Here is a 144179-nt window from a genome sequence, read left to right on the forward strand (position 1 = left end):
AGAACAGACCTATGAATATCCAGGATTTCCTCTTTGGTAAGTGTCGTGAGGGTATATGTTGAGTTTCCAAGTGAATTGTCTATACCTAATTCGTTTATCAAGCAGTTAATGTAGTGACTTTTACAGACAAAAACGATGTTATTTGGGGCTTTGTCTACGAGGACAACACCATATTTATCATGGAGGTCGGATAAGTGTTTAGCAACATTTTGGTCTTTAAAGATTGACGTAGCATGGGTATTGATGAACCAATTCAGTTTCTTGATTCTGATTTGTATTAACGACCTCACTGCCTTAATCCATTCGGATAGAGTGTCTACATCTTCCTTTTCACGTTTAGCCCATTGCCTGGCATAATCCTCGACTGAGTCCATCAAAATTTTAAAGTTGTTTTTCCAATTGATGGATTTAGGCTCACGATATTTCGGACCTTTCGATAACACATTTCGTAGAGAAGTGTTATTAACAATGTTAAGGTCACCGGTAATAACGTGGCCAGCAGGATTATATATGAATTGGGAACTAGCACAAGTGCAATCAGGAGGTTTAGACTTGAAGTCGTCAATATCGAGATTCTGCAAAACGCGTTTGTAATTGAAAATTTTAGTTGCAATAGGTTTGGTATAGGTATAAGAAATTATTGGTACAGACTGGTCTTTGAAATAAGGAGGTATTTTCGATTGAACTAATTTATGATGAAGGATATTGCCTAGGTTGACGCCATCGAGACCTTTGTTGGCAAAGGAAAGATTTAGAAAAGATCTTTTCTCTTTTTCATCTTTTCCAATGCGAACTGGCTTGAAAAGTCTGTGACTTGCAATATCCGAAATTATAGCTTGAAGTTTGTATTGGTTTCAATGAGGGTTTGTAACAGTGGATTACAAACATAAATTGAACAGAGAATGAAGTTTTGAAAGGGGTAATGAATAAAGTTTCGTGCGAATGTGATGAATACCTAACGGCTTTTGTATATATGATAGCAAGTCATTAATAGAGACATCATGCAGAGAAGGTGATGTATAATGACGATGACCATGACTGCGTCTACGTCGAGGAGTCGAGTTGAAAATATTCATCACATTCACCGAGTTACACGAAGGACTAGATAGAATACCTATACCATCAATTTTGTCATTGCAGCCATACGGTGTTGCAGTTCCCAATTGTCTAATCCAGTAGTCTTCTTTTTGTCTACGGAGAGTCGTTGAAAGATTAGGATTGTTAGAGCTATGGTATATCTTTTCGATAATGCGAACTGTCATAGAAACGATGGAATGATCGGGCTGATTGAAATGCTGGTATAAAATGTCGTTAGCATTGAGGTTAATGTCTGATCTATAACGTTATATGTGGTAACGAAATCCATATCTTAATGATTTACCTATTATAATTATCAATTAAGGACTTTTGACAAGGTGAGTACGTTATGTATGGACCTGTTCAGATTAAATTGATAAAGGATGAAGTCTTTCTTATTTTGAATGTTATTGGGGATATATTTGTTATAAAAACGGGGCTATGCGTTTGAGCTTTTGATTACGAATTTTCATCAGAGTTGTGTATTTTTGTTATTTTACTTTTTCCTGTTACTTTTTGGATTATTTTTAGTAATTTCACCTATTTGAACCGAAATAAATAGAAATCTTATTGTCCATTTTTTGTTTCATAGATACATTATGATTTCTTCTGCATGTTTTACTACAGTTATTCACACATGTTTATTCACAAATCCCTATGCGAGTAATCGCTACGCTTAGAAGAGTCTATTTTCAAATTAACGAAATTTGACTCTTAGTTTTATAATTTTCGACATGTTACCTACTCTGTGGTAAGAAATCCCGGTACCCGGCCAATTACATACAATCAAAAAAAGTATTATACTATATTTAAACGTTGCAATTTTTGGGGAACGTTTACTGGGATTCCGCTAACTATGTGACATTTTTTATGCATGTGCCAAAGTCAGGAGTCTGTAAATTCTGTGGTTGTCGTTTGTTGATGTGTTGCATATTTGTTTTACGCTCATTTTTGGGACATAAATTAAGCAGTTAGTTTTCTCGTTTGAATTGTTTTACATTTCTAATTGTTTTCATTTCGGGGCCTTTAACAGCTGACTATGCAGTATAGTGCCCATTGTTGAAAGCAGTACGGTTACCTATAGTTGTTAATTTCCGTGTCATTTGTCTCATTTGCAATCATACCACATCTTCTTTTTTATGTCATTGAAAAAAATCCCAGACAAATATATGTCTCTGGTTATGGAAAAGAATTGTGAACAATTTTGAACTTGAACTGTATGGTTAATGTAGCTGAACTAAAAAAATTGTAAGTTTGCAGTTTAAACCAAGCAAAGCACAAATACATGCATGTATATTGTTATCGATATCCATTACCTGCAAGACTAGAGTTCCCTTTCCTCACAAGGAGGAAACATCTTAAGTTCAACTTTATTTTCAATATCAATCAGTCTGTTCCTATTGTATCCTACAGGTACACCAACACCATTGCTATCAAAGTATTTAACTTCATACAAGCATTGAAGAACCTTGATTTAGAACAATACATTAAAAAAAACTTATGACATGTGGCTGTTCCCAGTCGTCTTATACTTACATGTTATCACATGCGATCTAAACACAATTCAACATGGAAATCTCCAAAATGATGATATCTCATGCACCTAAGTTTAGAGAACTGCAAAACATCAATTGGAACCATAAGAAATTGAACTAGACACTTTGTCAATATGGGTCATGAGTCAAAACAATCGGGTCTCTGATAAAACGTCGCATTCATCAGTTGGAAAACTGTGTGAATGATCGACCGTTTTCAGAGACAAAGAGGCTGAAAAATGTTTATCATCTATTTACGATTAATATGTTGTTGTTCCTGCGGACAAAGTTTCAAGTAATGCTGTCTTCATACGTAAATTGTAATAATACGAGCGTCTTTGTGATCAAATCAGGAACAAATGAGCACTAGGTAGTCCCACATACATAAACATGTCCCCATTGGTGGCTTTCGGCTGTTGTCTGCTCTATGGTCGGATTGTTGTCGCTTTGACACATTCCCCATTTCCATTCTTAGTTTTATCATTTGACAAGAATAATGTTTTGGCGAATCATAAGTCCTTTGTTGCTTCAATAAACATTACATTGAAACACAAATTGGAGAACTTACCCTGTTTGTATTGGATACCTAAGCATCACAATATTCTGTTCAAATAACGATACATTGCCGGGTATCTGCATTTTCGAATGAAGAATTGTCCATTGGAGTTTCTTATTGGCAACATATTTGTTGAATATGGAGGTAGACTTTTTCAACAAATTGTCAGTATTCCTATGGGAACGAACTATGCACCTATCCTTGTCGAACTCTTCTAATTTTCATATGAATTGGAGGTCTTAAAGAATCCAGGTCATTTACATTAACTCTCACTTTCCGAGTAAGGTTCTGTGTGTTTTAAGCCCAAAATTCTGTATTTAGCTCTACCTTATCTCTGATTCAAACAACAAATTCGCTGAAACTGACATTATCAAGATACTTGCTTTCTTGATTGACAACATATTTGTTACTTTAGGAGGACGTGTTTTTCAACAGACGGTCGGCATTCCAATGGGAACCAATTGTGTCCCTCTTCATTCCGACTTGTTTCTTTATCTTTAATATTATGAGGGTGAGTTCATACAGGAACTTCGTAGGAAGAAAGATAAGAAGCGAGCAATATCATTTAACTCTACTTCCCGCTATATAGATGATGTTTTTTTTTCACTAAATAATGCAAAATTTCGTGACTATGTTGAACTCATTTATCCCATCGAGCTAGATATAAAGGATACAACAGATACAGTTAAGTCGGCCTCATGTCTTGACTTACATCTAGAAACTGACAATGGGGGTCGGTTGAAAACAAACTTTACGACAAAAGAGATGATTTCAGCTTTTCAATTGTGAACTTTCCATTTCTAAGTAGCAACATTCAAGCAGCATCTGCATACGGTGTATATATCTCCCAATTGATACGATATGCCCGTGCTTGCATTTCCTATTATGATATGCTTGATAGAGAGTTGCTGCTCACAAGGAAGCTATTAAACCAAGAGTTCCAAATGGTAAAGTTGAAATCGTCCCTGTGTAAATTTTACGGACGCCATCACGAGTTGAATGACCGTTATGGAATAATCGTTTCACAAATGATATCGGATATGTTCCTTATGTCGTTACTACAATCCCCTTCCCTTTCATGATTTGACCTACCTAATTAGATTATTTACCGGATTTGTTACAACATGAGCAACACAACGGGTGCCACATTTGGAGCGGGATCTGCTTACCCTGCCGGAGTACCTGAGATCACCACTAGTTTTTGGTGGTGTTTGTGATGCTTAGTCTTTAGTTTTCTATGTTGTTTCTTGTGTACTATTGTTTGTCTGTCGGTCTTGTTCAGTTTTAGCCATGGTATTGTCAGTTTATTTTCGATTTATGAGTTTAACTGTCCCTTTGGTATCTTTCGTCCCTCTTTTATCTAGATTTGACATAAATGGTCTCATCATATACACCCTGACAAATTGATATTTCTGCAAATATCCAATTTAGGAAGTTTGTAGACAATATACGACTGACAATATTTTGTAGAATGTAGAAATGATGTCGAATGATAGTTGTATTAGGATAAAGATAATTGCACCTTGATCTTAAATATGTCTATATCTTTATCAAAAGTGGACAAACAATTATGTTATAACAACCACTTAAGTGTGCAGTTTTTATGATTGCGTTATCTTTGTTGTGTATACATTTTAACCTTTCTCACAGATCGAAATTAATTTATTTTCTCCAAATTAATCAGAAAATCAATCTTAATCAGTTATTTTCCATCAAAGATAAAACGGGTGATGATGGAACTGATGCAGTTGCGTCATTATATGATGTATGTTGTAAAGGTTACTTGGATTTAGCTGAATTTATATTAGACAAGACATATAATGTTTTTGATCAACATTTTCATCCTATGAATGCTGCAGCATCTTCTGGTCATTGTGATTTTTAAGATTTCATGATATCTAGAGGAGCTAAAATTAATCATCGTGATCCAAGTGGCAATACTCGCATGACTATGGCATGCATACATAAACATGAAGCAGCAGTAAAACTCCTTATTGACAAAGGAGCAGACATGAACAAAAGAACAAACAAAGGTCCAACTCCATTGATATGGGCATGTACAAGTAGTAACAAACAAATGGCTAAACTGCTACTCTACCATGGTGCTGATATAGACAAATGTGATTACGAAAGAAAGACACCAGTAATGCAGTCCCGTAAACGCTCTTCACATGAAATGTTCGACTTTTTAATTTATAAAGGTGCAAACATGAAAACAGGAGATAAAAATGCATGGACGTCATTAATGTGGGCGTGTTTTTTACGGACAAACCGTTATTGTAGACATTTTAATACAAAATGGAGCTGATGTTAACCAAGTCAACGACGAAGGATTAACATCGTTTAAGATGTAAAGGTGGTAAACTAGACATCGTAAAACTTTTACTTACAAAAGGGGTTGATACAAACATTCAAGATACATTTGATCGAACAGCATTTATGCTTGCACGTACAGGAGGACATTATGGTGTAGTTAATTGTTTGATTAAAAGCAACGTTAATATTGACCGTCAAGATGCCTATGGAGTAACTCCCTTGATTGGATTATGCTCTCAAGGTCAGCTTATTTTGGCAACTTCTCTTATCAAAAACCATGCTTGTTTCAATAAAACTAACAATGAAGGTGGGAATCCATTGAAATAATTACAACCTGACAACGTATTTAATGGATCACGGACCTGATTTAAATGTAAGTAATAAGAACGGCGAAACGGCACTTTTGATTGTACGTAAAGGTGTTATTAACAGTAAAATTGCATTATGCATCGACACAGAAATACACCAATCCTTACGACAACTTTAATAAACTTGACCCTAATATACTAAAGTCATTCTTAAAATAGTAAAATATATTCTTACCAAAGGAGCTAACATCGATCAACTAGATAATGATGGGTTGTCTCCCTTAATGTGGGCGTGCAAAAACAATTACATTGAAATAGCTTCGTTGCTCATTGAAAAAGGATCAAATATGAACCAAGTTTCTTTAGATTGAAAATCGATTCTACAGAGGGCATTAATTGAAGAAAGCCATGATATTCTCCAATTGCTCGGCTTCAAAAAGATCAATGAATCACAAGCAATAAAAAAACAACGATATGGGAACTATCGAGTTTTTAATTGATGATGAAAAACGAAGTAGTCTACAAATGAACAAAGGTACACCCTCTTTGTGTCATAGAAACATAATAGAAAATGGTATGGATTTAATAAACAAGTTTGATGATGAAGGACATACTCCTCTATTGACATCATGTTATAGCAACACTATTGAAATTACAGAGCATTTGATTGCCACTAAATTGGGTTTTTTTTAAGGAAATTATGCAGTTTTTATAGGACCATAAAAAAAAGTTGCGGTCGTATATTGGTATCGCGTCGTTATTGTCTGGAAACACTTGTTGGTCCCTTATTCCCAAACTGTTAGATCCATAACCCCCTAAATTAAACCTAACCTTCCTTTTGTGGTTATAAATCTTATGTTAAAATTTCAAAGGTTTCTATTTATTTACACTAAAGTTATTGTCCGGAAACTTCCGACGACGACGACGTGATACCGATATACGACCCCAAATTTTTTTGCGATCGTATAAAAAGAAGATATAGTGAGATTGCCATTGAGACTACTCTTTGCAAGTTTGTTGCACATCAAATACTTTGTCAAACCTTCATAGTATTTTGGGATTTTTTTTTTCATTTAGAGATAATGTCTGAAGCAAACTTTTGAAAATATATTTACGTTTTCTGGTGTTTTTTTTTACTATTTACAGACAATCTGCATTTTACTCATATGTTCCATTTTAGTCATAGTGGCTATGTTTCTTGGCATACAAAGAAATAAAGAACAAAATTTATACTTTACTCGAAAACTCATTGAGTCCCAGTTTGGCTGGAACTGATTTGAGCAACAGCAGTTTTAAAGGACAATATTTTTTAAAGAAAGCAAACTGGATGGACAATTGTAAAATTGTCTTTAAAGGGAAATAACTCCTTAAGGGGTCACTTGACAATTTTGAGATATATGACAAAAACTGCATTTTACCCTATGTTCTTTTGTTAGCCATGGTGACCATGTTTTCTGTGGACAATAAAACACAAACTTTATTCTAGATAACTTAAAGAATCATTCTTCATCTTCTTCAAATTGATTCAGGTAGTTTCATATCCGAAGATAGAACCAGATGCTCCACAGGGCGAAGCTTTATACGACCAAAGAGGTTGAACCCTGAACGGTTTGGGCAAGTATGGACACAACATTCAAGCTCTAAATTTGGATTGTGATTAAATAGTTGACACAGCATAGGTTTCTGGCACAGAATGAATGTAGTCTAATAAACTTAAAATTTGTTTTTTGTCTTTGAGCAATTCACAATGCTGTTGAAAACTTATCTCAATTCAAATTACTAATGGAGTTTGCAACAATAACTACTTATTTAAAAAAAAATCATAAAATATTAAAATGTAAAAAAAAGTGCTTGTTATCACTGAATGGTAAAGATTGTTTTAATTTATCAGTTGGTAGTAAAAGTGAATATACATTGTATAATGTATAAAACAATTTAAGTTGATTCAACTACTATTCTGGACAAAGAAAGATAACTGCAATTGAAAATTTCTTGATATTGCACAATATTGTGCAATTAGATATTTCTTGCTATTGCACAATACTGTGCAATTGAAAATTTCTTGCTATTGCACAATACTGTTCAATTGAAGATTTCTTGCTATTGCTGAATACTGTGCAATTGAAAATTTCTTGATATTGCACAATACTTAATATAATAATTTTGGATCTTGATTTGGACCAACTTGAAAACTGGGTCCATAATCAAAAATCTAAGTACATGTTTAGATTCAGCATATCAAAGAAGCCCAAGAATTGAATTTTTGTTAAAATCAACTTAGTTTAATGTTGGACCCTTGGGACTTTAATGTAGACCAATTTGAAAACAGGACCAAAAATTAAGAATCTACATACATAGTTAGATTTGGCATATCAAAGAACCCAAATTATTCAATTTTTGATGAAATCAAACAAAGTTTAATTTTGGACCCCGATTTGAACCAACTTGAAAACTGGGCCTACAATAAAAATCTTAGTACATTTTAAGATTCAGTCATCAAAGAAATCCAAGGATTCAATGTTTGTTAAAATCAAACTAAGTTCAATTTTGGACCCTTTGGACCTTAATGTAGACCAATTTGAAAATAGGACCAAAAATTAAGAATCTACATACACAGTTAGATTCGGCATATGAAAGAACCCCAATTTTTCAATTTTTGATGAATCAAAGAGTTTAATTTTGGACCCTTTGAGCCCCTTATGCCTAAACTGTTGCCCCTTTTTGGCCCCAAATTCCTAATTTGTTGGGATCTCAACTCCCAAAATCAATCCCAACCTTCCTTTTGTGTTCATAAACCTTGTGTTTAAATTTCATTGATTTCTATTTACTTATACTAAAGTTATAGTGCGAAAACCAAGAATAATGCTTATTTGGGCCCTTTTTTTGGCTCCTAATTCCTAAACAGTTGGAACCAAAACTCCCAAAATCAATCCCAACCTTCCTTTTGTGGTCATAAACCTTGTGTCAAAATTTCATAGATTTCTATTTACTTAAACTAAAGTTATAGTGCGAAAACCAAGAAAATGCTTATTTGGGCCCTTATTCCAAAACTGTTGGGACCAAAACTTCCAAAATCAATCCCAACCTTCCTTTTGTGATCATAAACCTTGTGTTTAAATTTCACAGATTTATAGTACAAAAACCAAAAGTATTCGGACGACGACGACGATGCTGACGCCAACGTGATACCAGTATACGACCAAAAACTTTTCAATTTTTGCGGTCGTATAAAAAATTGATAAACAAACTGGATGAACAAATTGTGTGAAATTTTCATTAAGGAGCAATAACTCCTTCATAGGTCAATTGACAATTTTGGTTATTAAACATATTTGTAGATTTTACTTTGCTGTTTAGAGTTTATCTTTGTCTATAATAGTATTACAGATAATAACCAAAAATTGCAAATGTTCTTGAAATTACCAATTTAGGGGCAGCAACCCAGGAACGAGTTGTCTGATTCCTCTTAAAATTTCAGGGCTGATAGAGCTTGACCTAGCAAAGACTGTCATCTCAAGTCAGATTTGCTCTAAATACTTTAGTTTTTGGGATATATTTGCCAAATACTGCATTTTACCCCTACTTTCTATATTTAGCCATGGCGGCCATGTTTATTTCACAAAACAGATAATAATACATAAACGTCATCCTAAATACCCTAAGGATCATTCAGATCAAGTTTTGTTGGAATCGGTTCTAGTAGTTACGTAGAAGATGTTTCAAATAGTTTACACCTGACGGAAGACGACAGCCGTCAAGTGATGACAGAAAGCTCACATTTCCTTTGGAAAGGTTAGCTAAAAATGCTAATGTACCTTTTGTTTTCCACATAAATAATATTTCCAATTATTAGCAAGTTCTGGGTCGAATCTGATACCCTTACTTATTCAGTATAATTATGTCACATATAGTTGTCTGTTGCACCTGTAACCTTCTGTCAATCCTTCCTTTATCAGGACAAGATGGAATTCTTCAAGTGGTAAAATATGTATGTAACACTATAGTACACTTTTAACAAGTCTGTTTTCTGACATCTCAATACCATTTTTAATTTTGGAAAATGAGTTTATTGTAGTAATAATACCAGGAGGGGTCAAACAGAAAGATTTAGAAAGCAGAGAAACTTCCATCTTTCAATCAGCATGACTTTTACAGATGACAATACTAATACTAATACTAAGAATAAGGCATAGCTACTTTAATTCAGACACAGACTTGCCATGTTCTAGGAGTATCTGAAATTAAACTTATTGACCAATGAACCTTGAAAATAGGTCATGGTCAGATGTAACCTGCAAGTTGGACATGTATACATTACAATCATTTCCTACACCAAATATTGTGGATCTGATGCCTATTGTGTCACAGCCTTGATCTGATGAGTTGAGCCTTCTTCAACTGATTTTTATAGCTAACATGTTTAACTGCACCACATTCTGAATGTAAGAGTCTATCCCAGTCAGGAACATGTAATTCAGTGGTTGTCTTTTGTCGCTGTGTTAAATATTTATTTTTCATTCATTTTTTGTACATTGATAGTATTTCACCTTTGAATTGTTTTACATTGTCATTTTGGGGCCTTTTTAATCTGACTATATATGTAGGACTCTAAAGTGCGATGGGGACGCTAAAATGCGATGGTCACGATAAAGTGCGACGGCCTACGCTAAAATACGATGGTTTGATACGCTAAAGTGCGTTTTCCCGCAAATACATCGACATTAGCAACGTTCGAAAGCATTATGACGAGAATGTTTGTCCAGATTAAGGATTTTTATTACACGAGAAAAGAAAGAAGAGAAGAGAAAATCAAATGAGCATGCACAATCTGGAATTTTTGGTCGTTGCTGGAAGAGGTTAACTTAATTTGTGAAATTGTAGAAATTAAAGAACCTTAGTGAGCACGCTCACATACCCCACGTCCCCACATTGTCATTGGAGAAATTAATTAAGTATAAGAAAAAAAATTGTATAAGAAAAAATATTGAATAATAATTTCCTGTCAATATACATAGTATGTCCTTATTATCTACAAAGTTTCATGAAATTCTGTTGTGTGGTTTGAGAGGAGTTGCGATGACAAACTGTTGCAGTAGTACATTAAAGTAAATAAGTTCAAAGGGGCGTAACTCCTAGAAAAAAAATTGAATCGCAATTTCCTGTCGATATGCACAACTACATAGTATGTCCTTATTATCTGAAAAGGTTTCGTGAAATTCTGTTGTGTGGTTTGAGAGGAGTTGCGATGACAAACTGTTGCAGTAGTACATTAAAGTAAATAAGTTCAAAGGGGCGTAACTCCTAGAAAAAAAATTGAATCGCAATTTCCCGTCGATATGCACAACTACATAGTATGTCCTTATTATCTGAAAAGGTTTCGTGAAATTCTGTTGTGTGGTTTGAGAGGAGTTGCGATGACAAACTGTTGCAGTAGTACATTAAAGTAAATAAGTTCAAAGGGGCTTAACTCCTAGAAAAAAAATTGAATCGCAATTTCCCGTCGATATGCACAACTACATAGTATGTCCTTATTATCTGAAAAGGTTTCGTGAAATTCTGTTGTGTGGTTTGAGAGGAGTTGCGATGACAAACTGTTGCAGTAGTACATTAAAGTAAATAAGTTCAAAGGGGCGTAACTCCTAGAAAAAAAATTGAATCACAATTTCCCGTCGATATGCACAACTACATAGTATGTCCTTATTATCTGAAAAGGTTTCGTGAAATTCTGTTGTGTGGTTTGAGAGGAGTTGCGATGACAAGAAACAGGACTGACGGACTGACGGACGGACGGACTGACAGACGGACGGACGGACGGGTCAAAAACATTATACCCTGCGCAACTTCGTTGCGTGGGGTATAATAACTTTAAATCAAAACAATCACTTTCTAATTGAATTATTCAATACAAAAAAAAATACTATATGGTTTGTTATTTCTGTTAAATAATGAATATACGTCAATTAGACAGCAAACTAACAAACAGATGTGTATATGATTGCCAATACGACAACTATCTATCTCCGACCTAATGTCATTGAAATATGCAACTTTAAGTATGACCTTTAACAGGGGGCATTGTCTTATAACATATTATTTAATTAAAAAACGACTTCAACTACATTCCAGATGTACTAACAATACTTCAGTGTAACCATTACACCTTTTGAACAACTATCGTACTTTAAATAAACATAAGATGATGTAGAATAAACTTTCCATTTAATCCCAATGCTGTTCATGTATGCAGCTAATAATCATACGGCCGTCAACGTATTTATATATATAGCATTGGTCCATGCCGCTACAAGCTATATAGGGTTATACAATGACCAGTGTATAACAATTCAAAAGAGAAAGACTACGACTTGACACAAAATTAAAACAATAAACGAAAATGTAATAGGAACTCAGTAAAAAACGAAAACCATTGCCTGAACCACATTCCCGTTACACCATCGGACTTTAGCGTGTCATACCATCGCAATTTACCGTGATTTCTGATCGCACTCAAAAAACAAACAACAATCGCACTTTAGCGTCTGACACCATCGCACTTTAGCGTAGACCATCGTACTTTAGCGTGACCATCACACTTTAGAGTACCATCGCACTTTAGAGTCCTACATATATATGCGGTATGAACTTTGCTCGTTGTTAAAGACCATACAGTAACTAATTGTTTTTAATTTCTGTGTCTCATTTGCAATCATACCACATCTTCTTTTTTATATTAACCAATTAAACTTAAACCTTGATTACAGATCCATGAAATGTGGTCAAGGTCAGGTGAATCCTGTTTGACAGACAAAGTTGTCCATTTAAGGAAACAATATTCCAAATATAGGTTTTGTTTTACTCAATATAAGAGAGACATCTGCATATCAAAAAACTTTTTTTTTAAGCATTCCCAAAATCATAAAAAATTATGTCAAGAAAGGAGTAGGGACAATAAGGCCCTTATTTGGCCCAAAAAATACTGTAAAAGAGCCTATTAGGCTTAAAAAAAAGATATACATATAAGAAATATTTTATTTAAAAAAACTTTGTAAAATATCATTCAGAATTAACAATAAAAACGTATATCATATAAACTTAAATAATAACACATAAAACTTTCCTAATTGCTGTGTTTGTTATTTTGAACAAATCCCACTGGAAATAGCTACATTTATAAAGACCAATAGAAAAATACAAACACATACATAAACATATTCAAATCAAGTTTTTGTTTATAAATATAGTTAAGATATGACATAAATTATCTAATTCCATCTATCAGGATATTAAACTACAATGACAAGGATAGTGAGTATACGTATAAAAGTACCAGCACTAACATAAATAACAGTTAAACCGGTTAAAGGATTTCGGTAAGACTAGTTTCAAAACTGATAAACTATTTTAATTTCTAAGGGTATGGTTTTGATACATAGTGGGTTTTTTCTTGTTAAAAAACAGTTTTTGATAGTTCATAATATGGCTAAGATCTTAAGCCTAAGGGTATATTCATATTTTCTGATCATTTTACTCACACAAAATCTCATTATGTCCTAACTTTCAGAAAGTTTTTCGAAATTGAAAGCAAGGTGATTTTGCATATTCACTATCAAACTAGTAAGCCAAAACAAAGCAAATTTCCTGGTAACAAATTATGATATGCTTAATTAAAAATTAAACAGGTAGTGGCAAAAAAATAAATTAAAGCTTTCAGAATATGAATCTGAGAAATCATACAATACAAGCCTGTACGGAAAGAGAGTTAGGACAAATAACTCAATATACTGACAAACATATAAATAAATGAACAGTTACTCGTAACAAATGGCTATTTATGGACTTCTGATAAATGCCATAAGATACAGTTCTTTTAGCTTATTTCAGATCTAATTATCTTTAAAGGAAGAAGAATCAAACTCAGGCAGCCATATATAATTATAACATGTCAAACTGAAAGAAGTTACAACTATTTGTAACATTATCACATTGTCTGCTATATTGAGATTTCTTACATATATGATATCATGTTTTAAATGGATTCTTAATATATCTGTTTGTACTAAATATCCTGTCATAGAAATCTATGTAAAATATACCATACACATTCAAAATCTCTATTTATTCCCCCTCAATGGGACATTTTGTAGAAATCTATGTAATAATAGTTCTATAATTTGGGTTCTCTCTGCTCCTTCTCTAGTTTCCATTCAAACTACTAGTTACTCATCAATCATCAGTAAGATTTCATCTCGTTCTTGATACAAGTTTTATAGGTGCTCCATGTGTCCTGTGTATGCATCAGGTGGGACTGAAAATAGAGAACACAATGTATATTCAAGAGGAAAGAAAGTTAGTGAGTTTAAATATAGAAAACCACTGGAATGTTAAGTCATGTTTGTATGTACTCCTATAGTAGTAATATCCCTGTTATGGCTTTTATTATTTGTTGAAAACTCTACAGTGACCTTTATTTGTAAAAGTCTGCTTCATCTTACATGACTGTCTCATTGGCCATAACACCACATCTGTTTATTTGAAACTGGTAATTGTTTCCATTCCAAAAGTTATAAATATCATGTATTAAAATAAATACACTTTGCTCCACAGATTTAAATTCATTTGTATTGGATTTGAACAAGCTGACAATATACTATATAATCTGAAAAAAACTTGTATATTATGAGAAAAAAAATCCTGTATATTGTGAGAAAAAAAATGAACTAAAAGCTACCACAGGTTTCAACTAAAAAAAAATTACCGGATATAGAATAATATATAAATGATTGAATATTGTTAATCTATGCTCATTTGCCCAGTTTATTTTTGTCACCTACTGATAAAAGCAATGTTTTACTAATTTACAAAATGATGATTAAACATGCTGTATATATATAGAAACTGAATAACATTGTACAGGGTAACCATTCTGATATACATAAACAAAAAATATATACCATGTGTAAACATGTATTAACAAATCATGCAGCACATTTGTACAAACAACTATTTCCATTTTATTTCTACGGTTATTTATTGTATGAACATTCAAATAAAATAAAACAAAAGCTAAGGCAAAACAAAACTATGTGAAACAATGAAAACTTGTACAACTTTTTAAATGTACTCTGTTTGTACTAAGTGGTTTTAATAGTACTTTACACCTACATGACCTAATTAGCAGTACAAGTGAAGTGTGCTTGTAAATGTGACACAAGTTAATTATGTATTGATGGTTGCATATTTAGATATTTTTACTACAGTTACTAATATCTTTATCAACTTTGAATCACAACTTTTCATTTTATTGTAATGCTCAGTTTATTATCTTTATTGAATAATATTTTTGAAAGTTAACACAGCATCTACGGCAGTTCATCACCTGGCCCATATGCTTGTAAAAATAAACATAGCTATTCTACATGTTCTGCTAAAGATTGTACAGCCGATCAAATGCAAATCTTGAATAGTATTACAAAGATGATGACAAGATTCAAATTATCAATACAATGTATACATCCATCAATATTTACTTTAGAAAATGTGTAACAAGTTTTCATCAACTATAACATAACATGGAATGAGACAATTATATTACCTTGTATTTCTGAGGGGAGAAAAACAATGTGTCAATGTTATCAAGATCAAACAAGTCTGTCTTCAAATAATGTTTCAGAAAGACAATGTTAACGAATTGTTTATATTTATTCAAAATCACTTTCTTCTGCTTTACTTTGGTTTTAATTTCTATATTATAATTTATAAATAAACAGCATCTCTTAAAAACTGTAACACAGAAATATTGCAATCAGAAATTATTGATCAAATTCTAAAAATCAAACTATGATAATACTACTTCGGACAAGATTTGAAGACAGAACTTTTTGTATAATGGTGCAACCATGCTCAGTGTCACAACACACATTTAGTATAAACCTGTTATAAAAAGGAATAAACTGAATGGAGTTTATTAAGAATAAGTCATGCCACAGTAAAAGCTGTGAAATGATGTATAACAGGGATCACGGTATTTGTGTTTATGTTCAATTTTATTGAATTACAGATCTTGCATCCACGCTTTGTTTACGAGGATCTGAAATCGTTTGTTCTATTTTCTGTTCAGGTAATTATTACATCAGCCATTGGAATTTCAGATTTCTTATTTTTGAAGATCACTATTCATAACTTGGCCAAGGCCCACTAATCAAGCCTTTAAGGTTCGTAAAATTCATAGGGAGCGATACAAATTTCTATAACAGTCTAATATTATAATTAGTTTTCCAACGAGAAATTGTCTAGCCTATAGTTGGAAAGTTTAAAGTCAATAATGAAAAGAGTATCAATATGACAAAATGACCTGATCCTCAACAGAGGTAGAACAAAGTTTTGTCAGATCATTGTAAGCAAAGCTTAGATACAAAATCTGAGTTTTAATCAGATAGTACAATGTTGAAATATAAAACACTATCAAAAGTTAAATTAAAAAGACTCAATTTGGCTAATTAAATTTGAACAGGAAGTCTATTACAAGATCAGTTAAGTATGAGTTGCCAAAAAAAAAAAATGCACACAATTCAAATGTAAACAGAGATAATCCTTACCCTTGATCCTCTATGTAATCTGTCTTTCATAATAGAAATAAATTCCTTATGACTAAGATGTCCATCTCCATCAGAATCAAAAATCTGGAACACAGTCTTGACCAAATGTGTACTTAATGTTTGACCAGTACACACCATAACAGCCCTCTGGAAGTCCTCTGTAAATGTGATAAAAAAAAAAAATCTATAACCATGATAACTAACAAAATAATAGTAAGTTGTCTCTTTAACACGTTCCCCAAAAAACTGCAATTACATCTATTTCACAATATCATCGACATTAATAATACAAACTTGCATTTAAAATTTCAGTAGTGATTTTCAAAATTATTGCACCTTTAAATATTAGATTTCAATTTTTGCCAAAAGTGAAGGATTTGAAATTATAAATGCCCACATTATTTTCTGAAATTATAGCATTCACATATATATGAGTACCTAAACAAAATTGGTCAATCACAAAAATAAATCACTGCTTGAAATGCCTAACTTAGTAAAATACACCATCAAGAATAAGTTGGATACTGTTTATATGAATTTTTATACATTGGAAGTAAAACTGACATATTGAATTAATATTTATCTTGTAAAAACCCGCAAAACCACACACTGTACATGATAAGTCGTTTGAACCACAGACTTTATCAGTGGTGGGTGAAATAGTTCTTGGTATTAATGTTTGACAATCTAAAACAACAACCTTCACTTCTTAGAAGGTGTAGGGAACATTGTCAATGGAATAAAATTAAGAATGAAAATTGGGAATTGGTGAATGTGTATAAGAGACAATAACATTAGTCCATCAAAAATCTTTAAAAAGGTTACAAACAGGTAAATATTGTGTTGGCTGCTAAAATAATAAAAATAATTGACTTTACTAGAGCTTCTTATTTCAAATCCTTGTGGTTTTAAACCTGGTCATGGGGTTCATATCAACTTGAAGTTGTTAAAAACACTGGTTGAAACTCGAATTATTTATTAGATAGAATATTCTGTGAAGTCACAAAGCTGATCCGTTTATCAAGTTTGGTCAATTGTCTAATGAGAAATGGTTAACCTTATCAAACCTATAAATTCTTAGCAATATAATCATAAAACTTTGTAAAACACAGCCTGTTAAAGACTTATTTTTCTTTATTTTTTTTGCAGCCCAGAATGTTACAGATATCAGGCATTTAACAAGACTGTGTCTAAAGTACATGGATGCCCCACTCGCATAATCATTTTCCATGCTCAATGGACTGTGAAATTTGGTAAAAATCTTATCTGGCTGTAAAATTAGAAAGATCATATCATAAGGAACATATGTACTAAGGTTCAAGTCGATTACACTTCAGCTTCATTAAAAACTACCTTGACCAAAAACTTTAACCTGAACATGCACTATCAATTTCTTTGTTCATTGGACCGTGAAATTGGGGTCAAAAGTCTAATTTGGCTTTAAAATTAGAAAGATTATTTCATAAGAAACATGTGTACGAAGTTTCAAGTTGATTGGAATTCAGCTTCATCAAAATCTACCTTGACCAAAAACTTTAACCTGAAGCGGGACAAACAGATGAAAAGGACGGACGAACAGACAGACGAACGGACAGATGGAGGGATGCACAGACCAGAAAACATAATGCCCCTCTACTATCGTTCGTGGGGCATAAAAACATCACTCACTGCACTATGACCAAAACATCAACATGAATCCATAATAATTACGAATTATAATTTACCATCAGAATCTGCTGCTTTCTACACATTTCAGTATTACCTACAATCCAAATTAATTGTAAGTTTTATAGCGTATGTGTACATCTTCATGGCTATTGTAAAGTCATCTAAGTTATTGTTACCTTCTGACACAGATTTGTCAGCGTATGTGTACATCTTCATGGCTATTGTAAAGTCATCCAAGTTATTGTTACCTTCGGACACAGATATATCAGCGTATGTGTACATCTTCATGGCTATTGTAAAGTCATCTTCATGGCTATTGTAAAGTCATCTAAGTTATTGTTACCTTCGGACACAGATTTATCAGCGTATGTGTACATCTTCATGGCTATTGTAAAGTCATCCAAGTTATTGTTACCTTCTGACACAGACTTATCAGCGTATGTGTACATCTTCATGGCTATTGTAAAGTCATCTAAGTTATTGTTACCTTCTGACACAGACTTATCAGCGTATGTGTACATCTTCATGGCTATTGTAAAGTCATCCAAGTTATTGTTACCTTCTGACACAGATTTATCAGCATATGTGTACATCTTCATGGCTATTGTAAAGTCATCCAAGTTATTGTTACCTTCTGACACAGACTTATCAGCGTATGTGTACATCTTCATGGCTATTGTAAAGTCATCTAAGTTATTGTTACCTTCTGACACAGACTTATCAGCGTATGTGTACATCTTCATGGCTATTGTAAAGTCATCTAAGTTATTGTTACCTTCTGACACAGACTTATCAGCGTATGTGTACATCTTCATGGCTATTGTAAAGTCATCTAAGTTATTGTTACCTTCTGACACAGACTTATCAGCGTATGTGTACATCTTCATGGCTATTGTAAAGTCATCTAAGTTATTGTTACCTTCTGACACAGATTTATCAGCGTATGTGTACATCTTCATGGCTATTGTAAAGTCATCCAAGTTATTGTTACCTTCTGACACAGACTTATCAGCGTATGTGTACATCTTCATGGCTATTGTAAAGTCATCTAAGTTATTGTTACCTTCTGACACAGACTTATCAGCGTATGTGTACATCTTCATGGCTATTGTAAAGTCATCCAAGTTAGTGTTACCTTCTGACACAGACTTATCAGCGTATGTGTACATCTTCATGGCTATTGTAAAGTCATCTAAGTTATTGTTACCTTCTGACACAGACTTATCAGCGTATGTGTACATCTTCATGGCTATTGTAAAGTCATCTAAGTTAGTGTTACCTTCTGACACAGATTTATCAGCGTATGTGTACATCTTCATGGCTATTGTAAAGTCATCTAAGTTATTGTTACCTTCTGACACAGATTTATCAGCGTATGTGTACATCTTCATGGCTATTGTAAAGTCATCTAAGTTATTGTTACCTTCTGACACAGACTTATCAGCGTATGTGTACATCTTCATGGCTATTGTAAAGTCATCCAAGTTATTGTTACCTTCTGACACAGACTTATCAGCGTATGTGTACATCTTCATGGCTATTGTAAAGTCATCTAAGTTATTGTTACCTTCTGACACAGACTTATCAGCGTATGTGTACATCTTCATGGCTATTGTAAAGTCATCCAAGTTATTGTTACCTTCTGACACAGACTTATCAGCGTATGTGTACATCTTCATGGCTATTGTAAAGTCATCTAAGTTATTGTTACCTTCTGACACAGACTTATCAGCCTATGTGTACATCTTCATGGCTATTGTAAAGTCATCTAAGTTAGTGTTACCTTCTGACACAGACTTATCAGCGTATGTGTACATCTTCATGGCTATTGTAAAGTCATCCAAGTTATTGTTACCTTCTGACACAGATTTATCAGCGTATGTGTACATCTTCATGGCTATTGTAAAGTCATCTAAGTTATTGTTACCTTCTGATACAGACTTATCAGCGTATGTGTACATCTTCATGGCTATTGTAAAGTCATCCAAGTTATTGTTACCTTCTGACACAGACTTATCAGCATATGTGTACATCTTCATGGCTATTGTAAAGTCATCTAAGTTATTGTTACCTTCTGACACAGACTTATCAGCGTATGTGTACATCTTCATGGCTATTGTAAAGTCATCCAAGTTATTGTTACCTTCTGACACAGACTTATCAGCGTATGTGTACATCTTCATGGCTATTGTAAAGTCATCTAAGTTATTGTTACCTTCTGACACAGACTTATCAACGTATGTGTACATCTTCATGGCTATTGTAAAGTCATCCAAGTTATTGTTACCTTCTGACACAGACTTATCAGCGTATGTGTACATCTTCATGGCTATTGTAAAGTCATCTAAGTTATTGTTACCTTCTGACACAGACTTATCAACGTATGTGTACATCTTCATGGCTATTGTAAAGTCATCCAAGTTATTGTTACCTTCTGACACAGACTTATCAGCGTATGTGTACATCTTCATGGCTATTGTAAAGTCATCCAAGTTATTGTTACCTTCTGACACAGACTTATCAGCGTATGTGTACATCTTCATGGCTATTGTAAAGTCATCCAAGTTATTGTTACCTTCTGACACAGACTTATCAGCGTATGTGTACATCTTCATGGCTATTGTAAAGTCATCTAAGTTAGTGTTACCTTCTGACACAGATTTATCAGCGTATGTGTACATCTTCATGGCTATTGTAAAGTCATCTGAGTTATTGTTACCTTCTGACACAGATTTATCAGCGTATGTGTACATCTTCATGGCTATTGTAAAGTCATCCAAGTTATTGTTACCTTCTGACACAGATTTATCAGCGTATGTGTACATCTTCATGGCTATTGTAAAGTCATCTAAGTTATTGTTACCTTCTGACACAGACTTATCAGCGTATGTGTACATCTTCATGGCTATTGTAAAGTCATCTAAGTTATTGTTACCTTCTGACACAGACTTATCAGCGTATGTGTACATCTTCATGGCTATTATAAAGTCATCTAAGTTATTGTTACCTTCTGACACAGACTTATCAGCGTATGTGTACATCTTCATGGCTATTGTAAAGTCATCTAAGTTATTGTTACCTTCTGACACAGACTTATCAGCGTATGTGTACATCTTCATGGCTATTGTAAAGTCATCTAAGTTATTGTTACCTTCTGACACAGATTTATCAGCGTATGTGTACATCTTCATGGCTATTGTAAAGTCATCCAAGTTATTGTTACCTTCTGACACAGATTTATCAGCGTATGTGTACATCTTCATGGCTATTGTAAAGTCATCTAAGTTATTGTTACCTTCTGACACAGATTTATCAGCGTATGTGTACATCTTCATGGCTATTGTAAAGTCATCTAAGTTATTGTTACCTTCTGACACAGACTTATCAGCGTATGTGTACATCTTCATGGCTATTGTAAAGTCATCCAAGTTATTGTTACCTTCTGACACAGACTTATCAGCGTATGTGTACATCTTCATGGCTATTGTAAAGTCATCTAAGTTATTGTTACCTTCTGACACAGATTTATCAGCGTATGTGTACATCTTCATGGCTATTGTAAAGTCATCCAAGTTATTGTTACCTTCTGACACAGACTTATCAGCGTATGTGTACATCTTCATGGCTATTGTAAAGTCATCTAAGTTATTGTTACCTTCTGACACAGACTTATCAGCGTATGTGTACATCTTCATGGCTATTGTAAAGTCATCTAAGTTATTGTTACCTTCTGACACAGATTTATCAGCGTATGTGTACATCTTCATGGCTATTGTAAAGTCATCTAAGTTATTGTTACCTTCTGACACAGATTTATCAGCGTATGTGTACATCTTCATGGCTATTGTAAAGTCATCCAAGTTATTGTTACCTTCTGACACAGATTTATCAGCGTATGTGTACATCTTCATGGCTATTGTAAAGTCATCTAAGTTATTGTTACCTTCTGACACAGACTTATCAGCGTATGTGTACATCTTCATGGCTATTGTAAAGTCATCTAAGTTAGTGTTACCTTCTGACACAGATTTATCAGCGTATGTGTACATCTTCATGGCTATTGTAAAGTCATCTAAGTTATTGTTACCTTCTGACACAGACTTATCAGCGTATGTGTACATCTTCATGGCTATTGTAAAGTCATCTAAGTTATTGTTACCTTCTGACACAGACTTATCAGCATATGTGTACATCTTCATGGCTATTGTAAAGTCATCTAAGTTATTGTTACCTTCTGACACAGACTTATCAGCGTATGTGTACATCTTCATGGCTATTGTAAAGTCATCCAAGTTATTGTTACCTTCTGACACAGACTTATCAGCGTATGTGTACATCTTCATGGCTATTGTAAAGTCATCTAAGTTATTGCTACCTTCTGACACAGACTTATCAGCGTATGTGTACATCTTCATGGCTATTGTAAAGTCATCCAAGTTATTGTTACCTTCTGACACAGACTTATCAGCGTATGTGTACATCTTCATGGCTATTGTAAAGTCATCTAAGTTATTGTTACCTTCTGACACAGACTTATCAGCGTATGTGTACATCTTCATGGCTATTGTAAAGTCATCCAAGTTATTGTTACCTTCTGACACAGACTTATCAGCGTATGTGTACATCTTCATGGCTATTGTAAAGTCATCTAAGTTATTGTTACCTTCTGACACAGACTTATCAGCGTATGTGTACATCTTCATGGCTATTGTAAAGTCATCTAAGTTATTGTTACCTTCTGACACAGACTTATCAGCGTATGTGTACATCTTCATGGCTATTGTAAAGTCATCTAAGTTATTGTTACCTTCTGACACAGATTTATCAGCGTATGTGTACATCTTCATGGCTATTGTAAAGTCATCTAAGTTATTGTTACCTTCTGACACAGATTTATCAGCATATGTGTACATCTTCATGGCTATTGTAAAGTCATCTAAGTTATTCAGGAAGTGACAAAACTGTTGGAAATCTTCAAAGGTAATCCCCTGAAACAAACAAAAAATATGTCTGAATCTAAAATAATATGTGTCCAATGTTTATTAGTTTACTCGTTTCATTATACTTTTTGTCTCCAACTGGTTAAAACAATCTGTAGAATAGTGCCTAATGAATAAAGCATTGGTTAAGTTTTTAATTAATGTTTGTATTTGTATTTTACAGTATTTGTATTAACCATTATTTTTAAGACCCTTTTTGTCAGATTTTATGTCAGAACTGTGTACTTTAAAGACAAGAAAAAGTCAAGATTAAATGCATCTGTAAGTAAAATTGTAAAAACAAGAATGTGTGCTCAGTACAAGGATGTTCCATCCGCACTATCATTTTCTATGTTCAGTGGACCGTGAAAATGGGGGAAAATCTCTAATTTGTTATTAAAATTAGAAAAATCATATCATAAGGAATAGGTATTCTAAGTTTCAAGTTGATTTGACTTCAACTTCATCAAAAACTACCACAACAAAAAACTCTAACCTGAAGTGGGACAAATAAACGGACAAACAGACAGACGGACGGACGGACAGACAAACAGACAGACAAGAAAACATAATGCCCATAAATGGGGCATAAAAAAATTAAGAAAGTAAAAGGTTTAAAATGGAAAAACAACCAGTATTTAATCTAAATTATGTGTCATTCAATTTCTGCCCCAAAGTCACTTACAAGTAAATAAAAATATTTCCTTTAGTTTTATAAATAACTAAAATGTAAAATACTGAAAGGTAAAGATTGCATTGGAATTTAAATCAAGCAATGGCAATTCTTTGAACAGACTGACTGGACTGGCCGACTACAATTATGTACAAAGAAAGATAACTCAAATTTTATATCTCAATTCAACAATGAAAACATTGATGTATTTTAATAGAAGGGATAACTAAATTAATGCACCATGCTTAATTTATGAAATTATCTGGACATGTGAGGCAAAAGAAATACACATCATTTTGTAAAAGGAATAACTGAGTATATATTATTGACAAATTTCTCTAAATGTTCCTTGATAGGATTTATAGAATGCAATGCACTATGATTTGTTTATCTTACAGATAGTGGTGAAAGTCTAGAAATTTGATAAATATTGAGCCAGTTACTTTAGGATATTGATTGCATTAACACCCACAAACACCCAGTTAATACAGAAATGGGAAATCATTATAAGAATGTTTGTAAGGTTGATAAGTTGTATAAAAGTTTAATAACCAAACCTTTTCTGTTGGTATTCTACTTCTAACTCTCTCCACAGATGCTTCCACGTCAGACTTATCTAACATTGTATACAAACCTTTTCTGTTGGTATTCTACTTCTAACCCTCTCCACAGATGCTTCCACGTCAGACTTATCTAACATTGTATACAAACCTTTTCTGTTGGTATTCTACTTCTAACTCTCTCCACAGATGCTTCCACATCAGACTTATCTAACATTGTATACAAACCTTTTCTGTTGGTATTCTACTTCTAACTCTCTCCACAGATGCTTCCACATCAGACTTATCTAACATTGTATACAAACCTTTTCTGTTGGTATTCTACTTCTAACTCTCTCCACAGATGCTTCCACGTCAGACTTATCTAACATTGTATACAAACCTTTTCTGTTGGTATTCTACTTCTAACTCTCTCCACAGATGCTTCCACATCAGACTTATCTAACATTGTATACAAACCTTTTCTGTTGGTATTCTACTTCTAACTCTCTCCACAGATGCTTCCACGTCAGACTTATCTAACATTGTATACAAACCTTTTCTGTTGGTATTCTACTGCTAACTCTCTCCACAGATGCTTCCACGTCAGACTTATCTAACATTGTATACAAACCTTTTCTGTTGGTATTCTACTTCTAACTCTCTCCACAGATGCTTCCACGTCAGACTTATCTAACATTGTATACAAACCTTTTCTGTTGGTATTCTACTTCTAACTCTCTCCACGGATGCTTCCACATCAGACTTATCTAACATTGTATACAAACCTTTTCTGTTGGTATTCTACTTCTAACTCTCTCCACAGATGCTTCCACGTCAGACTTATCTAACATTGTATACAAACCTTTTCTGTTGGTATTCTACTTCTAACTCTCTCCACAGATGCTTCCACATCAGACTTATCTAACATTGTATACAAACCTTTTCTGTTGGTATTCTACTTCTAACTCTCTCCACGGATGCTTCCACATCAGACTTGTCTAACATTGTATACAAACCTTTTCTGTTGGTATTCTACTTCTAACTCTCTCCACAGATGCTTCCACATCAGACTTATCTAACATTGTATACAAACCTTTCCTGTTGGTATTCTACTTCTAACTCTCTCCACAGATGCTTCCACATCAGACTTATCTAACATTGTATACAAACCTTTTCTGTTGGTATTCTACTTCTAACTCTCTCCACAGATGCTTCCACGTCAGACTTATCTAACATTGTATACAAACCTTATCTGTTGGTATTCTACTTCTAACTCTCTCCACGGATGCTTCCACATCAGACTTATCTAACATTGTATACAAACCTTTTCTGTTGGTATTCTACTTCTAACCCTCTCCACAGATGCTTCCACGTCAGACTTATCTAACATTGTATACAAACCTTTTCTGTTGGTATTCTACTTCTAACTCTCTCCACAGATGCTTCCACGTCAGACTTATCTAACATTGTATACAAACCTTTTCTGTTGGTATTCTACTTCTAACCCTCTCCACAGATGCTTCCACGTCAGACTTATCTAACATTGTATACAAACCTTTTCTGTTGGTATTCTACTTCTAACCCTCTCCACAGATGCTTCCACGTCAGACTTATCTAACATTGTATACAAACCTTTTCTGTTGGTATTCTACTTCTAACTCTCTCCACAGATGCTTCCACGTCAGACTTATCTAACATTGTATACAAACCTTTTCTGTTGGTATTCTACTTCTAACTCTCTCCACAGATGCTTCCACATCAGACTTATCTAACATTGTATACAAACCTTTTCTGTTGGTATTCTACTTCTAACTCTCTCCACGGATGCTTCCACATCAGACTTGTCTAACATTGTGTACAAACCTTTTCTGTTGGTATTCTACTTCTAACTCTCTCCACAGATGCTTCCACATCAGACTTATCTAACATTGTATACAAACCTTTCCTGTTGGTATTCTACTTCTAACTCTCTCCACAGATGCTTCCACATCAGACTTATCTAACATTGTATACAAACCTTTTCTGTTGGTATTCTACTTCTAACTCTCTCCACAGATGCTTCCACGTCAGACTTATCTAACATTGTATACAAACCTTATCTGTTGGTATTCTACTTCTAACTCTCTCCACGGATGCTTCCACATCAGACTTATCTAACATTGTATACAAACCTTTTCTGTTGGTATTCTACTTCTAACCCTCTCCACAGATGCTTCCACGTCAGACTTATCTAACATTGTATACAAACCTTTTCTGTTGGTATTCTACTTCTAACTCTCTCCACAGATGCTTCCACGTCAGACTTATCTAACATTGTATACAAACCTTTTCTGTTGGTATTCTACTTCTAACCCTCTCCACAGATGCTTCCACGTCAGACTTATCTAACATTGTATACAAACCTTTTCTGTTGGTATTCTACTTCTAACCCTCTCCACAGATGCTTCCACGTCAGACTTATCTAACATTGTATACAAACCTTTTCTGTTGGTATTCTACTTCTAACTCTCTCCACAGATGCTTCCACGTCAGACTTATCTAACATTGTATACAAACCTTTTCTGTTGGTATTCTACTTCTAACTCTCTCCACAGATGCTTCCACATCAGACTTATCTAACATTGTATACAAACCTTTTCTGTTGGTATTCTACTTCTAACCCTCTCCACAGATGCTTCCACGTCAGACTTATCTAACATTGTATACAAACCTTTTCTGTTGGTATTCTACTTCTAACTCTCTCCACAGATGCTTCCACATCAGACTTATCTAACATTGTATACAAACCTTTTCTGTTGGTATTCTACTTCTAACCCTCTCCACAGATGCTTCCACGTCAGACTTATCTAACATTGTATAACGTAGTAAAATCCTGGCAAAGTCTTCCTCAGATATAGTCTTCAACCCTTTAGAGAACTCCATGAACTCTAACTCTATAACTTCAGCCTGTAAATTCTCCATGAACCTGATGAAAATAATACATATATATTTCTTTTCCCTTTCAGAAGGTAACATTATGGGTGTATTTGTGTCAGAGCTGCATTTTAGTCAAATGTGTCCATAACATTCTACCATTCATTTATTATTCTTTTAAGGGTGTGAGAACTCGTCAAACACAACAAAACGTTTTCCTCAACCTTTCAAATATTTTAAATGATTAAAGTGAACATTTCTATTTGTATATTAAAGTGGGTGGGTTTTTTTGGCTGAATTTTGATTTTACTGCAATTTTTTTTCAAAATCTGTTACATTTATTCACTGCTTTTGTAGACCTATCAACTTAGAGCTAGACATATTGTAAGGATAACTATATATTGTGGAAGACAATGTGTTGATCTCATGTGTATGTTTTTTTTGTTTGTTCCTGCATCTCTTGACCATACCTGTTCAGAGCATATCCTTTTATTTGTACATTGTAACCTGTGTAATCCGACACAGTGGGGGACTAGAAAAAAATGTTGAAATTAAGCAGGTTGTCAGAATACTCAGGTTTTTATCAGCAAGGATAGGCATATTTTGGGACCATGAGAATGTGTCGGTTAAAGCAGGGTGTTTGAATACTCAGGATAAGGCAGGTTACACTGTATTTGGGGCACAATATATAATTACCTGCTGAAATCATCATACTGCATTGTATCATTTCCTTTAGGTCCGAAGAAATGAATCAACAATGTTGTATCTGGTATGGGCTCTAAATTCTGTTCAAAATAAAATCATAGCAAAGTTTATATATACTTCCACAAACATACATAAACATATTCATTTCACATAACAATGTTACAGTCACAATAATAGTAGAATAAAATTGGGTGAAAGAACTCCAAAAAAAAAATGTAATATACTGGAAAAAAAATCAGGAACAAGTTGCTTTTTATCTATTTTTTGACAAATGACTGAGATTTTTGTAATATGAGATAATTTTTTTTATCTTTAAATGAAAGGGTGTTGACAATGCAATCAAATCACAACAAAAGCAAAGAAAAAAGACGTGCAAAAATGTCTATTGCCGTACATGCACAGCTTATAAATTAGTATTTTAGTTCTTTGTTGTTCTGCTTTGATTCAGAACACAAACACTTCTATCTGTTAAAAAGCACATCTACATGTATCTTAAAACAGTAAGTTACTGCCAGTTAAACTTGTTGAAATTAAAATTCTGTTTTAATGAACTTGAAAAAATCTTGCAAGACTAAATTGATAAAATTTCAGTCCTTGTTGAAAACTAAAAATTCTGTTGTAATGAACTTGAAAAATCTTTCAAGATTAAATTGATAAATATTCAGCCCTTCTCTCAGTAGCAAGGGATAACTGAGACTAATAGACATTCTAAGTGACCAACACCGCCTCCAATCCAAACTGACATTTTTTCTGTATTGACCTCAAGAACTTAATGAGTGTATTATATTCTAGAAATATTCAACAAATTTAACTGTATTCAACAATTATGCATGATAGACATGCAAAAATCAAACTAAAATAAATGTTTGTTTTATGTACACAAGTAGTAAATCGATAGATGAATGTAAGAGACTCTGACCTTGGTGATCAGACGGCATCAAATACAAAATAAAATATTTAACATTGCTGCAAGCGATAACATTTCATTTTGTTCTTTTCCCCAACTGGTTTATCTAAACTACAAGAAGTGTTTTTAATTGATCCTGACAATATATTTCAGACTAGAACCATTAAAGAGTTTGATGTTCATGAAGGCTGTCGGTCAGATGCAGAAAAGTATGTTATCTATTTATTTTCACTACCAATTCTGATCATTTTAGTACCTAAGCTACCCATGTTATAAATCACATTAACCTGAATTCTTTTTAAAATTTAGGTGTATGTCAAGTATATTATCAATGAAGACTTAAGTAAATCATTGATCAGACTAACATTACCATACTAAAGGTTGCAATTCTGTAAATATATAATTTTATTCAAAGGTCAAAATATAGGGCTGTTTGTCATGTTTACAACATTTATATGCTCTGAACTTGTTAAGAGTTTAAACTTATACTAAACTTCTATACTACCCGTAACTCCACTTTTGAACCTCTTAAGAATTAAATTTAAGGCGCTACCATGTTTTTCTATACTAGTAACATTGCCAAGTGATGTCTCTATGAGATGAAACACAGAGATCATATCTGGGAACAAGTACATTAACAAATTAACATATTTATGAATATGAATCAATATGATACATGTATACCCCAAAAGAGGTGTGGTTTCAGAAACAGCTGTATTTACAAAGTGCAACCTATATCAAACAAAAAGTGTGGACACACTTAATTGTCTCACTGACTGAACAATTAACAATAAATCAATAATTTTACAGATCATGAAAACTGAGGTGAAATGACACCATGCATTTCTTTATAATACCCATAAATAATGTTATTGACCAATGAAGGGCTGTTTCATGTACAGGGAATGAATACAATGTAACTGACAAATGCATGACCAACAACTCATATTACAACAAAATCATATATAACAGTTAAATATCATCATATATCTCCATCATTAAACTTACATGTAAGTGAAAGTGACATAAAAGTAATCACAAATGTTTAGAACAGCAGGAAGACTAAGATCTTGCTTCCTGCAACTAATATATCACATGCAAGACAAAAAAATATAAAAACAAACAACAAATATATATCATGGCATTGACCCTCATTTCTAACAGAACCAAACAAAATATGATAAAAATCTGTGAAATGTCATTATAATTGTAGATTTTTGTCATGGATATATATTGTTAGTAATGATCAGTGACAAAACATAAGATGCTACAGATATGTGTTTCCGACTGACACAAAGTTTACCCGTAAGAAAGCTTCTACTAAAACATGACCCCTTGTTCCTTTAGTGGGAGTATCCTGTTACAACAATGACAAAACATAGAAATAATACAAGTATAAAATCTATAAATATCTGAAGAATGAAAAACAACAATTTCTATAAACTTTCCTAAACACAAACTTACCGTCCTAAACAACTATAATGAACAGATAATTGGCAAACATTCATTTTATTGAAGCTTAATTCCTGACAAACAACAACTAAACTATTCATAAAATCAAATATCAAGCTGATTTGATTGATTGATTGTTGGTTGCTTAATGTTCAGTGGCAAATATTTCATGTATGTTCAGGATGGGTGGCTGGTTTGATGAGATTCAATTTGATGATGATGATAAATGGCTGTTAAATGTCCAGCGGCAAATTGAATGTATATTCAGGACAAGAACATGTTAGAAGTGATAAGGATATTAACCCTGCCTTGTACAAGACTGACACGCTAAGTTGGAGTGTTAGCATGCTAGTTCATCGTTCCTAAAAATCAGCAGGAAAAAAAATTTGTTCCCCTACCTAGACTCATTTTTGCGACTCAGTTGGCAAGTCCTCATTCCAATCCTTAAATGTAGCACGCTTACATAGAAGTCGCAAATACCCATTTCAAAGTCTTTGGTCTGAACTGGCTTGGGTTCAAACACATGGCCTCCCCTACTAAATGTGAAGATTGTATTGTAGGTGACCATCAAACTTGTTAGTTTGAATTTGATTCAAGTATATCTGTTCACAAAATGTGTTAATAATGAATCTTTTCTTATGAGACAATACTAATAACAAGAATGTGCAGAGTTTCAAATATCTAGATGTGATACATCCAAATTGGTCACATACTGTTATTTTGACCAGACTTGTTAAAGGCTGTGCCATTAACTATAACTGCTTACATTCACTTCATTTGAACTTTGGTGGATAGTTGTCTCATATTTCTTATGTTAAGGAGAGAAACCTTTTACCAATGTATCATGTGTATATAGATGATAAGTAAATATGAATGCATATGAAAATATTAAGATAAAATAAACATACTTTACGTGTAATAGCTTGGGCTGTATCTTGTTGCTGATTACTAAACACACCTTCCAACTGTAAAATTGTTAATGGGATGAAAACACAGGTAAGCAATTAATAAAACAAAAATATAGGTAAAAATGAGGCAAAGATAAACAAATAATAAACAAAAAAGGGAGATAACCCAATTACTAATGCAAACTTGTCAGTTTAAACATTTAAAATGAAACTAGCTGCACCAGTCTGAAAATCATATGTATTGTAAAATAAGATGGTGTCTTACATAAGACATTGGAGCCCTCATCATTATGGCAAGAATAAATCATCTATAATATTTAAGTTGGCTATTTGTGATTGACAATTGTTTTTTATACTATATAGTTTTATGTGTTCAGATTAAACTGTTTGGAAAAGTTCCTAGAATCGTTTACAGGAAACTTTTCAGTCTACACTATAAAAAACATAAAAGTGACCATGTCATCCTAGCATTCATGTAATATTTATTTGGAGTTTCATATCAAGTCTTAATCAAATCTTTTATACATTGCATGAATTTTTGCCACATCATTTTGCATGTCGAAATTTCCTACGACCTTTTTAATTTTTTCCCTTTGTCTTTTTTTATCTTAGTTAAATTTTGAACTTTTGGTGCTTCATGGTTTTTTTTAACCAACAACATATCTGTTCAATCTATTTTCACCTTAGACAATGCAAACCTGCTGAATGTTTTTCTATGAGTTGTTCTCCAGAATTACTTTTTATGATCATTTTGTATGCTTGAGACGCCAGTTGAGTTGAAAATTACACCAATTCAGTTTTATGTTTTAAACTATTCATAACAGCTAATCGATACTGTTATACCACTTCATTTGATAAGTCACAAAATGCATTTTTAACCCATTTATACTTCAAAAATGTTTCTCTAACTTAAATTAACTAAGTTAAAGGTGCAAACATTACTCTGGAAGTATGCTGTAGTGCTAATGGAATTGTACTTCGTAAAGAATAAATTCCTCTTAACCTTTTCCATAATGTGTATATTGTATTCAGAAATCTTATTAACAAAAGTGTAAATTATGCACAGAACAGACAGTGAGTTAATGCCCTTTGCTTTAAGCCTGCTTCCTAATGGCAAATCATCACATTCTGGGATCAATAATGATGTCAACAATGTAACAGAATTAAATTAAGGTACGAAAAACTGCCATGTTCAAATTTCATTCTCCCATGCAGAGTTATCTGTCTTTGCTCTCTCTCAGAGATGGGAGATTGGATCAAATTAATGTAACAGTCCTAATTCTTAATCATTTCCTGGTAATATAGATATTGTTATTTACAACAGCGACCATGATATTTTGGGTAATTATATATTATATATATATATATATTAAGGAGTGAGGTCCAGATTGCAGACAGAGGCTCAGTGCAGACACATATATAAACAACATAAACATACTGGGAAATTGTTATGTGTTTGTGTGTTTGTGTGTGTGTGGTGTTACAATGGTCACCAGACAAATTCCTAACTACCAGAACTCAATTGACCAAACGTTACAATACTCTGTCCTTCATATCACCAAAGTTAAAATTCCTTTTTTTTTCTTTTTTCCAAAATATTTACATTTATCGATCTACAAATGAAAGATATAAAATCCTGTAGATTCATTTATTTTCGTGGGTATCAATAGTCCATTTGCCAATTACCGATTTGATTCTATTATAACACACGTTTTAAACAAATTACTTCCCTTTGTCAATTGAGACTGGTTCCATACCGGACAAGATTCCCTTTTGCCAATGCAAAGCATGATGAATTGAAAGTGATGTATCCGCGGTTTAACTAATTTTTCATGAAAAATAATTTCTGATGTTAAAAGTATTTAGCTAAACAACAAATTAATGTAATTAAAAGATTTGAAAACCTTATAGATTACTCAAATTACGCACAGGTAAATTTGATCTGTCTGCTAGCTCTCCATTGTAAATAAAAAAATAATGATTGTCAAAAGGGAGACAACCAAATTAGGGATCTCTAATTACAGGGTCATTTACGGGAATTGGCAAATACCGGTAGCCTATTTTTGTGGATTGACGAAACTTGCATTTTTGTGGATATTTGATTCTGTGGTTTTGCTCGGTATTCAAAAGCCATGTAAAATTTGAAATCTGGTGAATTTGTGGTTTACATGTATCTACGAAAACCACGAAAATTGGTATCCAACGAATAATAATGAATCCAAAGTAACAGTGTGTCAATGGATGACATACAAGCAGCATTCATCAAAAAAAGTTTAAGATTATTTTTTTTAAATATATTTTTCATGATCATGAACGCTTAATTTTGTTTTACTTTTACTTTGGTTATCCAAAATTAAGTAGATAGGAGTTAAAAAGAATTTTGTTATAGATTTGTCATTTGTCTCTAGCTGTGTTTGGTGACAAGAAAACGTTGATGGTAAAGTTTGGTCAATAAAGTACTACTACTTCTACTACTACTACTATATGACCAAGTATCAACATACACAGGATATTGCTGCTTTGCAGTACACTAAATATTGCTGATTAAACAATAAATTGTATACCAAGATCAGGTGTATGTAGATTCACATAAAGAAAGCTTTTAAAACATTGCAATTTGTCAAACTAAAAAGTAAATCCTTATATACATTTGTAAGTATTCATTAAAAAACATGTCACAAAACAAGGCAAATGCTACTAAAGACAAAGTACTCTATGCTATCATTACAAAAGATATTAAATCAGTGTAAAATATCTGATTTAGTTCTAATTAAAAAAATTAAAAAATGCATTAACCTCTAACATGCTTTAGTCTATAACATGCCTGTTACATTTCTCAATAATTTCAATGTTTTATACCCTGTTTACCTGTATGGATCCATTGATATCTAGCATGCTAAGGTCAAACCCAATTGAGCCTAATATCTAAGCATAATAACAAGCAATAATCTGACAGAAACATAACTAAGCACTTAAACTCAGATCAGAAATCAATGGAAAGTAAACACAATCAAAACTTGCAGCACAGCAATAGATTCATCCCAGATTTAAAAAAAATAAAATAAAAGAAACCATCCATATGACCTCGATGATACAGATCTAGAATACTGAATGTATCAAAGATGGAAATAACATGTAAATCAACTGATATACATATTACTTAATCAGATACAGTATCCAAAACTCTCATTTTCTGCTATTTTACTAAAGATATATGGCAAAGTGAAAAAAAAAAGCTCAAAGCTTTTTTTTTTTACTCTTATCTTTTCCCCATTTTTTATTTTATTTTAAGAAATGATTTTTGGTGTAGATAATGCTCATATAAGAAACTAGAACTAGAACTAATATTTAATTCTGTATTTTAATTTTTCTGCATGGTAGGAAATAATATACCAACTTAAGCCTTTGTTTTTTATTATATTTTAAGACATATAAGAAAAGCCTATGATTGATGTATGAATCTTTTCTATTTTATACTTTAGCAAATTGAACAGTTACCAGTATAATCCTTATTAACATGACAGTTTTTATCTTGTCTAGCTGACGTTTAAACAAATATTTCTTGTTTATATAATATTAAAGACCATCTACCAGTATGGACTCATGCGCATGGTTAGCAGTATAGGATAGCATGCAGGCAATGCGGACACAAAAATGATGCAAATGAGAATGGCGGCAGAAAGGCTTCAGAAGTAGATAAATCATTCATGAAAGCTATCAACGCTAAAAATGTTTCATGTATTTATTAAGCGTTATTTTATCATTATTCTATTTTCATTGTTAGAACGTTATTTCTCATTTAAATGCAATTTCAATTGAATATTTTTTAATGGGTATAAAAATATATAGATATCTTATTTATCATGTTTATTTATTTAAGTTTCTTAAATGATTTAGTACTTCTTAAGCCTTTCGGGATATAATTTGCCTTTGCATAGGATTTGAACATACATCTAAAATTGCCTGCAATTTGGCACGTGGTCGAGGAACAAATTTACGTTCCTGTGGGGGCAGAGCGAAGAATGATTCCAACTGAAAGAAACAAGATCAAAATATGTATAAAATAAACAAAAAATCTCAGTACAAGCAAATAAATAAAATTATTACGATGAAGAAAAACAATGGCATAGTGTGAACGTGTCTTAATTAAAGTCATGCATGGTATCGGTGGAAGGTTAAAGGTCACTAAATAACCCTGCTGTCGTAACCTATACCTTCAGACTATCAGTAGCATGGACTCTTCTGTTTTCTATGTCTATTTTCAAGATCTGTGGTTGAAGAAAATAAGTGAAATCATCCCTAATTAAATTAATGACCAACATCTTTGTCATACATATTCATGACATTTTAAACTTTGATTTTGATTCAATACAATATGTTCTTCTGCTGGTATCGTAAAGTAGAATCAAATGCAACAACTACATATGTCAATTATTTCCCTTTAAATAAAGTTACCTCCCTTAGAAAAGTTGATGCTATGCTTTTTCTATCTAAGTTAATGTGTGTACACAATTGATTTCTAAATTATTCTAAGGTACCAAACTAATTTGAATGTATTCATTTGAATAGAGTAGTTTTGTACAGACATACACAAAATGACAGTGCGTCAACTATATGAGCATTTTATGGTATGGTACTGATTATCATTGTTGTATTTGTGTTTAGTCCTTTATGTTATAATAGAGTCAACTGCTTATACTGGTCTGGTATTCTGTGTACATGCATTGTGTTTTTTTCACCCATTTCAAGTGATAAACAATACCAATTCTTTTTTTATCATCTCATGTTTTTTCCACTTTCAGAATTCGGTATGGACAGAGGATCTTTGATTATTTCTGTGTAATTAATTCATATCATGTTTGGGACCTACCTATTCATTATTTGTTTTGCTCATTGTTGAAGGCAGTATAGTTCCATATGGTTGCGAACATTCTTGACCTTTTGACCTTTTTAGAATTCAACTTGCAGGCTTGACATCTAATTAGGCCTGAGATTTTGTTCAATCTGGTGAAATTCACAATTCATTGGGCACAGACTTCTGGAATGATGGATTTCCTAGGGAATTACAAAACCTGGTCAAGTCGTTAATTTGTTAGATTTTAATATAAACTGCAGTTGTTTACAGATTGTATGTACTGCTCAAGGCGGAGTATTTACAAAAATATTTTAAGGACAACAGCTGGCTCCAATTAAGACTTGAATTTATAAACAATAAAATAAAGTTTAAATATGACAAGTCAGTTAAAAATGTAACCAACAACTTAGAGCTAGTTTATACACAAAGACTTTATACCACTTATATAAAATGTCATATCTTACCAACACAGATACATTTTAATTACATATATATTTAGATACTTTAATTTACAGAGTGATCAATTTAATAGTATTGCAACCTATAAACATCTTTTTCTATTAAGTCAACTTTAAAGAAGATCACTTGGAATAACAAAGAACTTATTTACTTAAAAGGCATTGATTTGGTACACACAAACAACCTACAATTTAAGAGCTTATCTTTCTTATGGGCATTTGTGTATGTGTTAGTTATTTGTTTTTGTGTAGAGTTGCCTCCCTTAGTACAGAAAAACACTATGCCATTGAAAAAGTACTCAAAATATTATACACATAGAAAAAATTTCTACTCGTGTGCATGTGCAATCTAATTTATCCCATCTATATAATGATACAACTACACACCAACTAGAAGAAACAAATATAAATTGTCTTCAACAAAAATCTACCAGAAAGTTGTTTATATTTTTGTATAATGTCAAATACTACTAGATTTACTCGGTGTGAAAGAAGCGATATATAATGTCATGATATTGAAGACTGACGTGTACCCTGGTTAAAACAGGGTGAAAGCCTGAAGCATATTATTTACTTATTACATTAATAATGTGATTTTTTTGTTTCATTATCAGGCCACACAAGTTTGATTTATCTAATTATACATGTAGATGAACAATATACATAAATAATCAATGTTATCTCACTTAAAATAAATTGCAAAGAAGAGTGTATTAAATTTGACAAACATTCTCTAATCTGACAATTTATCAAAATATGGATAAAATTTTTGATTTGAAAAGATACCTCAAATTTATAATAGGAGAGGGAAAAATATCTCACATATTTTTGAAAACTGGATTTTTTTTCACCAACTGAATGCCTATGGAGATAAATCAACAGTGTGTGGTCTATTGAAGCATATAAGACTAGAGATACATATATGCATGTATTATATATTGAACATATTCTGAAACTCAAGGATTATATCGGGAACTATTTACAAAACATTATACATATCATATATTTAATGGTCCAGGATTTACAAGAGTTACACATAACAGATACTTAATGGTCCAGAACTTAATTGTAATACAGTGAAATATGATAATAAACTTGAATAGCAATGCATTTAACCTGATTAAACATGATTCATAAAACAAGTCTCTTTATTCTCCCTGTGAAAACATTGATTATAAACATATCTTTTCTGTGACAAGATTTCCAAATGACGTAACCAACAAAACATGTAAGGGAAACAAACAGTTTGATACCAGAACTTAATCCCGCTATATAAGTCACCCGGCTACATCTCAGCTGATGTCTTTCATTATACTATCTTAATGCTAATCTTATTCACTATAGTGTTGTTGGCTCTACCAAGCTCTGTTGAATGATGATTTATTTGATATTAAAAACTATTATTTCACTCCTATATACAGAATATATGTGAATACAATTGAATTTTAATGTCTTCTGTCTAGTATAGAATGACCTATCACTGTATTGTTGATCAACATGAATAGAAGTAATATATGAGTTCCCTTTATCACATAAAAGTAGGAACTTAAAAACTCTGACTTACAAGTAAAATATGTAACCTTGCAGTCACCGATATATTGGGTTTGCAATCGTTTCAAATGTAGAAATTTATTACTGCAGAAAAAGACAATTTAAAAAAAAAGTTTGATAATTTAAAAAAAAAACAACAAAAAACTAATTTACCCTCTAGGTGGTACAGTGTATAGTAGAATCAAGATATACTGTTAACCAGAGACTTTCTATACTAATATAGAAAGTCCTTCTATACTAATATAGAAAGTCCCTGTGTTAACACACAAAAGTAATTGTCAAAATTCAAAATACATCTCGGTCATTAGATAATAAAACTTGATTAATGAATAAATCCATACTAAAAATTTCATGTTTTCATTTTTCCATGAATACATTTACAAAATGTAGATAATGACAATTAAAATTAGTAGACTAAAGTTTAGAATATTTGAGCAATTTTAATCATCTATATATAAAAGTTTATGGAATGTAAATTCAATAATTAACTCTAAGAGAAACTACTTATCAGATAAATGTTAACATATTTATTTAATTGAACAGGACACCTGCATTAGAGTTATAATTAAGTTTTAATAGTAAAGCAAGGACTGTAAAACATATTTAAATATCAACTTTTTATATTATTTCATTCATAAGCTATCAAAGTAGGTTTGTAAGAATTGCCTCCCTTTGAGCACTCTTTGTTCATAATTTGATGGAAAAATTAGAAAAAGTGACATCTGCAAAGCAAAACAAGGTATGGTATGAGTCGCAAGATCAGAAAAAATCTTATAGTAGAGACCTTGTAAACTTTATAGATTGTAATATGTAAAATACTTGTGCCAGTAAATACGTACAACTAAAAATTCTTTTTTATCCACGATCTGGTTACCATCTGTATCAAACATGTTGAATGCTATTCTGAAACCAGACTTTGGTTCTGTAAAGAGAAAAACAATGTAAAAATAAAATAAACATAAAAACCATTGATTATAAATTTCTTAAAATGTTTAGTTTAAACATATTTATTTATAGTGGATTGGAAAACAAGTTTTAGCAACTTATATTAATCCTTTTTCCACTTTGCGGGTGCGAGTGCTCAGCCTTGTAGCGGCATTAGCCTGCTCTTTTTCGAAATCTACAAGGGTGTCTTTTACATGTAAGAGATATGGCTCTTTCTTAACACAGGTCAGCCATTTATCGTCCCCTTCCGACAGACTATCATCGTTTCCTCAAGACCATACTCGCAAATGGTGTCAAGGGAAAGCCTAAAATTCAGTCCCCGAAATTTTCATCCTGGAACTGGAATCAAAATATTTGATTTACAACAAATAATCTATGTGGGTGCACTGGAAGAGGAAAGACTAAATAGTTGCTGCCTATGTAGTAGATACACTTGTGACTGTGTAACACCCATTTGATGTATAGAGATTAAAACATGGCCTTTTCCATATCGGCCCGGGTATCATCCAGAGACCCCCATATCAGCCCGAGACGTAGTTGAGGGATGATACCTGTGCCGATATGGAAAAGGTCATGTATTTATCACTTTTTCATATACTTCCGACATGCATGGCAAATTAACAAATAAAATAACTAAAACAGTCATAAACTTTATAAAAAACTTAAATTATGAATTAAACAAATAAATGCCCAACAATAACACCGCTACCTCCATATTTATTTATGTTACTATTTCCAATAAAAGCATCTTGAACAGTTTTATGATAATTATTACTCCATGTTTGTTGTACTAAAAAATTAATGGCATTTGTTAGCAAGTACTAAACTGTCCAAACAAATGTTCCCGTAAATTTTGACGTCGTCATAAAAAAGATCTGACGTCACAATGGAAAAGTAAACAACCAATACTGGAAATACCGGAAGTAACTTGCACAAGAGGCACTTTTATGGGTTTTGTGCACGAGATGCCCCTGATATGGGTTATCAGCCCGGGTGGGAAATAATGGCTTGTGTACTTCCGCTCATTACACATATGCAAAAGCTATCATGTCAATGCTAAGTATATGATAAATCTATTTAACAACAAATTATTGTGGTCAAAAGACTCACTACTTTAAGCAATTTGATCTTTTTTCTTCAGTGCATGCAAAGCATGAAAAATGCTGGATATCGAAATCACATTAATAGCATATTGCAATATGTGTAAATGATGTATTCATCTTATAAACTCCATAATAGCTAGGAGATAACCTGAAAATATCAAAGAATAAATTCACCGATTCGAGTACTTCATCTAGTTTCTTGGTTGAAGGTCTTCCTATTTGCCTTGTTGAAGGTGTTCTGATTTGCCTTGTTGAGGGTCCTCCTATTTGCCTTGCTGAAGGTCTTCTGATTTGCCTTGTTGAAGGTCTTCCTATTTGCCTTGTTGAAGGTCTTCTGATTTGCCTTGTTGAAGGTCTTCTGATTTGCCTTGTTGAGGGTCCTCCTATTTGCCTTGTTGAAGGTCTTCCTATTTGCCTTGTTGAAGGTCTTCTGATTTGCCTAATTGAAGGTCTTCTGATTTGCCTTGTGGAAGGTCTTCTGATTTGCCTTGTTGAAGGTCTTCTGATTTGCCTTGTTGAAGGTCTTCTGATTTGCCTTATGGAAGGTCTTCTGATTTGCCTTGTTGAAGGTTTTCTGATTTGCCTTGTTGAAGGTCTTCTGATTTGCCTCGTTGAAGGTCTTCTGATGTGCCTTGTTGAAGAGGTCTTCTGATTTGCCTCATTGAAGAGGTCTTCTGATTTGCCTCGTTGAAGAGGTCTTCTGATTTGCCTCGTTGAAGGTCTTCTGATTTGCCTTATTGAAGAGGTCTTCTTATTTGCCTCATTGAAGAGGTCTTCTGATTTGCCTCGTTGAAGGTCTTCTGATTTGCCTTGTTGAAGAGGTCTTCTGATTTGCCTCGTTGAAGAGGTCTTCTGATTTGCCTCGTTGAAGGTCTTCTGATTTGCCTTGTTGAAGAGGTTTTCTGATTTGCCTCGTTGAAGAGGTCTTCTGATTTGCCTCGTTAAAGGTCTTCTGATTTGCCTCGTTGAAGAGGTCTTCTGGTTTGCCTCATTGAAGAGGTCTTCTGATTTGCCTCGTTGAAGAGGTCTTCTGATTTGCCTCGTTGAAGGTCTTCTGATTTGCCTTGTTGAAGAGGTCTTCTGATTTGCCTTGTGGAAGGTCTTCTGATTTGCCTCATTGAAGAGGTCTTCTGATTTGCCTCATTGAAGAGGTCTTCTGATTTGCCTCGTTGAAGAGGTCTTCTGATTTGCCCCGTTGAAGGTCTTCCGATTTGAATTGTTGAACAAACCCTTGTTCTTATTTTAACAGAACATGGGATGAACATATGTGACTTCACAATTAAAATCTGAACATCACCAGAAATTTAAATGGTCATTTTGTACAGATAAAAAATCAGGCCGTTCTTTTTATTGTGTTTTACATGTAATTTTAGGGCCTTTTATAGCTTGTTATGTGGTATGGGATTTGACCATTGTTGAGGGTGATGTACTGTGTCATCATGTCTGGTCTCATTGGCAATCATATCACATCATCTTATTTCTATATTGGTGTTGCTCCCTGTTGGAAATTAAATAAAATCTCTCTAAAAGTAGGTTTATATGTATCTGTTTATTTTCTGTCATGAAACAGTTGCTTTTTTTCTAGAGTTTTTTCTTTGTCCAATCAAAATGGCAGCCTTTAAAACAAATCTTATAGGTCTGCAAGTACAAAAGTTCATAATTTTTCCATCTGAATCAAAATATTTCACAATCATCCACTCTATAAACCAGGTGCTCCGCAGGGCGCAGCTTTATACGACCGCAGAGGTCGAACCCTGAACAGTTGGGGCAAGTATGGACAAAACATTCAAGCATGATACAGCTCTGAATTTGGATTGTGATCAAATTTTTGACATTACATGGTTTTTTTTTACACAAAACAAATGCCAAGATTTTACAAATCAATTAAAGATTTCTTCTTCAAACTTTTTAAATCTAAAATTAAATAGTTGACACAGCATAGGTTTCTGACACAGAATGAATGTGGTCTAATGAACTTAAAAGGTTTTTTTTGCCTTTGAGCAAATCACTATGCTGTTGAATATTAATCCTCTCAAAAAAATGTTTGAAGAAATTTTCTTTTTATTTATGAAATCTGAAATGAGAAAAATTTAACCCCCCCCCTTTTTTTTCACATCCCCGTTTCCCTTTTTCAAAACTGATATCAATTCAAATTTCTAATGGAGTTTGCAACAATAACTACTCATTTAAATACATCATAAAATATTAAGATGTAAAAAAACTGCTTGTTATCACTGAATGGTAAAGATTATTTAAATTTATCAGTTGGTAGTAAAAAGTGTATATACATTGTATATTGTATATAACAAAGATTTAAGTTGATTCTGGACAAAGAAAGATAACTCCAATTAAAAAAATTCTTGCTATTGCACAAATAGGATATTTCTTGCTTACTATTCTGGACAAAGAAAGATAACTCTAATTAAAAAAAAATTTGCTATTTCACAATATTGTGCAATTAGATATTTCTTGCCATTGCACAATACTGTGCAATTGAAAAGACTTGCTATTGCACAATACTTAATATAATAATTTTAGATCCTGATTTGGACCAACTTGAAAACTGGGCCCATAATCAAAAATCTAAGTACATGTTTAGATTCAGCATATCAAAGAGGCCCAAGAATTCAATTTTTGTTAAAATCAAACTTAGTTTAATTTTGGACCCTTTGGACTTTAATGTAGAATTTGAAATTTGAAAACAGGACCAAAAATGAAGAATCTACATACACAGTTAGATTTGGCATATCAAAGAACCCCAAGGATTCAATTTTTGATGAAATCAAACAAAGTTTAATTTTGGACCCTTTGGACCTTAATGTAGACCAATTTGAAAACTGGACCAAAAAAACTTCAATAATCAAGAATCTAAGTACATTTTTAGATTCAACATATCAAAGAACCCAACCGATTCATTTTTTGTCAAAATCAAACTAAGTTTAATTTTGGAATCTTTGGACCTTAATGTAGACCAATTTGAAAACGGGACCAAAAGTTGAGAATCTACATATACAGTTAGATTCGGCATATCAAAGAACCCCAATTATTCAATTTTGATGAAATCAAACAAAGTTTAATTTTGGACCCTTTGGGCCCCTTTTTCCTAAACTGTTGGGACCAAAACTCCCAAAATCAATACCAACCTTCCTTTTATGGTCATAAGCCTTGTGTTTAAATTTCATAGATTTGTATTTACTTATACTAACATTATAGTGCGAAAACCAAGAAAAATGCTTATTTGGGTCCCTTTTTGGCCCCTAATTCCTAATCTGTTGGGTCCTAAACTCCCAAAATAAATACCAACCTTCCTTTTGTGGTCATAAACATTGTGTTTAAATTTCATAGATTTCCATTTACTTAACCTAAGGTTATTGTGCAAAAACCAAGAAAAATGCTTATTTGGGCCCTTTATTGGCCCCTTATTCCTAAAATGTTGGGACCAAAACTCCCAAAATCAATACCAACCTTCCTTTTATGGTCATAAACCTTGTGTTAAAATTTCATAGATTTCTATTCACTTTTACTAAAGTTAGAGTGCGAAAACTAAAAGTATTCGGACGCCGGACGACGACGACGACGACGACGCAGACGCCAACGTGATAGCAATATACGACGAAAATTTTTTCAAAATTTGCGGTCGTATAAAAATTGCTACACTTGGTATAAATCTGATACTGACAAATGTCATACCTACAAAGCAATGTCTAAACAAGCATATTCAGAGCATGGCATAACACAAATTATATCTTAAGCATGTTATTCTTTTGCCATGTTCTAATTCTTATTGTGTCATGATTAAAAAAAAATTCTCTTAAACTTTCAAAACAGTCAAAAAAGATGAAAAACATCTAAATCAAAATGTTGTATGCCTTTCTTATATAAATTCTTTTAGTAAAATGTGGATGTCCTCATGTGGATAACAGGAAACTGGCAAGCATTTATCTTATGTTAAATATATAGTAGCAAAATTAATATCAGTAAAATAAACTTGTCGGAAATGGAAGAGAATCATGTCAAAACCATTAATACTTTTTATGGCCCAACTTTTAGTTGTACTTTTACATAATGAATTTAAAGAATTCAATTCTTAAATTATGTATGTCATTTTACTCTCTTATTAACAAATTCTTAAAACATGAAAAATATTGTAGAACATTCAAAACTTTGATCATACATGACCTCAATATTTTCTTTCAAATTTAGGTCATATTGAGTGCAGTTTTAGGCTGATTAGGTTTAAATCAACCATATAATTTGGTCCATGCATCATTACACTGTCTAAGGGATTCAAAAGTTGACCAATGTGTGATGGGAATTATAGACTGAACCAAAAAATTATGAAACTGAATAAATTCTCTAAACTTAAGTACAATTATGATGAAAGCTTTCAATTCTTATAATTTTAGAAAATATTTCAAGTAACTGAGATTATTTTTCAAACCTCTCACTACATGTACTAGAGACTTACACTTATAACAAATCTATACAATATGTCAACCAATCAAAAAGCCAAATTAAATAATAAGTTAATTTGATTTTATGTATTTTAACACCACTTTCAAGCACCACGTTTGGACTTTTGGTGGAGGAAGCTAGAGTGCTTAGATAAAACCACAGACCTTCAATAGCAAAATTGACAATCCTAGTCAGTTAAAACTAGAGTGACTCCCATGAGCAGGGTACAAACTCACAGCTTCAGTGTTGACTGGCTAGTGATTACAGTAGTAACTACTTGGACTACTCGGCCACCAAGATGTTATCTTTAAAAAGTTATGCTATACAATGAATGCCTTTTCAATATATATCTTTGACAACAAGATGTACCCTTCCATGTTATAACATGACTAAAACCCATCAGTCTGGTATTATCTAAGTCAAATCAGTATATTAACATTCCGCCATCAGAGAATGTGTTATGAGTATGATTTATATTGTTCAAATGCCATTTACTCCTGATGATAAATTTGTATTCCAATGTAACTATTGTTAAACTTGACCTCACAGGTCCCCCTTTTAACATCAGCCATTTTATTAAAGGAGGTGCAGTTCAACATTAGGAAAAATTAAATACTTTAGTTACAGAATTAGCATTAATTTTCTCATTTATTTATAGGTAATGCAGTTTATCAAGGTTAAAATTACAAATATGCACTTAATTCATTTACCAAAAAATAAGCCAACAGTATATAGAAACCATTGTGTAAGAAGTTTTATTTCTCTACTTTGTCTCTGTATTTCCTTAGCACAAGATATCCTTTGTAATACACCACATCTTCAATGTATAAAAAGTACAATGTAAGTTAACCTTCTAAATTCCCCAAGCAGATCTTCTATTGTAATGAAAAACCTGATTTATTCTCTGAATTTTGTTCCTGTTGTGTAATACAAATATTGTAATTTTATTTCTTTATAAAATCCAATAACATTTTGATCCTTTCCTTGATCTCTACCATATATTCCTTAGTGTTACGAATAATTGGTAGGATTTCATAATCATCACTATATATATAAACTTTATACATTGATGACGGTAAATTTTCATTTCAATTATAGACTTTACGCAAGTAATTTCCATTTTAATCAATACAATCTTGTAATATTTTGAATCAACAGCTAAGAAGAAAGCGTGTAAGTATACTGAGTTTTTTTGTTTTGTTTTTTAAGACATATGTTTACACCATGTTTGAGTTACTTTTTAGATACAAGAGGCCCCAGTGAAATCCATGGTCTAAGAAGTTTATTTACATGTATAGTGAACACCAGCCTGTGTTTCAATTTGAAAGGGTATTGTGCTATTGTCTGAGACCCCCTTAAAGATAATTATTTTTACAATAGAGGTTAATATTGAGCAGTGGAGTGACATTGAAATCATTACAGGTTTGAAACTTAAGACAGAAGAATCCTGAGAAGGATCTTCATAATGCATAGGCAGATCCAGGGGGCATGGGGTTGATTATAAAGGAAGTCACTGAAGCATGACTGGAGCCCCCCTCCCCCTATTGTAATAAATTAAGGGATGACTGAAAAACTTCATTTCATGTGGACTTATTTTGAGTATAAATCTCTAATAATGAACTAACTGAAATATGAGAAGTGAAACAAATTACAATAATTCTTGATCAGCTATTATACCTTAACATGCTTAACCTTAAGTTGCTCCGATGATTAAATAAAGGGTATATAAGTATAATGGTAAGTGAGGTATGTAATTTGATTCAGGTAAATTCTGATTTTTAACTAGATAACACATACTGACAATACATATGATAGATAGAACCAATTCACTGTATATTATCATTTCTATTCACCAAACTTATAGACCAGAGTATACCCAAACCACAAAACATAATCATCAATCTCTTTTCACCATATTACTCGACACATTCTACTGTTTCCACTTTCTATCCACTCTCCCACCCTCAAGTACTAAGCAATATACTTATAATTGAAAACCACTGGCTGTGTGTGTAGATTGAATCTAAATGAGGGTAAAACCCATCTATCTAAACTTATAATTCATTTCTATGTAGGCATTGTAGTCATAATCTGTAGGTAGAAGTTTAAAAGTAAGAAACATTCCAAGGGTACCTAAGAGAAGAGACATTGCTGGAGTTATGCCAACCTTCAATGTTGACAAATTGGAAATATTGAAAAAAATAACAATAAAACACATAACAATAGGGATGTCAACCCAGTTTTTTTATCAATCCCCCCTTTTTTTAACATGCAATCTGCTTATTGATTGCAGCTTGTTCTATTTTATATCCTTTGAGAGATTCTTCATCATCCTTACTCTGAATGTGATAACAAACTAATTAAATGCTCACTCGTTGATTATCATTCAGCCGCCAATATTAGACATATTCCCTAAATATTGTTGATGAATTTTTGATTATACAGTAACATTCTGTGGTATAAGTATCTCTTTTTCATCAAGCATTTATTCACAAAAGGTCTGTATCTGGAAAAAATATTGACTTATTATCATAAAATTATTTGGATGTATTATAGTATGTTGCTGCACACCAAAGAATATCTTGAAACAGTTCTCTTTATAGTTCTAATCTTAGTCAGATTCAAAATAAAAACAACATTTGCATTTACAATATTTTATGACAAACTATCAGATCTGCAAAGAAAGTGGTGAACTTTTAGCAATACAATAATCATGTCTCCATTTTAAGGTACCCTTCCCAAGTCACACTATTATATTGGCATGATCTATTTTACTTCCATTTTAAGGTACCCTTCTCAAGTCACACTATTATATTGGCATGATCTATTTTACTTCCAATCGTCACATTTCGTTTGCATTTCAAATATGCAAGTTATGAATTGAATTCCACCAAGATCAATATATAGTTATAAATGAAATTTTAAAGATCAATTTAAATCCATTCTTTCAGCAATTCATTAAATATTTGAATAACTAATAAAAAATTTAAAATACTCTTGTAAATAGCTCTTATCATGAATTAAAACAGCAATTTTTTTTCTGCAATTACCAAAAGTTTAAATAGTACATTTGAACCTCTAATTTGTCAACTTAACTTTATTCTGTATGTATTATGGCCTGTCCCAAGTAAGGAGCCTGTTAATCAGTGCTTGTCGTTTGTTGATCGGTTACAAAAATATATTTGTTCCTTTGTTATTTTTTTTTGTACATAAATAAGCCTGTTAGTTTTCTTGTTTGAATTGTTTTACATTTGGCATTTCGGAGCCTTTTAAAGCTAACTATGCAGTATGGGCTTTGCTCATTCTTGAAGGCTGTACGGTGATCAATAGTTGTTAATTTTAGTATCATTTGTTCTCTTGTGGAAAGTTGTCTTGTTGGCAATCATACCACATCTTTTTTTTTATATTTACAGTCCTTTCAGTTAAGCCCCACCCCCTCCAATGGAAGCTCCTTGTTTTATTTTATTTTAACCTTTTAAATAGATGTATGCATAATACTGTCTTTATGAAAATCTATAAGGCAGACCATCTCATCACCATATCTAGTGGCTTAATATGAGAATTTCTTAATGTCGTTGTGTCTTTTCACTGTTTGGTTGCTGTCTTAATGTCCCGCATCACTGTTTACGCCATGTCAAAAAATCATCACTATTGTTTAAATGTCTTCAAGTTCTTTTTGTATGCACTAAAACTCATTGCAGATATTGCACTGAAATACTAAGACAATAGTCGCTGTATATGTATTGAGTTTGAATTAAGAAAGGAAGAAAGCACCACATTGATCTGTAACAGGGAAGGTACTAATCAGCATGCTGCATGTTACAACTTTATCAAAAATTATTAGCGTCCTTATTATAAATATGTTTGCATGGGAATCAATGCTCAAATACAAAGTCATGGTAAATTAAAAGCAGAAAGTACTATCCCAGGCTACTGTACGGAGAAAACAGAGAAGAAACATGTTTAAAGTTTTTGTGTAAACACATATTTTGTTTGCACAGCATGTGTTGTGATGTTTAAGATATAGTATCTGTACATTGTCACTGAATTAATCGTCTTGGTTGGTTCCAGGCTAGGGCTCAATCGTTTTAATGTAGTGAACTGTAAAAGTCAATGTTTAATGCTGTGCTTCTGACAAAAACATCTACATGGATGCTGATAGAAGCCAAGTCAGACAGTTCTATGATAAGGTTGTGATAAATTTCTAATTTAAGATTTTGATAGAAATTCCAGTTTTTCAAGGCTCATTACAGAGATGTTAAGTTATGATATTTCTTTAATAACCTTGAATCAAATCATTTTAGTTTGTGGTTTTTCTACTTCAATATTTAACTCTTTCTAAAGTCACCACAGAATTTCAAGCAACAATGCAAACCAGGTATTTTTATGAATGGGAAAGAATTTTCCAGTGTAAAAATAATGACTGAATTTTGTAGATCCTCTTTAAATTGACATATCGATATTGTGCACCATAAAACCATACTTATCTAGACAAAACAGTTAGTACAAAGGAGTAACAAGTGCACCACCAGATACTCAAAATTCTTTAATTCTCAGCTAGTTTCTTTCTTAGCATAACACAAAACCTGTTCTTATTCCATGAATATGAAATTACTATACCATTCAGAAATTTTCAATTACAACCACAACACAAAAATGACATGAATTTTGTAGATCCACTTTAAATTGACATATACAATATTGTGCCCCATAAAACCATACTTATCTAGACAAAACATACCATCAATTGATAAATCACTTTACAAACAGAATTATATATCTTCAACAAGGTTTCTATAAACAAGAAAGATTTTTAATTTGTTGTCATTCGTTATTCAGTGTTATTTATTTCATTTTTTTTTTCTTTTCTATTTATCTTTTTTCACTAAGTCCCAAATGGTTTCAACACCTTAGAAAAGGCACTCATCATGCCATCCGCCCACCTTTCCAAAAATAAAATATGTGTTTTCAATGTAACCTGCTAAAATAGGATCTGTGCATAATTTTTTTCATTTGATAAGCAAAAAAGGATATAGCTATATTAAATCTTATCCGGTGAGATCCGGTTTTGTATTGACCTATTAACAGTTAAACTGACGCCCCCAAAATTCAAACTTGATCTGTATGTTGTGGTAATAAGCATTGAGTATAAGTTTCATAGCATTTGGTTGAGGCAAACTAAAGTTCAAGAGCGGAAACGAAAATTCAGCATTTTTTTTCATTTGTAAAGGGGCATAACTCTTAAACAGTTAAAATGATGTCCCCAAAATTCAAACTGGATCTGTTGTGGTAAAAAGCAATGTGTTTAAGTTTCATAGCATATGGTAGAGGCCAACTAGAGTTAGAGAACAGAAATGAAAAATTCAGCAGTTTTTTTGTTTGTAAAGGGGCATAACTCAGGAACAGTTAAAGTGAAGCCACTAGAATTTAAACTCTGCCTGGTTTTGTAGTTATAAGCATTGTGTATAAGTTTCCTGATATTTGGTTGAGGCAAACTGAAGTTAGAGAACAGAAACCAACTTTGGGACGTACAGATGTGAAGACGTACAGACAGAAACCAACTTTGGGACGTACAGATGTGAAGACGTACAGACAGAAACCAACTTTGGGATGTACAGATGTGAAGACGTACAGACAAGTGTAAAACTTAATGCCCCCTCCGCTACAGGGAGGGCATACAAAGAATTAGGGTCAGCTTTCAAATATAAGGGTCAGTCAAGGCACTGTGGTAAACACTTATGTTGTTTTTTTCCACCTTGTTTAATATATGGTAACAAATATTTGGTAGGTATAGATTTTAATGTTGAGAGTTAATCTAGCAAGGGAAACATTCTCTTTAGACAACAGGTATAACTACTTACTAAATCCCCATTATACACAACATTATCTCAGGTATACAATAACAAAACAGGAAAATAGACAACGCATTAAACTTAAAGCATTAAATTTCACAATTTAATTTTTCTTACGACTTCAAAGTGAAATTATAAGGAAAGAAAATGTTAATGTTATGTTCAAATTACATTCTTTTGTCGTACGCTCAGTACGATCAGACCCTACACGAAAAAACATCTCAAAGTCATGACTAAAATGTAAGGAATTCTACAGGCATCCCATAATAGTATAATCTTAGACTTATTGACTCCTGAAATAGTAAATACAAAAAAATAAGCACCAGTATATTCATAATACTTTGGAGATGCCAGAAAAGAAAACCTGGTTAAAATCTGCGGCTGTAAATTATAATCTGTTGCTACAAGATAATGCCTTTGATGAATCTAGGTTATACTCGAGTATTTTAAATTTATTGCACAAATTTCATCATTCCATCTTTATTATGATGTTGCTTTTTAAAAACATCCATTATAGCTTAGCATATTACATCTAAGTCTGCAACATTACAGCAACAACTGCTTACCAAATATTTGCTCCTTAGTTCCTCATTTTTAACTGTGAAAAGATCATAATAAACAAAATATTTATGATTGATTGATTGTTGGTGTTTATTGCCACTTGAGCACTCTTGGTGTTATCATGGTGGTGGCCAGTGTTTATTGCCACTTGAGCACTCTTGGTGTTATCATGGTGGTGGCCAGTGTTTATTGCCACTTGAGCACTCTTGGTGTTATCATGGTGGTGGCCAGTGTTTATTGCCACTTGAGCACTCTTGGTGTTATCATGGTGGCCAGTTTTCATTGGTGGAGGAAGTAAACAAGCTAGGGGACCAGTGCAAAAAAAAAAATAGATGCCAGTCTTAGTCGGTTAAGATCGGAGAGAGATGAACATCTGTAAATTAAGAAGATTGGGGAATTTAACACTTACTTATTACTTTTAAACATTAATTATATTTTTGAAGCCCATTTTAGTCAAAACAATAAACTGGTAATTTTGCTTAATCATCAACTTTGATATTGCATGTAAGTCAACTACATGTATTTCATGAAAGATGACTTAAAGATGTTGGTAAAATGTATCGCTTTTAACAAATGTTATGTGTTTGTCTAATATTCATTTTAAATCCTAACCTTTCCTTATAACAGATCTTGAGACCTGTCCTTCCCAAGCATTTATAAGGATTGGATCATACCTATATATAAATCTATTTTTACCTTGATATTCAGGTATTCTAATCAATTTCTCAAGTATATCAGTATAACCTTACATAACATAGTTCTATGGGAAATATCTTTGGTATGTCATTCATAAAGTCACTTTCTATAGTAAATACTCATTAATCTAAACATATCATTTCATCAAAAATGTTATAATTACACTAATGTCATTCAGTCACACACTGTCCTAATTCAGACAATAGATGGACAAAAACAACTTTCATCAACTTTATTTTTAGCCTTGTTTCACCTGTAGAAATTACCTGATTTTATTTTTATCTTACAATACTGTTAAGAAGCCAACTTTCATCAGAAACTCCCTTAGGGTGAAAAGCTGTCCTTAAATTGAGGGAAAAGTCATTTTGATTGAATTTTATTCTATACTTCTGCAGTCGAACATTCAAGGTAGGCTTAAACTGTTCAAATTTATATCCATATATATGATTTTTATGTTTTAAAATCAATTAAACATAACTTTATTCAAATTAGTCAAGATAATATTTTTACAAATATATACATATTCAAAGCACTTTTCTATTGATTTTTAGCTCCATTTAAAATTATGCTGACTTGGTAAAAAAACATTTTACCATTTTCACCTTTATCGGTACATACATGTATTACAGTACTGTAATAATTCACTAAGTTATGATTGGTGACAACCCAACCAATAACATAGAAGTATTTTAACCATTAGTTTTACAATCAACACTAACATTTTTGTAAGACTTCAGAATTAGAGGTTTGAACTTTTGGTATTATATGGTTTTACAATATGCCTTGCCAGCAGTTTTCTGTCAGAAAATAGAATTAAGCTTTAAAACCGTTACAATATGAGCAATAGTTTTGTAACATTCAGATTTTAAGGTTTATAACTATTACAGTTTGCCAGGTTACATTACATGAGATAATGAGTAGTACAGCTTGAACAATTTTTTGTAACATTCAGATTTAATCTTTTGAACAAAGAATTATGATTTAGTTGTTTTTCATTTCAACAGTTACAATTTATAGGAATATTAAGATTAAGGCTTGTGTTGAAGACCTACTTTAATTGACCTATAATGGTTTACTGTTATAAATTGTGACTAGGGTGGAGAGTTGTCTCATTGGCACTCATACCACATCTTCTTATACCTATTGTAAATTTATGCAGATTTTCAAATTACTTATTCTATCAAAAAGAACTCTTACTGATACTGAGACAATAATTAAATTCTATAATCATGATAATCCAGTCAACTGTTAAAAAAAAGGATAAAATTAGGCAAAATACCAACATTAAACAAATGAAGCTTTGAAATGATACATAAACATCAAAGGCATACCTGTCTAAATACACAGGTGTATGACATAACCTAAGAGCCATTAATTGGAGGAAATTACCCCCCTTTAATTATTTCAGTAACCACTAATGGTAAGACTTGGTCAACAAAGCCTGGGTACTGTTAATGGATACAGTGTATAGATATATAGATTGAATGTTTATTTTGTTAGTTCTATGTATGATTCATGCTCATTGGCAGAGTTTGTGGTATATTAACCTGACAGGTGTGCTAATCTACAATGTACCATTAAACAATTTACTATTCATCTGTATCTATCTGGTATACTTTATACTTATGTACAGCAGTTTGCTGTGTTAAAGGGTCCAAAAGCTCAAGATATAAAATCCATCAATCATACCAGGGAAGAATTTATCCCAACTTCCTTGAGATAAACTTGACTGATACAACTGATACAGTCCTTTTAAAGTCAATGCAACGATAGGTGCAAAGACAGATACATAATAGCTGTATAAAATTAATAGAGGCTAGCAGAGTTAACCAGATCATGTAACCTGTAATTAGTTGCTTTAATTATTATATATCATATAAGGCCCAGTAAAAGACCATTACAATAAAAACTATGATACAGTTAAATGAACTTAGTTTTCTCATTTTAAATGTTTTATATTTCTCATTGTGGGACCTTTCAAAGCTGACTATGCAGTATTGGCCTTGCTCATTGTTGAGGGCAGTACTGCAACCTATAGTTGTTAATTTCTGTGTCATTTGGTCTCTTGTGGAGAGTTGTCTCATCCACGTCTTCTTTTTTATATTTAGTTTTAGATGCATGATTAATTCATAAGTTGTTATTAAGTATAGCTTTCAGTAACTGTAACTCATACTCTTAAATCTGTGCTTTGTGACTTTACATTTTATGTTAGTTTTTTGTGCTTTGTCTGTATTTTTAATTGCTTTTTATAGTTCGGTTTTCTGTTGTACTCTTACACCCCTATCTCAAGTAAGCAGGGTGGGGTTGGTGTTATAAAACATATTTAATCCTGCCACATTCTGCATATGTGCCTGTCCCAAGTCAGTTGTTTCACTTGGTCTCTGGTGTTTTCTCATTGACAATCATACTCATCTTCTTAATTTTATCTGTACACTTCTGATACTTGATCTATCAACATCAAACTTGAAGGAATGATAAAATACAATACTCTGAAAATGCAAAAAAATAGTAGTTATTCAATTCTTTTGAAATATAGTAATATGAAATCATATAGGGAGCACTGGGGCACTCATAGTATTGCCCATTGAGCATATCATAATTATTAAGGAAAAATCTTTCATATATATTTAGATATGAAAAAAACTTTGCACACAGAAAAGATTCCATGGAAAAAGTTTACTTTTATCTTTATATAAAGAGGCTTTTTCAGTTTTTCAGTTTTTTTTATATTATTATGTTGTTAATTAAAAGGGTCAACTGTTTATCTTTAACCAAAACAATTGTATTCTTCCAACAGGACATTTAACTTTCATTCATAAAAGTTAAAAAGAAGAGCATCTAACTTTTAGCTAGAGGACATAATACTAAATCATGTTAGTATCATATCTGACAAAGGAACTGTCGCTACAATAACCAATTACACCCAATCATCTTAAAAACTACCACTTTCATTGATAACTCCTCAAATCACGGATTCAAATAAAATGATGAATGAGTGCACTTCTCAATGAACAGACTTTGTATCGGAATGTATAGGTCAGGTGGACCATCGGAATGCTGGTGTTAGCCATATGTTGGAGTTTGAAGACAATTATTGACCGGTGCCCACCAGGGACAAGTTCCATAACAGATGGTCCTGCATCTGTCCTCAAACATTGAACTGAGAGAAAAGGTTCACTCAGGACGAGCTTACTCATGTTTGTCATTCTTTACAAAGTTTTATTCAGGATATATTGAGAAGTTTAATTACTCAGTGTGAATACAGAAGTCAAAAAGTGAATTTTCAATTTTATATATTGCACATGGTTGTACATGTAAAGTAACAAATTAAGACATCATTTGAGTTTTGTAACTTCCTTTAAATAAAAGATTCATACATCAAAAGTCAAAACAGAGACTGTTCTTTTGGTTCTGATCACAAATTATCAAAACAACCGTCAACTAACCAATACTCAACAAACTGACCAAAGCTTTAATGGTCAATATAAATGTTCTAATATGAGTCCTCACTTAAAAAATTATACAAGAAAATCATAAAGCATGAATTTAAACTATTCTACTATAAAATCTAAGTTCCATTAACTGTCCCTTGACTTTGACCTTAAATTTTAAATATTCTTCCACATGAATGCTAAAATTTGTACATTTTTAAAATCTTGGCTTAGTTATCAAGTGAACAAATTTCATGCAGTCATATATAAGTAAATACATGAACATTTTTATCACTTCTTAATCATATGCCTGATAATTCAATTTTTCCACCTGATAAATTATTCTAGGTAATTTCATCTTTTTTAATTATTTTTTTAAATAATTTTCTTTATTTAAAAGAAAATTTCATGTTAAGAAAACATTTAAAGATCATCTTTAAATATGAACCTATTGTGTCGAGTGCAATCTTGTTGTTTGAGATACATTTCTGAACAGACCACCAAGGCATCATGGGATACTATTCAAGGTCATATCATCTGTCAATGTTGAACAATTACATAATTATGACAAGTAATATCATTATATTGAAAGCCTATAGATGACCCTGATTGACATTTGCCCTGTAATGTAAAGAAGCACACATCAGCATGCATCCAAGTAATGTTACCCTTACATTTAAACCAATAAATCATAAGAAGTTTTTTGGTGACATTCTTTACCATAATTTTGGCTTTAAGCTGTCACTTTGAATAGGTTCACTTAAAATTCAAAAATCTGACCACATTTTAACAAAATTGAGCAGAGAATAAAATAAATGAGAAACAACTCTCCTCTGCTATAGTAAGTGATCCCAACACCTGCCCTTACAATTGTATAGACCACTGCTTATTAACTCCACCTTCCACAAATCATTGTCTCTTACCAGACACAGCAAGATGAATATTTATAAGGTTGGCCAAGAGAATTTGATGCTGGACCGATTAATTTTTCACAATACTCATTTTACAGGTAATTTTCTGTTAGCCTTCTGGGCTTTAGCCAAGCAAGTGGCAATTTGGACTTGAAATAATCTCCTGTGACCCTGACTCATGCCGGTTGACCTTTACCGTATTAATCTTTTATCTGTATAATGGGTAAGGATTTTTAAATCTTTACAATACATAAACTCCATTTGTGGAATTAAAATAAGAGCCTTTTAAATATCAATTGATTCCAGTGATATCTGGGAAAGAAGCCCTGATAAGGTAAACTCCTTCAAATTACTGTATTGTTGAAAAAAGAAGGGATATAATATGATACAGATTTAATACTTGCACTTATATAATGGATGAAAACCCTTCAAAAGAAGAAGGTCTATAGAGGGTCTATATAATGTTTACGACTACTTCTTCAAATATAAACATTATCTGCTAGCATTATGGATGAAAAGTTCCATGAGTGAACACTTACTAATTTTGCAGGTGTTTATACTTCAAAATTAAAGTTTATTGGAATGATTTCATTCTGTTGTATATATTCAACAAAAAGTGATATATTGAAACCCTACAGAAGCAGTACTTAATGTATACAGAGCCTCATTAAACCTGCCACACAGATATTACCATTGACCCTTGTCTCATTAAGGTAACAATACACCATTAGATTGTATGGGCGCAGACATTTTATCAGCATAACATGGTATTCAGAATTCAGAAGAGTATGGCTAATCCTGATTGGTTGATAGGTGCGCCCGTAATTTTTTATTATTAGAGACTTTGTGCAATCTGCATTATATCATATGCAAAAAAAATATTTTCCTTAGCCCTAACAGAAATGACATGTCTTTTAAACACTCAATATGGACGAGACACGTTTTTTTAAGTGCATAATTGATAGGCATGGGAGAGAAGTACAAAATAGGTTAGGAAAAGCAACGCGAACCTATATTTTTTGGACCAACAATTACTGTCCGAATAACTTTTCTGTAATTCTAGCATTTCGTTAAAAAAATCGACTTTCTAAAGTCTGTATCTCAAAAAATGCTTTCATTGTCGCCTATGGGGAAATTAATTGTTTATTTCAATCTATAAGCTCCCTCTACCAGAACCCCATTACAACCTTCACAAAGTGTAGAAATTAAGCATGATTAAAGTGTTTTAAAAATGTGAATTCCCTGTGCTTTTTCAAACACCTTGAAGACAAGGAGAAAATGGATTTGCAGACACCAAATTCAATAATTTTTCAGTCTTGTACTCAAGAGATATTTCATGAAATTTTAATAACATGCATAGCTGACACATATTAGTTAGAATCAAATTTATACAACGTCACTCTTTATAGTCCTCGTGAGAAATCTAAAACATTAACTTGAGTTATGAACAACTGAGAAATGTCAATATGTAACATTTCAAAGTTCTATTGATTTCATTCTATAACATATGTTTATTTAAATACAATATTCAGGAAGCAGAAAAATGCACAACTCCAGGGAATTATATGCAGATGCTAAAATTCTAGAAATTTTAAATACAAATGACTGAAAAAAAGAACTTGCTATCATAAATGACAGAAACAAGTGTCACATCCCAAACGGTAATTCATTTCTATTTTCTTATCCTTTTTTCTTGGAACTAGAAACAACATGGATTTAATTGTAATGGATTTTTGCTTTTTTTCTGGGTTTTTTTTTTTGCTTTAGTAATTAGTTGATTTGAAACAGATAGTGTTAGTAGGGACTAATTTTTTTCAAATGTACAACAATATTTTTAACCACTGCAAAAAAGGGATAGCAATTTTCTAAGAACAGATCTCAAGTAATAGATCCTTAAATATACTTACTTGTGAGAACACATAGAAGGAAGAGGTATTCTGTGTAAGATATAACGCCTGAAAATAGAAATTGACATCAAACTTTAAATAACAAAAAACTTACATTACGTTGTAAATTACATCACATACATGTATTTGTACTTTTGAGAAAAATTATCTCCAAATTAGACACGATTTTCTCATATATCATAAATCTTTGATTCCTGGAAAGAATATTTATGTACAAATTAAGAGTAATCAGGGTATATAGAACCACCCATGTTTGAACTAATATTATCTGGGAATGACTTTAGGCCGACAGATAAAAGACAATTCCATTAATCTGCGACAATACTCCCACTACTGCTTCTAAATATGACATAAATATGACATTTTCTCAATGAAGTTATGGAGATATCTAAAGAAAGTTTTATCATATTTCATTCATTAATGGCAAATGTTATGTAATATATTTCTCAAATCTTCATTTCATTTCAATAATTCATAAGAAATAGTCAAGATTATGCTGATCAAAGGCCATAAATATTTATAACCTATTATTTATGTCTTAATATTTAAAAAAAATAAATATGAATCTTAATTTTTATAATATGACACAAATATTGACAAATGGTTGTTTGTTGGAAACCAGCAATGCAAGGTTGCATGCAGTCTGATGATGCAGATAAAGATTGACAATGAGACAACTAACCAGCAGAGTCAAAACGATGTAAGTCTGGTCACTGACAGTACCACCTTCAATAATAACCCATTCTGTAAAGTCACTTGTATAAGTAGATATAAGAAGATGTGGTATAAGTGCCAATGAGACAACTCTTCATCCAAGTAACAATTTGTAAAAGTGAAATCATTATACAAGTCAAAGTACAGATATCACAAAAACTGAAATACTTGAAACAACAAAACCAGTAACAGCTAACCTGATGTATAATTCTAAATGTCAAAATGTTCATTCAGTAGCAACACTCAGATTATAACACCAGTCAAATTCAATCAATATTAAATAGTTTTTTGTTTTACAATTTAAACATGATTTAACCTGATATAACGCCTTTAAATGTATCTTTAGGAATATTGATAGTTTAGGTATAGTATGAGTATTAAAGAGAGCTGCTACATTGACAACACTAGGGTCAGTACATTTACAATATTCATGTAATTAGGTGTGGGTATTTCATCTCCTACCTGAAAACCTTTCAGTAAATTTGTGAAGTCTCAGGAACAGTAAAGGAGCTATTAGTACTATGATATAGTTCTACTTCTCACAAAATTGTGGAAAAGAAACATTACATGTACCTACTATACCTATATATATAAACAGAAGTGTGAATAGAAGACAGATTGAATACTAAGATAAAGCTCCACTCCTTTTTAATATAAACTTCAACAGGATTTACACTTTTTTTTATACTTAACTAATGATGAAAGTTTATTTTTTAACATGACAGTTGAACGGTTTTGATGGGAGATTCAATGATGCAATTTAAATTATGAATTTAAATCTCCTGCTATTGACTGTTGGAAGCACTCTTATTTAACATTTTTTACTGAAATTGTTGTCAAATCATCATATTTAGTTTGAAATAAAGTTCTGCACTGTCATTTCAGCTTTAATTGGATCTTTTCTTTAGTGAAAAATAAGGAGATGTACATGTGGTACTGATTGTTAATGAGAAGACCCAGGTCCAACAGGGACCAAATGACGAAGATATCTGAGCATTTCAACTAATTTAATCACTGAGCTTTTCATTTTAATTCTCAGTTAAAACTGACAAAAAAGCTGCAGCAATCATTTATTTTTTTGGAATTAAAACTAAAAGATGATGGATTTTCAGTTACAGTGGCTAATATATACTGGGAGTAACTCATACTTGATTCATTATTTCTTTCTTTTCAAAAAGAAGGACATCAAAAGTTCAACGTTTGTGACCACCATGAAGATCTAAGCCTGATTTAAAGTCATCATTTTTCTGCTTTGTGCATCATTGTAACTGTTTCTAATTAAGCTTCTATTTGATTAATTACCAACGAGCTCCAACTGGCTATTATCATTGTATTATAGCCATTTTTGAATAATTTCATCACCTTCATGTTTTGTCAAACACTTGAGTCTGAGTTACAAATTGTTGAGAGATTGAATAGATTTTCTAGGGAGAAAGCCAAAGGGAGATCATTTATCACATCTATAACAAAACAAATCACCTTACAATTGTTTATTTATCATTTCAAATAACAAGCTATTTCAATATCATTAAATGTACTGGGTACAAATAATAGATGAGCCTTTCTTTTGAAGTCGCCCAAACACACACAGACTTTTTACATTTGTCTGAAGCACTAACTGCAGTGTTTGTGGTATAATTATAGTTCAACAAAAGTTTGGAAACTATTCAGCCAACCTACCACAGACAAATAGAAACAAAATTATCATCAACAAGTATTTGTAACTTTGTCAACACTTTACAGTGCATAATTCATCTTTAGGGTTCTTTGAAACAGGCTCTCTTGGTTATAGGGAATCTTCTCCTTGTTATTTGATTATTTTACTATTCATGGTTTAATTGCTTCTCACAAATTTAGTATAACATGTTTTTTGTTGATCAATGTTTAGAATAGGAGGCAAGACTCCCGTTTGAACAGTCCTTCAAGTATGTTTATCCTATTTCTGTCAATAATAAGGAAGTTTTTGAGGATAGGAAATCAGATGTGATGACATTCTAGAGAGGCTTGTACTCTACAGCAATCAGTGTTAAGATTTAACAACTAAAATTTTCTTTAGACAAAGATGACAAAGATAGTTGTCACTTCCTACTTCTTATAGAAAGATGTCATATTTTAATCTTATTACAATGGTTTTATAGTGATAATATTAAAATTATTGAAGAAAGACATTATACCAAAGTGTTTTTAATAGTAGACTACACTGACATCTCAGTTGAACATTTCTTTTGACTTTCTGCATTCTAGCAGATAACCAATATTTCCAGACATAAAGTTAACACTTGTTACTTAGACAAGTTCTTGAATGTAGAACCACTTGAGAGGTGAAACCTGATAAGTATTAAACCTGTTCTAAGTTAAACCTCTAGTACTTAAGAAATCACTAGGATACCAGTTTTATTTAACCAATCAAGTCTAATATTTCTGACCGAAAATAATACCTTTAGTCAGTTTCCTACTTCAAATTCATCATTTTATAGCGGATAAAAACCTGTCAACTACGGGTAAAAACCTGTCAACTACGGGGGCAGCATGTGGCTACTATTGTAATGTTTCTAATGTTTCCTATTACAATGAATGCATACAATAACAGTAATCAGCCCTATACATCTGCTCACCTAGCTTGTCCATTCAAAAAATGGAGGGAAATTGTCCTGAGAGTCACCCAAGGTAAAACAGCTTTATTATTATACTATTTTATAGTCATTTTTAATAGGTATTCATAAACATAGTAATATCTTTTGTAAAGCAACTTTTGTCTAACTGATATTTTTTTTTAATCTGACAAAATTGATACACAGAAAAAAAAATATTGTATCGTTGGAATTTCTAGAGTTTAAATTGCACTATTAATTATTTATTGAATCTGCATTAAAACAAACAACATTCCACTATTGATGTATAGTTATATAATAAAACAAAGCTAGGATAAGGTTTTAATGAAACAAATAATTAAATATTCATCAGAACATCAGGGACAATTCCCAGGATATAAAAGAGATAGTTATAATCTGATTAAATGTTTAAGGGAATTATATTATCCTAAGTCCACTAATCTGTGATGACAGGTTTCTTACCTGTTAATTACTTTAACTTAGTACATACCTATATAGTATTGTACCTTTTAATTGGTTGTTAATTATTCAATACTATTGTCAATTATCTAGGAACAATACCTAATCCTAACTCATATAACATTATAATCTAATTGGATTAAAAGGATTGTCATTCTCACAATTATAATCCATACAAATGTGAAAACAGATTTTTGTTTAATTCATTTAGGAAATTCCAAATATCTTCGTGAATTAAAAAAATATTTAGCCCAGTGAATTTTATAAATATTTAATTTCGTTCAATCTGTCAACTTAGATTATATAATTGGCCAATAATTAGTATAACACATTCTACCTATTCTCCATTTATCATATAATGTAATTAAATAATAAATTATTTTTTTAGATACTTCATATCATATTTATCTTACTATGTGACAGTTTATTTAATCTGATTGTAATCTAAATAAAATTTTGTTAATTCTACATTCTTTGAATTTAAATGGTGTAATATATTTTAATATCTTCAAAACATTGTACCTCACATCATGCTTTGTAAGAAAAAGGGTAGAAAAATATTCCCTTGCATTCACTAAACAGTTCATGTAGGAAATTTAAAACCCTGCGAAAACAAATTGAGTCATAAAGATACATCTTGGATGAATTCATTAATTAGCACCATTTCTTTTTAATTTGGTATTTCAAATTATTTTTGGAAACTTGAGGTTACAAGGTTACTTAAGCTTGTATACAGGAGAAAAAGGGTTGGAAATTTGATAATTTAACTTACTGTGATGGTCATTTATCTTATAATTATATGCAATGAAATGTTATTTGAATTTTGTCTGATGTACATACTGGACAGGATAAACTTTACTCATTCCAAGGACTTCTTTATTTGAAACAAAAAATGATATATTCTGCACAATTTTTTTATAAGACTTAATATGGGAAAACAATAGTGTTTTTTTTAATTTATTTCAAATTGACCAAAACACAGAGTTACCAGTGGCGGATCTAGAATTTTTCATAAAAGGGGGGGGGGGGGGGGGGCACTGACTGACCTAAGGTTGGGCCCATGCCCCCAGGCACCCCCTTGATCCACCTATGGTTAACACCAATTTTCATGGAGGGTACTTTCAGACATGTCTGCTGGACATATTGGACATGGTCAGTAAATAAGTGATTAAAAAAGATAAAAAAAAACCCATCTCTTACAAACATTTCAAAAATTTACAAGCATGGTCATTAAGCTATCTAAGAAAAACAAAATAAGAAATATGTAACATCCAGGAGCTGTCTAAATATTATGATAATTTAAACTTTTGAGTGGCCTATTAGGGGGTGGGTTACGTAATGTAATTAATCTTTTGAATGAAAAGTTGCATGTTGTGTGATGAGATCAGAGAGATGTCAGACTACAGTTACATCAGCCTGTAAAGGTTACAATCAATTCAAAGACTATTTGACATTTACCATAGCATCAACCATTGACTTTATAGACAGGAAACTCAATACAAACCTAATCCACAGTCATATTACAAGCCTTTATGCTATAGAAATTAAGTGGCTGTAAAAACATTGCAGTATAACAGTGCATTATATTTAAATTAAACTATAATAGCATGTAAATCTTAAACAGTATTCTGGTGCAATGTTATAACGGTTTGCCTCTGTCTGAAATGTTTGGTCTGCAGGTCAGGACCATATCTCTGTTTCTAATTAGATACAATATTTTCCTTTAAAACTGCCAATCTTATTTCAGTGCAGACAACCTAAAGCTGCAAAAGTAATTGCCCATTATACAGAAGTGTACTGCATGTACTTCCAAAAGCCTAATTTAAGTTCAATTTAAAAATAGAGACTTGTTGTTTCCTTGACTTAGATCTGTAGATTAATTAACCAGAGTGGTAATAGACTAGAAATATTTATGATAATGATGGTAATTTTTATAAACAGTCGGCCTGGGTGGTTGTCTGATACAGTGTTATAAAGAAGCTGCAGCATTTCACCACTTCACCCTCAAATTGATGTTTATAAAAATTATTAAGTCTATCTCAACAAATATTAGTACAGTAAAATAAGGATGGTAATATTCTGATAATGACCTGGCACAGAATGACAGCTGATTTATTTTTAAATTTACAAAAAAATAATCGACTAATATGATTGGAATATTAAACTTGATGCCTCACTAACTCTCTAAGTGAGACATCATAAGAAGAAAGGAGATATAGGTGTGGCACCGTGTGTGTCAACAAAACAGCAACCCAACAACAAAATATACAAAAGCCATAATTAGGGAAACATCCAGTCTTCAACAGTATATAGGTGTCTATACAAAATGTTGACCTCTAAACCATCCCAGATCTATAAAAGCTGTGAATAATTGAAAAAGACATTAAGTTCTGCTATAAAAATCATCATGTATTCCAAAGAACAAAAAACACATTAGATATGACATAAAACAACCAGCAACAAAGTTCTTCACTTGGTACAGGATCTTTGATAGTAAACTTGGTCCCAGGAGTAAATCTATGGATCATCCAGTGACCATATTACAGATTTCCCTACACTAACTCTATTTTTTCTGTAGTTGTAACTCTTTAAAATACAGGAAGACTAGTTACACCTAGGTTTCACTATATCTTAATTACCTTTTCACTTCACTCTTACAACATATGTAGGTTTCTGTCCTAAGGATTGAAACATTGTTTATTTAATCTTGTTGTGTTTTACATTGGAGAGAAGGTATAGAAGTTCATTTTTAATTCTGTTTATATAAGATAGATCAAAGTTCCTAAACACTCAGATCATCTACACGGCAAACATATGGTTCCCTTACTTACATTTGCTTTTTTTTTGGATTTACCAAAATTCTTGTTTATAGAAAACTAGTACAGTACAATGACCTATAGCTTACCTGTAAGTCGTTTTGTCTTTGGGGGATAATAGTTGTCTCATTGGCAATCATATCACATCTTTTTATGTCCAAAGTCTAAATACTAGGAGCTTAGACTTCGTTTGAATTTTTTTTTCCCAAAGAATTTCAAACAATGAAAATTTGTCTTTACAATGATTATGAATGACTAGGTGTTGGTTATAGGTGTTTAACTTCATAATCAGCACTATTGGCTATACCATGTGGGGGGGGGGGGGGGGGGGGTAAACTTTTATTGGCAGAGGAAGTCAAAGTACCCAGAGAGAACCAAAGACCTTTGGAAGGAAAACTCTGAATTCTTGAGACAATTAAGATTGAAGTCAAACGTGATCACCTTCCCTGTGACAGGATTTGAACTCACAACCTCAGAGTCTTGAGTCCAGTGATACAGTATTTAAGACTGCTCAGACAGCCAAGGACCCAACACAAATTATTGTTAGCTTAAAAACTGTGGACCACACAAAAATAGCTATCTCCAAACACACAAGGAAAGTCATTTTCAAAATGTTCAGGTACAGTTCAGTTTTAATAGAAAACACAAACTTGCAAGAAATATTACTAATTGATAAACAGATTTTAACTGAACTTTTCTAATGTGCTAAGGGACATTAAAAAATAATTTAACTTTATACAAGTATTATTTTTAACTTTTTTCACATATTAAACCGTTAAACCACTCATGATGGAAATAGAAATTTCTTTTGAAAATAATCATTAAAAATTACTTCAATAAAAATTAAAGGATTCTTAAACAATCATTCATCTCTCATTACAATAAATCATCCAGATTATTTCAAAGAAATTAAATAAAAACCTTTGAAAAGTAGAAAAGTCCTAATGATTTTGTCTAGACTCCTGAAAGAAACAGGTGTTAACATCTTGTCTATGTTAAGCTTACTATAACTTGGTGTTGAGCCAATCTAGTAGCTCAGCAAGGGTTAATCATGGTAGAAGGTCTTACAAACATTTACATCTTATCCAAAACAAATATCAAAGAAAATCACACATATTCACCACCACACAAACTCTTCAAGAACAACTCTTAAAACTCTCATAACAAAACATATTTTACATGTGCATAAATATGTCAATCTTTTTTGGTAAAGTGCATGGGTGTTAATTGGTACATGGTCTTTAAGAACACATTTATGACCTGATTTTCGGGAAAATCAATTACCAATGTTTGAATGAGAATATTGTATATTCAGTTCATAGACATAAGATAATCTGTCCTTAATCTAGTTCTAACTTAGATACTAAACTATCTACCACGGCTGCCTCTTATAATCTAATTCCTTTTACAAACCAAAACTTGAGTTTAGTCCAGTATTTCATACAAAAAGCATCTTTCTTTTCAAAACTGTAAGAACACATCATATTAAAGGAAAACTGTCCAATGAAGAACTATCCATCATTCTACTGATAAGAAATGATAAAATTCATTTTTCACTGTAATATGTTTAAATACAGAATCTATAACACAGGGTATTTGAAATCTTGAAACTTTGGTGTTAGTACTAATATCTACCAAACTGTGAATTATTTTGTCATGGAGCTTTAATGTATGAGCTGTAAACCTATTGTCTTGGATTGTTCATGAACCACCCAGCTTAGGTTTAGCCAGGTAAATTTAATTATAAAACCAGGTTTCTCTGGAAAAAGTCTGTACCATTAGTCAGGAATATGGCAGTTGTTTTATACTTTTTCAATTGATTGATAGCATTTGGTTTGGTCAATTTTTACGGACTTCACTTTTTTGTTTTTGTCATACCCCCGTTTGATATTTTGCAGTTTACATGTCAAGTTTTGACTATTTTTTCTTGTTAAGTTTTTTGTGTAGGCTTGATATAATGTCATAATAGGGATCTACCCACATTTATTATTGGGTCTTTATTTTTATCTCATTGTATGTGCTATCAAGTATCTACCAACCTTTGTCATAGAGTTTCCATTATTATATACTTTTTATCTACCAATATCTATCATTGGGTTCAACACATTGTATGTGCTTCTAAGTATCTACCAACCTTTGTCATAGAGTTTTCTGAACAATTTATTGTCTCCCTTTCTTCTGGAGGGTGTATGTTTTAAACACTGTTCCATATCTTTATCAGTGAGATTTGTTGTTCCTATTCGAGCTACAAATAAACAAAAAGAAAATGTTATATATATTTATCATGGTTTGTTAAACTCTAATAAATCTGTTGATCACTTATATTTGTCCTTGTATCACATTCAGACTGCCATCATTGCCCCTCCAACCTTTATCACTTATCTAGATGTCTCAACCAAAAATCACTGGACCCTCAGAACTACAAATGTATATATCACTTGGTCCATTGGCCCTTCCAACCCATATCATTCATCTGGTTGGCTCTTTAAAATTCGTGAAAGGTCCAAAAATGGTCCCAATTCTATAATTGCAAAATGTTAACACCTTCTGACCTTTGGAAGCTAAGTGATGTTATGTCTTTCTAAAGTTATATGACAAAGGAATTGAGGAAATAATTCCTGTATCGGTTATGCCACACTTTTTGTAGTAATAAGTGACTGACCATGTTTATTCTTCCCAAACAAAGTCACATTCCAAGATGTTTACAAACCATTATGTTTTGTGTCTCAACAACTTATTAATAAAGAAAATTGTGTGTGATTCATAACTTCTCAATCTGAAGGGTCTAAAAGTCATTTATTAAGTAAATTTCGCGTCCATCTTTTGTTTGTCTTAGGACCTTGGACTGTCATTACAAAGATATATATTATAGATTTACATATATCAAAATATATCAAATATTTCAATCATGTTTAGTTTCTATAAACATAACTTAATATAGATTTAAATCTTATTTTATTTTATATTGCGGTAATCTTTGGTAAAACATGAAGAAATTCAGGCTTTCATAGATAATTCTTGAAGCAAATATTTTTGTCTATGTTATAAATTAATATAAAGATTTTTTTGAATAAGAGTAATTATACTAAATTAATTTGTATGTGCACTTAAAATACTAAAGAGAAAAAGAACACAGGTTTTATTGCTGTTTGTCATTATCTCACAACATGGTATAAAACCTTTGACATCTGATGACATTCATTTAGACAAGTAATTGACAACTTCATATACCATGCAATGCCCAATTCTTATAAAAGACATTTTAAAAGTTTTGAAAATTAGGCCACCTAATATAAGAACTACTTCCAAATAATTTTTTTTAATCGTCCCTACGCCTATATCACCCTGCTTTGTTGCTCTGCTTTGTGGCTTGCCGCCGATATTTTACGATATCAATGTTTAGAAAACCTGATAATCTATACATGTCTACAATCTTCTAGTGTTTATATGGAGGAACATTGGTCATTTACTATTCCACCAGGACACTTTTCATGTTTAAGTCTCTGTCAGAACTAAAAATTGCTTTTAACTACACATATATAATATCCCTCCGGTGAATATATGGATTGAATCTGATTTTATAAGAATTAAAAACTTTCAAGGACAAATCTTCATATGATTTCGAATTTTCACATGCAAAAAAGAAAGCATTTTTCTCGTTAGGACAGAAGTTGAAATACCCACAAAGAGGTGTCTTTGAGTGCAATATAACATAAAATAATTATCAACTTTCTGATTCATAAAAAATGGCACATCTGACATTAATATAAGTCAATAGTCTATTAATCTGATAAGATCAAGTCTTTACCCATTCATCACCTCAAACATATTTACAAAATTGTCCACTAATTAATAAGTCAAATCTCACTCATTCATATGCAGTTTTCAACACAGTTGCAAAGGAATTCTACTAATTAATGCTTTTAACTTTTCCTTTCAAAGACTTGCTGTATTTCTTCTGATTATTCATTCATATTACTTATCATATTTTTTTAACTGAAATCTTAAATAACCAGTTATGCTTGATAAACTCCTAAGATTGTCTGTTATTTTAGAATCATATAAAAATTAGAGATCTGCATAACGTCTTTTCAACAATGTTTTTCTTATGTGCCAAATTGATGTATGTTTGACCTACTGATCATTTTAATTAGGACTGGTAAATGTAGATACTCTATGAATCAACACTCTGTAATATTACTGACATCAAATAAACAAGATTTCACAATGTTTCAGTCAAAATGTAGGCAAGTTTTACACTCAAACAAGTACATGTAATTCTGACTTTAAGTTTTACACTCAAACAAGTACATGTAATTCTGACTTTAAGTTTTACACTCAAACAAAAACATGTAATTCTGACTTTAAGCTTACCGTACATTGGTCTTTGTTTTCTTTTTCACTCTCCTTTAAAATTCCTAATGCCTCTCTGATTTGACTTTATGTCTTTTGATTCTTTGACTTATGCTTGTTTCAGAAACCTTCCCACTCTTTCCATTCATTGACTTTTCTACTGATTTTATTTATAGACCTTTAGTTTCAACCTGGTTTGATTCATTGACCTTCTAACTGTTTTGATTCATTACCCTTCACAATAATTTGATTCATTGACCTTCCAACTGATTTGATTCATTGACCTTCACACTGATTCAATTCATTGACCTTCACAATAATTTGATTCATTGACCTTCCAACTGATTTGATTCATTGACCTTCCAACTGATTTGATTCATTGACCTTCACACTGATTCGATTCATTGACCTTCACACTGATTTGATTCTTTGACCTTCACACTGATTTGATTCTTTGACCTTCTAACTGTTTTGATTCATTAACCTTCACAATAATTTGATTCATTGAACTTCCAATTGATTTGATTTATTGACCTTCCAACTGATTTGATTTATTGACCTTCACACTGATTTGATTTATTGACCTTCACACTGATTTGATTCATTGACCTTCACACTGATTCAATTCATTGACCTTCCAACTGATTTGATTCATTGACCTTCCAACTGATTTGATTTATTGACCTTCACACTGATTTGATTTATTGACCTTCACACTGATTTGATTCATTGACCTTCACACTGATTTGATTCTTTGACCTTCACACTGATTTGATTCATTGACCTTCACACTGATTCAATTCATTGACCTTCACACTGATTGAATTTATTGACCTTCCAACTGATTTGATTCATTGACCATCACATTGATTTGATTCATCAACCTTCTAACTGATTTGATTCATTGACCTTCCAAGGTCTGTGAAATTCCACCAGTTTAGATTGCTTTTGATTCATTGTCTGTTTTTGATACTGTGACTTTCTAACTGTTTGGAATGACCATTCCACTGATCTGGTCTGCATTAACCTTCCATCTGTTTTGATTTAGTGACCTTCCATCTGTTTTGATTCATTGACCTTCCACCTGTTTTGATTCATTGACCTTCCCACTGATTGGATTCATTGACCTTCCACATGTTTTGATTCATTGGTCTTCCCATTGATTTGATTTATAATGACCTTCCATCTGTTTTGATTCATTGACCTTCCACCTGCTTTGATTCATTAACTTTTCTATTATTTTGATTCATTGATGACCTTCCCACTGATTACAATAGTTGATTGCAAGGTCCTACCATTCTATACACTAATGCTTTATACACAACCATTGACTTTTTTATGGAGGACCTTTCAATTAAAATTTCAAATAGTCATGGACCTTACTTAATAGTTAAAGCTAACTTGAACCACTGTGTTCACTTTAGAGCCTCGATTATTACTTGTATTATATGCTAACATTATTCACTGTAGAAGAATGTGCTAAGTAAAAGTAAACAATAATTAAATTGTGACCAATATTCAATATTGGAAAAAGACATTGTACCCCTGATAATCAAAGCAACCAACAACGTAAGACTTTAACTATCTCTGGTATGTTTAATTCGGTCTAAAAGGATTAAAATAGCTTTTAATACCACTGTTTATTTTCGATGATAAATGCTTATAAACTTCAAAGCGCAGAACGAACGACATTAGAATTTTTGCAATCATGCCAAAAATGTATTAAAATATGAGAGGACACATCACCATACCTAAGAAAATATGCTTGTCTAGTAAGTTATGATTGATGAAAGAAAATATTTGCAACAATGTACATATATGGGTCAAAAATACTTATCAAGTCAGGGTAGATTTAACTTCACAAAGGCATGCGTTACAATGTCATTTCAATTTCATTTTATCACAATGAAATGAAAAAACATTAAATAATTGAAATCTTTCGAGGATTTTTAAATCAGCAGTGTCGGAATTAGACAGGGTCATAAGTCTCCTAAAGTACAGGCCAACTTCAGACAGCCTAAACAGTCTTTGATCTATTCTGATTACATGACAATAACCTCTGTCAGTCTTTTAACCTTCAATCTTCCATCTAATGCAATTCTCTCACTTTTATAACTTTTACATCAGTGCATCGTCTCATATACTTGTCTTAAAACTGGGGCAATGCACATTTCTTTCTCCTTTTATGGACAAATATATATTTTACTCAATGCCTTCTCTACACTCTATTTTTAGGAGAAACTTGTAACTTCCAATCTATTGCCTCATTTAACTGACAGGATAGGAACTTCACATGAAATTTATGCTTTAAGCACTCTGAAATGTCATGGAATCAAGTATGCCCCTATTGGTCTTGGAATGTCACAAGTATGCCCCTATTTGTCTTAGAATGACTCATATTCAGGTATGCCCCTTTTTGTCTTGGAATGTCAAGTATGCCCCTGTTTGTCTTGGAATAACACAAGTGTTCCCCTATTTGTCTTGGAATAATACAAGTATGCCCCTATTTGTCTTGGAATGACATAAGTATGCCCCTATTTGTCTTGGAATGTCACAAGTATGTCCCCATTTGTCTAGGAATGTCTCAAGTATGCCCCCATTTGTCTAGGAATGTCTCAAGTATGCCCCTATTTGTCTTGGAATGTCACAAGTATGCCCCTATTTGTCTTGGAATGACACAAGTATATAATGCCCCTTTTTGTCTTGCAATGACACAATTCAAGTCATAATGTCCCTATTTGTCTTGGAATGACACAAGTGTGTCCCTATTTGTCTTGGAATGACACAAGTATAATGCCCCTATCAAATGAGTCTTGGAATGACACAAGTGTGTCCCTATTTGTCTTGGAAATGACACATGTATAATGCCCCTATCAAATGAGTCTTGGAATGACACAAGTATAATGTCCCTATCAAATGAGTCTTGGAATGACACAAGTGTGTCCCTATTTGTCTTGGAAATGACACATGTATAATGCCCCTATCAAATGAGTCTTGGAATGACACAAGTGTGTCCCTATTTGTCTTGGAAATGACCCATGTATAATGCCCCTATCAAATGAGTCTTGGAATGTCACAAGTGTGTCCCTATTTGTCTTGGAAATGACACATGTATAATGCCCCTATCAAATGAGTCTTGGAATGACACAAGTGTGTCCCTATTTGTCTTGGAAATGACACATGTATAATGCCCCTATCAAATGAGTCTTGGAATGACACAAGTGTGTCCCTATTTGTCTTGGAAATGACCCATGTATAATGCCCCTATCAAATGAGTCTTGGAATGTCACAAGTGTGTCCCTATTTGTCTTGGAAATGACACATGTATAATGCCCCTATCAAATGAGTCTTGGAATGACACAAGTGTGTCCCTATTTGTCTTGGAAATGACCCATGTATAATGCCCCTATCAAATGAGTCTTGGAATGTCACAAGTGTGTCCCTATTTGTCTTGGAAATGACACATGTATAATGCCCCTATCAAATGAGTCTTGGAATGACACAAGTGTGTCCCTATTTGTCTTGGAAATGACACATGTATAATGCCCCTATCAAATGAGTCTTGGAATGACACAAGTGTGTCCCTATTTGTCTTGGAAATGACCCATGTATAATGCCCCTATCAAATGAGTCTTGGAATGACACAAGTGTGTCCCTATTTGTCTTGGAAATGACACATGTATAATGCCCCTATCAAATGAGTCTTGGAATGACACAAGTGTGTCCCTATTTGTCTTGGAAATGACCCATGTATAATGTCCCTATCAAATGAGTCTTGGAATGACACAAGTGTGTCCCTATTTGTCTTGGAAATGACACATGTATAATGCCCCTATCAAATGAGTCTTGGAATGACACAAGTGTGTCCCTATTTGTCTTGAAATGACACAAGTATAATGCCCCTATCAAATGAGTCTTGGAATGTCACAAGTGTGTCCCTATTTGTCTTGGAAATGACCCATGTATAATGCCCCTATCAAATGAGTCTTGGAATGACACAAGTGTGTTCCTATTTGTCTTGGAATGACACAAGTATGAACCTATTTATGTCTTGCAATGACACAAGCATACCCCTGTTTGTCTTGGAAGACAGTATATACACTATTCAAGTGTTACCCTACTTGTCTTGGAGTTCAGGGGCAATAACTTCAATATTAAATGTATTCAGCATTTAACAGCAATTTCTCAAAATTCTTTAGTACAAATGTACTCAAAAATGTATTCTGCTTTGACTCTGAAATCCAGGTCATTGATCTTTTACATACGACATATGAGGTAGTAAAATCATAGAAATTCAAAGACACAAAGGACAGTAAGACCTGCAAACAAAAACCCTTAGAGATCAAAAGTGCCTTTTTTTGAACAATGTGTAATTTGTTCTCAGTCTAGTGAAGTTTTGAATAAATGATCATGGTCGTTAACAGTAAGTGTTCTGACAATTTCTAAATTAAAAAAATTTCCACTTGCCCGACAATTTATAGGCCTTGATGAATTGCTTGGTAGCTGTCTCATGATAATGATTGTTTGATCAATTTATGCATTATGTGCATCAATGCAATTTGACTTTATATCTAGGCCAGGTCATATTACTATATTTAGACGTGAAAGGGTGCTGATTTATAAGTATTACAAAATGTTATGTAAATGTAATCGCATTGATTCAAGGTGATAGTGACTGGTTAATTTATCCCCATTGTTGAAGTAATAGACGGTTCTCTTGTTTAGAGCAGCTAGACCTTTCAACAATGACTTCAAAATGTGCCTGCATATTTGCCTTGTTGGGGAATACATGAACTGGTTTACTGATTTGAGATTAGAGATATTGTTATAATGGTTTATCTGTTGTAAAGAAGTAAAGGTGATAAGTAATACAACAATCACTCACAATCTTTTAAATGTTTGTATGTCCCTAGATGAATATTTATATATCAAACCATATATATCTGATCATATCTCCTCTTTACCTGTGTTAATAAACAAATACCTAATGTTCAGGTACACTTTTAAGTGCTAACATCAAACAAAAAAAGTGGAGATAATCAGAAAATAAAGCTGATTGATAATATCAATATTTATATCACACACTCCTTTATGGGTATACCTAATTTTTCACTTCCTCTTTTTGTTAGTAAGTGTTCTGATAGACAGCTACAGGATACTCAATTATGTAACTTAAACTTAATGCTGGAATACCATCTCATTCAGGTACAAACAATCTTATGTATAAAAAGAGCTCTAAGACAAGTTTGATGACTTAATGAACTATCATTATTCCAGGAATAATGAAAATTCCAATATTTAACTCAGGAATCACCAGTTTTAAACTTGAACTGTATTTTTTAAAACACTTGTTTAATTATCTAGAATTGATTGCACATGCTACCTAACCTTGTTAATAATCTGGTGGCTTTATAAACTCCTGCATTCTCTTCTTTGATATACTTAAAATCAATAGAAACATGAAGAGATCTGGTACGATTACATCATGGCTACAGTAATCAGTAGTATCATTAATGAGTTAATCAAGCACCTGCTATTAATACTAACTAATATGTTGTCAGTCCTGTCTCTCATCTACAGGTCAACACTTTAACATTACATGTGTTCTCCATTTTTTGTCTATAAAAATACCTTTCATTTAACGATAACTTGCTGTAAGAGGTTTGTAACAGCTAACATACAAACATCAAAGTGGAGCCAGCTCACATCTCCTAAATAATGCATACCATTTACTTCACATCTATAAAACACTCATTTGCATTTTTTTACAATTAAGCAAGCCAGCTGATTAATTTGTGAATTTATTTGCATTTCAAATTTTGACAGTTTGGTATACCATACACAAGGGGTCCAGATTGAAGGAGTTCAAGGATTTTATGTATAGTAGCGGGCATTGTAAGCCAAATAATACTCTAGACCTCAGAAATAAAGAAGAAAACAATTTGAACCCAATGATCTATTGGAAGGAGTTTTTCCCATTCAAAGTTAAATGAATAAAACGTTATAGATTAACACAGGAAGGTGTAACTGACAAACACGTAGATAAAAGACAAGTTATCTTATACAAGTCTACACTTGTAACTTTCCTAGCTCACCATTTGTCCATTAACAGACGGGATAGACCCACTTTCATTCATTAAATATTCGCCGACAGAGACCTATGTGATTTTGTAAATATTCAAGCCACTAATCAAACAAAGAAACATTTCAGACTTATAATCTATAAAAAGGTTTTGTGTTGAAGACAAATGTCATTCTTTTCTTTCAAACATGGCCAGGTCCCATCAACTTCGAGGTAGGTTCAAATCACCTGTTATAGGTAGATATCAAAGAAAATACGGTCACAACGTTAACCTTTCTCAATGGACTAGACGACAACCAATTTAAATGCTTTAAGTCAGCTGATTTTTACAATAAAATAAAATTTACATCTTGTATGTGAATGTCTTTACATAAGTATAATGTATACTCTTTACTTTTATTCTTATTTTTTTCAGTGATTTATAAAAACCTATTGAGACATTAAACTATAAATAGATTGTATCTGAAGGTTTTAATTTTGAGATAATAAAAGACTTAATGTTGAAATGTTCTACCCAGTAGGTTATATCATTGTATTTTTACTTTTTATACATACAAGGAGAACATTTTTATATCATCCATTTTTAAAGGTATTCACAAAATGAAATTCAATATGCATTTTTAAATAGCATGCTCATAGAATGTGTAAGCAATTTTATGAATGAATACATTTTTTAACTTTTCAGAAATGAAAGTTTAGATGTATCTAGATTAAGGCCATCAAACAAGTTGAAGGTAGGTCCAATTACATATGTTTTTTATACCTTAATCTGAAGGACACTTTTATACTTAAAATAAAGATAAAAAGTCTAATAAAGCAAGTAGGATTATAATAAAATCCTGCTTCTTAGCAATGACCCTGCCTGTCCCCCGGCATTGATATATATATATATTTTTTTTACCCTTTATTCCAGTTAATGATTTTTAATAGAGCGATGCAGCAGGAGTGAGTTCTTTCAATGATTACACTTAAAGATAGACTGAGGTTTCTCGCATAAGCTTAGAAGAGCTGTGGTGTAGTGGTTAGCACATCAGACTTCTAACACAAAGGTTCCTGGTTCAATCACCCTCCTGGGGTGATTTTAAGGATCTCCATCCACACCATTTGCCAGTATGGTATTGAGAAACAATGATAGTCCATCAAGGGGACAATAAATGGATAACCTCTGCTAAAAGAAAGATATATCTCTTGCACGTAAAAGACGCCCTTGTAGTTTTCGAAAAAGAGAAGGCATGCAGCTACGTAAATGTCAGCACTCGCATCCTCAAAGTAGAAATTTATTCTGATAACCTTTCTTGCATATTATGAAGGCATTTAGAATTGCCATAAAATTGGGTACCAATAAAAACAAAGGTTTTACAACTTGTAAGTTATTATAACATGTTGGTTAAAGCAGGGCAATACCTCATTAGCATATGTTATTCTTCAGAATACATGTATACATGGAATAATTGTGAAGGAACATAAAGAAACCATTGATTAATCAACCAAAGACTAAGCATAGTAATATAATTATAGGTCAATCATAAAAATATAAGAACCAAAATCTACTTGTAATAATTGTAAGTTATGCAACGTTCAAAAGTAACTAATTAAAAATGAAGCAAGTGTTCTCCCCAGTATTTTAGTGCTGTGATAAGCATACATATAGTTGACTGATTTACCATTTGTATTTGACGTAACATTTCCACAGCCATGCTGGTTATATCAGAATAGATTGACAAGAATAGAAATAAGTAACATATGCATTATATGTACCATTGAAAATCAAAATGCATAAATAAGTGAGAAACATTTTCAATTTTAAGCCAATGAACTGTGATATTATGAGTTAAGTGATTTTCATCCTGTAAAGTGTTCTGTGAGTACTTATAATTCAAGGATGCATCTACATGTATATACTAAAATGTTATGATGTATGTCCTTAGAGGCTTTAGTACAGATGTCAATTCTTATACAAGCACACAAAGTGTACTACAGGTAGCCACTTTATATCAGTCTTGATTTTCCAATTCTTTAACGCAGCTGAATTTAAAATTATGTTGGTTTACAAATATGAGGTGCTGTTGCTTTCAATACAATGGCACCTAGGAGCTGCTTTCAGTATATTTCACCCTTCCCTCAGAAGGATTGTGGCAACTTCACCAACACCATGTCCAATGACCTCAGAACATTTGCAAAAGTCGTTTATATTTATGTATACAGAATTTCAAAGGTTCATTTGGGTTTGAAAGCAAATATATTTTTTGTCTGGCAGAAGTGTTGTTTCCAACCATTCATGAGATATTATTTAAGTCAATCACAAACATGGTAACCAAACTCACTCTGACTGCAAGACACTTCAGAACCAAGAGGTTAACAAAGTCAACTTCTATTTAACAATAATACCAACCTCTGGAACTCCTCTTTATATACAAGGCAAATTCCATAATCCAGTGTCAATACTCAGAAGAAAAAGAAACAGAATAATAGTTCAAATAATCAATTCAAACTTTTTCAAGCAACCTTTTGTGAATCCCCTCTAACAAATATCTATTAGAATTTTATCTACCAATTGACAAGTCGGCCATCCTTGTATATGGAAACTTATTGACTTTGTGGTAATAATGGGTGTTTTGTCCTTTGAACTTATCAGTCCTACTGGCTCCACTAACAAGTTTGCATTACTTATTTGGACTCTTCAAATCAAAACAATAGACCAAAAGTGACTTCAAATATTTCTCACCTACTTACAAGGGTATACACATCAAATAAATATATAACGTACAATGAATAAACATAGACTAAAAGATAAAACTTAATTCATAGTGTACACAAATCCAAAATATATGGGTGCCGTAAAGGATATAATTTAATGCCACACAAATTTGATAAGCAAAACGAAAGTAGATTGAATTTATTTTTTAAACATTTAGAAAGGAGTGTAATATAATATATAACCCTTATTCCAAGAACCCACCGCTTGAATATTCATCTGTTTAAAGCTCTATTTCTATAAGTATAAGATTCATGAGATAAAAAGTCACTGTCATAATGAAGGATCACTCATTCAAACATTTAAGAATAAAAAAGAAGATATTTGATGATGGTTCTGCTTGAGAAATCATCTGGAATTAAACTAATAAAGATAATGTATTAATGTCTTTGAGTGAAACATTTTATCTGGGAAATTCACCAATGTCTTATATATAGTGGTACAAAAATCACTGAAAAATGAGATTGCAATCAAAAGTCTCCTTAATTTAGGACTTATTCTATCTGTCTTGGGTGAAAAGTTTGGGTTTTTTTTAAATCAGCCCTGCACCTTGCAAATAAGAGACAAAAATTCATGCAAAAATATAACTGCTTGTACAAAAATAAAATCTAATCTTCACTTAAAAAAATTAACAACATTATTCAACTAATCAGCAATGTTTTGAATTTTATTCCTCCTTGATAAAAAAAATAAAAAAAAACATTTAAATTTCTAAATTTATAATATATATAGTGATATTAGCCTTCCTAATTTATGTGAGTTATATATAGTTTAACTTATTAATCAAATGTGGATTATGATAACACTTTAGTCAATATATATCTGTAAACCTTTAATTCTCTATCAACTTTGTCATTCTTAGAGGACGAAAAATTTAAATCTCAAATGACCAGTGGTCAGTTTAGGTTGATCTGCCCGCATGGTGTCACCCTGACAGATTTGACCTTGCTTTGGTCTAGTTTACGTCAGAATTAAGATCTTTACTTAATATTGAGTAAATTTATTTTAAATCAAATTATAACTGAAAATATATTTTTCAACATATAATTATAATTTAAATAACATTAATTATTAATAAACAAACAAAACATAACTAAAGAGTGAATACATGAATAAGACATTCTTTTATCAAATGTGTATCACATTAACTTAACTAATCAAATATTTGTCTAATATCTGAATGTAGCAATACAATTAACATGGTTTAGTGGAATTCATCATTTCATGTTAAATTTAACCCTTTATGCTTGATTTAAAACAATCAGAAAATATTTAAACCGGCCCCTTGGCCAAAATTGGGTTTTCAAAACTTGCTTTCTGCAAGAATACAAATATTCTGACTTTTGGCAAACAAGCAGTTTTAAATACAATGAAATATGACTAGGTCTACCGTCTATGTTTTTAAAAAGCTAAATCAAACCGGCCCTTAGCACTGGAAACCTAAGGTTCTATGCCTTAACATTGATCAATAGACATTCAGATTTGTTGCAATGTTTACATATAAATGTATGTATATGATGCTGTTTTGAGACCTTTTTTACTTATTTTAGTTCAAACTGAATGATTCATGTTACTTTTGCTTTCATATGATTGTCTTTAGACTGATACATGTATATGTCCAATTTAAAATGCTTTAGTTTTGAATTTGAAATATTTAAAGTGTGTCACCGTAACTATTAGTTTTACATGTATAATCTCATGAATTCATGAAGTCCACTTTTCAACAGGTGACTTAGTCCATCACAGTTTGTACTAATTAAAGACATACATGTAATTCAATCATGATTATATATATACAACTCGTCTAAACATCAACCCAACAATGTTAGATCTGTAAATTTGCTTTTCACCTGGGCTCTCAAAAAAAGAGCTTTCGCTGGCCATGTGTTACCTTTCCACGTCAGTTTTAATCTAGCGGCGTACTACAGTACATGATATATAAGGCATGCAGATGTTATTGTTACAGATCAGCTAAATTATCTATAGTAAAGGATATATATATAAAGGTCTAATTATCTGTGGTACCTATCCCTGAATTAACCACAAAATGATAACTAAACATGTCTTAAATGACCATTGTAATGTCAAACTATAGGCATCAAAATAAAAATAGATTGAAGCCTCTGCATGATAGTAGGAATATTGCTGTAAACTATATGATCAAATGCTTAAAACAGTTTACATCTAAATACAATATATCAAAATTCAATTTTGTTAAAAAAATAATTATGAAATAACATAAAATTATCCACTAAATGCCCGCACAAGGAGATGCCTAATATGATAGAAGACAGAACCCCAATGAGAATAATATCCCAAGATATCTAGGGGTTGATTATACAGATTAGTACCTCTGATTGGCTGACTACAGGTGACTGAGCAAACATTAGTACCTCAGATTGGCTGACTACAGGTGACTGAGCAAACACTGTTTTACCTTAACTATACAGTGGATACACTTTTTTTATTGCTATAAATTCTGGTTGACTGAGGAAATTTTTATTTTTGTTAATACTTAATTTTGTGGATGACCTTTCTCTGTATAATCCATGAAAATTATTAACACACTAATGATAATGAATCCCTAGTATAAGCAACCATAACATGCCACACTCCTGTACTATACAAATATGTCCAACAATCCGTTAATAAAAACCTAAAAGGTTATGAGGAAAATGTATCATACCTAATACATCAGAGTATAACACCATTTTTATTCTTTTTATCACCAAATGTAAAAAGATATTTCATTTGTTATACAAAACATATAAAGCCAGTCTTGGTATGGGGTTTATAATTTTTTATGATGCACATTTCCTTAAAAGCAGTTGTAAATCATTTTTCATTCAATATCTTTAAGTTATATACGTTAGGCCAATTATGAGGACTTTGTTACTTTATGTCAGAAGAAACATAACTTTACACTGTTTAAAATGAGTCGTTTCATCAGCACTTGAAAACCTCACATCAACTAAAAAAGTTTATTTAAATCTAATGACACAGACATTCATAAGTCACCACTATACTCCTTTTAACTATATTGGCTACGTCCAACTTATAGTTTGCATAATTCAAGTCAGAAAATAAAAATTTCTTCTATTTTCATAGCAAATAACCAAATTATGGTAAATAAAACTTACATGTTAAAATGAGATATACTTATGAGTCCATTATGTTCTGAAAAAAAAAACTTTGATGCAAATTGATTAAAAAGAATGTTTTTGTACAAATTTTCAAAATTGCCTCACTTACTTATTTGAAACATTTCAACAATCAAATAGTAAATATCTATAACAAGAGCCAACAGATACTCCATGAGCTGTTCATTTGTAGAGAAAATAAAAGAACATGCCATTTATATATCATTTACAATTTGATGAAAACTAACTTTTTCAAACATTACTGTTTTAGTAACAATAACCTCATTCTTGGATAAACGGACCCCAGGATCAAAAGGAGTCTCATGCTATGACTTTCATCTGATTTCATCTCAATGAGACAGGTAAACACATTACATCCAAAACCTTTCTCCAAAACATCTACATCAGTAGCAATGACCTTGACCTTAATCAAAACAATATGTTTTCTCCCTTTCCATTGAATTCCATCTGAATACTTTTCATTCTAATCCAGCAAAGCAAACCATCTGGAAATCATTTTTCCATACATTCTATTTATAGTAATTGTGACCTTAAACTTTGACCTTTGGCTATACTCTAAGGCATTTCTACTTTCCCTGACCTTAACCATAGACCTTAAGTGACCTCAGAATTAAAATAGTGGTCTGCCTGTCATTATATGACCATAAACCAAAATAAGTTGCAATCTGATGTTAAGTATTTGAATTATTATCTGGAATGAGAGAACAGGTTAACAACTTAACACTGCCCTTACTTTGTTCTTAGTATGGGATATAAAATACATGGAATCAGCTAAAAAGATGTGTACATTACATTACTGAATGTCAGTGCATTAATCAACAATTACTGGTGCAGTGATACCCCTATCTGCATTGGTTAACCATGCATATGATATATGCAGCAATTAATGAGAAGTATTTCAGGATTCCTTTTCCTTTTAAGTCTTTATACAAACACATAGTACTTTTTCAGTTACACATTTTATTCAAAACCAATGGTTTATAGTGTTTCCATAGATGGTATTACATCTATGGTGTTTCCAACTGCCATGAACTTCATGAGAAGAATGCAAATTTGATAATCTATTTTCATTGAGAGAAAAAACATTAGAAAAAAATAATAAAAAAAACTACGCCTACACAGCTCTGTTGGTCTACCTTGTGACCAGATTATATAATATTGGGAGTGATTTATCTTTATATAGTACTGCACACTTTTACTTGGAACTTTGACAACATTAAACATTTGCTGTATCATCATTTGTAAAATGTATTTGTCCTTGCTTTTACAATTTAGGTAAACAAGATATACTGTGGACCTTAATTATTAAATAACATATATATATCATGTATATATATATGAGCATGGCCATTTAAAAAATATATGTTTTCAGCAAACAGGAAGTAAAACATTAACAGTACATACATATATACCGTATAGCAGGTTATTTTTAGAGGGGTGCAAATTTTCGCCTATTTTCGCACATGGAACAAAATCACCAATTTAAAACAGCACATGCAAATATATTGATAAAAGTTTTGAACCCTGCAAAATATTTTCTAAAACTTATTCAATAAAAATCACGAAATTTAACACTTGCGAAAAATAACCCCAAACACTGTATTGGCCTAATCAGACGAAGCTTTGGTGCCAATATTTCAATATGCAACCGAGAAAAAGACACAAAAATTTCTTAGTTTATATGTGGTATGGGTCTGTTGCCTTCAAAATAGCCACTAGTTTAAAGCCCACAAGACTAGTAAAATTTCATTTGGAGTAGTATGTTTTTGCAAAACTTTGTTTAGACACATTAGAAAAATGTTGAAAATTGGTGTTCGGTCAGATTAAGTATTTGGAAAAGTTTTTAGTGCAGAGTTGTACAGTGACCTATATAGTTGCTTATGTGTGCTACATCTATAGACATGATATATATAGATGTCACTTGGTCCTTAGTTGTTAGTTGTAAACCAAATTATCCTTCTTGTCTATTACATGTAATAGCAAAATAAAACACAACAAAATTTTCTTTTTATAAAATAAAGCACCGAAATCCAACTCTGACCACAAATATTTGCTCATTATACAGTTATCACTATCAATATCTTAGAAGGAAAAATATTTAACGCCTCTGCAAAATATGTTGTGGGTCTGCACCTTAAGCCACTAGTTAAAAGCCCAAGACTAGTAAAACTCCATTTGAACTAGTACATTTTTTCAAAAGTTTGTTTAGACACATAAGAAAACTGTTGAAATATTGGTCTTTTTAAGATGACCTAATATAGTTGCTTACATCTATAGGCAAGATAGATGTAATTTGGTCTCTGGTAGAAAGTTGTCTCATTGGCAATTGTAAACCATCTCCTTCTTTTATAACAAAAGCAAAATAAAACGCAATAAAATTTTCTTTATATACAATAAAATACAGAAAAACTAACGCTCTGACCACAAATATTTGCTTTTTATTTGGATATCACTGTCAATATCTTGGTGGGAAAAAATTCAACGCCTCTGCAAATTTTTTTAAAGTTTAATATATCAATGTACCTTTCATATTTAAAAAAAAAACAAATCTTGTTTAACTTTAACACAACAAAAGTATTTATTTACTTTCAAATATCTTTGAGTCTATCTCAAAAGATCTAACCTTGTACTAAATATATATATGAACACTATTACATGAGCTTCAATATATTTAAAACCACTAGTATATGTATATAGAGATACTCTTGTATTGTAATATATAATTACTGGTACCTTCTATCACATACCAAGGAAAGTGGGAAGAAGGGAGCAATCAATATGCTTTTTCATAAAAGATTCAAAATGTGCATGTGGTTGTTTGTTCAAAATACCAATACAAAAAATGCCAGACACATTCCCTGTTTCAATTCTCAATGCCATTAAATATAAATTAAAAAAGAAGATGTGGTATGATTGCCAATGAGACAACTCTCCACAAGAGACCAAAATGACACAGAAATTAACAATTATAGGTCACAGTACAGCCTTTAACAATGAGCAAAGCCTATAATTAAAGCCTGTATGGTTACCTATAGTTGTTAAAAATTCATCTCATTTTGTCTCTCTGAGAATCTAACATAATTGTTTCATTATAATTATCATTATGAATACCAATATCTCTTTATTTTATATTTTTCTACTGTAATGGATTTTTCTTTTAACTCTAGCTTCAGGAATTTAGAAATGAAATATCTATATGCTTTATACAACATTCTATGTCTATGACCATGTTTAATTTTTTTTAATAGAAATACATCAATGTATTCAATCAGAATCCACAAATCATTAGCATGTAGGTGATAAGGAATGAAAGGAGATCTGCATACATGTAGGGATGAGTTCTTTGTCAATTCTTTTGGTCCAGTGGGATTATTTAATATGTTAGATGTACCCTACAAAATTGTTGTGTCTTCATGTTCTAACTCAGTTGTTTACATGTTTTTTTTATATAGTAATATGTATTATCTACTAAGTCAATCGAAGTTTCAAAACCACTAAGTTAACATAACTTTTCTCAATTCAAATCATTCCAATACACTGTGATTTACTTAAAGATTGAAATCTACCGTATAATTAAAAAAATCTTAAAATTCCTATCTGATGAAAAATTAAATCTTTTCTTCATTCAAATTACAAGTCAAGTAAATTCATTCACAACAAAGAACTAATAATTTGTGAACCAAGGACAAAGTGATAGAGAATAAATCTGTTAATTTGATTTACTTATAAATTCTCACCAAAGAAAAAATGCCACCAGGATAACTGGGGATATAATTCCTAAACCTCTAATTATCCTGTTTATAATGGTCTAATGTATTCATGCTAGTTTTGTAACTTTAATTCTTCATGCATATTTTATTTCAAAATTCGCACATGATCTAAAACGTAACAAGTGTTATAAATCTTCTTATCATTCAATAATTTAATTTTGGATGTAACACGTCTTCTGATTGGCTGACGTTATTTTGTTATCAGCCCATAGACATAATTTAGTGATGTGATCGTGACGTCATCAATATTTTTTCATGGCTTCCTACGGTTTAAAATAGAATTTAGAATTAAATTATAAGAAATGACTGTAATATTTTTTCTGTCTATTCAAAATAACATAAAAAATGTGATGCACACTGTTAAATAACTCGCTATGCGCATTATTCAGTGTGCACCAAACAGGCCCGTAGCCAGGAATTTCCAAGGGGGTGTTCGTTGGACTCATGAACTTGACTGTAACAGTCACAATTTGAACAAAACATTGACTTTAACAGTGCTTATTTGATTTCAAGGGGGGTTCGTCCGAACCCCCTGAACCCCCCCTGGCTACGGGTATGCCAAATTTTTTATGTTATTTCTTCACAGACAGAAAAAATATTACAGTCATTTCTTAAATAAAAATAGACAGATAATTTTAATGATGTTCTACATCTTCATATGTATATATACACTGGTAAAACAATTTGGAATCATATTATATACTAGCATATACAAACAAAGAGGAAAAAACCTAAGGGATTTACACCAGCTAAAATGGAGCAAGACCCTGTGTTCCAACCTCAGTATGACCTGCAACTTTAACAAAATGCAATGATGATGTTGCTGTACATCTACATGCTGTACCTCTTTTCTGTTTTTTGTTTTGCTTTTAAATCTGGATGTTGAATTTTTTTTTCTGTTATAACTTTTTTTAACATATTGGAGCCATTCATTCATAGTTTGCTACATTTGTACATGTATGAGGTATAAGTTTTGCTCATTGTTGAAAGCTATACTGTGGCCCTTCCTATAGTTTCTAACCACTTCACTGTTTGGTTTCTGGTGGAAAGTGGTCTCAATATAGCTATAGGCAATCAAACATAATTTCCATGTTACATAACATGCAACATTAATTAACCATTTAGTACTATATAAATACTTGCAGTATGAAACATTGCAATCTAGCACAATATAAACACAAAGTTCTAGGAAATCTGATGAGGGATCTGACCAGGAAATGGTACATTAACACAAATTTCTGCTTTTTTTAAGTTTCTTACTTATTTCTAATTATTTTCAAGTTATTGGCAGGACGTAAGTTGTTTGAAAGGTTAAAATTCAAAATTCAATCTTTAATAATATCACTTAATTCCAATCCAATAGAATGTCAAAGGTAAATGTTGCATGTACTTCATAAGACAGCAACCAGACAAATAGGCAAAGTATTTTCAACAATAGAGATGAGTCAATATAATCATAATTATTATAATGTCTTATATTAGCTTTAAAATGCCAAAAACTGCTGTAAAAGATCTAGATCTGCCTTCTGCAAAAAATTATAATGTTGCAAATACCTACAAAATAATAATCGATAATCGGAACACTAGTTGTTGACATGCGACAGGCAAGTAAACATGTATGGACAAGAAGAGGATTTACCATAATTGCTTAACCAATAAATAGTGTTTATCATTTAAAAACAGACTCCTAAAATTCCACTATAAAAAATAAGATAAATCATAATACCTAAAGAAGTTTTTTTTTCAAGATAACATTCAAATTTAAATCATATCTGTTTCATCAATGAAATTTAAACATCACATTTTTTTAGTAACAGCTGTATATCAAAATAAAGTTAAGCTTTCTTTAATTAATTGACAATAATATTTAATGGATTCCTGGCCAAAGGCAAAGCTACAATTATAATTACCATATTTTCAGCTTGACTCCATTACAAGTCAAACACCATAAAAACCACCAATACTTATTTGTCAACATTAAAAACATTACACAAATCTTTCTCAATATAAAATGTTTATTAAAGACCAATTTGTAAACAAACGTTTTCTATCTACAAAAAATGACATAAATCTAATTTTTTTTTAAGCATATATATATCAGTCGTATATATGTGCAAAGTGCTTTTAAATACATTTTGTTCTACACAAGACTTAAGCTTGAACTCTTGAATTAACTCTTGTATATTTTGGACAACTCATTGATTAATGGGACCTATATTTCGTGGGTTTTTACTGGCGGATTTTTAGTACATTTAATAATAAAAGTGTATGTTCACAATTCAAATGTTCTGTAAGTTTCATAAAAATTGACGGGTTCCCAAAAAGTTCTAAGTTACATGTATGTTCATCTGTTGTCTTGGCCCCTAGAGTTCACATTTATAATGTATCAAGCTGTTGTCCTTTTTGTTGACTTGGCCCTCCAGTTCATATCTAACTAGCTGTTCAATCAAACTTTTGTCTCCATTCCAGATTTAGCCGGTATCCTTTTATGGCTGTACCAAGTCAGGATTTTACAGTTGTTATCAATTTGTTTGATGTAATTGAGCTTTTGATTTTGCCATTTGATTAGGGACTTTCCATTTTGAATTTTCCTCAGAGTTCAGTATTTTTGTGATTTTAATTTTCTTTTAAAACAATCTTTTGACTGGACTCTGGACTAGAACCTTAACCTGATAATTTTGGGACTAGTCCACGGATTTTAGCAGCATCATGTTTTTTTACTTTAACTGCATGCATCAATTACAAACATAGCAAAAATAACATGTTCATAAATGTAGTATGGAAAGTACATCGGAATAAATATGATATATGCCAGCAGCAAATATGTGTATTTCATGCATATATATATATATATATATATGTATATGTTTTAGGATTGTTAGATGGCATGGTTATTATTTTACATGTAGTTTGTCGGTATTGAAAGCAAGTTTAATTAAGATGAAGGAAAATCAAATAAATATCAAGAGAAGTAAAAGCATCCCTTATAGAGATTCTATTGTACAATGTATGTTAAATTTCAAACAACAATTTCTGTAATTAACTTACGTCTTGGCACCTCTTCTGTGACTGATTCTAAGAAATCCTGAGGGGTCATATAAATCTGTCCATTGTATTGGACAGAGGCAAACTGTAGGAACCTCATCTCTCTGTAGGTCAACGATCGAGGTGTTGGCTTCTGACCAGCTTCTTCATCCTTAAAACATGAAATTGAATTCACAAATTAAAACTCATTAAGTACAATGTAAATGAATCAGACTAACCTCTTTAAAACTACTTCTGTAGCAACTTGGGTGTGAAGAGATTTCATACATTGCTTTACAACATGTACCTAGGATTATATATTAATATATATTTAAAATTTATAGAAGTTACACTTACAAAATGTACAGTGAAAGTACAAATTTGGCATTATTTGTGACAATCTTCTATAAACATTGTATATATACATGTATGCATGTTGCATGATTTTTTCAAATTTCTACTCTCCAAACATGCCAAAATGGCATACAAAAATATCTTGCAAAAATTAGTAGGATTATAGCTGTATGCTGAACGATGAATGTAATGCATCAACATTTCATCTTTACAAAAGTAACGTAATGACCCAGAACATAGAATGAGAAATTTAATTTAACTGATATGCATTTTGTCATTAAGTACATGTTTATATATTATATCATACAATACAATTAAGATATGAATTAAAATTGGTGAATCTGAAAAACTTTTTTTTACAACATGTGTTGACACAAAAATTGTAATAGTTGACGAGTATACTTATAAAAAACGTACTGAAATCTGACAACATAATTTTGTAGTTGTTCAAAACAAATACAAGGTACAAAGGACATGAGTAAACTAGATGCCTCATTATGTCAATGAAATTCATGGGAAAATAAGACATTGGTTTTATTACAATGACTTGTCAAACAGTCAATAATCTTATCTTTTAACAAATATTCAACTGTGAAAAAACCTTGTCTCTTTGTAAATTTATCTAATGGACAAAAGCATTTATCTGTGTTTTGATGAGTGAATTGATAAAAGTTGTCTTAGTACAAAATGGCATAATCAACAAATTTCATGAGAATTTTGAATATGATACAAGTTTATTATTATTTTTATTTAACCATCAATAAACTTATTGTACATGTTGTAGGAAAAATAGACTGCAAAAGATAAGTAAAGACTATGTGTATATGTCATGTATATGTGGTATGTGAATACTTTCACTTAAAATATTATAATCAATATGCATTACACCAAGGTCTCCAAATTTACTAAACAACTGTCAACAATATGTGAAAATAATATGTACTCATTGGCAGATAAGGCCAATTAAAATTAATTGCTAGATTTTCATCCCCGCCCGCCCCTCTCAAATCGTCCCGCCCCGATTTTTTTTATTTAACAAAAATACGATTTCCGGATTTTGTTCATGTCCGTTACCGGGAACCATCGATAATTTCGTTTCATTCAAAACTTCCTGTTTCAAATTTCGTTTTTGTATCGAATCGAGTAACTTCTAACGAAAATGATTAAGTCGACATATTCTGCTGCTCTATGATGACAACATCATATACCGAGAATAGAGATTGATAACGAGAAGGGCATGAATTATTTGAGTTACGAGTAAAATGCCTTGTCCTTGAACGCAAATTGCGGTAGTCACAAGTGAATCGAAAACCATGTTTTTTTCTTTATTTGTACAATGACTTTGTGTCAGGAAATTTGGACTTTGAATGATATCCAAAGCGCAAGAATCGTAGAACAAATTGGTACAAAAACATGACTGGATTAAAGAAATTGACGCAAGCACGAACTTTAAATTATGACCGTATATTGAGAGAAAAAAGTCGACAAACACGCATTTTAATTATAACAAGCCCATGGCTGTTGTTTTTGTTGACAAACGGCAAACACCCTCTGTAACTGTCCCAATACCCTCAATTTAGTCATTAAACAACAACTACTTTTTGGTTAAGTTCATATTTTACATCATAATTACTTTCAACACTGCGTTTACATTTTATTCTGTACTCGTAATACTTGTGTTGCATACAATTGTACAAAAAAGTAAAATCACAAAAGTACTGAACTTAGAGGAAAATTAATTTGGAAAGTCCATAATCACATGGCAAAATCAAATAACAAAGCGCATCAAAAACGTATACATTTTATTGATTTTATGGGTACTACAAACCATTGCTTAGAAAGCACAATAAATTTGGTGTAGGTATAGTCCAACTTAAGAGAGCATTTATCTTCTTTTTGATGTATACTATAAATAGGTTTCTAAAGCGGGAATTACATGTATAACAGTGGTTGCCAATCAGGAATTTATATTTAAGAGTTCAAAAAATAATGTAGGATTTCTTTTACATCATGTATATATACATTATACAAGCTTGTTTTCCACTAGTATATACCCGCGGTATGAAGAACTCGTGACGAGGGTTTCATATGAAATAAAATTTAAAAAATAAAATCCTCCCACCCGCCCCATTTAAAAAACAAATTTGGATGAAAATCTACTAATTAATTTTAGTTGGCCTAAGGGGGGCTGCTCCAGTCATACTTCATTGATTCGCTATATAATCAACCACATTTTTTTCACAAAAAAGGATCTGCCTACAGTATTAGAATATTAGCCAGTCCGCACCAAAAACTTTTTCAACTACTAGTCCGAAGACCAATATTCTGACATTTTTCTTATTGGGCCAAACAAAGTTTTGCAAAAACTTACTAGTCCGAACCAAATTTGACTAGTCTGGGGCATCGGACTAGTGGCTAACCGTGAAGACTGTTAGCTGATACATGTACATACATTTTGTACTTACCTTATCAGAGGTACATTGTTCAGATTTTGTTTTTAAAATAAAAATGATATATTGAAACACGTTAATTTTAAAATGTGTTTACAATGTGTGCGATTTTGTTTTGGCCAAATGAAAGTACATGTATATACATATAATTACATTAGATGTATGTTTCATTATGATACTTTATTCTGATTGGCTAACTGCACATCCATGTTATTCCGTAAGCAATTGCATTACTCAATAAAACTTATCATTCATGATAACATGTGGTCCCACAATAAAGTGCACAGGTGAATTAAATAAAACAATAATAAAATACGTGTTTTCATGATCATTGCTAAAAAAATGTAATTATAAGTATTGAATGCTTCTTTTTGTAACTTCATAGTATGTGGTTCCATTTTAGTTACATCCTAAAAATAAAAGGGCTGGTAGGTCAGCAAAACAATTTTTTTCCCAGATAATGGTAAAAAATGTTTGGTTGTAAAATAAACAGATATATTTTGAGTATATTACATTTTTGGTTATTTTGAAATTTGTTGAATTCTGTTTTTAGATGAAGTATATATTTACAGTACATACATCTGTTATGGAATTTCCATTTCAAATATATACTTCATCTTCATTTCAGTGAAATTATTGTGAGGGGTTTATTGATGTGAATTTCGTGACTGGGTGCACGTGAGACTGAGTATTGCAATAACTTTTATTATCATTTATCAGATACATTTATCTGTGTCCACATTTTCATGAAATTGCAATCATAAATATTGCATTTAATTTTTTTTTCCTTTCATGAAAATCTGCAATTACAAATGCATGCTACTATTTCTGAAAATTTATGATATATCTATCTGAACATGCTGAATGCAGATCTAGAGTCACTCCAGTCCTTGCTGCAGTGAAATTCTTCTTTGTGTCTCAAAAACAAATACATTTAAGAACTATTGCATTTCTTTTTTGAGAAATATTTTAACAATTGCCTGATTACATATTCATGTATAATGTATATTAAAGAAATAAACTCTTTTAATAGTCTCTGCACTAAATCACAGGCCCCACCTACCCAGGCTTGTAATACTAATTAATAGCTATTACTTCTGTCTGCCCTATAAATATAAAAATTTGAAGAAAAAAAAAGATGTGGCAAAAAATTCATCTCAATACACCAATATAATTTACCCCAAATCTGCTTAAAATTCAGCATCAGGCAGTTAGATTAAATTGTCTTTTGAGAGGACAGTTTATATTTGTCCATTGACTTGATTACTGATGTACCATCAAAACAAATAAGAGTTACCTCCCTTCGCATGTATTTCACTTAGAAATTCACATTTCATTTCAATACACCATTGACAGCCGATAACTGTATCTTTTTTAAATCCAAGTTTATGTTAGTTTCAGGAATTTTGAAATGTGTAAGTTGAAAAGTTCGGAAAATCATCTTTCAGCATCAGCTTCAGGTTAACTTAACCTGTTTACATGCAATATTGATAAGTCTGTATCCAAGAGAAGCAAGATTTTTTCATAAGCTAGCTTCATTTGAATTCTAAATTAAATTAAGGACTTATACATATGTTTTCGTCTTTTGTATATATTTTCTCTCTCTGAATAAAATTAGATGTTTCACTACGAAAATAAAGTAAAAAGGCACACAATTCTTACCTCTTTCGCCAGTAAAATTGGTATGACACCTCTTGTTTTGTACTTTTTCTGCCACTGGTAAAAAGAAACAAATGCTGCAGTAGTAAAACCTGTTGCCACAAACGATAATGGTGCACTACGTTTTCCCCTAAACCTAGAAAAGTTTCTCAAAAGTGTTTTATGCGCTTTACAAGTCTGAAATAATTGTGAGGGTCTTAGAGCCGCCATATTGAAATATACAAATCCTCTTAGGCGCATGCGCATACCTGTTGACTGTCAGATCTCAGCTGATTGTAAAGTTCGGTGTAGACAAGACAAACGGTTTAATATTTTTTTCAATGAGACACCGTAAAACTTGGAATTTTAAATGTGATTTTGAAATATTTCATTTGGACGGAGTTAATCATTAATTGAACGCAAGGTATTTGTTTTATAAAATTAGTTACAATAGTTTTATTTACCATTTAACGTTTTCTTTTCTGTCTTAAAAATATTTCATTCATTCCTGGCCGGTTAAACCTCAATACAAATTTTGCGCTAAGTTCTATATGTTATTGTTTAGAGGCCATGCTACTCTTTTTTGCAAAATAGGTATTTTGCATGTTTTATAAAAATGAAACTTATAATGAAGGTAGGCGTTTTCTAGCAATATAAAAATTTCTAGGTTTTATCAAGGTACTTTATATCTAGGACCTGGAGTTAAAAGTTGTGCAGTGTATGTAAAATTTTTACCTATAGTTATCACCTGACTGATTTGAACAAATATTTTAACGTGGAAATTCGTTCAAGATAAATGATTTCATTTCTGCAACACTTCAGAATTTACACGATCACATTTTTCTCAGTGAACTAGGGTATATATATGTACATTCAGTTAAAACCTGTTGAAATATCGTGGTTATATACAAAATTTGAGCTGTTGTATTAATTATATTTAATAAATGTTTAATTTTCTTATCAACCTACTGATTGTATCCGTAATGTGTCCTCTATTTGAAATAAAATATATCTTATTTAATGTCTTCTTCTCCATGTTTTTTTTTTTTTTTTTCATTTAAAAAATCGAATTCCCAACATTGTCACAATGCATCCCATACCATATAAACTGTGTTAGGAATTTATTGAAATTTCCCGTATTCGATCTGTATTCAGACAAGGTATATGTATGATATATATGAATTTGACCTTAAAATGATCACTGTTCCTCGAGGAATATATGTATGACTACTAATGAAACAACTTATTGCTTTGTTATGTGTTTTTAATAAATCTTTCTATTTTATCGTTGTACGTGTATGCTTTTAGGAAAATGTTTTATTGTTTATATGGGTTGATCATATCTTCGACAACTTTTAAAACAATTAGGAAAATAATTATTAATTTACTGGAATTCTTATTTTGAATCGTGTTTCCATTTTTTCCTTTGAAGTCTATGGTATTTCATGAAATTTTTAATCAGAGACATAACATCATATAGTGTATATTTGTCTCTGCATAAATTCAAATGTTAAATTAAAATATAAATTGACAACAGTATACTGTGAAGTGGCACTTGACCTGTGAACCTTCTGTTTTACAGCAACAAATTACAACACTATAAAGTGATAGGGTTGTCCGTCGGAAACCGCTAGATCATGTATTATTGGACGGAAGTGGGATGCGCCAATCAATAGATAATGTTATGTGAGCTGGAAGCCTACTCGTCCTTCTCTGATTCATAATTTAATATATATTATAAATATCAAATTTATTTTTTGTATTTTGCAGAGAAACTGACCAATCAATGGATTTAGTGGGATTTGAAATGATAATGTTGTGACAAGATATTACTATGCTCACGTGTGGGAAGTGATGCTAACCTAAATTCTTGATGGAATATATTTATCAGATTCCGATCCTAGAAAGTGAAAAAATTTATAAAACTTTGAGAATTGTATATTACAATAGGATTACTAATGTTTGCATCCGACACATATGTCCATATGCACAGTCATTACGTGTTGGGTTTCTTAAGCAATGAACTCGCATGTCTTTCTAAAACTCGGAGTAGCATATAAGGCAAACTTGAAACATATCGTACCAATTATCATATTTAGTGTTGTATTTTCTGGAATATTTACCATGTCAAATAGTGCTCCTATAAAAGGTGGACCTTTACCTAATGGGTTTTCTTTTCATTCAAGTAGAAATATGTCGGACATTTTAGTTCCAGAAGAAATGGACATAAAAAAAGAATATTTATTTTTACATGCAAATAACAATATGTGGTTAGAAATTTTAAAAGATGGAACAGTGAAAGCTAACACATGTCCAACCAAATACGGTAAGTTTATTATATCTTTATACTTTCTTCACTTCGTTGTAGGAATTGGGTTTACACCTATATAGCTAAGGTTCTTAGTTTGAAAATAATTCGAAGCAATAAGATCTTTTTGATACAAAATGCTTTACGTTTCACTCATGTGTAGTGAAGGGCAGAACTCGGAGTCGTTTGTCTGTCGTGGAGCCAAATCAATTAAGGATCCATCATTAATTAATTAATGTTTCGGTTAAATTAATTGTTTAATTCTAATTTGTAAGTTAGCAGGCGACAACTCCAGAATAACTTCCCTTAATATCCGATTATAATCCAATTAAAATTTTGAGAAGCTTCGACGAAACTTGTTCTATAATTCTAACCACGAGACGATTGTTTTTATATCAATTTAAGAAAAATAAAAAAACGTCTTGTGAAAAGATTATCGTAATTTGTTAATTAGTTTACAAATGAACGCTGTCTGGTGTTAATCGCTATCACGTTACTGGTAATGTCATTAAGCTTAAATCATCTCTTGTTTGTTTAAACTATATATTCCTGGGGGGTTCTCGTTAAACTCGTCGTTATTTTACACGGCAATACAAAGTATGCACAGTATGTGTTGAAACTAATTGAATTAGTCTGATGTCGTCTTGTCATTGAAGTCGAACACACCTTTTCGCGGTAAAAATAAAATATTCTATACAAGTAGTTGTGAAATCAATCTATGTCAATTTTTACTTTACTACATGCCAATAAATTTTATTTTTTTTTTGCAATCAAGAATTTTGACAAATCACCTATGCTAGAAATTTCAGAAACAATTCATAACTCAACTTAACTTGTAAACTTTGTGTACATTTTAATATTAATTATTTTTAAGGATTCTATAATGTAACCGTAGGACATCTAGTTGGTCGTATTTTGGTTAACCCTTGGGCTCGAGCCCTTGGGTGACCAAATTTGAAATCACTTTTCAGAATTTATGTTTTATAAAAGTTTAAACGATAAGTTCACAAATTAAGGTAACTCGTAATGAAAAACGTGCACGGGGTCAAAGAGTTTACTTCCCTAGACATAATAAAAGACAGAGAGCACACGTTATATCAATTATCTAATGATCGTAGTAAATACTTGACCCTTGTCGAAAACCTCGGATAGCGTACTCGTCTATAATGAAGCATGGTCAATAATGTCAGTATATGATAAACATATACATGTAATATATCTCACCATATCTTGTTTATGATAACATTTATTGCAGGTGGCTTGTAATTAAATTATTCTAAGATTTTAATAGTACTGTTACACGAATACACAAACTCAAGTGCCTTTTAATTCTTTCAAACAGGCATAACATGTTTTGTAGCTTTATGATAAAAGAATGAATGTACTATTACATATATTAGCATGGCAAACATTCAAACTTTGCAAGTTTAAATTTGTCCACTTTACATTGTTTCAAATAATTGAATTTGGATAGAAATTTGCGTTTTATCATGTTGTTCTTCATTTGATACTAACCAGACGAAATATGAACCTCTCATTGACAACATTTAAATTAACAAAAGAATTCAATTGAATTTATTAATAGACGAGTTAAAATGTTTAAACCAATACTTCCAAGGACTGTTTTACATTATCTCTTATCTGACATTTCCAGAAACAAACAAAATCATTGAGGTGCTTATTCACGAAAGATTATCCCCTAAGATTAGCTTTCACGCATTAAGTGAGAAACTTTATTTAAGAATTTGTGTAAGTAGATCTGAATTTCACAGCCTTAATAGGATTATCTTCATTCAATATCTATCACTTTATTGTGTTGACCAATATGAAATTCATCGTTTTGGTAAATATGTCATACTCAAAACTTCTTATAATACAAGAAAAAATGTTATTTTATTCAGAAAATGCATTGGTAAGTCAATGCAATATACATGATATATATCCCATCTGAAAGTTATTGTTCAATGCAAAACAATCGATATACAAAAATGTATGCTCAAAAGTAATAAAAAGAACCAACTAAATCCATTGGAAGTATACTGCCATGTTATTTTAATCTAAAAAACATTATTTATGGTTCTTGCTGATTTGGACTTTCAACTAGCTTTCAGGAACTACTAGTCTATTACTCTCAGGTCGATACTTTGTGTCTAGTCTTTTATTTTTCTTTATATATAGTTTGTTTGTGTGCATTCTTTCAATGCGATGAGTCGAGCCTTTCTCAACTGATTTTTACAACGTATTCTTATGTTGTGCTGTAACTGTCCAATGTTGAGGTGAGGGTAGAGCACCCGGAACATATGTAACGCCGCCGCAATTATATATTTGCTTTTACAAACTGCATGCATGGAGCCGGCATATTTCTCCATGTTTTATGCCTTAAATGTAAGTAGGGGGGAGGGGGTGAAATTACACTGTAAAAAAAGTTGGGTTTAGAATTTTTAAGGAAAGTAGTGATTTGGTCCAGCTGAAAAAGGTTAAAAATTACCACTTCGGAAGCTGTCCGCCTTAAACCTAAAATTCTCCACAATTTGAGTTAGAGCCGATGAAGTTTTCTATAATTTTGAACTAATTTGTCCCAAAAGTAGTACAACACACTAAAAAAAAAAGCGCAGGTGGGATTTTTTTAATTTTCATTTATGTTCTAAAAGAAATGCACTACGAATTAATTGTGGTCTCGGACCATATCATGTACGTTTTTCATTTATTGTTTTGACAGAAAGTAGGTTGTCACTTTTTTCGTTCAAATAGTTATACATTTGTCAAGACGGGACCTTTTATAGCTTGCTATGTGGTATGGGTTTTGCTCATTGTCGAAGACAGTACGATGAGCTATAGTTGCTTATTTCTACGTCGTTTAAACTCTAGTGGAAAGTTGTCTCAATTGCAATCATATCACATCTTATTTTTATATCAACCACGTTTGACAAGATTATTTGATATCTTTCCCTTCGACCAAGCTTTTAGTTTTCATTGCAGACCGGATTTATTCTGTTTTAATCCTGTTCTAATCCTATTTAATCAAGTGTACTTTCTAGCTATATTGCTAAATAAAGTCAAAACTACAGTATTGGATTAAAGTCATTGTATGAAGAAAACATTTAACACTAAAGTATTTAATCTTTATCAAGACGATAAAATATTGCCATTAAGTTTTTCTTTATTCCTCAATTTCTTACACGAATTAATGAATTCGGGATAAAAGGATTGACCCCATGTTTCTATTTAGGTGTGTAATGATTTCATTATGAGATCAAAGAGTTACATTGTTCAAATTAATTAGTTATCACTAATACAGTCAATTATAAATGGAAATCCTTACCTTTTAACATGTAGGCGTAAATCTTCACTCAGATGGTGGGATATTTTGAGTTACATTATTTTCTTATTTTGATAAGTAGAAAATATTTTGACAATAATATTGTGTCCATCTTCAAAAGATATACGATTCCACATAGACATGTAAACATCAATAACATCTTAAGAAAATCTACCCAGACTACTACATGTATGTTCTATATACCATTAGTTCATTGCCCACTTATAGACAATTTTGTCATCTGTATAGTGATTCTTAACCGAATACAACGCTATAACAGTAGCAAAAATTAATATAACGCACCGGCACAAGCAGTATACATGTATCTCATTCAAATCATATTTTATTTTTTTTTTATTCAGGTGCTTTAGAAAGTGGCAGTCATTCCGGTAAATTAACAAGTAATGGTAACATGGCTGATGCGAAGGAAGTGGCAGATAATGCAGCTGTGTATCTTAGAGGTGTCGAAGCGGGGAAATTCTTGTGTGTTAAAAATACCGGAGAGGTGTATGCGGTAAGAATATTATTATTATTATAAATTTATGAAGATACCTCTATAGTTGACGATGATATCGGTCTATACATATTCTAAAAGGTAGACATTGCGTTCCTCTATAGTTGACGGTGATATCGGTCTGTACATATTCTACAAGGTAGACAGTGCGTACCTTTATAGTTGACGGTGATATCGGTCTGTACATATTCTACAAGGTAGACAGTGCGTACCTCTATAGTTGACGATGATATCGATCTGTACATATTCTACAAGGTAGACAGTGCGTTCCTGTATATTTGACGATGATCTCGATCTGTACATATTCTACAAGGTAGACAGTGCGTTCCTGTATATTTGAAGATGATATCGATCTGTACATATTCTACAAGGTAGACAGTGCGTACCTGTATAGTTGACGATGATGTCGATCTGTACATATTCTACAAGGTAGACAGTGCGTATCTCTTTAGATGACGATGACATTGGTCTGTACATATTCTACAAGTGGTTTTTTTTTTGAATTGTGATTGATTGAATTATGAATAATTAAGAAACACATTGACCTGTAGATTCTATTGAACATGTAAAATGTATATTTATATTAGTATTAAGAAAATTTAAATAAAGATTATTTTCTTCATAAATAAGGCCAGAATATACAAACGGGGATCATTAGGCCTTTTATAGCTGACTATGCAGTATGGGCTTTGGTCATAGTTGAAGGCCGGACGGTAACATATAAGTTGTTAATTTCTGTGTCATTTGGTCTCTTGTGGAGAGTTGTCTCATTAACAATCATACCACATCTTCTTTTTAATATTCATGTTGAAAACGGGTGGGGATATGACCAACAGTAAATTTAAATGATTCTTATTTATTTTGCAGTCTACAGAATACAACACAGATTGTGCTTTTATACAGAAACCGCAGTTTGAAACAACTGGCGGGAAATATCATTATTTCAAACATCTACACCATTTTAGTAAATATAAAAGACGAACCCTAAGTTTTAAAAACGGGAAAAGGAGAAAACATCATACAGTGCGTTTTCAATTAGGGTTTACGGAGGAGGGAACAGTGTTCGTTGTTCAAAAACACTATCAAAGGAAAGACAAATCAATGTTGAGTATAAACAGAGCGATGAAAGTAATGCCATCAAACTCTACTTGTACAAATCAAACTAAGACTCCAAAAAAACCAAAATTACGTTTTAAATTCTGTCGGAAAGTGTGGAAAAACTATTTTAGGTCTTCTATAAAGGATATAAAGCGATTTAGAAAATACAATTGTTGGGACAAATTACGACAAATGAGAAAAAAGATTACTAGTGATACTGGGTGAAGCTATATACACATTTTATAGGTTTTTCAAATTCTTGTCTCAAAACACAGAACGGTGCAAAACTACGTCCTCAGCGGCCAAATGATATGCCGCCATTGCAGTATGAGGAAGCTGTGGTTGCGCATGAGTCGATATTCCAGAGGAACCAATTACAGTATTTGTTATTTATTTGACACGAGTACAGTGACAGCCAGCGTCTCTATTCTATTATCTGTGATCAAACTAGCCTTAGTATGTTACTCCAAAAGTCTCAATCTCATGTTCATGATAACTCATTGTTTTTGTAAATTTTTTACTCATCTATATCATCCAGGACATTATGGACAATTCCTTTTATGGATATTGTAATAATTAAAGAAACAGTGCAATAAAACGACTGAAATACAGGAATAGCAAGATGGCGGGTTGAATACATGTAACTGAAGTATTCATACTTGTATAGGCTTTCTGGTTAGGTCATTCTTGTGGATGATTATGTAGTATGAAAGTCAGTAGTATAATGAAATTGTGCATTAATTTCATGCACAAACATGTGCACAAGTTCTTTACGATGTGAATTACTAAGAAAAGTTGATACATTTAACAAATGATTGTAAATATATTTATAAACAGCATTTGATCATAAACATGACTTCCCTGTAAGGGTTTATAAAGATCTGAATTGTCCACTGATTAACAGGGAAATAATTAACCAATATTTGACACAACATCTTTATCTGATGTCTATTAACTCTAACTGGGACCAAATGCAATACATCATTATCTTTGTTTAACTTGTATTTGCTTGTGTCATTTCTTGTTAAAAAGTTTACCTCTTTTGACACATGTATTGTTTTTAACGCTTTTCCGACAAAATTCAATATCAAAATGAGTCGGAACAAAATAATATTTACTAATTTAAATAAATATCATTAGCATTGGACGAACATACATTACCCACATGTCTCCGTTCATACTCTGCTTTGAGATGCTATATATACTTGTGTACATTCCATATCAGTTCTCGTAGATATTGATAAACATGTTTCTCCTAACTGTTGCTTTGTATGACGTTGTCTTAAAGTTGCTTAGAAAGCATTATATTCAATTTTTGGTGCTATATGTCCGTGTTTAGAGTTAGAAACTTCAATTTATTTATTTATTTAATTAAAAAGCCAGTATCTGAATACAGGCATTTCTATAATACTCTTGTACACTTTGCTTGTTACGTTGAACAAATTAACAAAACAAATATTTTTCGTTGACTATTCAGGGACATAATTTTTGTATGATTTTGCCATTCACTTTGTAATATTTCTTATGTTGTCTTTCATTTAACATGGAAGTTACGTCACATGGGCTTCAGTCAAGTCATGTGAATTTATTTTGTGATACAGTTTATCATAAAATTATTAAAAAAAATCATGAAACAAAAAGTATTCAATATTTTATTGTTCACAAAATATTGTATTGTTCACAATAGCATCAAAGCAATGTGGATTGGTTTACAATGAGACAGTGGATCAGATGGTAAGGTTGGGATATGGAAATCGAACTTTCTATCCCTAACGTTACTCCAAGAGGAGGTGCCAAGCGGATGATTCTCGAACCCAAAAGTCGACGACAAACTGAGCACTCCAGGACAAAACACGAAACACAACTTAAAGACATATTAACAACAGAATAAAAAACACAACACAGAAAATTAAAAGACCTAACAACAAAATAAAAAACACAATACAGAAAAATAAAAGATTTAACAACAGAATTCTGCTTTTACTGTTGTGAACATGCTTATTTAGCGTCTCGGTGTATCTGTCTAGTACTATAAACGATTCAACAGTTCTTCTCGTCTTGATAAGTAGGTCTACTGTTTGTCACTAGCGGTTAAACACACATTTGTCCGTATATCTTCCACATTATATTTGTATAGTTTATTATATATATTATAATGCTTGATTTGATTATTCTTGGCTATAAGGAACAACTATTTCATACCTTTTATTCTGCTTTGATATCTATTACAACATTTCTCAGGTAGTCTATTACATTTGTCAATGGACATTTCTTGGAAAGAGCATGCGAAGTAATTTACACCTCCTATAAACTGGAATATATAACTATATATATAATTTATATCTGTCGATAGTTTACATTATATGCCTTTTGGGTTTTTTTTTTGTTTCGCTGATGGTATATAACCAAATCCTTATTTTCATAAAGTATTCTGGTTAAATTATGAGTAACAATACTGGACAACAACCCCAAACAAAGAAAAATAAAGACCGGATTTAAAACAATCTTCTAACAATGTTCTACAATAGTGGTAAATCAAAACAACAAGATATCTTCATTTCTTCCTTACTATGAATCTTCAACAAAACAAAGATTGAAATAAAATGGAACCAGCTTTGTCTCATCTCGAGGCTTAGTATACGGTATTGGTTTTGCACATTAATAATTGCTCAAAACGTTTCCTAGCAAAATAATGGGATTCGTCTCCCTCTTCTTCTACGTGTATCTGTACTTTTCGAACCAAACATTTACAGGCCAATGTCTTAAAAGTGCAACAATACTTTACTCCTTAGCTATGAAAACAAAGTTTACTCTTCTACATGGCTTATCGTTTTTTATAGCTGATGACTATAGTATATGTAAATTTGTCTGAGATCAATATTCATGGTATTTCATCTCGCTATTTAAATGTAGAAAAAGTCGCACAGGAACTCATTTATATTCATTAAAATTTAACAGACCTATCATTATTGACCAAAAATAAAACGAAGAGAATGGTCGATATAATAAATGTCATAGTAAGGGGAGTTTGCCGTCGTTGTAAAGATTAAATTGCGTTTGGCATCGTATTGTAGTTAAATGATTATAGAAGGAAAGGTTGCATATGGTCGAATATTCTGTACATAAATGGATTCCAAAAAAAAAAGAAACAGAATTGGCGAAGAAGTTCAAGTATGTTGCGTATTTAAAAAAAATATTGTGAGTGCAATTTAAATACTCTGCACATGCGTGCATCAGAAGAGGTCATTGATTGGTTGGTCGTCATTTGTTATTGGGAATCCACATACGTGTATCAGAAGAGGTCACTGATTGCTTGGTCGTCATTTGTTATTGGGAATCCACATTCGTGAATCAGAAGGGGTCACTGATTGCTTGGTCGTCATTTGTTATTGGGAATCCACATACGTGTATCAGAAGAGGTCACTGATTGCTTGATCGTCATTTGTTATTGGGAATCCACATACGTGTATCAGAAGAGGTCACTGATTGGTTGGTCGTCATTTGTTATTGGGAATCCACATACGTGTATCAGAAGAAGTCACTGATTGCTTGGTCGTCATTTTTTATTGGGAATGAATCCACATACGTGTATCAGAAGAGGTCACTGACTGATTGGTCGTCATTTGTTATTGGGAATCCACATACGTGGATCAGAAGAGGTCACTGATTGGTTGGTCGTCATTTGTTATTGGGAATCCACATACGTGTATCTGAAGAGGTCACTGATTGGTTGGTCGTCATTTGTTATTGGGAATCCACATACGTGTATCAGAAGAGGTCACTGATTGGTTGGTCGTCATTTGTTATTGGGAATGAATCCACATACGTGTATCAGAAGAGGTCACTGACTGCTTGGTCGTCATTTGTTATTGGGAATCCACATTCGTGAATGAGAAGAGGTCACTGATTGCTTGGTCGTCATTTGTTATTGGGAATCCACATACGTGTATCAGAAGAGGTCACTGATTGGTTGGTTGTCATTTGTTATTGGGAATCCACATACGTGTATCAGAAGAGGTCACTGATTGGTTGGTCGTCATTTGTTTGTTATTGGGAATCCACATACGTGTATCTGAAGAGGTCACTGATTGGTTGGTCGTCATTTGTTATTGTGAATCCACATACGTGTATCAGAAGAGGTCACTGATTGGTTGGTCGTCATTTGTTATTGGGAATGAATCCACATACGTGTATCAGAAGAGGTCACTGACTGCTTGGTCGTCATTTGTTATTGGGAATCCACATTCGTGAAAGAGAAGAGGTCACTGATTGCTTGGTCGTCATTTGTTATTGGGAATCCACATACGTGTATCAGAAGAGGTCACTGATTGGTTGGTTGTCATTTGTTATTGGGAATCCACATACGTGTATCAGAAGAGGTCACTGATTGGTTGGTCGTCATTTGTTATTGGGAATCCACATACGTGTATCAGAAGAGGTCACTAATTGGTTGGTCGTCATTTGTTATTGGGAATCCACATACGTGTATCAGAAGAGGTCACTGATTGGTTGGTCGTCATTTGTTATTGGGAATCCACATACGTGTATCAGAAGAGGTCACTGATTGGTTGGTCGTCATTTGTTATTGGGAATCCACATACGTGTATCAGAAGAGGTCACTGATTGGTTGGTCGTCATTTGTTATTGGGAATCCAACCAATCATTGTCCATATAAAATTCAACTTAATGAAGACCAATTGCGTAGACTACAATCTACTAAGATAATCAGAGATCTCAATAAGACAACAGATTAATACAATCCCCTTTTAGACATGCACAAGATTAAGACAAGACTCAATATGGCTTGTGCTATACACTGCAATTTCCAGTAAGACAAATCAAACGTACAATAAATCTACAAAAAAAAACCCACAAAACTTCAAACTTTTATTGGATATCGTTCTAAACCAAACGTTTTAACATGATAGTGCCATCTTGACCTAATGCGTTAGTCTTACATGTATTTATATGTGTTGGCTTATATCAATGTTTTAGAAGATCAACCAGAGCTGTAAATGTATATTGCTGACAGACACATTTAATGAGAGGTGATACCTAGTCAAACAATAACAAATATTATAGCCAGAATAAACAGAACAGAATTAAATATCAGATTGACCCTGGTTAGTCTGTAATCTGTCTAGGTATCTACACATCAACAGCCAAAACACAATCATACTCATCTAAACACTAGCTTAGACGACCTATTTCTCCTAGCTCCTAAACATTTTATATTTATCTTGAATGGCCATGTAGCTGACTCCAATGTTGCAGCCAATAACACTGACATAGCAAACTATATACTGCCATAAAACAATACTAACACAAATGATATACTGCTACCAAACTACACTGACATAGCACATTAATCTGCCACAAAACATAGCTGAATAAAAATAATACTGCGACTTATTTCAGTATAGTTGACGATCAATTTAAGTCTTACTATTTTTGTAAATAAAAGCCCCTGCTACCACACACCACTGACATACAAGCGATATTACTATCAAATATCACTTACACACATATAAGAAACATACTGCCGACATATATATGTTACAGGCATTTTCTAAATTTAGGCATTTTGTAAAATGACTGAAATTTTTAGGCATTTTCTAAAATGCCTGGATGATTTAGGCATTTTACAAATTGACTATTTTTTTCAGGCATTTTACAAAATGCCTGAAAATATGGTAAGGCATTTTACAAAATGCCTAAAAGACTAAAACTGAATGGAATGTACTCAAAATTTAACGATTAGAAATATCAATTAAATAATTTTATTTTATCATTAAATATTGCATGAAATTTAAACAGTAAAAGTTTTATAATTGTAATTAAACCAATCATTTACATAAACACTGAAGATGACAATTATTTGTTGCTACATGTAATGTTTGGATGACAGCGACTGTTACACATTTGTCCTGACTTTTTGCAAAGGCAACGTTTAGTGTTACATCTAGTCTTACCACTAGCACTACAGCCACATTTTGTGTAACCCTGACCATCACACAAAGAAACTTTACTGACAGCTTTTCTAAAGGATATTTCATTATCATAATTTACACAATGAATAGCAATAAAATTACTGTCAGATAGTTCAAACTGATTCCTGGTGTAAAGTCCACGTAATATTCCATCTTTAATTCCTAGTTTATAACCATGCTCTTCCTTTCCAGTAACAACAGCCATAAGGTTACGCGGGTCTCCTTTCCCTCGATCCACATGTGGAATTGCAACTAATACATTTGCACCAACATCCACCTCTGTTAAAACTCTTTCCGATAGATTTCTCATCCTGACAGCTTGTTTTGTCATTGAGTCTGATGCATGCCTTCTCTCATTTCTGATTACCTCTTCGTTTGAACACAGGTGACAAGTGATAGTATCAGGTATGGTTCCGTTTGAACACAGCTCATGTATGTACTGTGCACAAGTAGAACACTGGATAATCGAAAAACATGGATTTTCACACACGGCACACACATGAACATCTAATTCTGTTTCCTGAGTTTCAGATAGATTTAATGCTGTATTAAGCTGGCTTTCCTCGTCAAGTTGGTTTGGCTTATCAGAGCTTAACTCATTTGGCCCGTCATTGCTTATCTCATCTGGCTTATCAGAGATTTGCAAATGCTGAATCAGATCTTCCTCCGTCTGTAAAGAACCAAGAATCTCTTGAGGTAGTGATGATGATGATAGTCCTATCTTAGCATCACAGCCAAACATTGCCTTGTATGGTGATCTGTTAATACCAGAATGATGACTGTTATTTTTTTCAAACTGAACAAATTTCAACCCTATATTCCACTTTTTACTGTTGTTCTCTCTCATCCAGATAACCAGCATGTCTTTGATATCTGCATTTCCTCTTTCGACACTTCCTTGTGATTGAGGATGTCGAGGTTTTCCATGGACTATTGTACAATCTGTCCACATGTCTTTCAGTTCTTTGATAATATTGGCCGTAAATTCACGTCCGATATCCGACTGCAGGATATGTGGGGCCCCAAAAAGTAAAAATATATCCAGTAGCTGATAGGCGACTTCTGAGGCGTGCTTTGATGTAAGTGCTCGCAATATAGCAAACTTGGTCAGATGATCTTGATAATGCATGATAAATCTGAAATCACCATCTCTCATAGACTGCATGTCTACTAGATCAACCTGAGCTCTACTGTTGAAGTCCTTACTTATCAACGGCTTAATAACTAGACCTTTACTGGCAATTTTCCTTTTTTTGAGTTGACATTCTTCGCACATTTCTTTAAACAAATTCAGAGCATGCCTTGTCACATTCGCGTACTTCTTGTTGACCTCTTTTAACATTTTATCTCTTCCACCATGTCCAGTGTTCAAATGTGCTCTCATTATAATGCTGTATATTTCCTCTGCATATGCATAATATAGGATAGGATCTGTCAATGACTGTCGCTTTTTAATCAATTTTTCTACATCACCACAGTGTAACACATCAAATCTGCAATTTCAAAGTATATAAATTTGTTAATTTGTAACTTTTCAATGGTGGCCTCATACAATTAACTTTAAAAATCAATTTAGTAGCAGAAAAAAAGAAAGAAAAACAAAAAGTATCAATGTTTTGTCAATGAATTGGTGCATGCTAAATTTCCAGTGGCAAATATTTCATTCATATTCAAGTGGCCTATGAAGCAACTTAATGAGAGTTGTCTCATTGGCAATCATACCACATCTTTTTATTTATAATTAATGTTATTAGAAGTTGTCAACTCTATTCTTTTATGTGATCATGTACTTTTTTACTTGACCATTTGTTAAAATGAGTGCATCATATTTTTATTTTCAATATTTTGCAAGATGAGCAATTCATAAGAGCCTATAGATTTTCTTATTAACGCTTGCTATGAAAACTTTAAAATAAGTTACAGCTCAACAGAAGAAATGCACCTACCTTTGCATATGATAATAATCCGACGAATGTCCTTTTAATCCAATCTTAATTTTGTTCAAAATAGTTTCATATTTTTCTCTGTTCCATATAATACTTTTCTGATTAGAATCAGAATTTTCAATTAATTGGTTTGTAAATCTTTGTTCTGGTGTAAGAACAACATACCCTTCTGCCATGATGAAAAGAAGATCATTAATGAAATACAGAGTGAGTACTCACTCAAAGTTGTTGTTCTATGGAGTTTCTAATTATAGACACTAAAACTAGTAAAACATAAAAATTTAACCTGCAGGCTAGATTTATAAAGAATAATCTTAAATTTATTTTAATCAATACTTTTTTGTAGGTTTACAATACATTTCTGTCATCTAATTCATGTATTGCATATTTACACAATTTGCCTGAAATAGACCAGGCATTTTGTGGAATTTTCATTAAAATTTTCAGGCATTTTACAAAATGACTAGGTTTTTTTAGGCATTTTACAAAATGCCTGTCAACTTTAGGCATTTTAGAAAATGCCTAAAAATTCAGTCATTTTACAAAATGCCTAAATTTAGAAAATGCCTGTAACATATACAAACACACTGCTTCCAGACAACCTTAGCAAATCAAACAATGCTGATACCAAATAACACTGACATACTAGTATTAAACAACACTGCCAACAATAGCAGTACATAGACACAATATAATTCTAGCAAACATCACTTGCATACAAAATAAAACTATTACCAAAATAACTTTGACATACAGACAATACTGTTAACTAACACCACTACAAACAAACAAGCAATACTGATATTATAAGGACGACTTCTCCGGAACAACACTGAAACAATACTCCTACCGAGCAAATTGACATACAAACAATAAACTGCTACCAAACAACACTGACATAGTAAATAACAATTATCTCAAATAATACTGACATACAAATAGTATGTTGCTACCAAACAATACTAACATAGTAAATAATACTGGCATACATTAAATACAGTTGCGGATCCAGGGGGAGGATTCTGGGGGTTTGAACCCTCTTTTTTTGGACGATCAATGTATTTGAATAGTTGAACCCCCTCCCCTTTTTGTCCTGGGTTGCTCGATCCGCCCCTGATTAATATACTGCTACCAAATAAGTAAACATAAAAACAATATTATGCTAGCAAACGTCACTTAAATACAAACAAACCTGTTAATAAACAACACTGACATAGAAGCATTTTTCTTAACCAAACAACACTGATATATATATACAAACACTACTGCATGCTAAAATACAGCATTGACATACAAATGCTATACTGCTACCAAACATGGCTAATATAAAAACGATGTACTGCTACCAACAACACTGACATAGTACACTGAAATGGTAACAATAAGTGAAATTCGCCGATTATTTATAGAAATAGAAAAAAGATATATATGAAATAGTTCACTGCGTAACTTTAAACCAAGTTCGAAATCTGAATATCAACAAATTATTATTTTTTTCAGAGTAACAATGACTAAGTAATTCCTTTCATTGTGTAATATAAAATGAACAGTTAGAAATACGAGAAACATATATGCAATATTGCCTGATGATATTACCTTAACCTGTTTATATACATATTGCTTTTACGGTAACATTATAGTTTAAAATACCAAGGAACTAAAATATCTAACAATTAAAAGAGATATTAGATATGCCTTATTTTCTTTTTAAAGTGATCGCTTTTAATCCTATATCTGTTCAATTTCTTAAAGTTTCTAAAAATATACAGTTGAAAAAGTAGAATCGACTTTCAATATGAACTGCTGACTTCTCTTTAAAAAACGAATAGCTCAAATTTACCTATACGAAAATATACAAATTTTCATAGAGAAATAAAAGTACATTGAGAGCTATTATAATACATGTAAAAACCATGGAGTAGATGTATACAATACTAAGAAATGGGATATAGAATAGATGTACAACAGAGTACAATAGAGTTGATGTACAATTCCAAGAAATGGGATATAGAATAGATGTACAACAGAGTACAATAGAGTTGATGTACAATTCCAAGAAATGGGATATAGAATAGATGTACAACAGAGTACAATAGAGTTGATGTACAATTCCAAGAAATGGGATATAGAATAGATGTACAACAGAGTACAATAGAGTTGATGTACAATTCCAAGAAATGGGATATATAATAGATGTACAACAGAGTACAATAGAGTTGATGTACAATTCCAAGAAATGGGATATAGAATAGATGTACAACAGAGTACAATAGAGTAGATGTACAATAGAGTAAATGTACAACAGAGTAGATGTACAATACCAAGAAATGAGATATAGAGTAGATGTACAATACCAAGGGATGGGATACAGTATTATTATTTATCTTACCTCCTATACATTTCCAGGAATATGATTGGTTAAAAGCGTCCGCGTGCAAACCGTGTATATTTGATATTAGGTTAGTAGGGAGGCGGGGCTTATCTCATACACGGTTAGTAGTGGAGTTACGTCCCTTTATATGCCTTATTAGGTAAGAATGGGGCGGGGCTTATTTCATACACGGTTAGTAATGGTGTTATGTCCCTTTATAAAAAACAAAACGGTACTGAGAAAAAATCTTAAAAGTTCCAACAGACTAAGAAATGGATCATTAGGATTGAAATAAATTCATAAAACACATTTAAACCTTACAAGTCGTTATTGTTGGCATAACGATAGGATCAATGGAAGTATTTTCTTAGTGCTAACAGTATTGAAGACTTGCTCATTTTGAGAATCACTAGTCTTAATTTCACACGTTAAGATAGTCGGTAAGATAAATTCGTTACATAGTGTGCTAGTGACGTAATACGGTATATATGGGGTCAGTAAATTCCATATGGGATTTACTGACCCCATATATACCGTATTAGGTCACTAGCACACTATGTAACTAATAATACTACCAATGCAATAAGAATAAGGAGTAGATGTACAATACCAAGGGATGGGATACAGTATTGTTATATACTACCAATGCAATAAGAATAAGGAGTAGAGTACAATACCAAGAAACAGTTTTAGAGTATTTATACAATACAAAGTAATGGGATATAGAGTAGAGTATTTATACAATACAAAGTAATGGGATATAGAGAAGAGTATTTATACAATACAACGTAATGGGATATAGAGTAGAGTATTTATACAATACAAAGTAATGGGATATGCCTGTATTAACAATATCGAACGATGAGATATAAAGTAAATGTACAATACAAAGGAACGGGACGATGAATATAGATATTGAAAAACCATGCATATATTAAAAGAAACCTCCAGACTGTCAGTAACAGTGACAGAAAAACTTAAACAAACCGCAACGATATAAAAGTGCATCACTTGAATTCTATTTTTTTTTCATTGATTGACAATGTTCAAAATAGAAACAATGTCTTATGTTTAACGTTAAGTTCTGTTATAATTCGTCTCATAATATATTTTTGTCAGCATGTTTTATAATAAAGAATTTGCCATCATACATGCAAATGACATGCACAAAAACTTGCTATCCATTTATTATTCCATGTTTAAAAGTGTTTGTTCATGTGTATCTTGCATGCACAGTGGCTGCTGATTACATTGATAAGGTGTTAAGTGACTTATAGTCATCACCTTTTAACAATCTCAATACTATAGTATACAAGCGTCTGATGTTGCAGATCTCGATTATACCGTTTCAGTCTAAGATACATTTATCAGTCCTGTTGATAAATCTTAAAATCGTTTAATTCTTCGTGAAGATGTATGTCAATGAAAGTACAGCACAGTATTCTCTACGAGGAAGATTAAAATGCAAACTGTGATTTCGAAAATCGAAGGCTTTAAATTGAAATAGAGACTACCATTTGATTTTCTGATGGACAACGACACAGAAAAAATAGTATGTTCGCTTATTAAAACAAAAAAGTGATAGCGTTTGCATGCACTTCGTAAAACGTTGTATTCTCTTTTATACTTCATCGACTGAACACAAAGTATGAGAAGGTATAAGATAGATGAAATCATGTTAACAGTGTATCGCCAAGTAAAGATCCCATTCATTTTAAGAGGTTTCTATGGTTAGATTTTCACTGATAAATCAATTTTGTCCGTATTTTATATGATCAGATAATATGTTCGCCATTTAACCCGAGGTATAAAAATCACTTTATAGGCTAACTACCTGTCAGGCTTAACAACTCAATAGAAACCATCAATGGTATATAGGTGAAAGACTATTAACTGCTGTTAAAATGGTGGCCACAACAACCTCAACTTCAACATCTTGTTAAATCAGGCATCGGACCAGAAATATAATTTAAAAAATAAAATTAGTACACAAAGGGAATTATCATTTGATCGTTATGGGAGGTTTTCTTCGTTTCTACAATACCTATTCAATATATTGTGTCCACTGACAAAGTTTAAAAGTAATTTAGTCCATCTGTGATATTGTCTTATATATACATGTATATTACTATTTTAGTGTGTCCACTTCGTTAAAGTCGATTTTGTAGCATGAGTAATTCATTGCACTTTTTCGTATGAATCGTTCGGTTTGTTTAATCAAGGAAAATGAGTTCGTATGTTAGCACCATCTTAACAAAAGTTCAAACTAAAGGTCCCTGTTCGTATAAGATCTGTTTAATCCGAGTTATCAGTGAATTGATAATGCACTTGGAAACATCGATATATAAGCAGGCAGGGTATATGATGAAACACGTATACACGTTAAGTAGTGTGGAATTTGTGATGGCTACCGTAAAACTTTTAAGAAACGTAAATCTAAGATAAAACATTAACACAACAATAAAATACTCGTAAGCCATTCTATCGGACTGGTCTAAGTGTCATAGAGGCTACTATAACTGTGCAGATGTGGACCAGTTTCCATCATTGGTACTGTTTCAAGTTCTATGAAATGTCTTCACAGTTCTGAAAATACCAGAACACACACACAGAAACACTTATACATATCAATCATAGTATCGTTTATAAGAATACAATACTGTATAAAATTAATTATTTGCAATTAAAAACAAATAAAATTCAAAGCCAAGAACAAATTTGACTACAAGACATAAAAGTTTTACTTTCAAGGTTTATATTTCACCGTACTTAAATGTTCTGACTGTAAGCTATATTAACACATGCAACAACAAATATTTATATATTTTATCTTTTTTCTATGTTCGCATTCCAATCAATATGTGTGTCCAGATTTAAGTTGATGTGACCACAACTTAGTGGTAAACTATCTAGACCCAACACGTTTACCTGATACAGGACGGACTACGGACATGCGTCAATAACAGAAAACGTAACCGCAACCGTCTACAGAACAAACTCATGTATGTAAGAATTATATCAATGTTATTTAGGTTTATTTCTAGAAGAAGGGTGATACCAGAGGGACATCCACACTCATAGATCGAAAATAAACTCACAACGCCAAGGTTAAAGGAAAAAGAAAAATACAAACAGACAAATAATAGTACACAAGACACAACAAAGAAAACTAAAGAATAAGCAACACGAACCCCACTAAAAACTGGGGTGATCTCAGGTGCTCCGAAAGGGTAAGCAGATCCTGCTCCAAATGTGGCACCCGTCGTGTTGCTCACGTTATTACAAACTTGGTAAATAGTCTAGAAAATCGAAAAACTGGATGGACTAACGGATGGACTAACGGACGGACGGACACACAGACAGGAAATAATAACGTGGCATATTTATACAACCATGTTATCCAATTAGGGTCATATCTAGAAGATCGAGATACTGAAAGAACTAACGGGCGGACGGACACACAGACAGGAAAACTAACGTGGCATATTAATGCAACTATGTTATCCGATCAAGGCGATCGAGATATCAGACAAATCTATCGTATAGTTTACGTTTATACAAATTAAACCAAATGTATTGAGATATCAGTTTACTCTTATCTATATTTGAATTATGTAATTAAACGAGCGATCATTCATGTGGAGTATCTCGCTGACTAAGGACTTAAAAATTAATGAATGGAACTGTAATCAATACATGTCTTGTTTACCTACTACAATATACTCTCAGGTATATAGACTTGACGTAAGCTTTACCTACTACTATATAGTATACCTTGACTTACACATATCCAGCTTTACACCGTGACTTACACATATCCAGCTTAATACGTTGACTTATATATTTCATGCTTTATACCTTGAACTACACATATCCAGCTTTATACCCTTACTTACACATATCCAGCAAACCTTGACTTACGCACATCCAGCTTTATACCTTGACTTACAAATATCCAGCTTAATACATTGACTTACACATTTCCAGCTTTAATCTAGACTTGCAAGAAATCTGTATTATCCACAAGATAATAACAAAAGAATGTTTAAAGATATGACTTCATATTGATACGTATTACACAGCAAGCCATGGAATGTCTTTCAAATGAAGACTTCCTTTATTCAGGGTTTTATGTATTTATGTAAGGATTTCGTTCATGCATTGGTGCTGCAAGATAGACACGTAGTAAAACCAACAACACAGCATTGATTTTTGAAAAACAAAAGTATATGCGCTTTTGTAAAATTGTTTGAATAACATACCACTACACCTTGTGTTTATATTGTCTTTTTTATTTCTTATCTCTATCTGCATTATCAATATTTTTATATAAAAAAAGATTGTTGTTGTCTGTAAAATTAATTTCAGGTCATATTTCAAATAAGTAATAATGTATAGGGTCATCACTGCATTAAAACCTCATTTAAGACATCTGATCATATCTGACAAAACGATGCATCATTTTTGTTATTTTCTTAAAATATGTAAAATGAATTGTCTCTTATTTAACAAAGATAGATAGCTTGTAATTATATCATGAGTTTCAAATAATCATATTTTATTTATTGGAACAAGAAGAATTTAAATCACAGAAATTAGAAATAAGAACCTCCGTTTTCGTACTCTGCATGCGACCCACTGATTGCTTTAAAGTGCATTGGTTAAAAATTCTGCCATCACAACCTAAACCCAAAGATTTTATCAAAAAGCAACATACCTTTAATTTCCTTCAAACTTATTTATCTTAAAACTAATCGGAAATCTTTTATTTATGTTTTCTATTTCATGCATGAATTTCAGGATTCTTGAATGTCAAGGATAGTGAGGTTGTATAAATGGATGAATTTTTTTTATGTCTACTTTTTTTTTACAATTTCATAGAACACAACTTGTCCTTTATAGGGAGCGGATGAGAGAAGTCAATAGAGTAGTACAGTTAAGGACCAAATTAACATGACTTTACTCAATTGCTTACATAATCTACCGTCTTTTGTCATTGGGTTGCTTCTCGTCTAAGTTAACATCTTGTCAGATGCATACGATTGATTGATTGATTGTTGGTCGCTTAACTACCAGTGGCAAATATTTCATGCATGTTCAGGACAACATATTCATAAGAGAAAGCGTGTACTGACGAAACGCGTGTCTGGGGTATCAAATTATAATCCTGGTACCTTTTCTAACAATTTACTATAGAACTTCTATTTCGTGTTTTTTTATAAATAAATATTACAATTATATCATAATCTTATAGTGGGAGCACGCTATCCTCCATACATTTCCTAGAACTCTCAACATTTATAGATACATTATTATAATCAATTAATGGAAATTATAGCTGAATTTTTTCCCCCATCAATGACGCAAGAATTTTATTGATGTGAAATAATGCTTAATATTTCTACGGATTTTGAAATACGCTATGACACAGTTTGAATAGTAAAACAATAGCATGAAAAAACGTTAAAAACTTCCGCAATTACAAGAATCAGTACAGAGAAAAATATAGCACCTTACAATAGCAATTAGTTCATATTATTCGACTCTTATTGTGGGGGTGTACATTTAAAAAAGGAATTTAAAAATCCCCCACTGGTGTATATAGATGTAGGAAGACGATAAAACACTAATTGAAATGTCGCTTTAAATTTGATATCTATATGCTTATTGGTCAAATGTTAAAAGCTTCAAATAATGGAAAACTATCCCACTATACCAAACATATGTATCTTGTAACATAGGTTGTAAAATACATGAAATATATAGGCCTATGGATTTAATAATTTATATGAATTTAATGATCTACTGTAAAACGTCATAAAAGGACCACTACATATAACACATATCACGTAATGTTCTGTGTGCAGAGGCGGATGTGGTTTGGATTGCAGGATGATGAGACAACAATCGACCAAAGACACAGCGAACAGGATGCGAACTACTGTAGGGGACGGTAATGCATTCAACAATGAGCAAAACTCATTAAGAGGTTTAAATGATAAAATTAATAACAACTCAAAAGAAAAAAGATAATGAGCAGATTTATGCTATACAATAAAAAAAATTAAAAAAATACAAACCAACAAAGTTCAGTGACAGCAACCGACGACAACCATCGGATTACAAATAACTTGGTTGTGACATAAATTTAAAGAATATGTACATGGTTTTAATTTGTTTGACAGCGCGGAATCCCCACCTCCATAACCCGGGGCAGTTGGGTACAATATATAGCAGTGTAACAATTGAACAAACTATACAAATCAGTTTGAAAAGTGGATTCCAGTCCGTTAACTAAATAATAGTCACCATATACAGCTAGCTTAACTACTCGGATATTTCATTTTTATTGGATTATTAAAAGTTTAATCGAGCCACGGATACGTTCGTTCTCAGTAGAGGGGAAAGTGTGTGTAAAGAAAAATCCTAAATAGAGTCCAGGGGTACATTGATATGGACATAACAGCTAGTGGGTTAATGAAAGTCCATAAATCTTTAAATCTTTACAATATACATAATACACTGATAGTAAGTAAAATTAGTCATAAGTACACAGATATTATCTGATAATGACAATTTATAGCGAGTAGTATGTTAATATACCTTATGTAATGTTACAAAGACAAACACGGAGAATGAGTCGTAATCATTCCGTAATCCTAACTGTAAACCATCTTAGGTATTCTACGCTAGTAGGAAGCAGGGCTATTACGTCAGGAAATTTAAAAGTGTGAAGGCTGTTTATTGGTTAACTGAACGTTGAGGTCATTATATGATTAAGTGACTAATCTAGTAGAGAGTGTTAATTTTGACACCTTGTCTTGTCTAAATACCGAAATCTTGACAACGTCTCGCCTTCGGCGCTATCTTGTTTATATAAGGTCAGATTGATACTTAATCGGAATGACCAATGGAGTTGCATCACATCTATTTCAGGTAAATTTTCTTGAGAGGTCCTAGTTGTTGAGTCATCATCCGAAAATTTCAGGTACCCTCCTACACCTTTTCCACAATTATCTTGCGTTTAGTGTTTGAACATTACCCTGCTCCCTAACAGTATCCGTGTTTTCACTTTATCATTAGTGGAATGCGATTCATATTAAGGTTTCAACTCCTAAGACAACCCTCCACGTTGGAAAAAGCCTAACTCCAAATATTTACAACAGTCCTCAACATCTACAACAGGAACAGTTGTAATTGTTGTAAATATAATTTATTTCCGTTGTACTATTATATATGTTTCCTGTTTTGTGGGATATCATTTGGTGTAAGATATCGGCAGCACATGTATTAACAAAAAGAATCAATTCATACTTTTTGATTTAGTAGAATTTTATTGTTTCGACAGACCTTTCCTTCCGTTAATTTTTGTCATTTTCCGATATTTACACCTGTTGTGTCTTTTTTGTATGTATATTTATCTGATTGATTTCTATGTCGTGTTCAATATTTGATGCTTTAAGGTAATAATATTTCATTTTACAACTTAATTAGACAAATAAACAAGAATGGTTATGTAAGGTTGACATAATGATTATTATACTTATCAATCATACATTAACAACATTGGTTACCAGATAGTCCATGTACAGGTATAACTTATAAGTTTGGAAACTTCAGTTTTGAGTGACATCCGTTCAATAAATTTTGCAAATTTCTATTGACTCTTCAAACATGTGCGTTTTTATCTTTGTAGCTGGATTGTCTCGTCCACCTCCAGTTTTGCATACGCCAAATGGTTCGCCAGATCACAAACCAAACCAAATATGGGAACGGGGAGGAAGGAGATAGAGAAGGGTAGGGTATTTGGACTTCTCCCATCATACTGTAACACATATGGATACGAGGGGTGTCCAAACGACTGGGTGGGATGTATAAATACACAGTCACTTCCGTCTAGTTTTCTTTTGCATGTGGCAATTATCTGTTTATATATCACGTCAGATGAGTCGCATGTTTAATCCGATCTGTCACGATCTCTGCATGCTGCAGAGCCTTTAAAACAACACTTTTATGGTCTGTAGGTGACCTGTTGCAATTGACAGTTTCTGTCCCATTCTAACATATTGACAGGACGTGTCTGTGTATTTAAGCATCCCGGTGTGTTAGTGTAGTAAAACTTGACGCCTCACGCCAGGCGCAGCAATCGTTAAGCATGTGACCCGGTAGGTGTCCACAGATGCCCTACTGTTATGAAATCTTTCTGTCCCATTAAACATACCCTCTTAACATGTGGCAGTTTGACAAATCAACCTTATGTTTTAATGTTTATTTGTATCGTTCTGAGTAATTATGTTATTATAGTTATAGCCACTTGACTTTAGCCAAAACACCGGTAATTAATAAATGACAATTCATGAGCAGATAGTACTTCCTGGTGAGGATAGAGCTAGGCCTTTACGTAATATTTCACATGAAGATTACTACACATTTCTACAGGGAAATGTATATTTTAAATTGAGATCATTTTTTATGACTAAGCAGGCTCTGAAGTTAACACCAGATGGAATTTATTGATTTCCACGCTACAATAATTAATCATCAAAATTTACAGAAATGAAACAATATAAAATATCCAAAATCCAATTCCAAACTTTGAATTCTGCCAAAAACGGGGAAGTATTAATTTGACAGTATTTCCGTTCAGTTGCAGTACAATAACATAAATGATAAATTGCCGGGTTATATCACGTTACAGATAAGTTGCGTCCGAAACGTTTTTATAAATTCACCTTCACCAGAAACGCACAATGCCCACAAAAAATGTAAGCCAAGATGTATATATTATTAGTACTTGATAACTTAAGGAGAAATATAGCCATAAGGGAAAAACAAAACCCAAATTCATCGCAGGTCAACTTTACCTGAAGGAGCTGGAATCTTAAGTTTCCTATTAATTAAAAAAACCTAAGTTTTAATCATTTTAGTACCTAAGAACAGACTAATGATACACTCGCAGACCTTTTGCACTTCACAATCCACCCAATGCTAGTAAACGAACATAATATTTGTGACGGGATTGCTTCTCTTAGAAAATGTGGTAAATATAAAGTCATCCATAAATGGTTAAGCTATGGAATATACTTCTTTAGCTCAATCGGTTTAAGCGCTGCCTTGTAACATAGAGGTCCCGGTTGAAACAAGCAATTTTGTAGTTCATGCTCCCCGGTTACACACTCATAAATGGGTTACAGACTCATTCCTTTAATATAGCCAACCATCTTTGTTACGGTTACATGTATTTTGGCCAATCTGTATTGTCCTGTTAATGTTTTCCACCTTTGCTAGCCAATTAATGCAATCCAGTTTCTTTTGTCAAGGGATTCTCCTCCGCTTGAAGACTATGGACTGGATCGTAACCGTAAGGTAGCGAAGATGAATGGTTTTTTTAGAACTTATACATCTTTTTTTTTCTTCAAATTTTTGGCCTTAAATGAACCTGATGAAGGAAATCAAGAAAACGCTTCCAACTAGAGTATAATCAGTATATCTTACCAATTAATAGTAAAAGCTTTCAAATGTCATACAGATATAATATAATGCATGTCAAATAAAAATTCAATACATGAACTTTTTTATTCATGTTATGGTCAGGAAGCGCAATGCATAAGACACTAACACGGTTTCCGGCGGAGTCGACTTTATCGCGGAATTTAAAACATTATCTATCAACGGAAATAATCAATTGTAAGTAATAACATTGACATAATTGTAATCACAACATAATAGATGGGTCTAAATCTCAGTGTTTGGACATTCTAGGTCTTAAATGGAACAATAGGGGTCGTAAAGAATTTTGTTTACCAGTATTAGGTGCATTAAAATTTTTGATATGCTACATTTTACTAAATATGAAAGCGATAAATCATTTTTTATTTGACACCACAACGAATTACAATGATAATGCAGAAAGGTATTAATTGGTTTACTCTATATCTTGAAGATCCTATTGAGAAAAAGAGATATTACTTGCAACAAAGCTATGCATGGAAGTATATCTCTAAAGTTTGTCAATCAAGTACTTGTTCCCCTCAAATTGATTGTAAACATTCTTTATCTACCCTTCACCATTTAATTGATAGATAGTGGACATTTCAAATATATATTTTGTCATTTTGGTGCATTTTATAGCTGACTATGTGGTATTAGCTTTGCTCATTGTTTAAGGCCGCACGGTGACCCAAAGTTGTTAATTTTTGTGTCATTTTGTCCTTTGTTGTCTCATTGGAAATCATACCACATGTTCTTTTTTTATATTGGGCATCGTTATTGTAAATAAAACAAAGAAGGCATGTTTTTTTACAATGAATAATGAAATTTTTTAACGTTACAGGACAACGAAATCCATTTGCAAGTCTTTATATTGGAGACATCAATCAATCAAATCCTCCATCAAGTCCAGATTATCAGAATCAAAACATCAAGCCTCTTCATGCATCTACACCCATACGTAAAAAAACTCGGGTGTCATCCTTTAATAAGCCTTTGAGAGTACTCAATATTAACTTTCAGTCAATCAAAAACAAGCAACACCTAGTAAATAACATCATTGACAGCACAAAGCCTGACATAATATTTGGCACAGAAACTTGGCTAAACCCCAAAATAAAAGATGTAGAAATATTCCCTGACAATTATAAATTGTACAGAAATGACAGAAAGAAAACAGAAACAGACAAAGAAGGGGGTGGTGTTCTTATAGCTATAAAGAAAGAACTTATTAGCTCTGAGGTATATGAACTTGCACCCCCAGACAAAACAGAAATGGTCTGGGCAAAAGTAGACATTGTTGGCTCGAAAACACTGTACCTAAGCTCTTTCTATAATCCAAGAACATCTGATGAAACTAGCCTCAAAAATTTTGACTTGATGATAAGAAAAGCCACACAAATAAAAAATTCTACGCTTATTATAGGGGGAGACTTTAATCTCCCAGGTTGGGATTGGAATAACAGATCATTAAAACCAAACACTACTTACCCACACCTTCATTACTTCTTTGGCAACTCACTTGACGACACATGTCTCACACAAATTGTTGATGTCCCTACACGTAAAGACAATATTCTTGATCTGATAATTACAAACTTACCAAACCAAGTACAGCGTGTTGAAGTTATCCCTGGCCTATCTGATCATGATATTGTGTTCGCAGAATTTGCAATAGCTTCATCAAAACTTAAACAAAAGCCAAGAATAATTCCATTATACAAAAAAGCAAACTGGAGCACAATTAAACAAGAAATTAACACCTTATATAAACATCTCTGTGAAAATCAGCAACATCTTTGTGTAAATGAAATGTGGAACTGTTTTAAAACAACAATAACAAAAGCAGTGAAAGATCACATCCCACATAAAACAGCAAAAACAAAGGACGGTCACCCATGGGTCACAATAGAAACAAAAAGACTCATTAGAAAAAGAGATAGACTTTATAAAAAATCAAAAAAATCTGGGAATGCATCACTTGCTAAAAAATACAAAGAGGTTAAACACCAGGTGCAGAAAAGTATACGAAAATCATACTGGGAATACATTGAAAGCATCATATTACCACCACAAGATGAAACAAATTTTGGCACTATGAAAAAATTTTGGACCTACATTAAACATAAAAAAACTGATTATAGTGGTATTACTGAAATCAAACAAGATGGCAAACTTCTAACTGATCCACTACAAAAAGCTGGGGCACTTAACGCACAATTCCAGTCTGTATTTACACCAGCATCTAATATTTCTCATACAGAATTTGTCAAACAGTGTAACATGCCACAGAATACTTCTTTTCCACCCATATCAAAATTAATAATAAAAACAGAAGGTATACAAAAACTCTTACATAACTTAAATCCAAACAAAGCAGCAGGACCAGATGAAATTAAACCAAGATTTTTAAAAGAACTTTCACATGAAATTGCACCCATACTCACTATTATCTTTGAGAAGTCAATCAAAACAGGCGTTGTTCCAGATGACTGGAAAACTGCCCATGTCTCTCCTGTATACAAAAAAGGCCAAAAATATAACCCTGAAAACTACCGTCCTATATCACTCACATGTATTTGTTGCAAACTTTTAGAACACATCGTAGTAAAACACATCATGAAACATGCAGATAATCACAACATTTTATATCCCCTACAGCATGGATTTCGCAGAAATCGATCCTGCGAAACACAACTATTAGAATTTATAGACGATGTCTCACTAAACATGGAAAATGGTAAACAAACAGATATTTTGGTCATGGATTTTTCTAAAGCATTCGATAAAGTTTCACATTCTTTTTTAACTAATAAGCTTCATCATTACGGGATACAGGGGGAATTAAATTACTGGATACAAAATTTTCTTAGCAATCGCAAACAGGCAGTAGTTCTAGAGGGGGAAAAATCTGAGTATGTTGCAGTTGAGTCAGGGGTTCCACAGGGGTCAGTTCTTGGACCAAGTCTTTTCTTGTTCTATATTAATGACATTCCATCTGGTCTAACATCTACAGTACGTTTATTTGCAGACGACACAATAGTTTATTTGGCAATAAAATCAAACTCCGATGCATTAACACTACAAAAAGATCTTGACAAACTGGCATCGTGGGAAACTACCTGGAAAATGGCATTCCACCCAGATAAGTGTAATGTAATTTCAGTCACCAGAAATAAAAAACCAATCACATTTAACTACACATTACACAATCATTCTTTAGAACATGTAACAACAGCAAAATATCTGGGGGTCACCATCAGTTCAAACCTTAAATGGGATGTGCATATTAACAACATATGCAAGAAAGCTAATAGCACACTAGGCTTTCTAAAGAGGAACCTGAACATAAGTTCAACATCCATTAAAGAGCAAGCATATAAGTCCCTAGTAAGACCATCACTAGAGTATGCTTGCTCTGTTTGGGATCCATACTTACAACAAGACATAGATAGCATTGAAAAAAAAGGAGGGCTGCGCGTTTTGTTACCAACAAATACAGAAACACCTCAAGCGTTGGTAACATGTTACAACATCTTGAATGGCGCAGTCTCTCTGACAGAAGAAAAGACTCCAGATTGGTAATGCTCTACAAAATTGAACACGAAAAGGTTGCAATCCCTAAACAAAATAAATTAATTCCACAAAAAAGACAAACAAGACATACAAATTCGAACAGCTTCCAAATTCCATCCTGCAAAACACAGTACAGAAAAGAGTCATATTTTCCAAGAACTATCACCGACTGGAACAAACTACCGGACAACATTGTAAATTGCACTTCAGTCGACTCTTTCAAATCTTCAATTTCAAAGCATCAATATTAACTCAATTACAACATCTTACTTTATTATACAAAACATTTTAAATTTTTAATTTTTCCTATTTTTTTTTTTTTTAAATTGTACATTTTTCCAATCTATGTCTTGTTGTAAGTTTCCTCCTGTGACATAATCTTCAATTTGTTGAAGGCGGTCACTATATGGTAGAATAGAATAGAATAAACGAATGATATAATTTCTTGGAAGATTTCAACAGTTTTATAGGCATTGAATTGCTGATTCCGGCTTTTTAAAGTAAAGAGATTTATGTCGATGTCACCAATGACAGTCACAAGACACATATTGCATCAGATACCGACAATAACCTTTCAGTTTCATAACTATTCACCTGACTGAAAACACCCAACAAAAGCCTGATGTAAAAAAGTATCAAATATATTGGGGAAAAATCAGTTTTGACGATCAGAGTGTTACGTCGATATCATTGATGCTATAAATGTTATTTCTATGGAAAAAAGGCAAATCACGAGTAGCTGAATATTTATAAAACGGTAGATTTAAATTGTTCATACCCTTCAAAAGCTTCAAACTGTTAAATGAACAGTCACTTTTATATTCTAATCTTTAAAATTCTAAATTTTAAGCAAATATGCTTATGAAATCACGGCGAACTCGAGACACGCACTTAATTTATAGAGAGTGTTTATCATAGATATTAATACACTTTTAAAAATGTAACGGTTTTTTTCTTCAAGAAGTTGTAGAATAAAAATAATTTCCAATTGCATTTCCGCAATTTTCGCTCTTGAAATAGATTTCCTGTGAACCTGTGTCATCAAGGAAATCCGTGCCTTAAGCATCGGCTATATCCGAACGTTTTGGGTAAAATATGGTAAATATTCCATCAATCATTAATTATTGTCATTATCGATAATATATCTGCAGAAATGCAATCAAATATTTCCTTCTTATATTTATTTTTGTCCATCCTATTTTTAAAAACAATCACTTTTAGTGAAAATTTACACGAATTGATCAATTTATAAACCGAAATAGTATTTCCTTGTGACGTCATATCCGAAGATACCGTAATCCCTATTACCAACTTTCCTGTTAAAAATCTTTATTTTGTTGGCATTTGTGCTTATCTATCTACTTGATAAAGTTAATTCGTATCATAAAAATTAACAAAAGACAGCCTGTGTATATGTTTTTGAAGAAAACTTCATTTATCAGGAACGTGACTGCGTATTTATACATCCCACCATACAAACCGGACATATTTGCCATCATCTTTTTTCAGGTACTGCATGATAAAAACGACCAAGTATTTTTATTACGAACTTATAATTTTAATTAATGGATATAAAGTAAAAAGAGTCAGATTGGTTTTTAAGATTCATAGCTGCATTTCCCTCCGAGTTTAATTAGCTCTAAACAAGGCTCGTATTTTGATCCTTTGGGTTAAACAAATAAAAGACAATTAACCGACCCCTTTCATTATTCCCGGTTAACCGGACCCTTTCATTATTTCCGGAATGATAATGACTTAGGGGTTCACTACCATTGTTCCGTAAAAGGTATGAGCCATAGCAGGTTGACTCGGAATGCATCAAAATTTCCAAAAATGTATGATTGAGTATTAGATTGGTATTAAAAAACACGCTGTCATATTGGTATTATAAATGAAAATATGCTGATTAGCTGGATGTATAAAAGTGGTAATTACTATAACCACAACTATTTAGTGACCTCAGTTAATATCATAAAGACTTTCATGTTTAAAATACATATACCCTGAAGGACGGACGTATGGAATGTTCTATAAGTTAAAATTAACTTTATTATACCCTTCACACGATATTTACTTTGTTCTATGAAATACTTCAGGATTAGATATAGCTTAATCAACATTCCTACTAAAAAAAAACCAATAGAAAACAAAATCGAGATTGTTTATAATGAAGTTGGTTCATATAAAACCGATTTTCGCTTCAGACGACGACTCCCTCTAGCAATCTTATGAGAAAAATCAACATTGGTTTGAACACAATCCGCACTTCCAGCAAGCCAACACATACTCACATGGGAAGAAAAATCAGAAACTGAAAGACAACAAATCCTTTTCTAATATCATTTTAGAATACATTTTTAGAGGGCGAATGTTCGACGAATGTATTATGCAATTACGGCAGCTTTGGTAGTACACCCACTTTAATAATATGATCACACCTCATCAGTTACACTAAAGTATATTTCTACCGCAAGGGTACTCAGGGGTTTACTCCAAGAAGGGGTCTACAAATCTTACCCTATTTTTCAAGTGAGGGTTACGATCGTCCATCCTCCTACATAAGGAATCATCCGTATGGACCAACAGGTTACGATCGTCCATCCTCCTACATAAGGAATCATCCGTATGGACCAACAGGATTCAAGTGAGGGTTACGATCGTCTATCCTCCTACATAAGGAATCATCCGTATGGACCAACAGGTTACAATCGTCCATCCTCCTACATAAGGAATCACCCGTATGGACCAACAGGTTACGATCGTCCATCCTCCTACATAAGGAATCACCCGTATGGACCAACAGGTTACGATCGTCCATCCTCCTACATAAGGAATCATCCGTATGGACCAACAGGTTACGATCGTCCATCCTCCTACATAAGGAATCATCCGTATGGACCAACAGGTTACGATCGTCCATCCTCCTACATAAGGAATCATCCGTATGGACCAACAGGTTACGATCGTCCATCATCCTACATAAGGAATCACCCGTATGGACCAACAGGTTACGATCGTCCATCCTCCTACATAAGGAATCATCCGTATGGACCAACAGGTTACGATCGTCCATCCTCCTACATAAGGAATCATCCGTATGGACCAACAGGTTACGATCGTCCATCCTCCTACATAAGGAATCACCCGTATGGACCAACAGGTTACGATCGTCCATCCTCCTACATAAGGAATCATCCGTATGGACCAACATAATTACGCAGCCAAATCCGGATAGAATGTTGCTGTTAAATTCGATGCATCAAATTGGCAGGAAACACCTTTCGTATTTATCGTTTGATATTGACTTCCTTTAACTATGTGTAAAGTATTTGACATGCATAGGTATGCAGACACCAATCAATGACTTTTCTAATATTATTGGGCAAAACACGTCAGCTCATAAGGGTACTTACTAACATTACCCCAATGATTCGTTGTTTTCATCAGTTTTATTTATTTCAAATGTATCTCTAGTTGTTCCTTTAGTTTCATTTTTTTCGAAGGTAGCTTTTTTCCTGTTAGTGAACCTTGTTTTTAATTTCATTTATTTCAAATCTAGCTCTTCTTGTTCCTTCTAGAGAACTTATAGTTTCAGACCGGTTTGTATTTATCATTTCTATCTAAACGTAAATATGCGTGTTTTCGCTGTTGACTTTAAATGACATTCATGTATACATGTACTATATGTATGACCTAGTGTCCTTTCAGTACGATGACCAGAGTGACCACAGACTGTGAATGTCCGGGTCATCAGTACACCTATCATTATTTTATTTAATGGTGCATTTCATAAAGGTAAATAATAACGGTGTATGTACAAAAATTGGAAGAATGCCGAATAGAAAAAGGTGAAAAATCGGCGAATTATTGTCTGTTTAAAATAATGGTTCAGATTTATGTGACTTTAAATGAGTTATGCCTTTTTTTAATTAATGTGTTGCTTTATTTGTTAAATGTTTCTAGTTTTGTGATTTTTAAACTCCATGTTCGATCATTCATTGCATATTAACATACTGTGTTGAAATCTAAATAATTTTTTTATAAATGGATAAAAATAATGCATTTTTCCTAAATATGCAGACGTCTAGTGGGGCGTAGATTTATTCTCTTTTCTAAAACAAATAATTATGGGTTTTCTTTACTTGTTCAGCCAGTAATTATATGACGGTGAATTATAACTATGGGATTTTTTTTCATTACCTTACATTACTTATACACTGAAACCACCCAAGTCTAGTTATACTAGTTTGGCCTACGTCCATTCACAGTATTACCAGTAACGTTAATGGGAAAATATTGTAAAACACATCCAGCGTATCGACTATGAATTTAAAGATGAGATAGTTCCTTCTCGATGTTAATGGTAACATATTTTGATATGTTCGTTTTAACCGTATTAAATTTTAAGAAAGTAAAATATCGAATGTTTCCTTATAGAAAAAAAAATGATTGAAAAAGCTCAGGGAAAACGACGAAATGTTTAACGAAAGGGAAAATAATATACTGCAGTCGGTGAAAATAGACAAGAGAAGCTTTTTTTAAAAGCACACGCGAACGGCTATTTACATTTTGACGTAAGGTTGGGAATGGAAAAGGGGAATGTCGCAAAGCGACAGCAACCCGACCAAAGAGCAGACATTTTTAGAATAAGTTTGACTTTAATTAGTAAGCCAGACAACAAGGCATCAACTTCATTTATAGAAAAAATAAAATGGACGTTTCAGTTAGTTCACTTATTATGTCAGGGATTTCAGTTAGTGTAATTCGATTAATGGATGTGTCTGCAAGTGTCTGTTAGTACGGTCAAGATGTCAATATGTCTGTCAATTCAGGTGATGTGTCTGTTAGTACGGTCAATATGTCAAATGAATTGACTTAAAGTGTCTGTCAGTTAAGTTCGTGCCTTTTTTCGTACAGCCAAGATGTCAATGAGTGAGTTAATGTGTCTGTCAGTTCAGGTGATATGCCATTGAATTCAATTAATGTGTCTGTCAGTTCAGTTGATATGTCTGATTGAATTAACTTAATGTGTCTGTCAGTTCAGTTGATGTGTCAATGAATTGATTTTAAAATGTCTGTCAGTTCAGTTGATATGTCATTGAATTAACTTAATGTGTCTGTCAGTTCAGTTGATATGTCATTGAATTAACTTAATGTGTCTGTCAGTTCAGTTGATATGTCATTGAATTAACTTAATGTGTATGTCAGTTCAGTTGATATGTCATTGAATTAACTTAATGTGTCTGTCAGTTCAGTTGATGTGTTTGTTAGTACGATCAATGTGTCATTGAATTGACTTGATGTGTCTGTCAGTTCAGTTAGTGTGTGTGTCAGTTCAGTTAATATGTCTGTCAGTTCAGTTGATGTGTTTGTAAGAACGGTCAGTTTGTCAAATGAATTGACTTAATATGTCTGTCAGTTCACTGATGTGTTTGTAAGAACGGTCAGTTTGTCAAATGAATTGACTTAATATGTCTGTCAGTTCACTGATGTGTTTGTAAGAACGGTCAGTTTGTCAAATGAATTGACTTAACTTAATGTGTCTGTCAGTTTAGTTGATGTGTTTGTAAGAACGGCCAGTTTGTCAAATGAATTGACTTAATATGTCTGTCAGTTCAGTTGATGTGTTTGTAAGAACGGTCAGTTTGTCAAGTGAATTGACTTAATATGTCTGTCAGTTTAGTTGATGTGTTTGTAAGAACGGTCAGTTTGTCAAATGAATTGACTTAATATGTTTGTCAGTTCAGTTGATGTGTTTGTAAGAACGGTCAGTTTGTCAAATGAATTGACTTAATATGTCTGTCAGTTTAGTTGATGAGTCATTGAATTAATTGATGTGTCTGTTAGTTCGGTAAAGATTTCAGTGAATTGACTTAATGTGTCAGCGAGTTTAGTTTGTGTGTCAGTAAATTGACTGAATGTGTCTGGAGGCTTAAGTAAAATTTCAGTGAACTCTTGAAAGATGTCAAATTAACTCAATATGTATTTTAATTTACTGCATGTGTTAGTGAATTCATTTAATGTGTCAGTGATGTCACTTCATGTGTCAGTGATTGCACTAAATAGGTAAGCATATTTACCTAATATATGAGTGAATTCATTAAACAAGATAACATTTTAAGAACATCAATACACCATGGTGTCGATTTTACTATATAAATTGACTCAATGTGTCTGTAGGTTTAAGTAATGTGTCAATGAACTCTTTATATGTGTCGAATTAACTAAATATGTATTTGAATTTACTGCATGTGTCAGTGCATTCAATTAATGTGTCAGTAATGTCGCTTAAATCACTAAATAGGAAAATGAATTTCACTTATGTGTGAGTGCATTCATTTAATGTGTTTAAGCATTTATTTAATGCGTCAATGAATTCACTAAACGTGTCAGTGAGATAACTAAATATTTCAATGAATTCACTAAATGTGTCAGTAAGATTACTAATAATGTCAATGAATTCACTAAATGTGTCAGTAAGATTACTAATAATATCAGTTGATTCATTTTATATGTCAGTGTGATTACCAAATATTTCAATGAATTCGCTAAATGTGTCAGTAAGATTACTTAATATGTCAGTGAGATAACTAAATATTTCAATGAATTCACAGAATGTGTCGGTAAGATAACTAAATATTTTTAAATGAATTCACTAAATGTGTCAGTAAGATTACTAATTATGTCAGTTGATTTATTTAATGCGTCAGTGTGATTACTAAATACATAAATGAATTCAGTTAATGTGTCAGTGTGATTACTAAATATATAGATGAATTTAGTTAATTTGCCAGTTAAATAATTAATATGTCAGTTTAAATTGTCAACTATATTTAAAGGAATCATTTAATTTTCGTATAAAAAATACAACTTCCCCCCAAAATCTGTAACTTTATCCGTCATTATGTTATTCTGTTTAAATTCACACCCCATATATAACAAGATTTGGCTTTACTTATTTATATATGGATTAATGATTAGGAAAAGAAATAACTTTCTTGTTATAAGTACAAATTTTATTGAAATCTTATTAACACAATCATAATTCTAATTTAATTAAAACTCGAGTTAATTTCACAACACTTCATCTTTAATAAATCAACTAAACGTTCTGATTTTTCCTCGAAGTCAGGATTAGGTTTAAACGCAATACTAATTTTAAAATGCTAGATCATAATTTTTGGACTGAAGCATGTATGTATGTATCAACTAAAATATTTTGAAATCAAACTTAGAAAAATTGCCTTATTTTCTTCGATATATGCTGTATCTGCATTATTAAGTGCATCTAGTTCAACATAAATCGAAATTAAGACTCGGAACAATTAAGAGCTTGATAGTTTATGCAGTGCCTGTTAATATTGAGGACTGTATTTGGAACTTTAGATGTCTTTTAGTTCATAAACCCCCTTTCCCTTTTATTCGCTTGAATGAATTATTGCAAAATATTTTTTTTAAAATGAGACAAACACTTGGTCGAAGTCAAGTTTGGAAAAGCAACATTAAATTCTGATAGCGCTTATAAAAAACAACACTTGGTTCGGACGGACATAAACAATTTATTTGGTTGATTTCATGTGAGTCTGAAAATGTTAATATATCAGTGTCAAGATTTATAAGTACTTGTTTTGAAATAAGAGAAAATGTGCATTCCAAAAACTAAATATGTATGTAGAAGTGTTTTTAAACACTATCTAGAATGAAGTATAGTTATTTAATCATTTATACTTTATGAAAAAAAGTAAAGTCACAAAAATACTGCACTCCGAGGAAAATTCAAAACGGAAAGTCTGAAATCAAATGGCAAAATCAAAAACTGAAGCACATCACACGAATGAACAACAACTGTCATATTCCTGACTTGAAGAGATGGAACAACAGTACTATATTGGAACAGAGATGGAATGATAACACCTGGTTCGGACATAAAGATTCCACAACTGCAACAAGTGTATAACGATATTTCTTCACTCGAGACAGTTAAATTTTAATATTTAAAGCGCGAGGCTTGCCGAGCTTTTTAAATAATTAAAATTTAACTGTTGAGAGTGGAGAAATATCGTAATACACGAGTTGCAGTGATGGAATCTGTTTCTCTTATGATTTTTATCCTTCCTTTTCAAAGATTTGAGGAAAGTTGTGTACTTTTGATTTGACGTCATCAGGAATGGTCGCCTTTTTTCATGACGTCACAATAAGAAAATTCAGTAGAAAACAAGAAAATTTAACATCACAATTAAATTTCAACCAATCATTTACCGAGAGCAGATTTTTCACAAGTGAGGAGAAATATTTTTCTCACACCGGTCAGGAAATGTGAAAATAGCACAAAAATTAGAGAAAAGTCAAATGCTTTATGAAAAGTCGGCATGCTACAAAACAATAATATATTAAAATATTTTAGCTTTATAACTGACGAAGTAACAGGAGGAAAAATGACGTTCAAACTACTTACTTCGACGGTTTCAATTTTCAGTAACATACCCATTGTTTGAGCACTCAACATATTTCTAGTTTAAAATGTATATACATTTTCAACGGTAAAGTGTTTGAAAGTTTAATAGAAAGCTTTTCATATTTAAGTAAATGTGATTAATTTTAATTGACTGAAATACGGTTTTTAACTTTTTTGGTACATTCAAATAATCTTTAAGCGAATGAATCTATATAAACACTTAAATAAAGTGAAAATCATTTTAAATATTGAATCCACTTTATACTTATAATGGCCGATATGTAAATATTGGACATTGCTCTCATTGTCTGAACATCCATGTAGGTAAAGAGATTACCATACAACTAAAGATCATGTTCAAATATCTAACAGGTTTCGGGTTTCCTTTGATATCTGCCGAAACAGCTACCCCATAATAACAAAATAACTTAACCATTTCATCAATATATATAATGATATAAGTTAGTTTGCACATGGCTATAAGGCATTTACATTATATTATTAACTTGTGCCTTAAAATATTTAATTACACCGATTTTTTATTAATGTATTAAGGTCTAACAAGACGTGTTGACACGAGCCTTAACATGTAAACAGTAATGTTAACATTTTTATTATATGTTTGTTAACACAAGTAAAACTAAGATTATAATTTTCTGGTGGTAGATTACCCAAAAATATTAACTTCACATATGATGGAAATGCATTAGAGATAGTCAACGAATTGACATACCCTGGGTTGAATTTTTCAAGAACAGGTAGCTTTGTGAGTGCTAAGAAAATTTTAGTTAGAAAAGCAAATAAAGCAATGTATGAAGTATTGAAAAAGGGAAGGTTGCACAAGTTGTCAGTGAAATCACAATATGATCTATTTGATCAAATTGTGAAGCCAATCCTCCTGCATGGGTGTGAGATTTGGGGTTACAGTAATACTGATATTATAGAAAAAGTGCACTTAAAATTTTGTAAACTATTATTAAACCTTAAGAAGTCGACACCTACTTTTATGATTTATGGTGAACTTGGTATTTATCCCATGTCTTTATATATACAGCTGCGTATGGTTAATTTTTGGTCAAAAATGGTAAATGGGGATGATAACAGGATTGCTAAAATATTATACAAATACATGTTCTTGAAAAATTCTGACAACCAATTTAGGTCAGATTGGTTGAAATACGTTAAAGATACATCGGATAAATGTGGATATAGCAATATATGGTTGTCACAAGGAAATTTTTAATTCTAAGTGGTTGGGTATTAGTTTAAAACAAAAGTTATTTGATCAGTTTCAAAAGAAATGGAGAGCTGATATTGACTGGTCATCAAAAGGTTTGGTCTACAAATTGTATAAACAAAATTTTGAATTTGAGGAATATCTGAATATTGTGATAAAGATAGAATAACATATTGTAGATTTCGAACGGGTAACCATAAGTTACCCATCGAAACTTGTAGATGGAATAAAATTGACCGAAACCTTAGGCATTGTAACTTATGTCATTGTAACGAGATTGGTGATGAATTTCATTACACTTTGCAGTGTAGTTCTTTGGCAAATTTTCGAGCACAATATCTGGATACTTTTTTCTTGCACAGATGAAACATACTAAAATTTGAAAAACTATTTCAGTTAAAAGTAAAAAATAAGTTGAAAAAGCTGTGCAAATTTATCAGGGTTATAACTTTTCAAGTGAGTCTTCCTGGTTAATCACCACTCTTCGCTACTATACTGTTTATTTTATTTTATTTCATATTTTCATCTCATCTTGTCATGTGTGTTTGTGTTATGTTATATAACTTTTGATGAACATCTTTGTTCCATTGTAACTTAATGGTGTTTGAGAAATAAAGAATCTTGAATCTTGTTTTTGAATTATAAATGAAGTACATTTTGTATGAAGCGCGGAAGCGCTTCATTCTAAAAATGTACGCACGGTCAACGCTTTTACAACCCTATAAAGTTACAAAAAGAAGCATTCAATACTTATACTGAATTACATTTTTTAGCTATGATCATGAAAACACGGATTTTATATATTTTATTATTTAATTCACCTGTGCACTTTATTGTTGGAGCACGTGTTATCATGAGTGAAAAGTTGTATTGAGCAATACAACTGCTTACGGAATAACACGTGATGTGCAGTTAGCCAATCAGAATAACATATTATAATGAAACATACATCTAATGTAATTATTGCAAAATAAAAGCCACTACTAACAACGTTGTAAACAACCTGTATTACCACGCTAAGAATACAGTGGGGTGAACTAAACCACGCTTGCTGAAACAAAAGAAACACGTGAAATTTCATAATTGTGTATAGCCTAAACTTGAAATGTCAATGTTTTGTAGGGGTCCGTGTCAGTAAGTCTGGAGTCAATGTTTTGTAGGGGTCCGTGTCGGTAAGTCTGGAGTTTTCTGTGTATCGTTTTGTATGTCAATGTTTTGTAGGGGTCCGTGTCGGTAAGTTTGGAGTTTTCTGTGTATCGTTTTGTATGTCAATGTTTTGTAGTGGTCCGTGTCGGTAAGTCTGGAGTTTTGTAGGGGTCCGTGTCGGTAAGTCTTGAGTTTTGTAGGGGTCCGTGTCGGTAAGTCTTGAGTTTTGTAGGGGTCCGTGTCGGTAAGTCTTGAGTTTTGTAGGGGTCCGTGTCGGTAAGTCTGGAGTTTTGTAGGGGTCCGTGTCGGTAAGTCTGGAGTTTTGTAGGGGTCCGTGTCGGTAAGTCTCTGGAGTTTTGTAGGGGTCCGTGTCGGTAAGACTCTGGAGTTTTGTAGGGGTCCGTGTCGGTAAGTCTCTGGAGTTTTGTAGGGGTCCGTGTCGGTAAGTCTCTGGAGTTTTCTATCGTTTTGTGAAATAATTATTGTTTGTCTTTTCGTCGTTTTCGTTGTAAGTTTTTCTTCGGCTTATGTGTTTTGGACTTTTTTGTTTCAATTCTGTAAAATTCGTGCATATGGTTTTTCAAAAGTAACTACAAATCGGTAAATTTCTATTTTCTCTGTTTCGGCACATGTGCAGCAACACTGCTGATGGAGGGTGCCATGTTGGTCGGCCCTGTCTATATAAACAAACAGTGTAACATCAGTAACAACAAACGCTTTCTTGTCAATTAGTCAATGACCACTCAATAACATACCTCATAACATACGTACAAAGGAGGAAATATGTTTGTATGATGTCCTACAATGTAGATACATTATAATACTTGTCTAAATATACACTATCAATGCAGGTGGTCACGTAAAAAGGTTAAATGGGGATAAAAAGGGATGTATGTTATAAGCAAATGCATCACCAAACCAAGGACACACAAACTAAAGACATTTAGAGGTCAATAAAATGTACTATGTAATATGACTTAATTATTTATCACATATAGTACCGTGACATTATTAGGTATACATCAGTGCTATTATAAGATTAATCCAGATGCTTTTAATCTTTGCCACAATTCTAGATGAAGATAGTTATATTTTTAACTTCAACCTTTTCCATCTATCAGTGTTATATCATTATAACTTTTTTTTGGTAAAGTGCTGTTATGATGTTTATACGTAGAAAGCGTTTGAAAATCGTGGCTCGTCATCACGCAGTCATTCGAATTACCAATATATGTCGCTAATGTCAAACAGAAAATAAAATTATACATGCAATAAGATTTAATTAAGCCCACTTCGCCAGTTAAACTTTATTTGCGTTCGTCGAATCCTTTTTTGACAGCTGCTGTTATTTATAAATACTAATTCTCGAAATATGAAAGAAATTATCATTTGTCTAAAGAACACTTTACAAGAATGATTTGTAGCGAGAAGAAATGCCCACAACAATTAAACCATTTAATGAGTCAATGCGTCAGTCTTCCTCTAAACCATTTAATGAGTCAACGCGTCAGTCTTCCCCGAAACCATTTAATGAGTCAATGCGTCAGTCTTCCCCTAAACCATTTAATGAGTCAATGTGTCAGTCTTCCCCTAAACCATTTAATGAGTCAATGCGCCAGTCTTCCCCTAAACCATTTAATGATTCAATGCGTCAGTCTTCCCCTAAACCATTTTATGAGTCAATGTGTCAGTCTTCCCCTAAACCATTTAAAGAGTCAATGCGTCAGTCTTCTCCTAAACCATTTAATGAGTCAATGTGTCAGTCTTCCCCTAAACCATTTAATGAGTCAATATGCGTCAGTCTTCCCCTAAACCATTTAATGAGTCAATGCGTCAGTTTTCCCCTAACCCATTTAATGAGTCAATGTGTCAGTCTTCCCCTAAACCATTTAATGGTCAATGCGTCAGTCTTCCCCTATATATCGCTTAACTTTAGTGCCCCTTCTATAAAACCTATTGGTCTAGATTGTTCATCTTAATTGACTAGGATTGCTAGCTAACCTGCCGATTGTAGAAGATACTTTCCATGTATTTTGGTAAAACTTGACGACATAAGTACTGAAGTTGGCATGGCCTGTTAGCCTTGACATATATAAGGTAGACATCACGCATCATCTATTCTATTTAATTTTAATATTTTAATTCATCTCCATTCATAACGGAATGTCTAAGGTTAAAAATAACATATTCAAATCAATGAAAAAATGTAAAAAAATAATTAAAAATATTGTAGAGAAATAACATAAAGGCTTATACGTTATATCGTGTGTATGTCAAACTACTGTGTAGGTCCATAAGGTTAAAGTTAGTGTTACACCTACGATAAGAATTAGTTTAATACCTACAGTCGTAAACTGACCTTGAAATAACATGAGAAAATATTCAAAAGTGCAATAATAATTAAAAACAGATTATATTCGAATCTAAAAATGTTCCAATCAGCAAATACTTCGTTGAGAATGTTAGCTGCGATACCCTCAAGCTAAAAAGTCAATAGAAGGTGTTCAAATTTTAAACATTGTCTGCATGTTTTAAATGACTTTCACATTTTTATTAAAGTAAATACAGATAATAAAATCACTTTCAAGTGTTATAGATCATATAAGATTAAATATATTAATAATAAGCCCTAATAACACTTTTCACTAATAACATTAAAGTTTGCCGAAAGTCATTTTGGTAAACCGACTCGCCTAATGTCTAATCTATACTTAATATTAACCTTATTAAAAGTATTCTAGACATTATAAAATGAACTATAAGAGTTAAAGGTTTTATACCCCTATTTATATTTAGATATTTTTGCTAGATCACAACTATAGTCGATAGTCAGGCCTATAACATACGATGGATGAAGGTCCAGTTACTTTGAAAGTTGGCATGACAAATACAAAAATCACATTACAAATAGTGAGCATATCCTTCTAATACATTATTCGGCGAATGAAATTAAAGTTTCAAATAAGTAGTCTGTGAAATGATACACAAATACTTTTGTATACATCTGTTAGATTTTTTCCCGAACAGTTCATGAAGACTTTTGTCGGAAAAAACATCATTGATTTAGTTTGTGGAAAATATCGACTCACTCTTTATATAAATAAATATAAATTGTGTTTAGTTATGAAAAGGGGTTAGATTATTTAAATGATCAATAGTTGACGGTGATGTCACAAGGTTAGATACATGTGTTATAACATTTACAAGACGTGATTCACATGTGGAGCAGGATCCGCTAAAATAAATAATATAGGCATAGTCAAACTAAAACAGATTTTTTACACAATGTGTAAAAATAAAGGATATTGTCAGGGTAAATCAGAATGTTTACACAATGTGTAAAGATAAAGGATATAGTCAAAGTAAAACAGAATGTTCACACAATGTGTAAAGATAAGGGATATTGCCAGAGTAAAACAGAATGTATACACAACGTTTAAAGATAAATGATATTGCCAGAATAATACATAAGGTTTGCACAATGTGTAAAGATAAATGATATTGCCAGAGTAATACATAAGGTTTACACAATGTGTAAAGATAAAGGATATTGTCAAGGTAAAGAAAAACAGTATGTTTGCACAATGTGTAAAGATAAATGATATTGCCAGAATAATACATAAGGTTTACACAATGTGTAAAGATAAATGATATTGCCAGAGTAATACATAAGGTTTAGACAATGTGTACAGATAAAGGATATTGCCAGAGAAAAACAGAATGTTTACACAATGTGTACAGATAAAGGATATTGCCAAAGTAATGTTGAATGTTTACACAATGTGTAAAGATAAGGGATATTGCCAGAGAACAACAGAATGTGTACACAATGTGTTAAGATAAGGGAAATTGCCAGAGTAAAACAGAATGTTTACACTATGTGTAAAGAAAAGGGATTTTGCCAGAGCAAAACAGAATGTTTACACAATGTGTAAAGATAAATGATATTGCCAGAGTAATACAGAATGTTTACACAATGTGTAAAGATAAAGAATATTGTCAAAGTAAAACACCATGATTTTGGTTTAGTCAATTAAAACAGAATGATATAACACAATGTGTACAGATAAAGGATATTGCCAGAGTAATACAGAATGATTACACAATATGTAGAGATAAAGAATACTGTCAAAGTAAAACATAATGTTATAACACAATGTGTAAAGATAAAAGATATTGTCAGAGTAAAACAGAATGTTAACACAATATTTAGATAAAGGATATTTTCAAAATAAAAACAGAATGTTTACACAATGTGTAAAGATAAAAGATAATGTAAAAGTAAAACAGAATCTTGATACAATGTGTGAAGATGAAAAATATAGTCGAACAAAAACAGAATCTTGATACAATGTGTGAAGATGAAAGATATAGTCAAAGAAAAACAAAATCTGTCCACAATGTACAATGATAAAGGATAAAGTCAATGAATCTTTACACAATGCTTTTAGAGAAATATGAAGCAACATTGTAATTCCTTGTATGTTGTCAAACATGTACAGCATTGATTTACGTTATTGCTTGCTTTCACCTGATAAAGATAATATCAATATAAACTAAGATTTAAACAAATCGCCATCCATTTAAATACTGTTTTTTGAATATATTTTATGAAACAAGATTTGGTTCAGGTGCTGGAAGAAACAAGCCGCGCAACCTTTGATCATGATATTAAAGAATAAAAGTCATCACTTGAACAGATGATAATCTCACTGACATAGGTAAAATATGTTCAAAAACGTAATAAAAATTTAATTTATTACACAATTATTCTGAATACGAAGTCAAGATCAATGAATAGTAATAAGTTTTGGTAGGTCTCCGCACGTGGCACACTCTTTATTCCTTTCATTTCAATGTTTCCGATTCAATGCTGCATTTAATACGTGTCGTATATTAAAGTCTCATTTTTATATCTACATTTCTAATATAAAAAATGATTAATATAAGTAAAAGAATCATTTGTTCCGTATTTATTCTTTAAAACCGTCCAACTAAAAATGTGTATTTAGACAAATAATTTGAAAAGAATTTGAATTTTCTAACAGAAGGGTATTAAAATAAGCTTTAGCCAATTTATGAAATGTACGCCACGTTCCCTTTTGTCAAGGAATTTTTGATTAGTAGTACAGATCCGATGCCAAGTATCATGTTGGTTTATTGAAATGCGTTGAAGGATGTGCCATAAATATTGAATTAAGATAACCATTATACCTATTTTAATGGTCTTGTATTAAAAACTGACGTACTTTCTGCTAAGGTTAATCGCGAGCCCAGCACGCGCTCTTTTTCACAATGATAAATTAAATACATTATGTATCATTGAAACCATAAAATTACGCTGCGTATAGCGAATAAAACTCATACCACCTTGTATTTTAGAATACATTGCCTTCAATAGAAAAGTCAAAATTAACCTTTGTTTGGAAATCAATATGCTTTTTTATTATTCTTGTGAATAGATCGGTCATCTGGTGCTAAAAACCAAAAACATATAACAGGCCACCCATTTCATTTTGTCTGTGGAAGAGTATTGACCTCATCAAATCAACAAGATATTTCTTGAAGCTGTTAATTAAAATGGCATGTATAATTATATTTTTTTTTGTTATTTTTGAGGAAGTACCGATCGACGACAAGCACATAGTTTAAATATAATTTGTAAAAGAAAACTCTGTCCTCTCAGATATTTACCATTTATATATGTAGTACACATACTATAAGTTATCTACAACATGGATGCGTGAGCCTATGATCTTGATATAGACACCTTTTAATTTCAAAATAGCAGAACCGAAGTATGATTTGTAAATTGATATAGTGTTTAAGTATTTTAGTATTCAGTATAACAGTACTTCACTAGATACTATAACTTATATACTCATCAACCCATTTACATGTCCTATCCACTAACATGTGAGTAGCCACATCTTTATGTTCGCTTCATTGGGTTTTACAAGCTAGACATTTAAACTCCAGTAATCTTACAGCGTGGTAGGGAATGGAGATACCACTTAACACCATTAAACGATTTTAAAACAGTTTTGATGCTACATTTGACAGATATATACATTTTATGGAGGAAAATCATATTCATTACCTTTGACTCCCTGTATTTCAAATCTAAAACATAACACATTCTGATTTTTAGAAAAGATGCAATACCATTAGGAATGGTTATTTTGACTTGATCAGTTTTTATTACACTGTATTATCCTCTTATTGTTTTGATGATTTTTCTCTGTAAAACAAAAGCCACATGTCTTTCAAATAGATTTCTTAATATAATACAAGAGTTTTCAATATATCTTTAGAGAAAACAGACCAGTTAACTTAAACAGTAACAAACAAAGAAATTAAAAATGTTCGGTTAAGATTTTCATTGTATAGGTGCAAGAAGTTTCCTCAAAGATATATTCATTGCAATTGCATAACAATTTATTTGTTAATACGTGTTTTCCAACTCTGACTAGTAATTGATGGGTATTGAAGTATTCATCTTGATTAAAAAGTCTAGGAAATTGTAACTCTTACCGTAATTTTTACTCCGGAACATGGACATGAAAAATCAGATTTTTTGTAAGAAATTTTAGATCTTGCATGCCATTATTCTTGTAGTATCAATATGATAACTGAAGGTAATTAAATAAAGGCAACAGTAGTAAACATGTGTTCAAAAGTCATAAATGGATTGAGAAAAAAAACAATTCCGAGTTACAAACCAATACCGCGGAAAACACATGAACTATAAGAGGAAAACAAAGGAACAACAGGAACACTGAAGTCTAACAAGGACAAGCAACAACACACATATCAACGAACTATTTGATAACAAATGCCATATTGCTGACTTGGCACAGGACATTTTGAAAAAAATGGTGGGTTGAACCTGGTTAAATGGCACACCAAAACTTCCGCTTGATGACAATCTTAAAAAATATCGCTAAGAACTACATAATTGAAATACAGCACAAACACATGCCAGACATTCATAACAGAGAAACACACAAACAAATAATTAAAGCGGAATTCGAGTCTATAATTTTGAAAATAAAAATGTTATGAGTGCAAATATCTAATAGATGTATCAATTGTTAAATTATAACCAAGTCTTAAATCAGCACGGAAAACAGTGCTGCATTACAAAATCCCAAAATCTCTCCTATTTTGGCAACATATTAGGTTATACTCGATTACAGGATGACAAAATAAAAATAGAAATATTATATTAGTAGTAGTATGAATAAAGAAAGGCAACAGTAGTATACCTCTTAATTATATTTGATAATAATGATACATTGAATTGGACGATATTTTTTTTTAATGTTTTAATGATTGTTCTTTGTATACTCAAAAAAATTGTTTTTGACATGTTTCCAAATAATCATATAACATACTCCCAACCTTAGACAACTATTTTTTGCTTTTTTGCAATGCAGGTGATCCTTTAATGTTCTATTTTTGAGGGCACCTTTGCCAAATTGGTCATATAACTCTTCAACTGTTTCGGTTCTTATACATCCATGGCTTTCAAATATTCGGCTTTGAGCTTTCCTGATGAATGTACATCAATAAAAGCGCTTCAAACGCATTAAATCATTTACATGGTTTTTTTCATTTAATAAATAAATCTAGCAATTTTGCAACAAATCCTCCATTTTACTTATTTGATTTTTTTTTAATCTCCATACTATAGATGTAAATAAATCTTTCCTCTATCTATATATAATTCATCGTATTTTTTTTCCTTCAATATTTCAAAAAACCTTGGGTTTAAATGAATTGAAGACACCTGTTGTGTATTACCCTTGAACATCAGGTCATCTGCCAATCTTTCAACAAAGATTACATGTGATAGTTTTGTTGATAATTATTCGGTTAAATGTTTTGCCAAGGATTGAAAAAAGAAGTAAATATCATTGGGAAATAAATAAAAAAAAGTCAAAGAAGGGTTTGACGGCAATATTTCCAACAGGAGAAACATAACAGTAAAAAAACCCTATTGAGAACACAAATATAAGTAGCGCGAAATACCACAGAAAACTCAGGTCTGTTACGAAAAGACCACCAGGTACTCTACAACTAGCGATATCCATCGTATTGTTTTAATCCAATGACAAGTCTTGTTGAAAAGACGTTACATACTACCTGATATACAGGTATATCATTCAAATAATAATATGATTAAGTTCGACAACAACTATTATAAATAGAAACATACCCTCGTTGAAGGGTCATACAGTAACCTGAAGTTCGTAACTTCTACATCATTTTGTATCTTCTTATATTTATAATATAGCTGAACTTGAACAGTTTGAATAACACCGACATACACATAGCATAGTCAAAACAGTTATTAATATAAGACCTAACATGTAAGGCTATTTTCAACTGATTTTTATTTTTTACATCATGGCCATGAAGTATTTCTAATGTATAGGAATGCTAGTGATCCAATTTTTTTTTAAACACATGCATATATATGTTAATACGAAATGTTGATACATCTTAAATTCTTTCCATTAAGAATTTTGTATTTGTAAAATGACCCTAAATAAGAAAAACATTCATGGAGTTACTGTTTCCATAGACTCATAGAATAAGTCTTATCACCGACAAGGGTCGAATTGTTTCCATAGACCCATATAATAAGTCTTGTCAACTTTTGATCTTCAGTGCTGTACAACTTTGTACTTTTTTTCGCTTTCGATCTTTTATATCTGGGCGTCACTGGTGAGTCTTGTGTGGACGAGGTGCGTTTTTGGCGTATTAAATTTTAAACCTGATGCTTTTTGTTATTCATTAATCATGTGTTTCTTTGTCTAATACGTTTTCCTATTTATTTGTATTGTAGTCCTGTAATATTATGTTGTCATTTCTATTAAAGTGCGAGGTTTGGCATGCCACAAAACCAGGTTCAACCCACCATTTTTTCCTTTAAAAATGTCCTGTACCAAGTCAGGAATATGGCCATTGTTATATTATAGTTCGTTTCTGTGTGTGTTACAATTTAACGTTGTGTCGTTTGTTTTCTCTTATTTTTTTTAGTGTAAATTGACATTGCGATAAGACGTGTCACGGCACTTGTCTATCCCAAATTCATGTATTTGGTTTTGATGTTATATTTGTTATTCTCGTGGGATTTTTTTCTGATGCTTGGTCCGTTTCTGTGTGTGTTAGTTACATTGTAGTGTTGTGTCGTTGTTCTCCTCTTATATTTATGCGGTTCCCTCAGTTTTAGTTTGTTACCCCGATTTTGTTTTTTGTCCATGGATTTATGAGTTTGAACAGCGGTATACTACTGTTGCCTTTATTTGTCACCGACAAGGGTCGAATGTTTATGCACATGCTCACCTGGGCAAGAATTTTCTACGTCGAAAGTTTCCAGAACTAATATTGATAATCAGTGATGGTGTAGTTTATCTTATCTATTTCATCTATGTATAAACGACGTTTTATGAGGTTTTCAAACTTTAAATACCATCAAGGCCTTGCGATATTGACTCTCTAATTTATATTTATGTAGCAAATTACCTACTCATTAGATAAAAGAAAACTGTAATAAGAATTCAAAGCCATCCACTTTAACAAAAACTTGTAAAAAAGCATAAAGTTATTTCTGATTCTGCACCGTGTGTCCATGTACTTTTATTTATGTCTAATTTGGGGTCTGTCAGTACTTCAACCGTTTCATTGCTGTACACTTGAAAACTGCATGCATGCAAAGTTGAAAATAAAATAAAAATGTATAATTTGTTTAATTTGCAGTTTGATATTGCTTAGGTTAAGTAAGATCTTGCATTCCGCTTAAACATGTGGTTTTGATTTCAGACGTTCATTCTACAATCTTTAAAATCCTTTCCTGTTGGTGTTCAGTCTTTAGTTTTCTTTGTTGTGTTTTGTATACTGTTTATCTTTTCGTCGTTTTTTTTGTCATGGTAGTGTCATTTTGCTTTCGACTTGTGAGTTGTGCATGTATATCACCTTGATATCTTTTATTGCTCTTTAAAATATTAATTTACCACTTAACAGGTACATGTATAAGGCTGAGTGAAAGCATACCTTATGCGATTATAAATTTCTAGCATCGGTCTACTTTTATGGTTGTTTGCTGAACAAAATGATTCATCCAGGACAAATTGATTTGCTGACGTTCTGTCAAAATAATTTCAAACCTTGGTTTATCTTAACAAAATAATATATGAAACTATTTTCAAAAGTTAAAATCACATTTTCTTGCAAATGTATGTATATATATCTAGGAATACATATAATATAATAGATAAGTCTTGACTGTATCGAAAAAGTTACAAATCATTAATTTATCTTTACCATGTTACCTTGGGAATTTTCATTTTTTGTTAAATGCTATGCAATGGCAGTATTTGAACAAATGCACCCTCGAATGTATAGACAGACACTCAATACAAGGGGACTCGAATGATTAAGCTAACGATCTAGTTTGTTAAGAAGGTTAATCAGATGCTACAGGCTCAATCAAATGTTTGAACATATACTTAAGGCGCCATCTTGTGTTTGAGCAGATACTTAATGCTGACTATGTTTAAGCAAACGATCTTGATTGTCTCGAAGGTTTATCATATGATCCAAACTGCAGGATACTTGAGCTGATACAAAAGGCTGACTTAAAACTACATCATACGATCACGTTTGGCTCGATGG

The 144179-nt window shown here is 32.2% G+C and overlaps 4 protein-coding genes across 15 annotated transcripts; 2 read left to right on the forward strand and 2 right to left on the reverse strand.

Annotated features, from left to right (window-relative positions):
- The first annotated feature begins 5059 nt into the window (after positions 1 to 5059).
- On the forward strand, positions 5060 to 5476 carry LOC139486707 (ankyrin homolog). Its single transcript, XM_071271629.1, has one exon. It carries the CDS (start codon positions 5060 to 5062, stop codon positions 5474 to 5476), a length of 417 nt encoding a protein of 138 aa, XP_071127730.1.
- A 7331-nt stretch (positions 5477 to 12807) lies between these two features.
- LOC139484692 (calcium uptake protein 3, mitochondrial-like) lies at positions 12808 to 92447 on the reverse strand. Of its 9 annotated transcripts, none has more exons than XM_071268558.1 (13): positions 92072 to 92343; positions 87630 to 87777; positions 66595 to 66705; positions 57860 to 57907; positions 38838 to 38920; positions 35086 to 35166; positions 31135 to 31191; positions 30078 to 30131; positions 27859 to 27947; positions 27037 to 27214; positions 22935 to 23043; positions 16388 to 16545; positions 12808 to 14097 (listed from the first exon to the last, which is right to left on the reverse strand). In XM_071268558.1, exons 1-13 carry the CDS (start codon positions 92312 to 92314, stop codon positions 14023 to 14025), a joined length of 1434 nt encoding a protein of 477 aa, XP_071124659.1. In that variant the 5' UTR covers positions 92315 to 92343; the 3' UTR covers positions 12808 to 14022. The 9 variants fall into 9 exon arrangements, 8 of the variants coding, with proteins under 8 accessions (XP_071124659.1, XP_071124660.1, XP_071124663.1 ...); XM_071268559.1 differs by lacking the exon at positions 35086 to 35166 and adding an exon at positions 35349 to 35402; XR_011655137.1 differs by lacking the exon at positions 30078 to 30131 and having other exon boundaries at positions 16388 to 16571; positions 22906 to 23043.
- LOC139484694 (uncharacterized) lies at positions 45137 to 100926 on the forward strand. 4 transcript variants are annotated; one of them, XM_071268568.1, is made up of 5 exons: positions 45137 to 45674; positions 75581 to 75629; positions 93818 to 94373; positions 98037 to 98188; positions 99056 to 100926. In XM_071268568.1, exons 3-5 carry the CDS (start codon positions 94067 to 94069, stop codon positions 99509 to 99511), a joined length of 915 nt encoding a protein of 304 aa, XP_071124669.1. In that variant the 5' UTR covers positions 45137 to 45674; positions 75581 to 75629; positions 93818 to 94066; the 3' UTR covers positions 99512 to 100926. The 4 variants fall into 4 exon arrangements, with proteins under 4 accessions (XP_071124669.1, XP_071124668.1, XP_071124670.1 ...); XM_071268567.1 differs by lacking the exon at positions 45137 to 45674 and adding an exon at positions 51886 to 52018; XM_071268569.1 differs by lacking the exon at positions 45137 to 45674 and adding an exon at positions 73943 to 74018.
- A 4234-nt stretch (positions 100927 to 105160) lies between these two features.
- On the reverse strand, positions 105161 to 107398 carry LOC139486708 (KRAB-A domain-containing protein 2-like). The gene is made up of 2 exons (XM_071271630.1): positions 107223 to 107398; positions 105161 to 106769 (listed from the first exon to the last, which is right to left on the reverse strand). Exons 1-2 carry the CDS (start codon positions 107396 to 107398, stop codon positions 105161 to 105163), a joined length of 1785 nt encoding a protein of 594 aa, XP_071127731.1.
- Positions 107399 to 144179: the final 36781 nt, after the last annotated feature.

The sequence above is a fragment of the Mytilus edulis genome, chromosome 8 (assembly GCF_963676685.1).
Source record: "Mytilus edulis chromosome 8, xbMytEdul2.2, whole genome shotgun sequence".
Taxonomy (NCBI): Eukaryota; Metazoa; Mollusca; class Bivalvia; order Mytilida; family Mytilidae; genus Mytilus; species Mytilus edulis.

Bases quoted from the DNA above. Each gene is read 5' to 3' on its own strand.
- LOC139486707 (XM_071271629.1), top strand. From the start codon at position 5,060: ATGATATCTAGAGGAGCTAAAATTAATCATCGTGATCCAAGTGGCAAT.
- LOC139484692 (XM_071268558.1), bottom strand. From the start codon at position 92,314: ATGCGCATGCGCCTAAGAGGATTTGTATATTTCAATATGGCGGCTCTA. The intron at 87,778-92,071 runs GTAAGAATTGTG...TCATGTTTTAAG, and splicing joins CAATTTTACTGGCGAAAGAG to GATGAAGAAGCTGGTCAGAA. The intron at 16,546-22,934 runs GTAACAATAACT...TCACATTTACAG, and splicing joins TGATAAATCTGTGTCAGAAG to AGGACTTCCAGAGGGCTGTT.
- LOC139484694 (XM_071268568.1), top strand. From the start codon at position 94,067: ATGAACTCGCATGTCTTTCTAAAACTCGGAGTAGCATATAAGGCAAAC. The intron at 94,374-98,036 runs GTAAGTTTATTA...TTTTTTATTCAG, and splicing joins CACATGTCCAACCAAATACG to GTGCTTTAGAAAGTGGCAGT. The intron at 98,189-99,055 runs GTAAGAATATTA...TTTATTTTGCAG, and splicing joins ATACCGGAGAGGTGTATGCG to TCTACAGAATACAACACAGA.
- LOC139486708 (XM_071271630.1), bottom strand. From the start codon at position 107,398: ATGGCAGAAGGGTATGTTGTTCTTACACCAGAACAAAGATTTACAAAC. The intron at 106,770-107,222 runs GTAGGTGCATTT...TTGAAATTGCAG, and splicing joins GATTATTATCATATGCAAAG to ATTTGATGTGTTACACTGTG.